This window comes from Channa argus, chromosome 9 (genome assembly GCF_033026475.1).
Source record: "Channa argus isolate prfri chromosome 9, Channa argus male v1.0, whole genome shotgun sequence".
NCBI classification, from domain to species: domain Eukaryota; kingdom Metazoa; phylum Chordata; class Actinopteri; order Anabantiformes; family Channidae; genus Channa; species Channa argus.
Genome location: NC_090205.1, coordinates 19317277 through 19460165, shown reverse-complemented (window position 1 = coordinate 19460165; position 142889 = coordinate 19317277). Strand labels below are relative to the sequence as shown.

At 38.8% G+C, this 142889-nt stretch overlaps 7 protein-coding genes across 16 annotated transcripts; 2 read left to right on the top strand and 5 right to left on the bottom strand.

Annotated features, from left to right (window-relative positions):
* Positions 1 to 8446: 8446 nt before the first annotated feature.
* On the bottom strand, positions 8447 to 22267 carry LOC137132752 (TSC22 domain family protein 1-like). The gene is made up of 2 exons (XM_067515670.1): positions 18772 to 22267; positions 8447 to 9702 (listed from the first exon to the last, which is right to left on the bottom strand). Exons 1-2 carry the CDS (start codon positions 21477 to 21479, stop codon positions 9585 to 9587), a joined length of 2826 nt encoding a protein of 941 aa, XP_067371771.1. The 5' UTR covers positions 21480 to 22267; the 3' UTR covers positions 8447 to 9584.
* Positions 22268 to 30968: 8701 nt separating this feature from the next.
* On the top strand, positions 30969 to 68295 carry LOC137133441 (general transcription factor IIF subunit 2-like). Its single transcript, XM_067517101.1, has 8 exons — positions 30969 to 31034; positions 31453 to 31526; positions 31627 to 31645; positions 32049 to 32193; positions 63643 to 63724; positions 65824 to 65923; positions 66997 to 67140; positions 68052 to 68295. Exons 1-8 carry the CDS (start codon positions 30969 to 30971, stop codon positions 68184 to 68186), a joined length of 765 nt encoding a protein of 254 aa, XP_067373202.1. The 3' UTR covers positions 68187 to 68295.
* kctd4 (potassium channel tetramerization domain containing 4) lies at positions 48988 to 51049 on the bottom strand. The gene has a single exon (XM_067517099.1). It carries the CDS (start codon positions 50795 to 50797, stop codon positions 50021 to 50023), a length of 777 nt encoding a protein of 258 aa, XP_067373200.1. The 5' UTR covers positions 50798 to 51049; the 3' UTR covers positions 48988 to 50020.
* Positions 68296 to 70090: 1795 nt separating the features above from the next.
* Positions 70091 to 94534, bottom strand: ranbp2 (RAN binding protein 2). Of its 2 annotated transcripts, XM_067516032.1 has the most exons (30): positions 94304 to 94534; positions 93238 to 93305; positions 93037 to 93148; positions 92532 to 92684; positions 92006 to 92236; positions 91722 to 91864; positions 91079 to 91274; positions 90846 to 90986; positions 90430 to 90589; positions 89882 to 90063; positions 89312 to 89502; positions 88705 to 88828; positions 87824 to 87985; positions 87560 to 87697; positions 86559 to 86690; positions 81853 to 82071; positions 81638 to 81721; positions 81205 to 81346; positions 80983 to 81077; positions 76423 to 80899; positions 75855 to 75932; positions 74672 to 74845; positions 74150 to 74236; positions 73770 to 73945; positions 73360 to 73606; positions 73127 to 73219; positions 72872 to 73026; positions 72513 to 72786; positions 72010 to 72365; positions 70091 to 71148 (listed from the first exon to the last, which is right to left on the bottom strand). In XM_067516032.1, exons 1-30 carry the CDS (start codon positions 94373 to 94375, stop codon positions 70843 to 70845), a joined length of 9168 nt encoding a protein of 3055 aa, XP_067372133.1. In that variant the 5' UTR covers positions 94376 to 94534; the 3' UTR covers positions 70091 to 70842. The 2 variants fall into 2 exon arrangements, with proteins under 2 accessions (XP_067372133.1, XP_067372134.1); XM_067516033.1 differs by lacking the exon at positions 75855 to 75932.
* Positions 94535 to 95052: 518 nt separating this feature from the next.
* On the bottom strand, positions 95053 to 122078 carry LOC137132988 (LIM and senescent cell antigen-like-containing domain protein 1). Of its 6 annotated transcripts, none has more exons than XM_067516042.1 (11): positions 121901 to 122078; positions 103832 to 103991; positions 102924 to 102990; positions 102683 to 102803; positions 102154 to 102303; positions 101186 to 101336; positions 100071 to 100163; positions 99153 to 99201; positions 98946 to 99021; positions 98228 to 98409; positions 95053 to 96804 (listed from the first exon to the last, which is right to left on the bottom strand). In XM_067516042.1, exons 1-10 carry the CDS (start codon positions 121927 to 121929, stop codon positions 98265 to 98267), a joined length of 1041 nt encoding a protein of 346 aa, XP_067372143.1. In that variant the 5' UTR covers positions 121930 to 122078; the 3' UTR covers positions 95053 to 96804; positions 98228 to 98264. The 6 variants fall into 6 exon arrangements, with proteins under 6 accessions (XP_067372143.1, XP_067372144.1, XP_067372142.1 ...); XM_067516043.1 differs by lacking the exon at positions 121901 to 122078 and adding an exon at positions 117704 to 117810; XM_067516041.1 differs by lacking the exon at positions 121901 to 122078 and adding an exon at positions 114896 to 115141.
* Positions 122079 to 123804: 1726 nt separating this feature from the next.
* LOC137132987 (GRIP and coiled-coil domain-containing protein 2) lies at positions 123805 to 141905 on the bottom strand. Of its 4 annotated transcripts, XM_067516034.1 has the most exons (24): positions 141721 to 141905; positions 141224 to 141289; positions 141003 to 141087; positions 140306 to 140385; positions 140087 to 140191; positions 139507 to 139996; positions 137087 to 138945; positions 136564 to 136627; positions 136367 to 136467; positions 136142 to 136240; positions 135515 to 135634; positions 134087 to 134251; positions 133627 to 133731; positions 132455 to 132617; positions 131900 to 132000; positions 131611 to 131688; positions 131361 to 131498; positions 130539 to 130660; positions 129784 to 129960; positions 129363 to 129571; positions 127544 to 127771; positions 127129 to 127268; positions 125210 to 125411; positions 123805 to 125017 (listed from the first exon to the last, which is right to left on the bottom strand). In XM_067516034.1, exons 1-24 carry the CDS (start codon positions 141724 to 141726, stop codon positions 124944 to 124946), a joined length of 4977 nt encoding a protein of 1658 aa, XP_067372135.1. In that variant the 5' UTR covers positions 141727 to 141905; the 3' UTR covers positions 123805 to 124943. The 4 variants fall into 4 exon arrangements, with proteins under 4 accessions (XP_067372135.1, XP_067372136.1, XP_067372138.1 ...); XM_067516035.1 differs by lacking the exon at positions 134087 to 134251; XM_067516036.1 differs by lacking the exons at positions 123805 to 125017; positions 125210 to 125411 and having other exon boundaries at positions 127179 to 127303.
* Positions 125598 to 126682, top strand: tmem223 (transmembrane protein 223). The gene has a single exon (XM_067516044.1). The coding sequence runs from the start codon at positions 125744 to 125746 to the stop codon at positions 126557 to 126559; it is 816 nt and encodes a 271-aa protein (XP_067372145.1). The 5' UTR covers positions 125598 to 125743; the 3' UTR covers positions 126560 to 126682.
* Positions 141906 to 142889: the final 984 nt, after the last annotated feature.

Sequence of the window (142889 nt, the reverse complement as noted above, 5' to 3'; positions counted from 1 at the left end):
ATTAAAATGTCTTATGCTGCAGCAATAATAGGTACCACTGGAAGAAGAGCAAATTACAACACAAATATTTGAAAAACATATTCTGAAGTATAGTCAATCTGTAAAACGACACAGTAAATTGGGATTTAAACCCAACTAAGTCAAGGTTTATTAAGTCCAAGTACCATGAGCAATCTCATACATACAGTAGCCTGTGTGATTTTAGTCTGATGTCAGCATCTGCTAATCGCTGATCCCAGGCAAGACACTTACGAAGTAGCCAAACAGCTCAATTAGAGGCTCTAAGCCACACTTATCTTTTCCGGTCTCTTTGACTAGAAGACAGTTTAGCCAATTACACAGGTACAAATAGCTAGTACAACTGCAGCTCTAAAAAAAAAATAAAATCCACATGTAATGTGGTAAAACTCAGAAGCACACAGAGGCCTGGTGAAAGCTTTAATTGATCCTATTGAAAGGAAATCTAGATGACATACCAAGAAAGCACACTAGTATAAGCAACTTGGCAAGAACAAATTCTGTGTTAAGGCACTAGAACAAACAAAGTGTATCTTACATATTTTGTTTTCCTGATGCTGTTCAAGTGGTAAAATGTATTTTCCTTTTATAGTCATTAGTTCTACTGCAGTGCTGTGTGTTGTTTCCACCTGTGGAGTTTATACTACACACATTAAGAATGATGTAGATGCTAAAGGCACAGAAATGCCGTTTAATTACTACTTTATTTTAAAGTGTTTAAATTTGATAACTGCTGTATTATACTGTATGTGTGTCAGCCATCTTTGCTGTAAAACACCATCCCTGTGACCTAATGAACTTTTTTATAAAAACAAAATAGGCAGTTAATTATTAAAAAATATTAATTCTATGTTTAATACAAAAATAAAAAAAGTCACCCTAGAGCATCCAAAATGATACATAATTTTCATGTTTTTACTCAAACCTTTTTATACACTTTATCATTTGTTACCCAAGCTTTACGAAGCTTTAAGATTTGTACTAGCTGAAAGTACATATGCATAAATATGATCTTTTTTAACTCTTTTTGCAATTTCATTGTAAGGGGATGAAAACGTTTTCACACAACTGTGCTTGGTTAAATAGACTGCAGTTTCTCCTAACAAAGAAGCATGGTTTATCTGGTACCGCAATGATACTCTAGGCCAAACATGTTGCTGTACTTCTGCAAAACAAAGGAAAACTTCATGTGACATGAAGGATCAGATGGACCAGTTGTATCTTAAGGAAACTGAACAGAATACAATAGGCAATTCAGTAACCAAAACACAATATAATGTGGGTTTATTTAGTCAACTAATCGGCACATATATTTTTGTACCATATATGTATTTATGTACTTTGTTTGCACACACCTTTAAATTTATAAATCAAAGATATTAGATTTAAATACGTTTACAATGTGATGAGTACAAAGTAAACCACTTTATATCTATTTAAATAATCATGCATTGCCAACGTTACCACTGAAGCTATTAGACACTGAATAAAAAATAAATAAATAAATTAAAAAAAGGACAAAAGAGCCATGCAGCCACTCCAGTGAGTGGCCAAGGCTGCTAAATCCCCCGATGTTTTCATTTTACCTTTTGAGATGCTGTTCCAGCTCCCAGAACAAAAGCTTCATTGCCATCTCGTCATGGCGCTGCACGCATACTCCCTGTTCTCTCCTGGAGCTATCCCCAGGAACCTATACACTCCAAAGTATTGCAGCAGTGTGTCCTGAGCTTCTTTGTTTAGTGTTTTCCAACACTCCTCACTTCTTCTTAAATTGAGTAACCAGAGTTGTGTGGCCCTCTATAGAAGCATGCATAAATGCAGCTGTACAGGAAAATAAAGGCAGCATGCCAGGTTTTGATGACTGTGTACATGTGCCATCTATTTGTATTGGAATGGCTGACTAGTGAGTGAATTGCCAAGTACAGACAGTAGCTGGGCAAGTGGTGACATGTGATCATGTGATACTGGGTGTTACATAAACCATCAACAGCGATTAACCATGTTGCCCAGTGATTTCCCTGCTTTTACACCACAGGCCCTCTGCACACTATAGCCTGAGACATGGATATACTCTACTGTACTATAAAACTTTTGATGAAGCCATTGCTTCATCAAAACTCTTCCTAGCTCTGTGAATCACAGCCAGTTTTTCCGTGCTATATTTGTTCATTTGTCTATAATCGACTACAGTAAGGCATATTTGTGTTTGCTAAGCATAATGTAATTATGTTTCCAAAGAAATCAAGTTACAGGAACAATGTACTTTAGATCCACTGAACAGCTCCTGCCATGGTGTGGCTGTCCCAGTCTATATTCTAAAAACCATATTTTTCTTGGTACAAAGAAGGATGTCAGAATCCATTAAAACTGCAAAAGCAGCTCTGAAACCTTAACTTCTAAAAGAGTTCTGTTCTGACTTTAAATGATTCAATGGCAGCCCCTCTGCGTGAGTCAAGAGGCCCGTGCTTCAGAGTCTTATCCTGTCATTTCTCATTGAAAGGCAACCTTAAGATGGCTTAGAGCCTCAGCAGACAGAAAACACAACACGCACTAACAGCTTAGTGACAGCCAGCCAAGAAACAACAGGTAAAGGCAGAGGACAATACAGGGGATTTCACTTGTGCTAACAGAGTCAATGTGCTGGTGTGAATAAGGATCACATGATTACTGGATGGGTCATACTCCTACAGCAGCCTGCTTACAAACTCTTCTGATGAGCTAAGCAAATCTACTCCAAGTAAAAGACTTCCAAGCCACTGAATCTAACTTCAGTCTTTCAGCTACCCTTATTTAATTTAATTACATTTCAAATGTGTCTGCAGACTAATGATAGCCCTCACGGGATCGAAAGAACAACCTTGTATATTAGGCTGTATGTTGTGTATTTGTATATGCTAAATATTGGGTAAAAGATAAAATTACTATACCACAACAGTTTCTAATGATTCTCAGTAAACCATTTTCAACCTTTTGGCCAAAAAGGTTTCAAAGGGTCAAGTATGCATAATCAAAGTGAAAGTTAAAAGCACACAATGGCTAATGACAGTTGGGCAAATGCCGAAATCATTAAGTTACAAAAATTAAATCCGTTTTCAATGTTCAGTATGAATCAGTTTGAAGTTCTTTTTCTGTCTACATAAATTCAAGACAAAAGACGACAGATGTGGCTGTGTTCACTGGGCCAAATCTCATTTAAAATGGAAAATGTTTCTGTGGTCTGATGAATCAAAATGTAAAATTCTTTTCAGAAACCATGGATGCCCTGTTCTGTGGACTAAAGAGGAGAGGGACCATCAAGCTTGTTATCCGGAGAATCCTGCATCTCTGATGGTATGGGGGTGCATTAGTGCCGATGGCGTGGGCAGTTTACACATCTGGAAAGGCCCCATAAATGCTAAAAGGTACATAGAGGTTTTAGACAAGATAGACTTCCATCCAGACAATGTCTCTTTCAGGGAAGGCCTTGCATATTTCAGCAAGAGAATGCTAAACCACATACTGCATCCAGTTTAGTCAGCGTGCTGAACTGGCCTGCCTGCAGTCCAGATATAATAGATAGAAAATATTTGGCACATCATAAAACAAAATATTAAGCTACAAAGGCCCAGGACTGTTGAGCAGCTAGAATCCTGCATCAGACAAGAATGGGACAACACTCCTCTCCAAAAACTCCAGCAAGTGGTGTCCTCACTTCCCAGACGTTTACAGACAGTTGTTAAAAGAAGAGGGAATGCCACAAAATGAGCAACTATTTTCCATGAAATGGGAAAAGGTCTCAGTTTCAACATCTGCTATATTGTTTATTTTCTATTGTGAATAAAATATGGGTTAATGAGATATGCAAATCATTGCATTCTGTTTTTATTTATGTTTTTACATAAACTATACGGTGTTCAGTAACCAGGGCCATATGTACCAACTTAATAAAGAAAAATATTACTAAAAGTATTTTCTCTTTTTACTTATTGTGAACATTATTAAAAAACAGCTGTGCAAGCTGGGCTTCTATGGCGGCAGTTTACTTTCTTTTCATGTAAGGAATTTAAAAGGCAATGGCAATTTAGAGAGTGAGGAGCTGAGATGTCAATTTGAAATTGCCATGTCACTGCGACTGCGTCTGACACTAATCTAGCTTGGTGACTAGCAAAGTCAACACACGTGCCATAATTTCCAAGGAAACTCAGACATCTAACATTATTATCGTAACTCCAGAGAGCTACCGCTGCTGCTGTTTGAGTGACAGCAGGGGGAGTAATCTCAATTTGTCTGATTTAGGCATTTTTTACATTGTTCAAAAACAAAAAGTCTAATTAATTCAATATATATCACCCAGCCCTACTTCACAGGCTCAATTCCATACATTACTTTAAACTTAGATGTCACATTATCACAAATGAAGAAAAAAAGTTTCAATTATGCTTTCTGTGATTTGTGTGTAAGAACACACGACTTGTGTTTTGAAAGACTTGTAAAATGAAGCCTAACTTTGTAGATGACAAAGAAGGAAAAAAAAAAAAAAACAACAACGGTTATGATAACCAACATTATTAATGTGTAAACAAACAATGCCCATGAAACTATTAAAAGAATGCACTTCACATAAAAAAGGCAATTTAATTTGAAAATACACTGTCAAGTAGAGAACAAACACATGACAGGATTTATTTTTCATGGTAATATACACAATGTACTGCTTTCCAAAAGCTTCTAACCTGCATAAATCTGGCCAACTGTAACAGCAAGTTCTTCATAAAGTAGTGTTTTTGCATTGAATAAACTACCCAGTTTTCCTTTGATTATGATATCAGACGTGCTAGATTTACGTATGTTAGTTTTGTTTCTGCTTTTATTTTTTTATGGCTAAAAAATAAAAAAGATGAACTGCAATGAAATTTTCTGCCTTTGAAGGGAAATGTAAAATCTGAAAGTTAATAAAAAAAGGCCTGGCATGTCCCAGCAATGAAAAAGGGAGCCCTACTGAAGTGCTGAATTGTATAGGCTTTTGGCTGAACTGTAGTTTGATAGTGGAAAGCACCCACAGAGTTTACCAGTAAATCCTGGCAGTGGTTTTCCATAGTCACACCCTGACTATGGAGAATAACAGAGAGCTACTGGGTGAGTCAGTCAGAGAGGCAGGGAGGAATGATGAGTGGTCATTTTGGCCTCCATCAATATATATGAAAAAAGAGAGAGAGAGAGAAAATGGAAGAGAGAGAAAAAGAGGGGGAGAGAGAGAAAGAGAGAGAGAGAGATTTGGGCTGACAGCAGCAAGTCCTCAGTGCTGGTGTCGTACTATTACACACACTAAGGGAGAGAGAGGTAGAGAAGGGGGATATTTGTGAGTGTGCATCAGAGACACAGCTTGAACACTGCCTCAGCAATACTGTCTCAAAGAACTGGGGACAGGAAACAAAGACAGAAAGGACAGTTAGTCACAACTTTGATTGACTTTCAAAAAATTTTGCAACTTCTCAGCTCCACATAACTGTGCTTTAAAATGCAAAAATATTTAAAACATAATGGTATGCACAATGACTGAAAACACATTTTTACAATTGAAAAGCCAAACTGTAGGCTACATTTCATATCATAGCTGATATCTTACCAATCTAGCATGCCAGGGATAATTTTGCACAAAAATACACAAGCCAAACTGTACTAATTAACTGGTTTCAAGGACACAAACCCCTTGTGATCTATGAAGAACCTTGTACCTTATTCAAGACAATTATGCCATACTTGTCAAACTTTGAAACGAGGGTGGTCCTGCAGCATGAAAACCCTGACAATAGGCTTTCTAAATCCCTATCCGTTTCATTTGTGGTGGCACTCAGTCATGATTTCTATTTAAAAAAACAAAAACACAACAACAGTTCTCTTTTTTTTTGTCCACACACACACACACACACACACACACACACACACACACACACACCATGTGAACTGTTGCCATTTGCCACAAAAATTCAATTATGCAAATAAGCTACCAGCAAGCATGTAAAGAACCTAGCTAGTAAACATAGTAAAGTTAAATTATAATATATAGACTGGTGCAAAAAATTGAAAAAGACAAAGACATTATTGTATGTGTTCACTGAAATATACATTATGAAAAAACAAAGAACCTGTTTATTATTCTCCTGCAATAATTTAATCCTAAGGAAACTTAGGAGAGCTGGCCTTATAGACAGCTGCCAAGAAAAATCATTACCAATGATGGCATATCAGAAAAAGAGGTTGCAGTGGGCAAAGATGCACAAACAGTGGACTTTTGCCTGGATCAAGGTCTTGTGGACCGAACGAGCGAAGAACATGCATCAGCTGCATAGCTCATGAAAAGATGATAGGTGCCTTGCGTAACACCATCAGTTGAGCATGGAAGTAGAAACATGATGATATGGGGATCCTCAATCAGCATGGATATCACTTAATACTGAATAAATATGCCATTCCTACTAAGCAATAAGTGATTAGGGAGAACTTGAATTTCTAGCAAGAGAGTGACCCCGAGCATTCTTCCCAGTTGCGTAAGAATTATCTAGAGAAGAAAGTAGCTGCAGCAATACCCTCTGTAAAGGCTTGGCCAGCTCAATCAAAAGATTGAACCTCATCAAACTGGTGCGAGAGAAACTGGACCAAAGAGTTTGGGAAAACTGCCCAACCACAGTAACAGGCCTTTGGAAAATGCTGGAGAAGGCTTGGGAAGAAATCACACTGAAATTTCTGCAAAAACTGATCATGTTGCCAAAGATTTGTCAGGCAGTTATGGACAGTAATGTTTAAAGTGCAAATTTAGTGTGACCATTGTTCTTCGCTGAAATATGCTTATACATGAACTGTTTTTTGTGTGTGTTTATTCTGATTCATTTAAAACCACTGATTGAATAAAGCCAACAAAAGATAAAAAAAAAATATTATAGATAATGTTAATTATTTACCTCCAAGGCATAAAGCTAGCTTCTCAATCTAGATTATTATTTATTAAATATTTTCCAAAACTCAAAAGGGCACCTGTTGAGATGGCAACAATCAGAACCACAAACGTAAGAAAACACTATGCATGTGGGAAAGAATGAACCAGCAGAATCAAGATAAGACAGCTGTAATGAAGAGATGTGAGAAAGCAGCTAGTGCATAACCAGCAAGTATTATTTAATTGTAATTGATTTAAAGCATTTGTGTGTATTGTGCTGAGAAACAGCATCTTTAGCAAGTTGCTCAACAAATTATACTGCATTGTTTTTACTTCAGTACCCACTGGCAGAAAAAGTAAACTGTTGAGAATGCTCCCCCTGTCTGATATTCACACATACAAAAGATCCAAGTTACATAAGTGTGTCTGATGTGTGTGTGTGAGCAGCACGTTTGAATAATGTGGAGTGAAACCTGGCATTAAAAGGATTAAAAGCCAAAGAACACAGTGCTCAGAGAGCAGATGACAGGAGAGGAATAATGCTAACCACAGCAGAAAAGATGACAAGAAAAGGGCAAAAATTTTGATGTCTCCTTATAGAAATGCCAAAACAGATTTAACAACTGGACGCAAAAAAAAAAAAAAAGCAAACATCCTGCAATATTTTGTATTTTAATTCTGCTATTATTTTTAATTGCACTTGAAGTCCAGGACAAATATATGTTGATGTTTGCAGAATTCTTCCTTAAGTTATAGATAATGTTAGTAAGTGGCATAAGTGAGCTTGGACATTTGTTTGTGTTGTCCCTCTTCTAAGTCTCTGTAACTGCTCCCATGCTGTCTATCCAACCAATTACCATTGCAGTTGAGACTGTATATTTGTTATAACTTAAACTATGGTATTGAAACCACCATTGCTGAAGGGTCAGTGTTTATACATATTTTTTTGGCTCCGACTGGCCAGTAAATATATTTTTATTGTTAAATTTACCACCCATCTAGGCCTCGCCTTAAAGTTCTTCTATTTAAAAATGATCTGACATCTGCAGATAAACAGTTGTATTGTTAACCATTAAATATTATGTAACAAACTGCTTTTTCAATCAACTGTCAGGGTCAGGGAAAGTTCATCAAATCAATAACCCTAAAAGTGGGCTTTTAGTAGTGACCCATTTCCCTTTTCATTTGTGGTTCCTTATGCAAAACTGCAAGTAAAGAATGGATTAACTAATGTTGACTCCACCTTCACTAGGCCTTAATCTCTGACGACAGCAGAGCCATCATAAGCACAGCTTAGTAACAAATCGTTGTTTCCTTAATGGGTTTACAGGCCAATATAGACAATCTCACTATTAGTATGCCACTTTAATTGCGACTGCACTGGAAATTGTCACCTTTACAGAGGTTATTGCATGTAATTGCCCTTCCAGCAATACAAATTCCACAATGTCATATACCAAAAAAAAAAAAAAAAAAAGTGCTTTAACAGCTACACGCAGGTCAAATTTAATTACAGCTTATCACTTCATAGTGTTGCCCCTTATTTTCACACTCACACTTTACATTTTACATCTAATGAAGGTGGTCTTTGGTTTCTGAGCAGAAACTGCAAATTTACCACTACAGGAGGAAAGTTCACCATAAACCAAATGACCTTATGTACAGTTTGACTACACAGCTCAACCTCAATAGGAGTAAACACAACTGTACACAGGAAGAAATCTACACTGCCATCTTCTGGTAACAAATCAAAATTCAAGTTAAAAGCCCTGGTATTCTGGTGTCTGGGTCAAGTTGCTTCATAGAAAATAGTGAGTGGCTGCCATCAAAGTAGAAGCTCCTGAAATAGGATGGATTCTTCAGATTAATGTTAAATCTAATATAGATGAGGTCAAAAAATAAAAATATGTACACATAAGATAAAGGCCCATATTTAGTGTGGTGTCTTAGGGTAAAAATGTATATGGATTTCTAATTTAGGAAATCACTTTCATCTCGAGGAAACTGTTGGAGAGCTCTGGAGGTGTCCTAACTTGTCAGACGTTACCAAGAGTTGTCCTTCAGAGACATGTGCACAGATTCTGTTGGAGGAGACTTATTTCTAACACTCAGTGACACACAGCTCAATTAAAGATAACATTTGGACAAAAAAAGAACAGTTTTGTTACAGATCTTGTAAAGGATACAATTATTCCACCAAGAAGAACACATACAGAAATTATGGTAACTGCATATTTACATTTTTAGTAACTGGGAATATGCAGCTAAATTGGGTCTAAGAAAATCAACCATTTTGATCATATAAATCAAAGGAAGAGAGGAATAGCTTAATCTTGCTCTTTGTTAGAATTATATATGAAGGTCCCATCCGCTGAAATCATCACAGTTAGTCTTCAGAATTCATTAAAATTTTAAAGTTTAATATTGCATTACTCATACAAGCTGTACTCATGAGGTATCATCCAGGATTACACTATGAATATACATTTAGAAGCCAGAGCTTCCGTTGACATCTGAGAAATCTATATATTTACAGAGTGCAGTATTGTTAAAGCTCTAAATGCACATCTCACTGGATAATACAAGATGCCTTGAAATTGAATAGAAATAAGGTAATAAACAGCACCATCTAGTGGCAATTTTTTCAGGGGCCTTAAATGTCTCTTGATGATTGCTGAGTTGTTTCTGCACCTTGACTGAAGTCCACCTGTGGCAAATTAAATTGATTTGGCAAGATTTGGAGAGGCTTTGGACACTTTTCTTTAAAAGACCTAAGAGATGACAAGGAATACTGTATCAGAACAAAAGCCATGAGGTCAAAGGAACTGCAAAGATAAGAAACAGAAGTAATGTGAGACACAGATCTGGGAAAGGCTACTCCAAAAAAAGTTCTGCTTCACTGCAGGTTCCTGAGCATAGTGGCCTGCCTAATTTTCAAATGGGAGAGGTTTGGCACAACCAGGGCTTTTGCCTGAGGTGGTGACCCAGACAAACTGAGCAATTAGGGGAGAAGGGCCTTAGTAAAGCCTGTTTCACATATGAACTCTGGACAATTTACCCTAGACATTGTCCGGAGTAGCATTTCACAAAAGTGGTAGAATGCCTGAGTAAGAACCATCCCTATGTGTGAAAATCCACTAATTTCCGTGAGCAATCAGCATGCACAGGAGTGGAAAGAAACTTAAACTGTGGGAAACTGTTTAGTTTACAGCCCATCAGAGCCATGCATCTAATAAACAAACAAAAAAAAAACACAACTTTCTATTACTTGACTACAATAGCAGTTGAGTGACAGATGTCATCAACACACCCACTTACTCACTTTTATCCTCCAAATGATTTGGGACAGAGCAGCATGCTACACGAACAAGCTCACGCACATAATATGGACACTGCACTACGGGGCTCGACGGATAAAGTCTGTCTGCACCATCTCACTCAGAAAATTTTTGTTCGCAGATAAATCCCCTCCTGACAAGGTCAGAATACTGTCAGAATCCAACTATGTCTGTAAAGCGCTTCAGGAAGGAAGGATCTCCTTTGAAAATGTTCCAGATGAAAAATCACCACTGTAGCCCTTCACCAATCTGGACTGTATGTCAGAGTGGCTAGATGGAAGCCTTTCTTCAGTCCAAACACATGTAAGCCCACTTGGGTTTTGCAGAAAAGCACCTAAAGGACTCCCACACTGTGAGGAACAAGATTTTCTGGCATGATGATACTTAGATTTAACAGTTTGGCTTCAGTGATAAGCATTATGCCTGGAGGAAACCAGGCACCACTAATCACCTGCCAAATACCATTTTAACAGTGAAGCATCATGCTGTCTTGGTGGTTTTCAGTAGTAGGGGCTGGGAGACTGTTCTTCACTCCATTCAGCTTGACCAGAGATCTCCTTAATGAAATCCTGTTCCATGGCACTCAGGACCTCACACTGGGACAAAGGTTCACCTTCCAACATGACAACAATCCTAAGCACACAGCCAAGACAACAGAGTGCTTAGGGACAACTGTGTGAATGTCCTAGAGTGGCCAAGCCAGAGCCCTGACTTGAACCCTATTGACTACTCTGAACACCTGAAAATGGCTGTAAACTGATAGTCCTCATTCAACCTGACTGAGCGGAGGATTTGAGAGGATTAGCAAAGACAAATGACAGAAAATCCCGCAATCCAGGTGTGCAAAGGTTGGCACGTCATACCCAAAAAGACATATGTATATGACAGAACACACAATAAATGATAACTTAAAAGTATATAGTGCAACCTTTATCCAGAAAGCAAGTAAAAACTAAAAGTCACTTTCTCAGCTTAGTAAAAAGACTCAACTCAGAAAATATACTGAGGATAACCCAAAAAAAAACAATTCATTAAAAATGAAAACGTTTCATTCTTAGTTAACGCAGATGAAGAGAAATTTACACAGTACTCTTACCATAGTAGGGGGAACCTAAAACACAAACTTTGTAGTTCAGCTAACTAACTTTGTCCAGAAATGAGTGGATCACAGTTTGCTCATAAACTGGCCATTCTGCCTGTGCTAAGACATACAGACTCTGAAACCAGAGTCAAAAGTAACTAAAAACAAAACAAAACAAAAGGCATTCACACCTTCACTCATGCTCTAACTGTGTGAGAATCAGCCTGGCTTACATACACCAGGCTGATTCTCCAGGCAGTTCTCTGCTTGCCAACCAAAAGAGGGCAGTACAGAACTGTTTACGGGGGGGGTGAAATTTGTTTCAAGGCAGACTACAATTTGTAATAATGCTTCTGTAACAGTGCCAACAGCAACCACAGAAGCTCCACTGGATATGTTAACAGAAGATAAAGTTCATTCTAAACTGAAGTGGGGGGGTGAAGAGAGTTCTGAACACAGACACGGTGCTTCAACACAGTATTGAGATCAAAAGAGAGTGGAAGAAAATGGCAACAGGAAAGCCAATATTATATTTTACCATTGTCTGAGATTTGTTCACCAATTCAAACATTGATGCAGTACAATGTTGACATTTATTTAAAAAACTAATTGAGAAGAAGAAAGAATAAAATATTACATACCCACCAATATATGGGGTACCTAAATTAATAAATAAACCTATATGGGACTGAACTCTGATTAAAGTACATATAAGTTAAACGTACTGGACACAGACATGTTCCTGTGCTGTGCTTTATTCACACTAAGATGAGAAGCAGCTGGCTAGACTACTGAGAGCAAAACATGGGTGGGTGGAGTCACCCGCTTCTTTCAGCGGCCTCCTTCATTCAGCCACAGACCATTGAAAAGGGGATTAGCTCACACAAAGCTAGAGTGAATGAATATCAAACCCAATGGGAAAAGATACTCAGTGGCTGAAGTTCTCACATCATCACAGACCAGCAGAGCAGCTTAAACTATCAGTCCATTAACTTGAGCAAAGCAGATACATTACATCAGTTATTAATACACAGAGCTTGGGGACACCACACATGTCGCTAATTAGAACTAATATTTACTACAATAGCTGGCAGGGTACATAGCCAGCTTTACTGTAATAAGAAACAAGTTGCCATATATGGGATCAACTCCTGGGCCTGTTTTTTGTAATTGAAATAATGACCCCATTTGACCATACAACAATTATTACAAGCTACCTTTGTGGTTTTGATGACACTTTAATACTGCCTAATCATTGATTTTCAGCAGAATTGTAAACTGTCTAATTCCATTTCACGCACAATTCAAGTTTAAATGTAATTCGTCTGACACCACAAACCATCTCTGTAATATGACTAATTCAAAATCAGATTCAAATTCAAAATGTTATTAAATTTGGGTTGTCATAATAGATTTTTTAAATAATAGATCTTTAAAAACACTACAGGATAACCTTAGCTATTTTGAGCAATACTCACACTCAAAGCAACAATGAATTTCCTCTACTTATAGTCAATGTCTGTCAAACTGCAAGCCGGATTTGCTCTGTGACTTCCGTTGTCCCAAAATTATTTAAAAAATAAAATAAAATAAACAAAACACATTGGCCAGACACACCACACCACTGTGTGACGTGTTTGTAAAGCAAGCAAAAAAATAAATAATAGAATAGAAATAATAGAAATTTGATATAGATATATATAGTGCCAAATACTCTGAGACTTATGTGTACAGAGGTTTGAGGCAGAACAGTTAACTGCGTATTAGTGAAATCTCTGGTGGAGCACTTTAAGGGAAAATTGTTGTAAAATACTTCAACCACAAGCTTTGGGATAAAGAAACGTGTTACCTTTTAGAGCAGTGTGCCTTTAGAAAAATAATTTCTTTGGTGTAGCATGTGTAGTCTTTTGCAATATGAATCAAAGTTATGTGTAAAATTTCTATAGTGAGTAATTTTGCTGTCATCCTAGGATGACCTTGGCAACTTTAATCCTTGAAAGACTGAAAAAACAAATACGTATAACACAACAAACTGAGACATAAAACAAACGACATGGAAGATTTGGAGGAGAACGGGACAGGATGGCTTATGCTGATGGCAAATTCATCCACTGCATTTTCTGTATTATTGAATGTGTCTGTGTGTGCACACGTGCAAATCCTGGAGCTGACTGGACAGTGTCCTGGCCACAGGAATGTCGGCCATGATTCAGCACATTGCCTAAATGTTTAGAAGAATCACAGCAATGGACCACTAAAACCTGAAAGTTAATATGTGTGGTTCAACATTAAACATTCATCAATCCCATTTTATGGCATATCCTATCTTTACATTATACAAAACATGATAACAGATATGAACTGAAACATACATATTTATTTTAATGCTATAAACCCTCTTAGTGAAACCGTGGTAAAACATTATTAAAAGGCAGTAATCTAACCATTTCTGTTTGTAACATACAGTTACAAGAAGAACAAGGGCAAAAACAACAGCAGCAGTTTTGTCGAAAACGGTTACATATTGTGTATATGCGTGCAAGTTAGCGCGCATGCATTTAGGGATGGGAGGGTCATTTTCTTGTAGATGAAAGGCAGTCTAAAAAACACAATCCATTAACATCCATTAAAAGCCATTAGTTTTCCCATCTGACTCTTAAGTGTAACAATCCTGTTTATTGATGGAAAAATAAACCATCAGCAAGAAGGGGGCTGAGACAAATGAAATCAATGACGCATCTGCACAAAGCGTACAAATAAGCAATGGAAAAATATGTGCAATGATTTATATGGGGGTTTTGCACAGATGAGTGGTCTGAACTGCCCCCAGTCTCCTTGTTTGGTTTTAACTTGCCACTGGTACTTTCATCACCTGGCTTAAAAACCGCAGTAAATGTTAAATAATGTGTAGTGAGACATCCCCCTCTCACATCTACGCAGCCTGTTGCTCTGTGGTGTTCTGGTGTTCTCTGGCTTGGTCTTTGTGGTGGGAAATGGGGGAGGTGTCAGCAACATAACAAATAACAAATGCTGTTTACTTTTGGTGAAACTTCACTGATGTGACACTCTGGACAAACCAGAGCTGTAAATAAAAGACCATGCCTGATCAATATAAATTAATTTACTGTGAAAAAATAAATTCAATTGAGCATTTCCAGACAATTGTTTTCAATAAAATCAGTCTGAATGCCTTTTTGTGTCATGCACTGCATACTCCTCTTTGCTTAGAATATTTGACTTCTGATGCTTTCTCAAAATCACAATGATAACTAATAAGAAATGTTCTGCTGAGGAGGACCCAGCTAGGTGCTGGTTACATGCAGCATATGTCATGGAATTCAATGAACAGAATTGGGTTTGTATCCATCCCCTTAATTCCTTATTCAACAATGTTTCACAGTTGACTACAGTGCTCTTTTGTTTTCATGGTGTAGATTTTGGCCAGGATATGAATTCTCGGCTAACTGGACCTTCCATATACAAGTGTGCTTGTACTATAATCCTGTAAATACGTTCTGTGACCTCAATTTAACTACTTGTGTGACTTTGGAAAAAATGATAACTTTCTGGGGGGACAGGTATCTTTTTTATATCCACTGTACATCCACCTAAGTGTGAACAAACACACTTTGGACACAATTATAGCTAGCTAAAGAGAAACAGTTACAATGAATTAGGTCCAGCACATCACAGGGTGACCTCTGAACTCACAGATGTGGGTATGAAAAAAATCTGGGCTGAAAATACAAACCAAGATGTTGGCAATGTCTATAATATCTCTAATGGAAAGCTTGCTGCAGAATAAGTTGCAACAACACACTGGTTTTTGGAAGCAGAACAACATATTTTACTGGGTGCCAGCTATACAATGATAGAAATGTCACCAGCTCAAAGCTCAAACAAAACTATCTAAAAACTAAATATTAACAAAAAGGAAACAAAACAAAATGAAACAAAAAGTAACAACCCAAGGGTAGGATTCATCACAGCTGAAATAATGATGCACAGTATTCTCAACTAGCTTCAGCAGACCTGAATAAGTTGGGCTGGGTGAGGTTGAGTCACTTCCTGTGTGTGTGTTGTAAATTTTGTGAATCTGGTTGATCTTCGCACAATGACCAAAAGGCCCAGTGCACACCAGCCCTCTATGCTGCCAGGGGAGAAGATTACATTCAAAACAGCCAGCAGCAGCAGATAGCCATCACATTGCCAGCCAGCCCACATTCCTGTGAGCACGCGCACGCACGCACGCACTTCTGACCACCAATAGTCCTGCATTTTAAAAAAAATAATTCAGCATCCTCATTCCTTTTAGTAAGAGAACTGCCTTGACACAGCAGGGATTGGCAAAATAGATGCAAACAAAGAAGGTTTGTTTGCCAAGGATTCTTAGTCACGTGACTTGTGCTGAGGCCTAGAGGGCAGAAACATCACACCTCATCAACTCATCTAAACATCAACTCAATAGAACAAATGAATTGTTCCGATTACAAAGCCTCTAGGGTGAAAGTATTTAATGTGCATGTTTTCACTTGCTGCAGTTCAGGAGGTGAAATATAAGAAATTCTTCCTTGTCAAAGCAAAGGTGAGAGCTAATTAGCTAACATTAACTAATACTGATCCATCATTGAAAGCCTGAGTTACTGTTAAGACGAAGCACTTTGGATATTTAATACGTTTGTATGACAGGGCTAGCGTGTCCACATGCAAGTTTTTCAGAACAAAGCAGTGGCTAAGGAAAACCAAACTCAGACGTACTCAGTTGAAAGATGTTCTATCAAAAAATAGTTATCTGTTAATTAATCAACTGTGAAGAAGCTAAACAATATAATACACCAACTTTTTACACATTTCACCAAAACTACATCATAAATATAAATAATCACAATAATCATCAGCAACTAAATTTATACTATAAACTTGAAAGGGTATTTTAAAAAAAGAGCTTTAAAAAATTATAGCAGAAAATAATATCACATGCCAAGTTGATCCAAACGCTAACTTCTGTCCTATACCCAGGTCCTACGAAGTTAAACCACCTTTGCTAACCATCTTATATTGCCTCTCAACCATCGAAAGACTGTCTTCCATCCAAACGTTTTAAACAAAAACTACAGAACGTCAATGCACAGTCACACGGGTAAAACCACATCCTCACATACAAAGACGTACATGCGGTAACTATGACTATGTAAGAATACCTGCTCTCACACGTTACATGTTACTAAGGACATTAGTCATTTGCCGCTGCTTTCATCACTATTTCACCATGTCTTAGAAACCCCTGCAGCTAATCGACAGCAGCCCACACACACACAAAATAGATCCTGCAGTTATACAGCTGTGCCTTAAGTGGGGATATATGGGGACAGAGTCATTCATCACAAAACCTAAAATACTGTAGGTTTACAGGGATCACGAATGAGACAACATGAACTGCAACTCCCCAGTTGCCTATTTTGTTACATAGGCATGTTGTTGATGTGATGATTTATAAAACTTTATTTTCATAATTCTAGAAATTCTGTCCTGATAATTGCAACTAAAAGAAAAAAATAGATAAATAAAACACACACACACACTGGGCCCATGTTTTAGGCTGACACACATTGAACTACAAACTGAACTACATGCCATTTTATTTTCTCCTGAACACAAGATCTTCAGCATACAACAAGCTTTTTCAAGTTGTAGGTAAGCCCAGAAGAGCCACACATCCTCCAGCTTTAGTTCATCACCATGTTGAAGTAATATCACAGAGTTCACAGTAGTAACATTGTGGATAATTAAAGTGTTTTTATCTGCAGTTATAATTTAAACAATTCCTCAACTTAAAGAAATTATGTTAAGAATACACAGTCTCAAACCAAAAAGTGATTCTAGGAAGCTTCAGCACAAAAACTAAAGCTTAACTCCGACCACTGTAAAGTGGTATTTAGGTAATATTATAAGAGTTGCATTAATCAGTGAAATATCAACATCAACCAACAATACCTAGATAGGTTACTTAAATGTGCAAGAAAGTGTGTGTTTGCATCCGTTCATGATTATGTGCTGTTACTGGTGGTGCATTCTGCATGACATTTTTGTCCTTAAACAACCTCTAAGACTGGCAGAATAATAGGCAGTGTCAGTTGCAGACACCCCTCTGTGGACAGACACCAGCAGGCTCTATGATCTACTTCTACTTATGTGATAGCTTGTTAACTACATAATATATTTGTACCTTTATTTAGCCATTCTTCCTGGTGTCAAAACCGGAGACAATCTTTTCATTTGTGACACAGTCTTTGGTTTCACCCAAATACTGCTTATCATGAAAGACAATAATCCACCTGATCCCACATAGATTTCACATTCCTCAGAGTTAAACATCATGTGAGAACACTAGCCATCCTTCACTATCCATCTAACTGATAACTGTATCAAAACTAACATCACTGCATCAATGTTTTCTTCTATATTACCAGTCATCAAATCTTTCCATTTATTATAACTCAGATGATGATACATAACCTTTAAGCTAATAGGGTTAGGGCTGAAGTAACAATTTCAGAAGTCAGGAAAAACAGCTTAGGGTTGTTAGCAGTGACTGAAAGGTGAGAAATTCCCTGCTGCTGCAAGGTGATTAAAATTCCTAACTTCAAATGAGTTCTTAAAACGTATTATTGAGACGACATTCCACATGATTTTCATTTGAGTCATATCATAAATCACTAGCAAACTGTAGTGGGAGCAGTGATGGAGTGATTAGGGAAAAGGGAGACGGTGGTGAGCAAGGAAAGGAACACTTAATAAAATCAATAAGCTTTCACTGAAAGTAAAGGCTGCTGTGCTATATTTTTCATGACACAAGAAAACCACCGTCTCATTCTCATGAGATCATCAGAGGGTAAAAAGACTAGTTTTAAGCCATGCTATGAGAGATGGATATAATATATTTATATAATTAGCTATGTGTTGTTTCATCTGCAAAATTAAAGTTATTCTTATACTCACTAATGAAATAATCGCACAGCCTTTGCCATGCTTCCTGTTTTTCAATAACAAATGTGCTGAGTATGTGTACAACAAACTGTGCAACCAGCAGAAATTGTGCCCTGTAGGGAAGACAGTCTGGAAGCAAGCCGACCAGCTAGGTAAAATGTCGACTCACTGCAGCCACTTGATAAAAGACAAGAAATGTCACATCCAGCTGAGCCCTGCACTATGTCCCAGTGAGGGAAGGCAGGCAGACTGTGGCAGCCTGGCCACTGTCTGCTGTCTATCTAAAACAACAACACTTCACATGCATCATGGCTGCCACAGAAAACAGTTAAATCATCTAGATTTAATGAATGAGTTTAACACCCATTTACCAATATTGATGAAACCAATAAAATAACATTTAACAAAAAGTGTAAAGAAGTAAGAGGTCTTACCCATCCTCCTCGCCATCAACAGCCTTCAGACTAACTGATGCAGTTAAGGCACTGGCTGTGGTATTGCCCTCAGCTTCTTGACCCTGGCCAGTGCTTGATCCAGACCCAGCTTCCCCGCTGGATGACTTCGGCTGCCCCAACAGAACAGAGTGATGCTGCATGAGGAGACGCTGGGCATCCTGCAGTTGAGTGGTGGTGAAGGTGGGCAGACTAGCATACAGAGCACTTGCCTTGGCAGCATGAGTGAGGGACTGGGCACTGCTGTGATCGTGGGGCAAGGTGACAGAAGACGGCTGACTGTGAGGAACACCTTGTGGGGGCATCCTACCAGTATTCCCAGTGTTGTGGGCTTGGGGCTGGGCCTGGGGATCACTCTGAAGGTTAGGAGGAGGCACACTCGGTGCAGACACTTGGCTCTGGTGCACTGAAGCAGACAGCTGGGTGCCCAGGACTGGGTTTTGTATTAATGTGGGAAGTGACTGTGGCTTCTGCTGCTGGCAATCCAGATGGCCAGGAACGTTCTGCGGCTGCTGGCCAAGACCTGTTACTCCAACATGAGAGGGTATACTGGAGGTTGCAGTCTGAAGGGAGGAAGGCTGCTGGGGCTGGGTGTGAAGTAGTGCCTGTGACTGCTGAGGGCCTGCCATCATCTGACATGCTCCATTAGCTGGCCCAGAGGGTGCCGATACAACTTGGTTGGACAGAGATTGAGAAGTAGTAACTTGGGGGATACCTTGGTGGGGCTGGGTGTATTCAGGTGGTCTCATCTGCACTGGGACTGCTTTTGGGGCAGCAGATGGCTGCTGTGGCAGGGGGACATAGCCCATCTTCTGCTGCTGAACTCCCACTATGCCCTGTGTTGAGCTTGGGGGTTGATTAGCAACTGCCTGGGCATAGGTGAGCTGCTGCTGAGGTACAGCTGGCATAGGAAGTCCAGCGGTGGTCTGGTGGCCTGGCATTGGAGCAGGTTGGTGAATGTTGGTAGGAACTGAGGGAGCTACAGTAGTCTTCACATGTTGAGTAATATCTTGGCTGTGGATTTGGGGTTGGGATATTCCCATGCTTAAGCCACTGGGGAGGATTCCTTGAAAGCCCTGAGGAGGGGAGACATAATCCTGGGCATGCTGGGGTACTAGTGGTCCCCCAGCCTCTCCACTTTCAGTATAATGGCTCAGTGTACTCATAGTGCTACTCACAGAACTACCACTTGTGCTTTCTCTCTCAGAGGCACCAGTAATGCTGTCAGAGACAAACTGACGCATGCTGAGAGACCCAGTGTCAGATGCAGAAGAACTTTGAGCAGAAGCTGGAGTTTCCTTGTCATAGAATTCTGTACATGTCCATCTGCCCTTCTTGAAGGGCTCAGAGCTAGAGTCCAGCTTCACCACCCTGAAGCGAGAACTGGTGGCAGCCACCACAGTGGCTAGAGCTGAGGCAGGTTGAACAGGAGTAGATGATACAGGTGCTGTGGCCACAGCTGTGACAGGGGCACTTACTGGCTGTATCACAGCAGACCCAACTCTTCCCTGCATCCCACTGGACAGAGCCACCCCTCCAGAGGCACTGACAACAGCAGCAGCTGTAGTAGTCGTATTAACCATAGCGATGTTGGAGTTGACGTTTTGGTGTTGCTGGATCATGCTGACATTAGTGGTGGTCATAGGATTACTCCCAACTGCTCCAACCACACCACCACCAGCTCCACTTCCTCCACTGCTGCTTATCACATTGAGAGGAAAGCCACCACTGCTACTGCTAACACTTGTGCTGATTGCCCCTCTCACAGGCACACTGGCAGAACTCAATATATTCACACTACTAACACTGCTGCTCTGGGGATTAACTATGCTAACTGTACTGCCCATGGCAGAGCTGTGCATTCCAGGGACAGATCCTGAGGGCACTATCCCTGCAGGCTGAGCAACAATGTTTGGAGGGGCAGTCTGCGTAACATTCTCTTGAGCCCCCCCCACATTAGAAGGCATTTTCTGGGTGACACAAGGTAATGCTCCAGAGGTGAGGACAGATGCAGTGCTCCCAGGCCCAGAGGGCAGAGAGTAGACCTGGGCATGGTTAGGATGTTGAGGATGCACAGTTCCATTCACCATGCCCCCACTATGGTGTTGAGGCTGGTTCAGGGAATGGGGGTGTGAAGGTTGGTTGGGGGAAACAGCTCCTGGGGTCTCTGCCTCATGGAAATTATTCAGTGTCTCCTCTGAAGAGCTTCTCTCTGCTCCAACTGTTTCATTAGCTCGGGAGAGTGACACATCAAGGATTTCAGAAGATGACAGATCCTCTGTGTGAGACTCATCCAAGTCATCATAGCTTTCTGTGTCCTCTGCAATACTGTTGTTGGTACTCACAGATATTTGTGCTGGAGTCACACTTGTGATCTGGAAACCACTCTTCTTTTTCATCTGAGCACCAGTGGACTGTGTAGGCTGTGGCTGACAATGCAGATTTAGGCTGTGTGGAGGGGGGTGATGGGGACCCGGGGAAGATGAACCAGCAGGAGGTTGGCACTGAATCAACAGTGGGGGTTGATAATCATCGACAGAGACGTGACTGTTATTGACCACCGGGTTCGCCGGTGTTGACAGCGCGGAGCCGCTCCCGCTGCCTGTATTGCTACCCCTTCTGTGAAAGACAGTCGGGTGCGCCATCTTTCTAACACTGCCAGAGTCTCCTGCGGGGTCCGGATGATGCATTTCGAGAGAATCCGGGGGGTAGTTGGTCTCTGACAGTATGCAATAAGGTTGCAGTTCGTTAACGGCGCCGTTTTGACAAAACTACAGTCAACAGACAACACAATCAAAAATAAATATTTGAAGCAGGTGTCCGATGGCTTTACTCAAATATCAGGCGACGTTGTGCCAATATTTACAGCCTCCCCTCCACGATTTAGTACTCTCCAGTAACAGCTAGCGAGGCAAAAGAAGCTAGTGGCCGCTTGCTGAGTAGCTAGCAAGCTAACGTCAGCTGTTGGCAGTTGTTATTCACCTGATAACGGCCACTGTTATCTGTCCGAGCCTTTGTTAAACGCAAAGTAACATTTTGCGGGTTTGTAACTAGAAGCAATGTCGTAATTGGCTCACACTAAAAAGCAAAATAGCAGCAAAGTAAGTTAACGCTATATTATATGCTAGCTTGACAGGGGAGGAACGTCAGCTAGCTAACTGCCAGTCTCCATCACCGGCTAGCTAAACACAGAGTGAGTCGTTTTAACTGCTCGGTTACTTCAAACCCCCAAAAATGAAAACAAGCAACCTTTGTTTCTGTGCACGAGGGTGTAAAAGCAATTACGATCACTTAAATGCGGCGTTCAGAGGTTTAATCCACTCCACTGAATCATCGGCTCGCCGTTGGTTTTGCTGTATCACTGGTCCTCCCCAGCGGTAACGTTGTTCAGTATGTAGCCTCCTGCACCGCCGCTGTAGCTCTGTGCTGTGACGGGGCTGGAGGGGAGAGGTGCTCTGTAATATGGCGACCGCGCATGGTCCCTGCTGCCAAACATAAAGCAGTCTGGGAGAGGCGACGACGAGCCCGACGTGAACACCGACGAAAAGTTCCGGAAAGTGCCGAGCAAAGGGCGCTCCCAAAAAATAGGTTTGGGTGATTTCATTGAAATATTACACCGAAGGAAACATACGTGGGAAAATATATGCCTTTATAGATATAATTATAGATTACGTACTGGTACATTTTAATGCTGTATGGTAAAAATACATATTTATAATAATCTCTGGGATGAATAATTCTGCATAAAAGGCATATAGATGTAAATTGTGTTATGAAATAATTTAGGGAGAAATTTGTATCTTTAACGATAATAAAGACTAATATCATTAGCCTACCCATTGGAAAGTAGAAGAAAAATCACATGGGTTGTGAACATTTGTTATGGACTGAGCAAAACATCAACATCACAACAGGTTTCCTGAAACAAAGGCGGAGAGAGAGAGAAAGCTGCTAGATCTCTCTACAGACACAGGTGTCAACTGAACTGAAGGATTATTCTACACACAGATGATGTTTTGGGTCTCTCTCTTATTGGAGAGAGAGAGAGAGAGAAATGCACACATTTGTTGGTCTGTAATGTTGCCGCTGTAGGTGTAAGTGAATTAGTGTTAAACTAGTCAGAGATCTCCATTTTTTGTTCTGCTGTTGTTTTCTGTTAATCTCTGAATACATTCTCATTAGAATATTCATGTGTCTTCTGAAACCAAGATCCAATATTTACAATATCTAATTATGATATTACAATATTTTACAGATAATAAAATCTAAATATGGTGCCTCGATTCTATACCTATATTCGAGTGAGTCCAGCAGTACATAGTGTTTTGCTTCCGAGGAATCATATAGATGAATCTTGAACATAGCTGGACAAAAAATATATGTAGGCTACAGAGACTTATACTAAATCAATTATAGAAAAGTGCATTGTAGCATAAAAGCACATTTACTGAGTATTTTGCAGGTTAGCAAAACAGTTTGAGTTATTATGGGCTAAGCAGGCAGACTTAAAAGATATTCAGCAACAACTTCAGCATGAGAATAATAATGTTGGCTGTGATCAACAGGTGTCAGAACACACAGTGCTTTGTAGCTTGCTGCGTTTGCCATTGTATAGCAGCAGACCGGTCAGTCTGCACATGCTGACTCGTGCACCACAACATTAAAATCATCAGTTGCTTTAAATGTTGTGGCCGATTAGTATGTTTGGCCACTTACTATTTAATACAGTAGAGCAATTATACAATAATAATTCCAAAGCGTTAATATTTGTGAAGCATACTTGATTTTTCTTAAAATATTTGACTTGATGCTCTCCAGTGGGTATTTGACTAAATATGTGGATGCTTTTAAGCAGGTTTGTCTAAAGTTCTCTGCATATTTATCTGACACATAAGTAGGTTACACAGTCTGACAGTGGATGAACAGCTCATCACACATTGTTGAAAGATCTTTTTTAATCTATAAAATGTAATAAAATGTGAGTTGTGCTGTTCAATTTGTCAGTTTTAGCCACTTAGGTATAAATGAAAATCTTCTTTGAAAGCTGTATATAGAAGAGAGGCAGGGAGGGAAACAGAAATAGAGAGCGGAGGAGTTGAGGTAACTAACAGACAGCAAGGACAGCACAGTGGTTACTGAAGGACGTGGAGGAGCAAGAAAAAGAAGAGAAGGAGAGACAGTCTCAGACAGGCTATATCCGTCAATAGAAATGATGGAGGACGAGAGACAGCCAGAGCCTAGTGCAGTGTAAGCGTCTGGTGCTGTCAGCAGCTTTAAATCACACTGGCACTCAAAAAAAAAACACAGCACTATTGTGCTGTCACTCCAACAATAATGAACAATTTACTGTGGATTAAGTTTGCAAACACTATGTTCTGTTATTAGAAAAAGTGACAATCCAGAGTGTGTTTAAATAAAGAAATGAGAAGACAGAATCTTATCTTTTTCCAAATGAAGGTTCCCAATGTAACAATTATTTGCTTAGTAGCTATTAATGTACTTACATACAAGGCCAGGACAGAACAACAGTAAACAAACATGCATCCATTATGTGCAATTCTAATTCTGCCTACTTGATTCAAATATTTTCTTGTAACTGCCCTTTAAAGTAGTGCACACATTACTGCGTGTTGAGTTATTTAATTCAATATCTCCCTCCAATCTGCTTGCTGATTGGTAGATTTGAGCAAATAGAGGCTGTTAGGGCCGAGTGCTAGTGACGGTGAAATCAACTAAAATTCTTAAAACAACAGAGACTTTTTTGGCAATAATGAGCATTAGGCAATGCTCAGCGATGTGGGACAGGGTGTCTGTGCATCTGTCTGAGTCCACTGAGCCTCTCTTGCTCATGAATGAAAGCCAGATTAGATGCTGGCTTTATTGTTATTGGGCACCCTCCCCCCCCTTTAACCAGGAAATCACAGTGTGCAAGTTGCTAGATGGTTAAATCATTCACGAGTTTTTCTTCCCACACACACTGCAGTGTAAACCTAGGCACTGCTGTGCATTGTAACACAAAGAGAAGATGGAGGACATGTTATGAATTCAAGAAAATAAGAAGCAATCTGCAGTGGTCACAAAAAGTGTAGGGGTCGCAGTTACATTTTTACATTTCCACACATTCATACTTTATTTGATTATGTGTATTGTCCAAGGGCACATACAAGCATTTGCCATTACAAATGTTCATAACATATATTTGAAAAACTTCTTTAAGAAATAGATAACCTTTAAGATCCTAAGTATGAAAAAAACTGAATTTTTAGTTTTTTTAGAGTCACTATAAAAATATTTGTTTATTATCATATAAACAGACTACAGTATAGTCAGTACAATGAATTAACCAACACAGTAACTTTAGATCTGCATGCATGACTAATTAGAGAAAGGGAAACCTGAGAGCAGCCTGTGGAAATACTGTATTTAATAATGAAGGAGAGAATCTAAGATAGCACAGACTGAATTATATTGACTGTGTGTAGGTAATTTTTAAAGAAACGTTGGGCATTATAAATGGATAATAAGGTTCTAACAATATGCTGAAAATCCTGTTTTTTCTTTTATATCGACGATGTACCAAAAAGACCTTTTATTATAGCACCCCCATCTGGTGAACCAGGATACCTGTTAAATACAGAAACCCTGCAGACTGCAGAGTCATCTTTAACAACATCAACCTCAATAGACTTAAGAATACACGGAAATTAACTATACTTGTCTAAATCTGATATTACAGTTTTTTTTAAACTCTGTTAATCTTGTTATAACGAGAAAACGTTCTCATTTTAACAAGAAAAACAAGAAAAATGTCTTGTTATAACAAGGAAGTTTTATCGTTATAATGTTTTTCAGCAAATAGACATTGTTTATCTGGATCTGGATAAGGATATTGTCTCTGATTATGTATTTTTCAGACACTGAGTTATGTTCATGTTAAAAATACTGACTATTCTTTTGATGTGGTTGTGAATGGATGTGTTCATGAAAAGTTTCAGGACAAAGTAAAATTCTGTTATTATGTAAAAAAAATGAGATGCAGTCATTCAGTACAGTTACTGGTGATTGTGATACAGTTTCACGTTAATATCAGTATCATTGCCCTAATTAGAAAAGGTCTACAGAAACACAGCCTTTATTCCTTCCTAAACCGTTCCAGTATGGCATAAGTTATGTTTAAAAAAATGTTTCATCCTTTATTTATGTCCATGCTTTCATTTACTTAAACGTCTTTTGAGTAAATTCAGTTGGTTTAACAATGTTTATACAAAAATACTTCGGGAAGTATTACCAGATTTGTATAAAGTCAAATTTACATTGAACAAAGGCTGAACATGTACAGAGGGGCAGTACTATGCAGCTTTTTTCAACTCTGTGGCATGAGGTGTTGTAGACAAATCTAATCATTGTTGTTTCCACTTCACACTTCTGTTCCATTAAAGACATGATAGTCATTGTTCAGAAATAGTTGTAGATTTTTTTTTTGCTCAGTTTGGAAAGGCTTAACTTCATAGAGCATGTGTGTGCACTTTTTTAAGGTCCTGTTCTCCTACTCCTGTTACAGGCCAAATGTAAATTCATTTGTGAGTAAAAAACTGTACAAGCTTGAATTGTAAACACTTGGATGAATCCACTGGGATCTAATGGCTACAACATGATAAATTTAGCACCACCTAATCAGTGTAAAGACTGACAAAGAAAATAAATATTTAGGAGAAGTGATAGCTGTGAAAAATTATACTCTGTGTGTTGAGACAAACATTTTGATTGTGAATAAGAATAAGGTAATGGGTATGACATCTGCTGTTATTTCCTTCTTTTTTTTGGCAAATCACCTTATGTGCATTAAAACCAATCTGTCAGTGTACTGGCTCTGCAATCAAGAAACCAAGAAAAATCGAACAAAGTGAATGATCCGCTACATTTACAGGGCAACATGGTGTCACACAATGAAAGGAATCTGTTTACTGGTACACTTAAATAATTATATTCTAGGAGAAAACCCCTAAAAAAAAGAATTCCCCTTCTAAACCATCTGTATTTTTTGGAAAATTTCCTTTTCTTTTTCATTGCTATTTTGAAATCTGTGTCTGCCAAGAAGGAGCTGCCATGGCAACAGCCCCTGAATGCACTGTGAGCACTTACTGTAGAAATGATAACAATGGGAGTCATGTTTCAAATTTAAATAATGCCAAACCATGTCAGTTTCTGGAAAAATCCTCATTTTAGTGAGACAACAGCTTGATGAGGGTATCAAAATAATATGATTATATCACTGTGAGATGTTTTTACCAAATAGGGTTTGAGTTTGTCTGTGGATACAGTTCAGTAAAAATCAGCATGTTGGTGTTACATTCTAGATTTATTACCCTAGCCTTGGCCTAAAATGTGAATACACTGTGAGCAAAAGTGTCTGCCTAGGAGTGAAGATGACCTTGAGAGGAAAGCCAAAACTTTCATCCAGTCAGTGCCAAGTTTATTTTATTCCTGATGAAAATTGATTTTGGAGTCTTTCAACCAGCAGAGGATTGATAGTGGATTTCTAGGGTTTCACTGAATTTCAAACCTGGACAATAAGGGTGAGTTTGTCTAACTAGGTGTACACACACACGAACACAGACACTTCCAGCAAATTCCAGGGATGCAGATAAACTGTGGCCAGCAGCTCGGACACTCATACATCAAAGCCTTTTCCATGTCATGCTTTATGTGAATGTGATGATGGATGGTCAGTTTTCTCTCAGTGAAATCTTGTGTTGCAGAAATATGGCTGATTTGTTGTAGGTCACACTAATGAGCCAGTTAAGGGCGTAGGCAGATATATTGCTTAACATTCATAGACCAGCTCCAAATACTAAAAATTACCTAGAAGTATGAGAAAAATGAAAATCATTAGTCTCCTTGGGTGTATGGAAGTGACCAGCAGATTTCTAGCAGATAGCAATATTTCTATTGAATTGTGACACATCAGAAACACTCTAGCCTTATTGTGGCAATAGAGGACATGTTCAGGGCAGCGTGCTTAGTAAACTGCTTGACAGTTTTTCAATGTGAGCCATTTATTGGTTCAAAGCAGAGCATTTTGCTATGATGTTGTAACTACAGCAAACGTCTGTGTTTCCTGATGACCACAGAACACCATGGTCATCTGACAAATTTTTTTTGGAAGTGTTAACTACCAATTAATAGTTCCAGTTAACAGTGCACTATACCAGCAAGTTTTGAAACCAGACTGTCAAAAATAAGAAGAGTATCTGTCTATTTAGTCTTTATGGCTATATTTTTTAAATGGCAGGACTGCTATTAAATTTTGAAACCACAAGTATAACAGCCATCTCATTAGAATTAAATACAGTTCTTCAAGACAACTATACAGTATAATTTGTCATTCCATCTCTCAGAGCTTTCAAACTGACATATCAGTTAGGATTTAAAACTGCAATTTATCTGTCCTGTGTGTCATTTTCATATGTATTCCAAGTCGTTTAACAAAAATTATAATTATGCACTGAACAAAAACCTGAATGTACTGGAGATGTATAACAGTTATAATTAAAAAAATCAAATGTATATGTTTGGGAAAATTTTTTAATAGAATACAATGTAAACACAAAGAACATGTGTTTTTTTTTTTCATTTATTCATTCATCCATTTATTTATTCATTCATTCATATTCTACCATTTCCAGTTCCATTAGTAATCCACAAGGTGGCAACAGATACAAATTAGCTGCATATTCTCCACATGTTGCCCTACAAATTACAACTGACATCTTTAAACAGCTCTTCACAGACTTTTCATACTTTCTAGAAATGGTTTACAAAAAGATATCGGATCTATAAATTTAGTAAAACTTTAAGAAGGTCCTCATTTGGTCTCAAAACCAAATAACATTATTTGCAAATATCAATTTATATAACTTAACATCATTCTAACTATGTAACACATTACAGACCTGACATTAAGACATGTAGAGTACGTGTATCACACTATTTAAAGATGCTTAAAACATATTTTAAATAGACTCGGACTTTGATTTTTTGTTTTTAAGCTACTTGGTGTTGTCTTTATTTGGTGAATTTTATTTTAACAAGACAACAACCAATTTTATGGCCATATCTAATAATAAGAGTAAACAGAGGAACAGTGCAAAAACTCTATAACCGGTTTTGCTTAAAATAACATCTCAAATTTGACTCTATATTGGGTTTCTTTGTATTTTTGTATTACATGTTTGGATATTTGTAGTACATAAAACACAAAGTGGAAAGCCCTGACATACACCAAACAGCCACAACATTAGGTACACCTGTAAAATCTAAATATAACTTTGTAAAAGTAGAATTCATAACACAGCTGCTGTATTGGACTGCATGAGATTGTACAGGTGTACCTAATGTTGTGGCTCATTGGTGTACAATGGAATCAGGAATTTCTCATTGTGGAGATGGAGGCACAAAAATAAAGGCTAAATATGAGAAAGACCATAGGAAGGTTTTTCAGGGTCACACATTATATCATCAGTTAATAACTGCAGGATATAATCACATCCATTTGGAGTATTGACAGTATGAATGTTCACAAAAATGCAAGTTTCCTGTTGATCCACATGATGATGCTACGTGTCTCTGGTATAAACCTAGTGGAGACAAAAGACTGCATATGTGATTTTAAATAATTATAAAGAACAAAATTAGCAAAGGTAAAACAAATAGCAAAGAAATGGGATTTTTGTTGTATTTATAACATACATTGGAAACAAACCACAACAAACTAATAAAGCTAAATGTTAATTTGGAGCACTGTGGTGTACCATGTCTTTAGGAATTTAAATATCAGAATCTTTTTTTTCCAAAGATGCGTCATTCCAAACCCACTGCCTTGTTAATCATTTTGACAATTGTGTATGCCTTTGTGTAATTATGCCTGTTTCAAAAATGCTCTGCCCTCTTCTCAGACATTTAACCATTTAACCTAATTACAACCTCATTTTAATTTTGACATGTCAGCAGGACATTGGTCTGCAATTCCATTCTCCCCATTAATGTCTGCATAGTGAGGCAGGACATTTCAAAGTAAAATCCCAACATCAAAGAAGGTAATTACTTGCAGGCTCCCAATGAGTGAGATGGCAGACAGACCCCCTCTTAAGCTGATAGTTTGGTAGTTTAAATGTTAATGATGAAAGGAACTTTTGAACTAAAGTCTATGTACAGCCACCTACATACAATACAATATAGATGTTTTATGTATTCGTTACCACGCTCGACCCTGTACTTCAGTATCTTGACAATCAGAATGAATTAATTATGTTTCACTTGGAATAAATCAGAGATGTAGGTGCTGATTTAAGAGGTCTGGACTTCAAAAGCTGTGTTGAGCTCTTGTAGCGATGCGATCCCAATCCGTTTGCAGGTAGAAAACTGTATATTTAATATGTCTGCCTTGCTGAATTAACCTCCAAACTGGCTCATGTGTGATCTTTTCAGTTAAGACAGACTAAAATAGAAAAAGAACAAAATATGAATTATTAGCTAAAATATAACCTAATGTAAGCCCATTAGCTAAAATGATATAGGTGTTTTTAAAAGCCCCCCCAGACCTACCAGTTAATAAAAGGATCTAGTCCTATTTATGGGTGCATATTCTCAAAATGTAAAATGTGATAACATTTTATCTAGGTACTACAGTAAATGTAAATGATTATATGAACACAAAGTGACAGTCACACAGCTAGACTACAGCTTACTAGTGGAATGTCATGTTATACGTAATGTATAATGTATAATGTATAATGTAATACTAAAGCCAACAGTTCACAAAAATCACCTGAGATGTGTCTGTGACATGTTATTATGATGATGTGTTTCTTAATAACATAAAACTTTGTAATTTCACAGCCTAAATACACAAGTGTGAGGCCTACATGAATAGTCATGTTTTCATCTATATGGATAGGATATAGATAACACAAAATATCTAGCCCTAGATAGGTTTTATATAACAAAACGTAAAAGCCCACAACGGGTCACAGACCCACGTTGTGGTTTTCGTGTTTTATTGTGAAAGGGGTAACAGGAAGGGTTTTGTTTTGGTAGCTTTCTTACCTAATTGGCTCTTCCTAATTGGGACGTTAACACGACCCGGTGTGAGTCAATTTGTTTTCTACGAGCTTTGAACGATGTCAGATCATAGGGAGGTGAATCTTACTGGAGTCAAACAAAATAAAGGAGTCTGGCTTGTAAAGGTTTGTTCACCTTCACATTTTTAGACCAAGGGAAACCACGAAAAAAATTTATTCAGTTCTTTTGGAAGACGATAATGTCTAGTGAAACATGAGTCAGCATACATTAATCAAACTAGCTCTGTAATTCAGCTCGGTAAAATATTTTTTCCGAGCTTTTACAAACGGTGCATCAACTCCCTCCCTCCGTATGTCTGCATTATGTAGTTACTGGAAACGGCTCTTATTAACATTAACCTTTGTTAGAAGTTTAGTTAAAAAACTAACCCGCTGCTATTTATCCACGTCGAGGTTAAAAATTGGAATGAAAGTGACTCTCTTAAAATATTGATTTTAATTTTTTAATTTTTTTATGTTGATATAATTCTACTGATGCTCTTATCAACAGGTGCCAACACAAATCACTTTCCTTTGTCCTTAGGTTCCCAAGTATTTATCTCAGCAATGGGACAAGGCCACAGAAAAGGGAGAAGTTGGCAAGATTACCATAGGAAAGTATGTACTTATTAAAAAAACAACAAACTAACAATAGTTAGTTGCAACACTAATAAGAATCTGTGATGCTTGTTTTTATGTCTTCTCATGCACCTGCCAGGAAGCAAGGCAAAACAGAGGTGAGACATCTGCTTGTACGATTAACCTGCACATCTTTACTTTACAAACATGACAAGATCATGTTTCACCCATTCCACTTATTTGGTTGGTTTTCTTCCACATCCAGCTGACATAATTGCTAAATACTCTTTACCAATGATTATTTTCACAAATGCATAGATTTTCTACATTCAGTAATAAAATAATTTTGTCATGTTTGTTCACCATCATTGTTCTCAACCCTCTTTCTTGTGCATTACATCTTAATGTTTCTTCTTTTCTGTTTGCTGCTGCACTGCTTAGCTTCCTCACAGTGATCAATAATGTTTTCTCCTGTGATCTTTGACCATATCTGATGAATCAAAGAGTAGGTGGTTAATTCAGCACTAGTCAAGAGTGTCATGACTTGACTCTGTTTGTCAGGTCTGTTTCAGCTTAAATGAGGAGCTGACTGCCCTGGGAGCTGTGGACGAGATTAATGGAACACTGCAGGTGCCAAAGGATCATCCCTTCAATATGCACACAGTGGGTGGACAGACCCTGGCTGTCTTCAGCCAGAGCGACACAGGTCAGTCTGCAACTCTGCTGTTCCAGCCCTCGCCTCTGTTACCTCTGTGTTACATAATGTCATCTGAAACACATGGACAAGTGGCAAGACGTTCAAACAGACATAGATAAGTGATTGCTGTGGTGGCAAACAGGTCGGTGTGGTTATTATAAGAGTTAATATTTTACATGGATGCTCCAGTCAAGTGACATTTTGTTTATAACTAAACAGTACCTCTGTATGTCAATCAAAGCAATCACTTCAAGAGACTTCACACCCAACACCCAAGCAAAAGCTAAAAACCACCCTCAGAGAAGGGAAAACAAGAGGAGGGACCTCTCCTCCAGCATGGCCAGGCATCTAATAGATGTTGTAGTAGATTTACAGTATGTAGTGCTGTAACAAGGTAACAACAATATAGATTTATTTTTAAAAATATGAGCCAAGAGGAGATCAGGCAACTTCCAGGTGCCACCAAAAAACAGAACTTAAGCTAAACATCCTCCTGTTGATAATGAAGGGGACATTCTACACTAACGCACAATAAGCAAAACAAAACCATCAAAAGCATCATTCACACATCTGAGGAGGAGAGAATGACACATGCCAACATGAGCACAAAGGAGCTGAGAGAAAAGAGAACAGACAAGAACAGACTAGAACAGTGGTTCTCCATCCTGGCTTTCAAGGACCCCTGGATTGCTTGTTTGCCAACCAACTCTGCCCTACCCACTGCTGATTACCTGGATCAGGTGTGTTCAGCCAGTCACAAGCTGGAAGATACTAATTCACTTTGTGTTCCTCCACTCCACCTTCATCTAAGATGGCATCTACCAGTTTCTAGAGGACTTAAAACACCTGATGCAGGATCCACAGTGAATAGTACAAGCAGAGCAAGGGTCTTAGAGGACCAGAATTGAGAACCACTGGCCTAGAAAATCCTGGTCAAAGCATTTGGCATGATGCACTTGCTACTGGGGAGGGGGACCAACAAGACTCACAAAGGGTGATAGTCCAGCACAGAGAGCACGACTGAGGGGAGGTACAGTGAGAGAGATGTAAGCACCCAGCCTCGTCGCTAATGTGCTCGAGGGATCAAACTGTGGGTCAGAGAGATGCAATGCTTTTCAGGGTTTACATTAATCTCCTTGACAGGACAACACTGGCTATAAAGTACATGAAACTGAGAGCAACCTGTTTTCAAATATGGAAAGTGATCTTGAAGTGATTAAAATCAGTTACTGCAAAATAAAGATGTTGGACTGAATTTTGACACTTTGTGTTTATCTGCAACTCCCGTCTGCAGGCATTTGCAGATAATTAGTCTGAAAAAGTAACAAGAAAGAATGTAAGGAAACTATGAGGAGTCTTTCATTGAATCTAAACTTTCTTAAATGATTCTGAATCTTAAGTTACTTTTCAAGTTAGATCTTTGTCTAAATCGTGAACCAGCAAGAAATCCAAAATACAATTTTACTCTGGTACCTCTAAATAAAATGCACTAAGTAAACTGAATAATGAAGCTGCTATAATGACAAGTAGTGGAGAAAAGCCCCCCCCCCCCAGAAAAAGAAACAGAACGGATAGTGGCGTACTGTGTGACATTACAGATTTAGAAGTCTGAGTTCTTCTTGTTTCTCAGTCTTTCTTGCCTGGGAGGAAAGCTGTTGTTGATCTACATTACACTGTAAAATTCATGAGTGGCTTCTGATTTATGGGGGACGTTTGCTGCCAGGCATGATGTGTCATACTGCTTTCTGAGCCACAGGGATTTGCATCAGAAACAGGGCTTAAAAATACTGTTGCTGCAGCTGTATGATTTAGTGTCTTAGACCGTGTGACCTGAGAATTACTTTAAATAAGGGGCCCACTTTAATAGGATAATTCTGATTATCTACCAAAAGAAAGTTAAAAATGAAGTAGTTAAAATAACGTTTCAAGAGGTTGAAAAGGTAAATTACAGGAAATTAAAAAGAATGTACCGGGTAAAGTAGCTTAATTTAATAAAGTCAAATACAAAAAGGTCCCATTATTCAGTGGGATTTAGCATGGTAAATAAATAGCAGGAGGTAGATTGTTTAAATCAGTAAAATGTCAACAGAACTTCTGTAGCTCCCCAGGTGCCAGAGCTCAGTAACGATAAAATGATTGAGGCGTTTGTAATTTCCCTCAAACATTCCATAGAATTCGTTGATAATGGCATGAAAACAACAAGCATATTTTGAAAACACCCAAGTCATGAATAAATCATTTTTCTGCTCAGAGTTCGGGTTGCCAAAACTCCATCCAGTGTGGAAAGTGTGAAACTATATTGGGCAGTGAACAGTTTTCTGGTGCAGATTGGCTATAAGTGTGACAGGACTTTACAGCAGCTAAAACATGACACATTTCCCTGTAAACAGAGAAAGTTTTTTGGTGATGTATGATCAAAGTCCTTCAGTTTTAAAGCAAAACAGAAAAATGTCCTGCATAAGAGACCTAATAGACCGTCCAGAAAGTTTACAGTTGAAAACTGTGTTTGATATGCTGTGTGTGTTAAAATTGAAAATGGGACACTATTATAGGCGTTTTTGTGTTATTTGTCAGTGGTACATATGGATGGCAGTCCCAGTAGATTTTTATCAGGATCATGAGCTGTTTCTCAAAGTATTGATTTGGCTACTGTGTTTGCTGGAAGGAAGCACTGGAGCTAAAGCATAATTCCTTAGATGCAGTTCCCCAGTGTAAACACATTTTAAAAATTCACTTCTATGTCATAGCCACTGGCTTTTAAGGCTCTGGTGGTTCAGATTTACAGAGCACACACGCCGTTTCACATTTGTTTGGTCTTTATAATGTAACCAGCGTCCTGTCTAGGGTTTTTCTTTCTAACTGTTGAAGGGGATTACTGTGAGTCTGTTGTGCAAATAGGATACATTTCGACATGAATTACTGATGAGCAACAAACGATGCCCCTCATATGTGAATTGGATCCTGTCTTGAACTGCTGCAGTGAGAAGGAAAAGAAACAAAGAGAATTTAATCACTGCCAAGCTTTTGAGTTGTACCTCTGTACAAGGAGCAAAGGGAACTTGTCATTCGTGAACAGGCGCATTGAATTAAACGATAAGAAGTAGAGTGAAGACAAAGAAGACAGGAAAACATTAAAATAATTTTCTCATTATGCAGCTGTGCAGAATGTAAAATAAGAAGTGCATAAATTAGATTATTTCTAATAGCAGGAGAGCACAAAGGAAGAAAAACACTGTGATGGACATGTGAACACCTTGGCTTTGTTCTTGTTGAATCTAATCATACTGTTAGTTAACTCTGGAAAAAATATTACTATTTCAGTTATGTAAGTTAAAAAAGAGAGAAAAAAATTCAGCCCACAGAAACCAATCAGTTCCCAGTTCTTGTACAACCTTGTGTGTCGACAACGAGCAAATTTCAAAAAGCTGCAGGGTAACTGCAGCATTTTGAATCAGAATATTATGCAATCCTTTGAAATGTTTTGATGGAAGCTTGTATAACTGTTCAGGAAAGAAAAGTCAAATAGAATAAAAAGATCTTAGTGTAGTAGATTCATTAATAACTCATTAGATCAGTAAAAAAGAGTGGGATTTGGAATAAACCAAATTATCTAGTTGGAAATTGCATTGATGGTAATACACTGATTATATGGCTACTGTCCACTAATCCACTATTTTAAGTGCTTGAGATCACAATAAAGTCATACACATTTCCAAAATACAATACATTTCCAGAAACTAAGCTTTATTTAATTGATGTTAGACTGCACTCGATCTACCAGAGTCAATATATGAGCATATATATTTACATATCCATATTGTTTTCTAATCTACAAGTTAGTTTATGAGAGGATTTATATTGTGCAAGTTACAGCCATGGCAACAGTTCAACTCTCATCTTCTGTAGCTCTTGAACTAAAGCTTAGTCTTGATCAGCAGGTGTCCTACAGCCACGAGGTTTATACTATCACCGCCCTCAATCACTTTAGATGCACCCACACTTGCATGTGCATTAATACCTCCTACATGTGATCTTGGATTTCTCTTTTGCCGGGGTTTTCTTTCCATATTAATTCAGTCTTTTATTACTACCAAGACTATTAATATTTCAAAAGGCTCCACATTGATTTATTTATTTTTCCCCAAAATGCCGAAAATGACATTAATGGTTTATTAGGTTTAAACTACTAAAGCCTGGTATTTTAGCACCATAGACAATCCTTAGTATTTTATTCCTGTGTTTGTGAATGTGGAAACAGAATTCAGGAGGCGTTAAAAACCTTAGTTATTTTTTATTTTTTTCTCAAAGGTGCCAGTGCTCCAGATGGCTGGCTTGACTGTGAAAGTGCACTGGAAACAAGTAGGATAATGTCCTCAGAGATGTGGTGGTGTGTAGTCTCTGTTTACTTGACAGACGCTTAGCTCCACCCACACTCGCCTACAAGAAGGTGTACTGTATGACATTGGTCTCCCACTCACTTTCCCACAGTCCTGCTCTTTTAGAAACACACATGAACATAGAGCATCATCTTTCCAACCTCATTGTACTGGCACATACACACTGCTTTGATCTGCCCTCTCACTTTCACACTGTTTGCCTCACACCTACTCAGATTTTACTGGTTCTTGACACCTCGGACAGAGCATATCAGCGTTTTGAAATATTACATGTGCGAAATCTAGTCAAATATTTTACCAGCCATTAGCCTCCAAGTTAAAACTTTATCTTCAAATCTAATGTAAGGATCAGCACAGACATAAACTACCACATTTTGAAGTTTGAAATCCTATAGATTTTACATGCAGAGGTCTGGACTACTCCATTTCTACCCACTACTAATAACATTATTACTGCTTCTGTTTGTGCTACAGCATCACTACTACAACATGTGAAAACATACATGGTCATTTTCCTCAGAATTTACACATTTTAAATGATCAAATTCCATTAAAGAGTGTAACATTTTTTTTAAGGCAGCCCAAAATGCCAGATTTTGCAACACTCTTTCTTAAAAAAATGCTAATGTATATTGCATTGTTATATTTTAAATTTCAAGATCCTGCAGACTTAACAGGGATCAGTTAAAATAATTGTGAAAGTGACTACATGGAAATTGTAACTTCTTGGAAGGACTAATAAGTGTATAATTAACGTTACCGTTGATTTTTGTGATCAAAGGCAATAGAAAGAAGAACCATCCAAATCCCACAGGTGAGGTGTGAGAACTGCAAAATAAAGAAATAACTATTAAGGACACCAGGAAACTTAAATGATCTTAGTCAAATTTAGTTAATTTTGAACTATTTATATGAATTAAGTGACACCAGCAACTTGCTCCAAGGATTGCATTGTATTCCCACTTTGGTTCAGACTAATAACAGATTTATGTTTTAAATTATGACTTGGGGATCTCATGAACATGAGAACGTTTCAAAACCTGCCTTAAAATAATTCGTTTTTAAGCTGTAATTTACTTTGTATAAAACTTTCAAAAGTATTACGTAAAACAAAAATGTCGATAGATATCGGTGGACTTCGGCTTTCCAAAATGTCAACAAATAGGCTATAAAGCGAGGTTCAATTTGCTGCATGTAATGTAACTCTGTATGTTCCTGCTGAGGCAGGAATTTGAAGGCTACACCTCAGAACTAGCCTTTTTCAGGTTTCCTTCATTGATACGAGGAAATCAGTGAGTTGTCTTTATGTCCAATGGTTCAAAGCAAAAACTTACTATTAATAGCTAATTTGGCATATTTTTAATGTTGCTAAATGTAAACATAGGTTAAAAACGAGGCCAAGTTGAAGCCCGCAGTGCAACTTTATGTATCTATGGTAACACGTCCTGTTTCTCTTCTCACGAGGGAACACTTAATAATTTCCCAAGATCTGGGGATCAAGGTGTGTAAAAAATTTATAGTGGTTTTTAATTTGTTGTTATATGAGACGACAATGCCATCATGATTTACGATAACCTAATTTAATTCTTAACTCTTAATTTTATTTAGGCAACTTAAAGACTCGATTTTGAATATCAATTTATGCGTTTCATTTCACATAGAATTTAAAAAAATATCACGTTAAACGTTAAAAACAAAGACTTCACTCAAGTCACTAACTTCTACAGTATCAGGATCTCATACTAACGAGTTTTGTTTCTCGTTTCTTTTTTGGTTTTTTTCTTTGGTGAATGCAGTGCAATGCCGTATTCATGGATCCCAAAAGCTGAATTCTCCTTGTCCAACAAACACAGGATGCCTAAAACAATTCAATTGCCGTCAGTATCGAAATGTCAACATATTGGGCCACCATCAAACATGTCCCCAAATATCCCCCACACCAAAATTCCACCACCACCAATCTGAACTATTGATACAGGGCAGGATTGAGCCATGCTTTCATGTTGTTTATACCGAATTCTGACTCTATCTGAATGTTGCAGCAGAAATCAAGACTTATCAAACCATTCAACTATTTTTTTTTTCTTCTTTGGCCAATCTTGGCGAACTCTTGCAAATTGTAGCCTCAGTTTACTGTTCTTAGGTTACAGGAATGGTAGCCAGTGTGGTGTTCTGCTGCTGTAGCCCATTTGCTTTAAGGTTTGTGCTGTGTTTCTTCTTCTGCATAACTCAGTTGTAACAAGTGGTTCAAATTGTTAAATTATCTAAATGCATTGAGTTGCTAGCACATGATTGGCTGATCCATTTTTTCCTTAACAGGCAGTTAAAAAGTGAGTGTACACCATAAAAGCCGAAATAGGCTCTTCCACCATTATATTAGTTTGCAGCGAGCCATGCAGGATAATGCGAACATTTCTTTGTATTAATGCATTCTTTCACTTCTGTTACACAAGTATTCAATGAGCTAACAATAGCGGGAGGTTGCCAATGGTGACCATCAGTGATTGATAGGTACACGAATTCTGTCTGACATGGCTTTTGTACTGTAATTCTGCTAGCTAAATGTTCCTCCATTATTTCCTCTCGTTGTTCTGCTTTGTTCCGGCAAGAACCAGGTATTGATTAAGAGGTTGCTAAGCAACAGGCTTAGTTTCCACAGAAGCGTGCAGAGGAGAAAAGAAAGCCAGATGTAATGTAGTGCTCTGTTACAGTATGACTTTCCTTTGTAAAGATGCTCACTAAAACTTTGCAGTCCTTGAGTCTTTGAAAATCACTGAAAAACACAACAATGCATTGATTTGTCAGTAAAGTTTGACAGAGATCAAGAGTTTGTGTTTTTATTGTACATGACTTTAAATACAAATTATTACCATTTCTTCTTGTTGGACTGCATTATGAATAAAGTGACTCTACAAATATGTTTTATTTTGATGGACTGACACTACATTTGATGGCCACTGTTCATATTTGACTCATCAGTGAAACCATACATTTATCTAAGTGTTGTATCATGCACTTTACTTTGACACATTAGGCATTGACTTGATTTGATGCAGTGACTAGAATTTTTATTTTGTTTGAACAAGTGTTATCCAGAGATACTGCTGCTGTCACTGGTACAAATTACTTATTTCTGATTGCTGAATATGAACACAATAATAAAGTTAGTTCTTTACTTCAAATAATTTTTTGAGCTTAGAATTGTGGTGTGAACTACTAATGATGAGCAAAAGATAAAGCCCCAAAAAATGTCTTTAACACTGAATATTTGTGACTAAAGTACAAAGTTTCATTCTTAACTGTTATTTAACAGTGAAAAACCTTTTTCTTTTTCTAACAGAAAAAAGTGACACACTGACAGATAAAAGGAGTTGAAATGACAAAAAAAATCCATCACAGCTTTATAGAGTTACCACATCTGGTCTCACTGAGAAATACTGTGATCTGCTCAAATCTGACTGTAGTCAGGAAACTGCCATTCCTGTGCACTACACCAGTAAATAAGAAATTTGGGCAGTGATTCAGCAGTGTAAAAACAGGCTAAATATAAGTAGAAGTTCATTGATGTTTGTGTGAAAGGGATGGATCAAACTGCTGTTTTTCCTGTTGTGTGGATATTTGAAATCCCTGTTGTGTAGTAACATACGGCACTGAACCAGTGGAACGGTGCAGGCTGTTGGTTGGATCCTGGGCAGACTGTCGTAGGTGTTGTTTTTTTTTTTTTTTGAGGGAGTGTGGCTGGCTTAGCTTTTTAGGTTCACTCCAAACGTGTGGCTCATGAATCACTGAGGGTTTAAAGAGGAATATCTCTTGACTGGATACCTCTTGAAAAGCATTACTTTGTAGTCAGACGACACTAACAACACAGGCTTTCAGGACTCCAGTGTCTACCTGACTTCATTCACGATGACTGAACAGGCCCACGTTGTGAATTGTTGGCATTCATCTCCAGCTGTCCGCTCTTTCTTCACCCTGTACTGGAGGTTGTGCACAAATAGCTGACTATTTGGGCTGTTTCCATGGCTTACGTCAAGGAGCAGTCTTGCTGTTTTTGTTGGAGAGTTAGGGCTGTGTTCTGCCTGTGTTAATCCAATGGGAGGCTTCAGAGTTGCTGCTGTCTGAGAGCTTAAGCCCCTTGGGCAACTCACTCTCAGTGCTAGTTGAAACTGTCAGCTCTCTGCTGTTGTTCTGCTCTCCCACAGCACCAGCAGACATTTTATACCCTTTTGTAAATTTTTAAATCCTGACTTTCATAGGCATTGTTTAAAATGAATTTCTAGCTGCTGTGACATTTGTTCTGTAGTGTTTGTTTATCTGTGAAAATTCACTTGAGCACTGCTCTTTCCAACAACCGCCTTCATCTCATTTATACAATTTCACACATTCACACTGGCAGTAGCAAATTGAAAGTGTCAGAATCTATTATTTCTAATGTAGACATTATTGTGCCGTATCTGACATATTTATATTGCATATATTATTGTCTATAGTGTAAAACCCTGGTTAATCAGAGTGGAGTCTCAACCAATATTTATCACCTATCTAATTTTTACCCTTGAGCAGGCGTTAGAAAGAGGCAGTAGCACCTCAGTTGGTCACATGTCTAACAATGCAACATCCCTGGCATACAGCCTATGTACATTAGGGTTATAAACCAGTTTTACAAAGATGTAGAAGTTTCAAAGGATGTAGTTTGTGCTGATGTGTTGATACTGAAAGGAACTGCTAATGAGGTGGACATTTTTTTCATTTGTCTTATAGTATTACACAGTGGGTTACTGTTAGTTTGGCTATTTGTTTAGCTATTAAACTGACTTTTACTGGTTCCAAACTGCCGAGGCATTGGCTGTTTTAGACCTTCAAAGGTGCCTTATGGCATTTTGAAGTCCAATTGGACAGTAGAGCAGCAAGAAGTGCTTTTTTTTTTTTTTTTTTTTTTTTTTTTTTGTTCTTTTTGGTTGAAGGAGGGGGAAAAGTTGAGTGGGAAAACGCAGCATGTGTAACCTCTTCACTTCAGTGTCAAGGATGTCAAAATAAACAGTGAATATGTCTTAAACAACCATCTAGTTTACTAATCTGGCACACGTGCAATGTGAACAATCTGCACAGAGTTTTGGGCTGCATACAGACCTCGTGCAAAGTTTGCAAAACCTCCACTGACTTGCAAGGTGAGGAAATTTACATCACTGATGCAGAAAGCATATATACATTATATCCCAACAGCAAATTAATGTGTAGGAACTTGCTGAAGGACATGTCGATAATAGCAGAGGGAGGAACGCCTGTTACACACACATTTACAACCTATGGAATGCAGTGTGCTATTGCTTGAAATTTCTGAAATCTAGGAGAAGTTTGCAGGCTTCTCTTGTAGCCAGACAACAGGATTATCTGTCTAAAGAAAAGTGGGCATGTGGTTTGTTCCGTGTTCTCTGGTCATAAACCCATTTCTCCCCACATTGCAAGTCTGCCTTAGACACATTTTCTAAATTTATTCATGGTTGATGGGTGTCTGCAACCCATCAGGTTGCTGAAAAATCCCCCAACGTCGCAGTGAAGTGTGGGGCTGAATCACTGCGAATCACAGTTCTTCTCAGAGATACATGTTTGTTATTGCTCAAGGTGAAACTACGAGAGTGAGCCAGCAATTGTTTAGCTAGAGAAATGTCATCCGCGCTCTCATTTCAGTTTTGCTTCTTGAAATAAAGGTTTGTCCAACCCCTGCTGTGCTCCCACACAAGAGACATGTGACGGACAGAATAATGATAGAGAGCTAAAATGTGATGCTCGGTCTCCACTAGATACAATGTGACTTTCAGTCAGTAGGTTGATGAAAGGATGAAAAGGTTGTGGTGGCACACACTGTCAGAAAATGTTAGACCTCTGAAAGTGATGTTTTCTTACCAGCTGCAGGTGGAAACTGTTGAAGCGTTGGTCTCCTTTAGGATCCTTACCTTTGTGTTTATGGTACCAATAATGTAAATGGTAATGTCATGTAACTGTGAACGCTGTCAGTTGCACAAGGTTTCCCTTTTTTCTTTGTGTTTGTTTCTCCTGTTGTTGTGTATCTCAGCTCCTTTGTGTGCTTCAGGATTCAAAATAGGCAAAATGTTCTGTATGTAGCTATACGAAGACAGCTGTAGACCATAGTGGATGCTGTGATTTGACATTTTTCTTGTAATTTCATCTGGATCTATCCACTTGTAATTTCACAGGATGACACTGGTCTAGCATCTCTCTTCCATTTCAGCAGTCATTATATTTGTGTGAGAGAGCCTGAGAGCAGCCCCCCCACCCCCGAATTCCTTCTGCCCCCATCACTGCTGTATTCCAAATCAGAAACCCAATTTACTTTTAACAGCCCATTTCTGTATGTACCATCCAAAGGCTCAGCTGACCTGGACCAGTGGGTTTTTACACATTAGAGTTGGCTATTGCACACTGACACATTAATGAAAAGTATTGTATTGTTGTTAGACTACTGCATAAGCTCTTTTGATATCAGCCCTTTATTCAAACTTTAATGCATGTTATAGTTGTCCATATCTGATACGGTGGAGGTTTCTCCACACACAGGTCATGCAGTCCATATGTCTTTATTACATTTTAGATATCTGAAAAAGAAAATCATTTTGTGTTGTGTGGGAGGCTTTTACTCAACAGTAACAAAACTTGCCTCACTCAGCCTTAAAAAGCTGCTCACCAGCCATTAGTCTGGCTTTCAGTGCCGAGCTGTTTTTTTTCCCATATAAGGCTCTAGCTAAATATGTCAGCTCCTAAAAACAAGCCCCAGCTCTCCCACATGGAGAAGGAACATGTTCTATGTCAGGTTTAGCAGAATAGTTTAGGAGTGAGACTTACAACGGCTTTTATTTAGTTTATTTAGAGGCAAATTTTTGAGACAGGTGGGTGATACGGGTTAGAAAGAAACAAGCTTCTGTATCATAAGAATGATGATGCTCTGTCCCGAAACAAATGAATACTAATTAGCACTTACTTTTTCTCAATGTATATAAAATCTGCCATATAGTGAGTCTAGGGGGAATAAATTAGCAATATATAAAACTGCAAGGCAATATAGAAACATAAAAATAACAATTTGCAGAGTGTATGCAGCCTGAGGCCCATTAAGTATAAGGGTAACAGTAGTTTCCTTGTTTGCCTGCAGACCCAGAGACTAACACACATGCTGGAAAAATGCTACAACTCATACTGGCTGCAAGTCATCAGTTTACAAAGTTAGAATTCACCATCATGTGAAAAAGAGAGTGTGATAGCTTGTTATTTGTGAAGTTTAGAGAAAAAAATGGTATTAGTTGCCAGTGAAAGGAGAATTCAAATTTAGAGTCCTGTAAGTTGGCGTGGTTCAACACAAATTGAATCATGCAGCAAAATGGCAAACTCCAACATACAAGTCATTTTACTAAGGAATGATAGAAGCATAAGATATTGAATGTTGCAGTGCTGAACTTAATCCTATAAAAACTCCAGTTCAAGGTACTGAAGCAGGTGGTTCATACAACAAAGCCAACCAACATCCTTGAATCTGTTCTGTATTGAGGAATGGGCCAAAATCCCTCAGAGCTAATATGCAGAGTGGATAAAAAGTTAACAGAAGCAGTTAACTGAAGTTTTGCTGCAAAATGACATCACACCAGTTACTTAAAATATATATTTTTTTTAATCCTATGTATTAAATTGCATTTATTGCATTTTCTTGCTGCCAAAACAGCCTTGACCCGACTCTACTAGACCTCTGAAGTTATCCTGGGTTATCTGACACTAAGCTGTCCGTAGCATGTCCTTGAACTGAAATATTTTTTCCAGCACGACCCTGCCTCCGGTTCACTGGTATTTCCTCCTTGGACCACTTTTGGTAGGTCCTGAGCACTGCAAACTAAGAACATCCTACAGAAGCTGTGGTTTTGGAGTTTTCCAGCCATCACAATTTAGCCTTTGTACATGTCGCTCTAAGCCTTATACTTACCTATGTTTTTTGCTTCCAAAACACATCAACTTCAGGGGCAAAATTTTCACTTGCTGCTTACCCACTTCTAGGTGCCATCGTAAAGAAATAATCAGGGTTATTCAGAGGTCATAATGTTATGGCTAATCGCTTTATTAAAACACTTGAAACATCTGCCGATGTGAACCGTGCTGCACAAATCTCAAGGGTTGAAATAAAGAATTTTATGATGGAAAAATTATTTTGAATTTAGAGGTAAAGGATCACAAGTTCATCTTAGTTTTAGTTCATCAGTCCATGGTTAACAAACTGTTAACTGTATTGGGACCTAAGACTGATACGTGAATGGTGGATCATAGTTATTTAGACGTCAAACCAGGGTTGATTAAGAAGAACACACAGCAGTTTACTTTATTTTTATTTTTTTTTAACACAACTTTTTAACTGGGGCTCATGGGGCAGCTGGCCAGTTTGGCTCACTGATTACACATGTCGTGACTCCAGAGTCGGGCTTTGACAGAGTGTCAAAGCGTGTTGATTACCACTTCCAAACACACTGAGTTGGAAGGTGGAGGGTACGTTGGCACTGATTTCCTCTTCCACCTTGTTATGTCTCTCTCCCTCTGCTCTGCTGGAAATCCTACTCTTGTTCTTTACTCTTGTTCTATTTTTTTCTTCTTCTACATTTGTTTCAGGGAAAAATTAACTACTTTAATTGAAATTACCAAGTCTCAGCTTCTTAGTGGAGCCAGTTTGCTTAATTTCACTGTGTTTTAGAAACTGAATATTATTTTTAGTTTATTATTTTAAAATGCCAGTTTATTATTTTCAAAATGCCAGCTGTAGTTAAATATTTCGGAAGAATCACATTATTTATTTATATAAATAAAAAAAGAATGTATTATCAGTTTTCTTGTTTCTCTGTGAATTTCATTTCAGAAGCATTTGATTCCATTTTATTCCCTCGTGAAAGGGTTCAGGGGCAAATCATGTTCTGTTTCTAACAAATACTATGAAAACATTAAGGTTGGATATATCCACTCCTGGCAGCATTAGTCTGAAAATATCTAAACACAAATTATTACATGAAAACAATCCTCTGTACTCACTTTGGTTGTGCCACTTGCCTCTCTTCATCTGTTTCTCATTATTTTTTCTTTGGAACTGAAAAATGGCTGCTGCTTCCTCTTTTGTCAGAGTTGAGAGTGGAAGTGGAAGAGGTCTCACCTCCTCTTCATCGCCCCTTCTTTCTTTCTCCTTGTACCCTGCATTTTAAAAGATAAAAATCTGAGGTATCTTACTCATTTTCTGGCCGAGTGGCACCACACGACGATAAGCAGTGGTGTGTATGTGAGAGGGAGAGAGCAGCTTGTAAGCGTATGATGTAGGAGTTTGCCTGGCAACAGGTGAAAAGACTTGAGATGAGACTGTTGATAGTAGTATAGCTTAAGATTTTCTCACTGCTGTCACCACCTCTCTTCTCTTTCTGCACCTGTAGAAACCCCACTCATCATCCTTTGCTTGCTTTTGATGAGGTGTTGATCACTTTTTCCCTAAGTAATACCACTCACCATCATAAAAAATTCAATGATCTGCAATTATAACGGCCTCAGGTTCGAGCTTGTTGACAGTGAAAGAATCAGTGTTTCACTTAGCTGATCTGCTCTTGAAGATGTTCGCACGGACTTTATTACACGCGGTGTTAAATGTGCCGTGTGTGTGTTGTCTGTGTTTTCGAGGAATGGGCTGTGGATAAGGTTTGCCTGATGTCAGAGGTGCATGTGGGTGTATGAGTCACGACGGGGGTGGTGGCGGCTCGGCTGGGCTGACGATTTGACGACATCGCCTGCTGGAGCAGATGGTTTCAGTCGTCATGGAGGGTGAGCACACTTAGAGGTAAAGTGAGAGGTGCTGCTCATTCAGCGGTGACTGAGTGTTGCTCTAAAAGGTAAATCTGCATTATTGAAGTTCCAGGGCTGCAAGAGGAAAATTAAATTATTTTGCAAAGGCCACACTATCAGGAATCAACTCTCGAAGAAATTAATGCATTTCAATGTTTGGAAAGAATACATTTAAACATTCCCATAAGTTTCCAAAAATGGATGTTTTGGATCATTACTCACCACTTCTCAACATTGTTTGGACATGAACTTGGCGAGATTTTTTTTACATTTGCTTTGGCTCCAGCAACATCGTTCACTGCCAAAAGCAGTTTTTTGTCCCTAAATGCAGGCCAAATATTGTCAGGCCATGGATGTATGAGGTGTGTAGGGTAAATTTCTAAAATTAATTTGTAGTCTGGGTTCTAGATATGTATTTACTTACCTAAAGAAAGCCTTCACCAATCTTTACATATGATACTCAGATTATACATCATGAATAGCTCTACTCATCTTGTGAAAACAAAGCTCTTATGTCAATGTAGAACAGTTTTTAAAAAGTGAGAGAATAAAGCTTTTGGTATTGCTAAGGTCATTTTAGGTTTATAGTTTATATTTTAAAAAAAGCTATAACTTAAAGTTGCATTTCAAACTTGGACGTAGGATCCAATACTTGTGGAGCTTCACTTATAGTAAAGACTGAAAATTAGGATACAGTATGTCCCTTCAGTATGTGTAAAATTTTTACCCCTCTCTTATGTGTGTTAAGCTATTTGTGGACCCTGCTTTATAAAATACTACAGATCATATTTAATGTTGTGCATTAATTATGTTTAGCTGGAGGTATTTGTATATTTAATTTATTTTATTTTTTCATGAACTAGTTCACTGAGGTTATCATAAGCCCTGGGCATTCCTGCATCATATTAAAGAAGACCAAATATGACAAGAAACAAATCAGAATCACTAATTAAATTCCTATTTAGAGGGAGGAAAAGCAAACGTTATTACAACTGCAATATTACTGACATTGGAAATAACACGACTTGTTGCTAGAAAAAAATAGTACATGGCTTCTAACATTAATGATGACACACATCGGATTGTGATACAGAGAGATAAAAAGAGGTCCTCCTTGAGGGAAAGGGGATTTATTTATTTATTTAATTTATTTAAAGGATTTATCTCACAGACTGACCCACTTTGAAAATGCCAAATATCTTCACTGGATCTGGGATGGTTTGAAAGGGCTCCCTAAATGCTTCTGTAGGTGAAGTTGCTTCACCTTGGTGGAAGCGAGCCAGAACCAACTTACTGTGTCAGGCATTGCACAGGTAGTGTAAAGGTGATAGTAGAGAGAAGCCACATTTTTCTCAAACTGAGCATGTTTGACATTGGCCAATTGTGACAGTTTTAACAGATTGTTTCCACACAAAAAAAAACTATCCTGTGACTGCTCTGGCTTCCTCATTTCCATCTTTGTCAAGCCTGTAAGAGGTTTTGCAGGATTACTCGAAGACTCTATGGTTGATTATTCATTAAGATGAAATTAGAAAAGCAAATGCCACTTATTTCTCAGTTTAATCTTATTTCAAGATGAACTTAAACTCAGGGTGAACAAATGCAGGCGTACTGTGCACAGCCTGAATACACTAATGAATACCAGTAGAATGATGAGAACTTGTTTTTTTTGTTTTTTAAAATAATCAGCAACAAAAGTGTTTACCATTGTTTGTTTCCTGAAGTTCTAGTTATTAGTAGGAGAAATCATTTTACGACTGGATCAGCAACAATGAACGTCATTGTGACCAGGCATAGAGTACAATTTTATTTGTCACCTCAGTTTTATTCCCCTTCAACCCAAACATTTTTTAAATGTCATAGACAACAGGAATACATGAAAAAGGTTTCATGTAGTAGAACATTGTAGTGTATTCTGCATGAAGAAATTATACATTTTCTATATTTATATACTCAGTTGAAATATGTAGTTGCGTACTGTGTGAAAGCGACCATAAGTACAACTGTCTGCTTACCATACTACTTTTAAGTTACATTACAGATATTTTAAATTATTTCCTCTAATTACTTTCAAATAAGGCCAGGGAAGCAAAACAGTGGCCTGATGGAACGAAACACTTTCGGCTTTTTATGACAACTAGTACAAGTGGCACCAGAGAAATACAAATTTAGTTTTATTTTTGTGTGTGTGATCCCTGAAATGTTTACACATCTTCCAGATTGTTCCAGACATAAAAGTTGGTGTTCAGCACATGCAGAGAAGTGTAAAAGTAGTGACTTATGCTTGAAAAAACTAAAAGGTGAGTGTGTCTTTCCCACTCCTGGATAAACACTAATGTTTTTCCTGCCTGGCTCAGTGGTTAACATTTGCACACTGTAAACAACATATACTCAGGTGGGTCAGGAGGAAATGGCTGCATCTGGAAAAGCACAATATGCTGTTATGCTTAGTAAGTTGTTTGTAATTTATGCAAAATAATAAATAATAATACATAAACAAAGAGCAGTTAATAACAGTAGTCTGACAAGCTCTCCAGAGTAATTTTCACACATACACTCTTTCAGTGTTATTTTTATTTGTAAAATGTTCACATTGAAAAGTAATGGGCATTGTTGTGGCACTGGCTTCACAGAGGCACACAGCACCAACAAACACACATTTTATTTACTGCACATGCATCATGCTAGAGTCAAAGCCCTTACAATAATCACAGCTCTTTGCACTTGAAGTTACTGACAAAATCTCTTTCTACTGCTTCAGTCTGACTTGTATGTGAAACTTGTTAGTCCATCCACAACACCCTCAGTGTACTGTGATTTTTTTTTTTCTTTCTTTTTTTTCCTTCAGGCTCCAGAGAGGCTAATAAACTAAACGTAAGCTATTAAACTAACTAAACACAGCACACACACTTTATAGCAACACACATACACCCACCCACACACACAAGTTTACACACATATACACACGTACACCCAAAACCTCACACAAACACACAGAGAGACTGTAGTAAAAGCTGAATGGCACAACAGTGCACTTCACGGCTGGTATTCAAGCTTTGGCAGTCGTTGACAAAGCAGCAGGAGCTGTTCCTTTGCAGAGGCAAATCCACTGATAAAGCTGTTGATGTTTCGAATCTGTTTGATCCCTTCGACTTCTCATGAAAGGATTCACTGTTGGTTGTTCTTTCATATTACAGAGTGGTACTTTCTGCATAATATCTAATCACATTCAATTTAGATATCATGAATGCCATTTAGGTAGAAGTTGATCAATATGAATTTTATAAATTCTAACTTAAGAAGCAGTGCAAGTTGATGCCAACATACTATACTACTCATTAGGATCAGCCCAAACTTGTCAAATCCAGCATTGGGCCGTGAAGATATTAACACTGTGCTGTGAGACAGTCCAACCCACCTGTTCTCTTTCTCCCACTCACGACATGTTACAAGATCTTCAAGGCGATGCTTTCTGTTGGCAGAGTGGATATGCAATCAGGCACTGCTCTTTTCTCTCCCTGCCCCTGTTTCTTTCCCTCCCCTCTTTTCTTCATCCCCTTTTTCCCTTCGTTCTACTTGACAAAGTGCAGGGCCTCAGCTGCCACCACAGAGCCCTTGCTGCTGTCGAGACTGGTAACCAGCTTAAAGCCAGATCTCAGTGCAAGCATCACTGTCTCTAGTTTCAGACAGTCAAGCGTGCACACAAATGTGCTGTCCTCTTTCAGAACAAGTCGTGAGCCAGGCTCTGACTTGATAAAGTGCCGGAACTGAATCACGTTAGATGACACCTCAAATTCTTCTGGAAAGCCATCCAGGCGGCTCTTGGAGATCTGCACCAGCCGCCCTTTCACCTTGTCGATGAAGGTAGAGTCGCTGCAGTACACCTTGAGGCCCTGTGACCGCTCGTGACTATCAGTCACCTCCAAAAAGGCGGCTTCCCGCTGGGCTGCCCTCTGGCTTTCCCAATCGGCCACGGCCTCCACCAGTTCACTCAGACGGTAAAAATCAGCCTCCCTTCGCAGGAGTCCTGCCTCCCGAAAGTCATCAGGCAGCTGGAGTTCTCCAGTTCGCAGGTAGTTGAGCACATGTCGAAACACCGGACCATCTCTATCTATGAATGGATTGCCCATGGAGTCAGTGTGCTGAACTGGCTTCTTACCATTGGCCAACTCTTCAAGAAAGGACCCCGGGTGCTTGGCAAGGGTGGTCCGATGGGCAGTGTATAAGAACCCCCCAACGTTGAGAGTGATGGTGCCTGAGGATGGCTTCTTGAAGCTCTTGCTGGGCTGCAGCAGGTCTGGGTTGATGTGCCTCAGTTCACTTTCCATCCTTCTGAGGTTCCATTCCATTCTCCAGTCACCCTCTCCAGCCTCGACCCAGCCTCCCTGGAGCTGGTGTGTTTGAGTGCCTGCGCAGCAAAAATTGAATCTGTTTCTTTTTATCGGTCTTTTGGATCTGGCTGTGTGAGTCTCTGATGCTGCTGTGAAAATGAAAAGGTGTTGTCAGTTGTCTGGCGGAGGCACAACAGTGAACTGGGAGCTGAAAACAGACTGGCTTTCTGTTCTGCTGCCTTTCCCCTCTCTCTCGCTCGCGCGCTCGCTCGCTTGCTCTCTCTCTCTCTCTCTCTCTCTCTCTCTCTCTCTCTCTCTCTCTCTCTCTCTCTCTCTCTCTCTCTCTCTCTCTCTCTCTCTCTCTCTCTCTCTCTCTCTCTCTCTCTCTCAGAGTGGGAGGGTAGACGCCGTCACGTGGGGAGGAGGAAGAAGGAATATATGAGCAAACAATCGACTGCTGGACTGATGTATGGACTGTTTCTTGCTTGCTCTCTTTCCCTAATTATCTCTGGGGGAAAAAAGGCGCGGAACTGAGCTCTAGCAATTAGAGCGAACACACACACACACACACACACACACACACACCCTCCTGTCACCAGATGGAGGGGGGTAGCTTCCATAATTTCTGTGGTGTGAAACTGTCTCAGCTTGTGTGAGTCTGAATCTGAAACCCCTTTTGCAGCCAAATCCATCTGTTTACCACATAGTGCTTGATGTGAACTGGAATCTGCTTGTAAAGTAATTTGGTTGAATTTGGGGGTTTACTGGCCCACTCTTTGGGTATCATCTCTGGTTATGACAGGGAGAAGTAGCCTGCTAGCTTCACTTATGTAAATGAAAACAGCAAATACATTTATTTAAATATCAAAGGCTGGCGTCACGGTCCTGTACATAAAATGGACCAATAACAGTCAATATAGATCTGGTCGACACTGACTGGTTTTGAATAGACCAGTTCTTTGACCTGTAGCCCCTTTCAGTGAACTGCAGTAGACTGGTAACTTTTCCACAAACGACTCATACCACCACTTCCTCTGTGTGTGGCCCTTTGTGAGGACCCAAAAATATTTCTCTACTCGAAAATAAAAATTCTTTGGAAAGTGAGGACATTTTGACTGGTCCTCGCTTCTTCAAAGGGCTTCAGAGTTAAGACTTAGTTTTAGGGTTAGGGATTCATTTATGATAGTTAGAGTATGGGGCTGGGGATTGTACTATTTCAACAAGTGTACTCACAAAGATACAAGTATGTGCCTGTGTGCACATGATCAGTTTATTCTGCACCATAACCACAACCCCAAACACGAACGGAGAACAAGGATTCCTGCAACAGTGCTTTACATGAGAGAGTGATATGTACAGTATCATAGTCTGGCAGTTCTGTGTTAGATGTGTAATATCTGTGAGAGGATGTGTTCTATGTGTCAGTTTGCAGTGTGAGTGTCTAGTCATTAGTCTGTGGAGTTAAAAATCAGTGTCTACTAAATACATGGTCTGGCTGCTTCAGCAACCACATAGCGAGTTTCTTTCTTAAAAGTGATGGAAACACTTTTTTTGTTTGTGTTTTTTTGTTTTAAACAGTGTTTATTTCATTTGAGCCACCTAACTGTAAACATCTTGTTGTTCATTTTTGCCAGATTTCACTTTTCAGATTGATTTTTATCTTTTAGATGAATAGAAAAATGTGGAGACAAGCACCTCACACTATTACAATAGCCACAAACAGGTTGGTAGCTTACAAACTAAATTCAGGTTTATTCTTATTCTTGATTCTGATCTGAGCAACTATTCTGGTGCAGAAATATGTTGCAGACAGTTTGTAACCTACTTTAGATGTTTTTATTTTTGACACCAGGAGCTAATGCCAGTCAATTTGCATCATGTATCAGCACTTACACAGCAGTCTGGCAACAACAGAATTCCTGGATTGTGACAGTTTTTCACTGCAGGGAAACAGAGGTGTGCTTCCTTTGCAGTGATGTTTATATAGTTGGTGGTAAAATATTGGCTAGCGTTTCACTTCATTTACATTGGCAGGAGATTAAGTTGATAATGACTTCACCAAACAGACAAAAGTACCAGAGGCCCAGGCTCCTAGATTAAGGCCGTGTATGTTAAATATTATAACTACAGTCCAGAATATTACTTATTCATTTATGAAGTGCTTGCTCAATAAACATCAGGAAAAAGGTTTAACCCGAATTTCCAGTGTACGACCATCATTTTAAAGCCCTAAAATTTTCCTTTTGATCTCAGAAGACATTTGTCTAAAAAAGGATAGAAAACGAATAAAAATGAATTTTCTTAATTGTTGTTGATTTCATTCGTGTACATTCATTAATGAAATAATTGTTTCATCTGTAATTAGATTAGACAAAAGTCCCATGTAGGAAAACATTTTATACTAATTTGATAAATTTACTTTTACCTAATTTGGCATGTAGGAGGATTTTTGAGGGTTATTTTTATTTAATGTTGAGGATATATTTATGTGCAAGAGCTGACTATTAGGTTCACTGCTTATTTGTCCCTGTGTGTTTATCTCGGAGAAGATCCCAGACTGGCTGTGCTCTGTTTCTGCGGTGATTTTCTAATCAGAAGCAATTAGTGATATCATCATCAACAACACTCAATTGGAATTGCAAACGAGGCCAAGATGGCCAACCTGTGGGAGGTATGACCTGCTTTCTGCCTCCTGTTCATTAAAATTGGCTCATTAAGCACAATCGTCTTTAAAGAAGAGATTCTGTTTGTCACAGTTGTCATGTGCCTTTGTCAAACTGACAGCTAGGACATTTGGATCATATTTCCCACAAAGCTGTAAGCAAGGATTCTCCTGCCCTCTTAAAGGCAGTGAATTATTCATGGAGCTGCTCTAAGAGCTTGTGGTGTAACATGGAGTCACTGACTGCACGAAAGCTGGCATGGCAACCACTCAAATAGGGTCTTGTGTGAGCTCAGAGCTCAGTCGGTTTCTTTCTTTATTCAGTATGGAAGTCCATCAGTATGTAAAATCTGGGGTTAATGGAGATCTATTCTGGACAGACAGGCTTGCTGTTGCAGGTAAAAGGCTGAAAAAAAGCATCAGTATCAAGTCCACTCACTCCATTTATTTAAAAAAAGTTTAGTGTTAAAAATAACCTATTTTCCTGTTTACCATTTTTAAACTAATACTAATGTTAGTTTGTAAAGGTGAAAAATTGACTTACAGCAGTTTTATCTACTAGTAATTAAACCTTCCACCAGTTTTCTCTGTCTGTACTTTGAAGCCTATTTGTTCCATATGGATGCGGCCAATCCATGTAAAACTCAAAATGAGTGGGCCGCATACAGTTACGGACAATGGAAAATCACTTCAAAGTTAATGAATGGAATCATTAAATTTCCTTAATGAAGCAGCCTCTGGGCTTGTTAGCATTGAGCTCTAATGGAAAATTATATTTGGAGATCTAATCTCTGACTACCCCCCACCCCTTCTTTTCCTGCCTCTTTGTTGCTTCCTTGTTGTCATCATGTATAGACAAGGGCGGTTGGAGAAAGAAGAGAAGAAAGAAAAGAGTTTAAAGAATTCATTTTACTCTTTTTGTGCACTGTCTGTTGTATAGTTTTAGGAGCCTGCATGCATAGCAGTGTTTCTAAAATCTTTATTATTTTACTAAGAAATCATCAAAACTGGGATATATGAGCACAAATCTGACTTTTACTCTCTCAAAGGCACTTCCTCATAGCATGTCTCTGACTTCTGTCTGCTTTAGAGCTATCTTTGAAAGCTCTCATCTTGACTTACAAGACGAGAGCAGCTGTCGCTATGTGCACAGCAGTAGCTGTTTATAGCACCCGTATCATTAACTCATCACATGTACCGATAAACCATCATTTGCAATGAATTCAGAAAGGTAACTGTGTAGTTTACACTGGTCATATCAAAACATGTTTTAAGGCTTCATAATATAGGATAAAATGAACTGGAGCTAAAATGTACTGGAGCTAATCCCAGCAAACACTGAGAAATAACAGAACAATGACCGAATTTTTTTTTTATTTTTACTGGTTTCGCTGAGCAGTCAGACACAGGCAATATGAAGTAAACAACTTAGACACACAATTACTTGCATTCTGTTTTCCAGTATATTACAAATTATTAATATTGGTGTATATATAACAGGAAACTTCTTCATACAGTTTATTTAACTTTATGGGAGTCGTCACCCACAGCCAATTCTGCACAGTTTTCAGAAAATTTTCTGAAATTATATTTTTTTGTTAGCAGCCGAGAGCAATGAGATATTCATTTTGTGTTTATCTGGCATTTTACCAGGTACAATATAACGAAAACAACATTAGACATCTTTAAGTGTTGCCAGCTTAAAAAACTTTAAAAAAAGTTATGCACCTTGTTGGTATACATTTCAGTTTTGGAGTCTCATCCTCAGACTTATTCCAGCAGATCCTTTGCCAATAGGTTGAGTGGATGATCTTTCTTAAAAACTAACTACACCAGAAATTTCAATATTTGCGTTTGTGTACTCCTGTGAGCGAGACACTAAAGACGGCCCATTTAGTGGTACATAGTGGTCAGTCAGAGGTAGACACAAGCACACAGGCATCTTTCTGATTTTGGTTCTAGGTCGACCTGGTTGTATGTGTGGGTGGGTGTGGTGAGAGACTGAATAGTGGAGTCAGTGGATGACTTGTTGAAGACACAGAATAAGGACTTTCCCAGGCTTTTATTTGGCAACTATGAACTTTTTGAAAGAACCTTCAGTCCTCCTTTAGTGAAAGTTAGATTTTATTATATTGTTTATATATCTGTTAAATTATTTGAATACAGAGCACCCACTACGGTGACTGAAGTTTAGAATATGTACAGCATCGGCTCAGTATCTAGTTGCCCACGGAGTTTGAGGCCTGACTTCCCCTGGCCACATGTCAAAGTGTCCCTAGACAAGACAGTAGAACAGCCAACTGCCCACAGGCATTGAGATTGCAGAAACCAGTGCACTGATAAATGTTCAAACCCCAGAAACCACTGTGGGGACCTCCTAACTGTAAAATACTGTATAGTTTGATGGGCACCTTGTACATCAGTGTAAAAGTAAAAAATCTGGTGAAGTTGGCAAACAACCTGAACAATGCTTTATTATTAGATTCTATTTCTCACCCTCATCTCTGTGTAGGTCTCCTTATCTCCATCTCATGTCTACCACATTATATCACCTGTTCCTGGCTCCAGAAAACAATTTGTTTCCAAGGTTTATAGTATAGATTCTCACCATACCATCTGTCTTTGTATGTGTGTATGTGTGGGAAAGGAGTTGTTTGTGGTTGTTGTGTGTACACACAGTTTCAATACCTGGACCCATGTCATTCCAGAGGATTTACAGACTATTCCTGTGAACTACAACCATTTAAAATATTGGCATTGTAAATGGGAGGTCATCAGCCTTGAATCACATCCTGTTTGAGATCAGAGGCAAGAGAGAAGTGTTTAAGAGATGGTATGAAATCATCCAGAAAGTCTTATTGAGGAATGACTGAGCAGAGAGAGCTGGGGTCATATGAGATGCCTGAGGCTCAGTAGAAGCAGCTTATATACAGGGCAGATCTTCCTTTGTAAGATCCTTTTGTAGACCAGACACTGAATAGAGCTTAAGGCTAGTAAAGCTTGAAAAGAAAAAAGACCTGTTGGGCAGCGATAGGTTAACATTACTAAGGAGCAGCATCCCTGTTGCATGCTGATAATAGCTTAGATGCATTCTATTCATTGCTTTAACTATAGGTTCTGTGTGTTTTGTGGCTGTTGTATGTTGAAACACTGATGAGGAAGAATAGTTTATCCAGAGACAGTAATGGTGGATGGAGGCCTGGTGGGCGGTGAGCTGTTTGTTGTGTTTAACATTAGGAAGGTTGGATCTTTGAAGAAAGGGCCTCGGAGCAGATGGACATAAGAAATAAGTGTGAGTGGGTGGATGAGTGACCTCCTCACCCTTAAATCTGTCTACCTCTACTCTCTTCTCTCAGCCATTTTTACGTCTTTGCTTTCAAAGAATTAGGTGAATGTAGTGTCACTAAATGTATATGCATGTCTTAATTCCAGTTAATAAGTGTTTTACTTTTAACATTTACATATTAATGTCTGTTATGGCTTGTTTTGTCTTGAATAATAACACCTTTTCTTTTTTATATTTATTCAGCAGTCTTATCCTTGTATGGTCTTGGGTTAAAAGGTCCACTTTGAGAACCTTGCTCACTTATTTTAGCTTGTCATACATCACATTTGGTTTAGAACTACAGGTCAAATAAAACAAGTACTTAGATATTTTGTTGTTGATGATGAAAACCATCTGTTGATTTTGAAGATAACCTGTAAATAATTCAAATCTGAAAATAATTATTAGCTGTAGCCCTAATCTGACCCACAAACGCACTACGATGCAGCTGTATCCAGTGGGTAGTAAACTGCAGGCAACAGCTACAGCTGTGTGCAAATACGGTATCTTGAAGTGCAGTGTCTTGGCTCTGAATTGCTGGCTCCAAACAAATTCTGGCTCTAATTGACTCTCATTCAAAAGGTGCCAAGTTTTATTTAGAAATGAAAATCAGTTGTTTTATTCCAGGAGTCGTTATGGTCTCATTATGATCTTAAATCACTTTGTGGCAGTGTATGTATGTAACATTTTGTAGTACGCCCAGTCTTTTCATAAAGCTATGGTTCAGTCCGATTAGGTAGGGCAACAACCCAAACATCCTATTTCAAAGGTCCTGGCTCCAAGTAGAAAGGTGCTGCCAACCTTACAGTTGCGCCTTGGGGCTTCAAACCAGTGGTGATGCAAACCACTAAATGAAATCATGACTCTACATTTTGTATACAACTCAAGTTCATGACTACCTGTTTAATTTTCTCCTTTTATTATTAGCTTTTTAATTACAGGGTTCAAGTATAAAAAATTTAATTGGTCCACCCAACACATAACAGTTCAGTATAAATACATCCTTCTGCTTTTGGTCTTGCTCAGTGTTTTGCCCAGAGACACTTCCAACTTCAATATGCTGCAGAAATCACTGGACAGTTTTTTTTTTGTTTGTTTTTTGTTTTTTTTATGTGTGTGCACTTTCTGTTCTTTAGATACTATTTGTGTTAAATTCAGATATTTGTAATTTAGATTATGACAGACGTGTGTGTGTGTGTGTGTGTGTGTGTGTGTGTGTGTGTGTGTGTGTGTGTGTGTGTGTGTGTGTGCGACTAGTTTGGACATCAAACCACATACTTGCATACCTGGAGCCCTTCCTATGAAGTTGTAAATCTGCCAGTATTTCTACAAGTTACAACATTAAGAAGAGGTGCTGTGGAGAAATAACCAAACTGGTCTGTAGTTGAGTTGCATAGTCAAGGCTTCACACACAGAAGCCTTGAGCTACACTTTCCTCGTTCAGTCCACATCCCGTGCTGGACCTCTCCCTCTGTCTACAGTTGTACAATTATTTATAAAGGTGTTTCTCTTCTACAGTACAATGCCCCTCTGGATTCTGGTGAGACGCAACAGGAGGACTTGTATGGCAGGATAGAAGTGGCCCTCATTTCTTAATGGCCTTGAACCTGAAACAAAACTACTGCACAATAGGCACGTTGGGGTTGGAGATTCAGTAGACTTGTGCACAAAAATACACATTTCTTGTGCGTGGGTGTGTTTTTAGATGTGTTGCTGGCGAGTGCTCTGGCACTCACCAGCCAATAATTGCACATAATTGCATCCATTTGTGGAAAAGGCAAAGATGAACATTAGTGAGACGTGTGACATGCACCACAAAGTGTTTGTTGCCTCAAGTTTAAATGCGTAACAACGCAGGATGTCAGGTGGCATCTGATGGTTACTATGATGACCATGGCTGTTGCTTCTTTGCCATACACTGTAGCTTTATTGTTGTATAGTAACAACATAGAGATGAGCCGCATAGTTGCATTGGTTGATGTTGCAGTCATTACAATGAAAATGGATGTTGTAGTTTATCAGCACCTCTCGTGTAAACTCTCCTGCTGCTATACCATTATATAGCGATTTTGAGTTGGAAAAGCACTTTTAACATTTACAACAACTCAAAAAAACCACAAGTTGTTCTACCAAATATGGTTAAAGCAGAAAATAGTTGTGTTTTGGAATAGCTGAGTTAAAGTCTTGACCCTAACCCTGCAGGAATGCTGTGAAAGGACCTGAAACAGGCATTTCGTGAAAGAAAGCCAACCAACATCCCATGAGTCGAAGCTGCTCTTTAAGGGGGAACGAATAAACAGTTACAGGAAACATTTAGTTGAAGTTATTGTTTCAAAACACACAAACAGAGATTTATGATTGGATAATTTTTCAATAAACTAATACATAAAAGCTTTTCCACTTAATTGTACAATTGAATTCCCTTTAACACAAAGCCTTACACTTGATAAAGTCTGGTCAGGTTTTAAGTCATATTTATGCTGTAATTCTAAGGGGTTCACTAACTTTCCAGCATCACTGTATTTGTATATGTTCAGTAGGAATGACTGAATGCTTCAAAGCCCCAGAGAGAGTTGTAAGTAATGAAAGACAAGTTGACCTATATTTAGCTTTAGTTTTTTCATGGAATTTAAAAAAGTAAGCATATAAATTAAATGATGTGGAGCAACATTTACATGGTGACGTGCAATAACTAGAACATCATTTTTATACTGAGCTTTCTATTATTTAAATGTAGAAACCACATTTTTCCTACATTGTTTTGTCATGTTAGAGGACATCAATAAAACATTAACTCCCTTAGCAAGGCTCATTGTCATGGAATCTGGACAATACATCGCACGATTCCTGGAAATGGAAAGTAGAGAACAAAAATAACACACAAAGACGCAGAGCATTTGAAGCCGACTAATGGAGGATCCTGCTGCGACTCCTTCATCAGTATCTGACATTGCTGCAAATTATGTCTGAGGGTGGAGCAACCTTTCCCTTAGATGCTTTCTTTGAATTTCTTCCCCATGTTTTGAGTAAGAGGAACCAAGTCAAAATTAAAATAGATGTAAGTAAAAGGTACATGGGGGCATGGGAGGAAATTGATCATTTCACATTGATCACTCACCCCTTTAAGTAGAAATCTCATATGATTGGACACAGCTGATCACACAGATCAGCGACAGCCGGCGACAGCACCGCCTGGTTGAAATGTAGTTTGATGTAAATTACAAAGGTTTATCATATCAGTTTAAAACATTCAGGCCAGCAGTAACTGTGCATTGTAGTCAATTGAGTCATAGTCCCTCCAGCTAAAGACATGAGGAAGGATGAATGGAAAAGACAAGCAAGGTAGAAGTGGATGCAGTTAAGAAAGCAGAGATGTACCCACAAACTCTTCACCTGTTTGTTTACCTCTATATCTCTCTGTAGACTTCCTTTGTCCTTGAGACCCTTGAGGCACTTTGAGACCCTCTGTCTCTTTCTGCTGTTTATTTTTTAACTGATGGTTGTGAAATATCACGGCTTCCCAGACATTTTTATTTGTCCACATACAAATGTTGCCAAATCATACAACAATGCACAATAGCTGGAGCTGTTGCCAGTATAACACCAACGCTTACCAACTGGGCTCCACAAGTCAATTCAAAATTTGCAGAGAAAGAAATAAATTGGCCAGTGATTGGAGAGGATCAGAAGAGTCATCAGATGGTTTAGAAAAAAAGATTGTGGGTTGGACAATTGAATCATTTGCTAAAGGATCTTATGAAAGAACAGCTTGAACTAAAAAAAAAAACGCAACAAATTAAAATGGGGGAAAAAAATTTCAAGGTGATTGAAGAATAGGTAAAAATGTCATGCTGAGAGTTGTTATTTGATGTTTTATTAAATGCTGAATGTTTTTTTTTAATTACTATTTAATTCCACATGATTTTCATTCTGCAGTATCGACATTTTTACATTTATGAAAGTTGGAAACATGTTGATTTATTTCATTCAGTATTACACAGGAGTACCCCAGGCAGCATTTACATCAACAAATACTATATGGTTTCAACCTCAACACATACTTTTTGGGGGTTTTAGGTCACTTTAAGGATGTTTGCACTTGTTTAGAAGCCTGAATAACAAGGTGGGTTTAACTTAAAACACTCAAGTTGGCCCAGTAGCAGAAAATCCTGTGTACAGTCCCATCATTTACCTAGTTATTTTTAACCTCCCTGTTAGCACAGGGCTTCCACTACTGTGAGCGTGAATTCATGTGGAGTGACACTCTGGTTCCTCCCCAGTGGCCGATCATGACGGTTTGATAAATGGCCATAAGGCTGAAGACATGGTTGTCCTGCTTTCACTTCCTCCCATCTCTGCTGTGCTGTTCATGAGTGCAGGGTTCTTTGAGAGCCATGCAGATTTGTTTTTTTTGTTTTGTTTTTTTTAACCCTTGTCTGAATTTCAATTCTGTGTTGATATCTGCATAAAGTTTCAGTTTATGGGGAACAAAAATGATGGGACAGTTTGGTGCCGTTCATGCTGTTTCAGCCGTTCCATGGCCAGGAATGTGTTATGAGCGAATAACACGCCCGCTATTTCATTTAATAGTGAGCAGATGAAAGGTCTATAGTTAATTTCATTTGTGCATTTGCATTTGGAGTCTGTTCCAAGGAGCTGCCACTGCCAGTGAACAAAACTGAAAAATCAAAACAAACCCATCAGATAGAGAGCAAAAACACAACTACTTTGTACATTCTTAAATAAGAAGAATGCACTAGACCCCGAAGACCACAGTTGTTTTAACTGATGGATAACAGAATAATTATTTCGCTGATGAAAGGGAAAAACCTTTTTACAACCATCACCCTGATCAAAAATCTCCTTCAATAGGCATGGACTTAAGTAACCGGGTTACAGTTGGCTTTCTTTGGAAACTGCTTTCTTTACTTTAATATAAATGGGAGAGCTGGTTTCCCCAGGTAAATTTCTGTTGGAAAATCCCAAATTCTTTGCCATGTATACGCGTAACCAGGTTTCTGATCGGCTCTCTTGAACTGCGCACGAGCGTAACAAAAGGCTGCAGACAAGAACACACAGCTGGGTGAAAGACTGAAAGGAGAGATCATTAACTGGATGATGCCGCCTCTTTTTTTAAACTATGTCAAAGTTCAACGGACAATTGAAGTCAGAATGCATCATTAAAGTAAAAAACAAATCGCTTTCTGTGGATTTTATATTTAGACAGTGCCCGTTGTGAATCAGCTGTGTGTGCCTCCCTTTTTTTCCTTTCTCTTCCCCTGCACTGTCACTCTGCTGCAACAAAACCATACACAAAAAAAGTAAAATAAGTAGTGTGACTCCTGTAAGTCAGGTGGAGGAGAAATCAGATTACTCCGCTGCTGCATGTACACACCAATTTCCACCAACCAGGTTTCTTATGTGCATGTAAACAATGTTCCCCGATTACCTGAGAAAGCTGATTTCTCAAATTACACTGGTTACTTGGGTGCATGTAAATGCAGTCTGTGTCAAACTCAACAATCAAGAGAAGATGTGACCAAATACAGAGCGTTTAGCACAAAATCTAGATCAGTGAGGAATTTTAGAAGAGATCAGAATAGTTAAGAGTAAGAATTGGGTTTGGAACAACATCCTGTGAAAAGGGAACAAGTTTATTATCATGTTACCCGATGAAGCCTGCAAGGTTCAAAATAAACTGTCCAAATCCAGGTGTTGTTACTTTAAACAGTGTGAGAGTTTGAAAAAAATCTTAAAATTGCAAAAAAGCTCTGCATATTCACATTCAAATCCACATTGTGATTGTCTAAAAAAAAAAAAAAAAAAAAAAAGTTGTGTTTTTTTTGTATAAGCAAATTTTGAGTTTGATGCCTGCAGCACAGTCAAATGCTGGCAAAATAAAATGTACAAGATTACAAAATAACAAGTAAACATCATTCTGGATGATTCCAAAAATATCAGGTTTATTGTTAATAGGTGAGGGGGTCATTGGGTGTCCACCGAAGGCGTTTTAAGGCAGAGAGTGGAAATTGCTGTTTGTGTGGGACCTTTGACTTTGGCATTGCACACGTTATAGTTGTGCTATCATGTTGAATATAAACAAACAGGCTTAGAAGTAGTTCTGAAAAGCTTTTTTTCATTTCACTAAGTCTGCTGCTGCATCTAGAAATGCAACCTCAAGCCACATTTGAATTTGGTGCAGAAACACTGCCAAGGACTCAAGCTGGACTCAGGTGGACTGAAAGACCGTGAAAACAGTGTCCCTGTTTCTATTTGTTTTCAGGAGAAATAGATTTTTGCTTTTTCATGCCAAAAATAAGAAAAAATAATACAGACTAATCAGTGAAAGGTGCAGCATCTGTGATGTTTTTGGGCTGCATCAGTGCCCATGGCATTGGTGACTTGTGAAGGTAGGTCTCTGCATAGAGACCTACCTTCACAAATATTAAGATACTAGAGAGACACATGCTGCTATCAAGGCAACATATTTTGCAGGAAGTCCGTGGATTTTTTTAGCAGGACAATGCTAGACCTCATTCTGCATGTGCTAAAACAGTGTGGCTTCATAAACACAGAGTGCATGTGCTTGAATGGTCTGCCAGCAGTCCAGATCTGTCTCCTATTAAAAAAAAAAAAAATCATATCACTTCATATGAAGACGATAAAGAAGAAGAGAAGATTGTCTATTGTCTTGTATTCAGAATTCTTCCCATTGCATAGTTAAAATACAAAACAATAACAACATTGTGTGCTCTTGTGTTAATGAGAAAATGTTATTTAAATAAAATTCAAATGTGGATGACATTTTTACATCTTGTTTTAGTAAACACTGTGTCTGAATCATGATTGAGCAGCTGAGTCTGTCTTTTTCTGTAGATGAAATCAGTCTGGAGGGGATGGTGGTGCACAGGGCTGAATGCAGACCAGTCGTCAGTGACAACTACATGAAGCTGAAGAAGTGAGTGAACGTTGAAATTGTTTAGCTCCGGGAGTCCTGGAAAAGACTGGTGGTCTAAACATAACCCAGAATCAAACCAAGAAAGAATACATTTATTGAATAGGATATAATGTAATTTAAAATGAATGAAATTGTAATTTAGAAATAAAAGTGTTTTATACTTGGTAAAAATGTAAGTTACAATGCAGGACATTTTGTACCATTTTACAGTTTAATAATTTTTGGAAAAATCATGGCGATAAGTCCAGGTAATAACACAGTAATAGGGGTATAATATGTCCTTAATAACAGGTAAGAGGGTAATATTTTGTAATTTTATGTTAATAAATATATCATGGTAATAAATTAATAACCGTAAATAGCTTGGTTTATGCATGTTTATGTATTGCATAGGAGGCCTTGTATCACTTGTGTAATAATGTGGAAACTAAAGACTAAGAGCTCATGGTAACTTCTGTTTAATAACGTGACGCTGCAAAACTACCTGTTTCTACTTAATGTCCTTGTAATTACCTGGTTGTTATCCCTGTATGACTTTATTTCCTAAAGATTACCCCACTATTACCCTGCTATTGCTGACAGTGCTGCAGAATTTTAACTTCCCTGTACATGGAATAGTCAATAGAAATGTAGAAGTCTAAGTGTGATATTTTAAAGATGCACTTGACAAAAGTAACATGCAGTTTATAATTTTCTTCGTTAGAATAAAAGAGCAGACAGAATACTGAAAAACTAGCCATAGACCATGGGCAGTAAATGTATAAATATTGACACAAATGCACACAAACGTCAGAGCAGGGTTTGTTTTGTAAAACTGTGCTGGTGAATTTGCTTCTTTCACCCCTGGACAATACAGAAACTGTTCAAGTGTTGTAAATTAATTCAAAACAGGAGTAGAGAAGTTGCAACGTGTTGACAGGGGCATCGCAGCAACTGTTAATGTGTGTACACTAAACACTTGAGTCCACTCTGGCATTTTTATCTGGTTTCTGTCTCCTCTTCATTGGAATCTGTTATTCCAGCCAGAGTTATTGGATGGTATTGCTATAGCAACGGCATCAGTGGCAGATGCACGGCTACAGTACAACCCAAGGCAAACCCACAGCACAGTTTGCTTCATTGTGCAACACCATTTCTCTTGTCTGGTGTTAAACTATTAAAACACATCACTCCTCACAAAGAAGAGCTCTTTGAAGATTGCTAGGTAAGAATCTGACCCCAAATACAGACATTTGTGTAACCATCTTATGTGAGATGCCACCCCCAAAAGACAGAGCATCCTCGCTAGGTTCTGTGCTGATCTCTGGTCAGCAGTGACAGGATGCTAATATCTGTCTGCTGTAAAGTACAGTACGTACCGAAGCTAAATCTGTCAGAATTGGTCCATTTCAGACTTCACAAAGAGAGTCTTCACTTTTCAGTTTTATAATCTCCCATTTGGATGGCAGCTGACAAATGTTCCATCATCCTGGCAGGCTTCAGGATAGGCAGGACATAATGTTGTCATGGTGGTGTATGTGTGTGTGTGTGTGTTTGTGTTTGTGTGTGTGGACAAAATACAACAGTTTTGGTTGAAACATAACCACTGAAATCTTTAGCAGATACAGTGGTTATATGATGATTTACAGTAAAACACTTACTGTAAAACGCCCAATTCATCTTAATATGGATTTAAATGAAATCATATGCATGTTGTAATTTGTGATATGCAGTTTTGAAATGATTATCTTTATATTTCATACATTGTTTACCATCCAGTTTGAACAATGAAGACAAAAATAGTATGTAGATAATTTTCCATTGCAACAGTAACTTTATAGTTGACCCATCTATATTGTATCATAAAAATTATGAATGTATTATAGAAATTATGGCAGGACACTGGCCAGCTGCAGTGACTTATGTTTGACATTGTTTTGAACTCAGCATCTTTGTTGTTTAATGCAAATACAATGTTCAACTATTGACCCAGTCTAGATAAATGTAGGTCAACAAAAAATACAGAGCAAAATATCTCTGAACAGCTGCTGTTACATATTAAGATAGTTTAACCTTAAAACAAGGAAAACTCTCTCACTCTGTGTTTGTTTGTGCGTCAGGCTGCAGATTAAACGGTCCACCAAGCCTCAGCGTTTGTCACAGCAGCTGGAGAGAGCTGTCACTACTGTCTTCAAGCCTGTGGCCAACCACGACTTCAATGTGAGCCCTAACTAACGCAGTCTGACACTAACACATGGCATCATCGATTTCATTGAGTCACTAGTCAGGTGTAGGACTGAGGTGATAAGTGTACTGCAGGCTAATTTTCAATTAGTTTGTAAGTTGCCGATAAAAACGATCTGCAGGCGTCAAACATTCCCAATCAGCTACTGTCAGAGGTTGTTCCAGGGTTTTAAAAGTCTAAAAGTGAAATTAGTTTGAGCTATTCATCAGTGTAAACAGTCATATTGCCGAGGATGGAAAGGTCAGGAAGGTGAGCAAAAACTGGATCAAAAATAAAGGGAACATCGTGGCTGTCGCTGACTTGGAAGAGAAATTCTCGAACCACGGTTTGAGTTCCTGGCTTCCTTGTGTCCTCAGGCAACACGCTGAAACCCCAAGTTGCAAAAACATGAAATAGAGATCCCAAAGGTAACACTAGTGTCATAAAAGGTTTAAAGGGAACACACACACACATCAAATTGAGTTTTTTGTTTTTGATTGTTCAGCCTGTGAATGCAGATGTACGACATTTAGAAAAAACCTTGCAAGAGGAAATGGTCATATTTCCGCCAGAAACAAATTCTGGAGATTTGTTTACAGTGGGTCAGGATCTGACTATAGAAAGCACTTTGCAAGTTTGTGCTAAGTAGCTCCTGTGCATCACAGTCTGATCTGAAGTAGCAACAAAGACAATTGTCCTCCTGAGAATTGGATTATTAACTTCAAGCAAAGACATGTTACAAACTGACAGTGTTGACTTTAAAGGACTTGAAAGTTTCCCAGGGAAAAGACCAGACAGACTTGCATTAATGAAGTGTAGGACAAGGGACTAGCCCTACAAACCAGGATAACTTACAAGTTCATCAACTTTAGAAGCATGATGTGACATTGGGGAGCGTGCACACACCCAGCACAGTTTAGGTAAAGTTGTAAAACCAAGTTTTACATAATATGCAACAAAACATTAGCTACAACATATATTATGATAAACAATGAGCACTGGAATCACAACTTTACATTTTGTAAATTATGGGCATATGGACTAAATGCACAAATCTACTTATTCTAAGTTGGAGTATGAGAAGAAGAAGAAGTCTGAGGGGAAGATGGTAAGGGCTGAGCGGCAGGTCGTGTTGGACATGCTCTTCTCTGCCTTTGAGAAGCACCAGTATTACAACATCAAAGACCTGGTGGACATCACCAAACAGCCTGTGGTGAGCAGTACGCAGGCACACACACACACACACACACACACACACACACACACACACACACACACACACACACACACACCAATATAACTGGAAAGACCAAAAAAAAGAAGAAAGAAAAGAAAAACACACCTGCCCACTATCCACCTTGCTTTGTTAAATTTGAACAAATCGCCCACAACTTGACGTTCGTGCCTGTTCACACTATCTGTTGTGGCTGAAATTTCGCACACATATACACACAAACATGGTATGAATCGATACAGCGCGGTGGATTGGTTCCAGCTCGCACAGAACAGCAATGTGTAGGTGCTGATGAGACCTCGAGGTCCTCCTCTCTCTCTGATTGCATCTGATTGCATAACCATCGGCTGAGTAGGAGTCAAACACTGCAATACACTCCACACCATCATTTCTCTCATAAAGCACTTGGCTAGCACTTGAATTAACTGAACTAAAGTAACTGTAATGCCCATTATGAAAAGTCTAGAAATGCAGCACGCCGATATTCATTTGGTAGAGTTTGTCTCTTTAAGCTCGACAGGGACACCTAGTGGTTATTGGAGAGTTTTCCATTCGTACTGATCCACAGGCTTCCTCCGCTTCCACAAGGTTGTAGAAATGAGGTTTGTGTGGAAGATTTACACCAGACAGTATTGATGCCATAGGTATATTGTGCTGCCTTGTTACAGCTCTTCTCCATGTGAAAAGTAGACAAAGAAAAGAAAAAAGACAATAACACGTACAAATACAAAGTGCTGATCAATAAGTAAGAAAAAAGTTTGTACATAGATGAAGTTGGTGTGCGCTAAGTGCAAGAGCAGCCAACACATCTGTACTTCAACCACAGGTCAAACATGTAGGTCACAATTTGTAGCCTCACTTTCACACTGTTCCTGCTCTCTCTGGCACAGACTTACCTAAAAGAAATCATGCGGGAAATTGGGACGTACAACAGCAAAGGAGCTCACAAAAGCACGTGGGAGCTGAAGCCGGAGTACCGACACTACCGGTCTGCTGGGGAAGAGGAGGAGATGGAGACGGCCTAGCTCCAGCAGGGTCCTCTAAGCCTGAGACACATGCAACCTACTACTAAAGCCTTCAGGTTTCTTACTGATGTCCTGAATGTATACTGCACATATTAAAAAGAAAATACTGCTTCACGCACTTGGAGGCAGTTTGTGTGTTTGTAAAACCGACTTTCAGTATGAAAAGGTTTGCTGTGGATTAACTGACAGAATTTTTGGATATGATGCATAAACAAGAACTGCAACTTATTTACTGATCTGCAGATAATTTCCTTTGTCTAAAACAACTTTGTAAATGAAAAATATTTCACTGTTTGATGACTTTGAATGTTTTTCGTTTGAAACATTCAGTTAAATATGACACAAAATAGAGAAAAGCAGGAACTCATGTTTGCAATGGCGAGAATTCAGCAGTTTTTGTCTTTTTCTAATGAAAATTCTTTTTTAAAATTAAATGTTTTTGAACTTAGTTTACTGCACTACACATTTTCCATAACAAAAATCTAAGTTTATTTGCCAAAGTTGCATTCTAATTTTGTGATAATACTTTTACATTCCCTTCCTGAAAAGTAATAAGACATTTACATCTGCCCTCAAAAAAAAAAAAAAAAAAAAAAAATAGATGGGAGGTAAAAAGAAAATGGTAATTTAGCAGTAGAACAGCAGCTGTAGATGACGGATTGTCTTGGCTGTTTAGTTACATTAGGGCCAGTGTGAATATCTTATCAGTACATTTCAGCTGCAGCTATGGATCAAAAACAAAGAATAAAAAGCAAAATGGCTGGAAACTAATTTCTAGTCATGCTGAACCTTTGTAGTAGTGTTACTATAGCAACTGTGGACAGTCTGTAACTGTAGGTATTTTCCATAAAGGACACAGGGCAGGAACCTGCTGCTCTGTGTATTTAAATTTTAAAGCATGTGGCGTGTCCGACCACACCCTAACCACTTGTGTCAGCAGGAGTTTTCTGTCAAAGGGCAAACGCCTGATTAGGGCAAGATTAGACTTTCAACATTTTTAAATTTGCTTCCATTGAATTAATAAGCTTTTCAAGTCTGCCAAGACCATCCTGTTTTAAATGTACTTGCTACTCTCCACAGAAATTCTACAGAAAGCATTTTTACTCAGTGGCTCATGTCACATCGCTAAAAATTTTAATCAAATTTCTATTCAAATAACAGAATTACATTTGTAATTTTCATCTGTAGGTAAATATTTGTTAAATGCGGTTTATTTGTATATAACTAATATTTAATGCTTTAATTGTTAAATCCACAGATGCTCTTTTTAAATATAGAGCGGTAAAATCTTTGGACTAAGATACTTGATTATAAAAGTTTTCTACCAAGACTCAAGTAAAAAAAAAAAAGTTTGATCTCAACTTTCTTTTACAGTGAAATGTACCACTCGATTTTATAAGTCGGCGAATGGAGCCACAGTCAGGTGGTGTCGAGGTCCCTACCTTCCTAAAGTTTTAGTTTCTCAACTTTCCTTTTTTTGTGCCAAAGAGCTCAATATAAAGCAGGTACAGTGACATCTGGTGGGTTTTAATAATTGTGGAAGCCATGAAAAACAACCCATTATAGCGCCTCACTGATGTTAGGTTTAAGCTGAGGTTCACTGTCCAAGAAAGCTGTGTTTTATACACATGCTTCATTAGAAATAAGTGTCGGATCTAGTATCAAGCGTTGCTCAAAAACTCTCTGCATGATATATATGCCAAGTTCTGGTTAAACCCCAAACTTTTTAGCACTGATGTTTGGCACATTTTTATTTGCTTAATGCTGTTTTTAATGTGATGCACTGACCATGACACTTCACTTCGGGAAATATTCAGCATCTACGGTCTATCACACATTAGCCTTGGTGTAGATATTTCAGTTACAGTTTGATGTACAGAATGAAGAAAACCTTTGAAACAGTCTTGTGTAAAGCTACTTTATTTTCCTTTATCAGTATAACATTTTGGTACTGTAAGCACCATTACAATTGTAATATCAAATTAGAATCTATCACCTGTAAAATCATCTAGCCACCCAGCGCCCACAGGGCAAAACAGTGAGATGACTCAAATTTATGTGGGCAAGTATAATAAGTCCAATTACCTGCACATTGTGAAAAAAATGCACTCAGAAAAATAAATGTGGGGGAATGTGACAGTGCAAAGCACAGAGGCAGAGATTTGGAGAGAAGGCAGGGAAACAGTTACAAACCAAAATTGTATTCAAATTTAAATGACCTCTTCTTTCAGTTATAGTTAAGACTTTTTCAAAAAGAGAAAACAAAAAGTGGAGCCTATGACGTGGACCAGTACATTCAAACAAACCACATGCAGCACAAAAAAACAAAAACAAGATTCCATGTACAATTATACACAAAATAAACAAGAATTTAGTGACCGACAACTAAACAAATGCAACAGAAAGCTCGGTTTGCCCCAAATCCCTCCTGCCACATACACCATGTTTCCCATTTGTGACTGTATCATCAGACCGCAAAATAATTTAATCCCAGGCTGCTGCAGTTTTGACCACTGATCAGTGTTGAATTCTCAGATGCCTAATGACTAGGGATTCGGTTTGGTCAGGAGTGTATGTGTTATCCAAGGGACTCTCCATTATCCAGCATCTTTTTGAACCTGACTTTAGAACCAAAATCTTGATCTCATTGGAGAAGCTACAACTGTCCACAGTCTGTAATGACGAGCTTCTTTGTGGGCGTTCCCCCCTTTGTGCCCAACTCTCCCATCTCTAGCACCACATCCATGCCTTCCCGAACCCAGCCAAAAGCCACATGTTTGAAGTCCAGGTGTTCAGCTTTCTTTAGGGTGATGAAGAACTGGGAGTTGTTGGTGTCACGCCCACGGTTGGCCATTGACAGAATGCCTGGGCCTGTGTGCCGAACATCAAAGTTCTCGTCCTCAAATTTGTTGCCGTAGATAGACTTGCCTCCTGTACCATCACTGTTGGTGATGTCGCCACCCTAAAAACCAATGGAGAACTAATGTTAGAGATCTACAATGTGGAAGACAGTAACAAGTCCATTCGATGGAATTATGAAAACAATAGTATTTTATTTAAACCTGACAAAATAATGTCAATTTCGTTAATTAATCATTGAAAAAAATGTATTTATTTATGCTTGCATGCTGTTTAATTCCATGGTAGGGGGTGGTATTGGTTCCGTTGGTAGAGTGTCTACCTAACAATCTTGGAATTGGCAGTTCACATCCTGACTTGCTCCAGCCATAAGTCAAGTATCCTAAATGTCCTTGGGCAAGACACTGAACTGCCAAACTGCCCGGCACCACCTTTGAGGTTCTGCAAGTCAGTGGCCATTAGCCTTAGCATATTGGGTCATATTTTTGATTATTGTTCATTACTGCTGTGATTAGTGTGAAAAAAAAGTCTTGATTCCTAAACAAAAGATGTTAACCTTTAAAATCTGTTCACTGATTTACTTATCTGCAATTAATCTGCCATTAATAATTACAGCTCAGATGAGCAGTCACTTTCTATTTAAAACTGGGACCACCTGTTGCTAGTGGACACATTTATATTTGATGTGTTCAAATGTAATAACTGGCTGTGCCTTGCATTTTAGTGGGCAGCAGTTAACAAGGTGGTCGTTCTCTCCCAACAAGAGGATCAAACTAAAAGGTCTGCTGGAGTTTGTTTGGCTGAGCATAGATTTAGAGAAATCACTAAACAATACTGAACAAATATTTCACGAGAGAAGAGTACAGTTTTATCAGCACCAAGTAAAACCCATAGCTAAATGTAGCTCTGCAAAAGATGAACATTTATTCATTGCTAATAATTTGTCGTAATCACATCTCTTTACCTGACACATGAAGTTAGGTATGACCCTGTGGAAGATGGAATCCTGCAGTCCAAAGCCTTTCTCACCAGTACAGAGAGCCCTGAAGTTCTCTGCTGTCTTGGGGACAATGTGAGAGAAAAGTTCTATGGTGACTGTGCCCAGTGGTTCTCCGTCTGCTGATACTTTGAGGAACACTTGTGGATTAGTGTCTCGGGAGTACTCTTGAACTCTGGACAATTGTGGTGAGGAGACACATGAACCCTCGCTGCTATCCTGGACTATTCGGCTCTGACAGTCACAGAAGGTCTTTTTGAAGGATTCTGCAATCTCAGGAGTTTTGAACTTGGCTGCCAGCTGTTCCACTACACCATCACCGTCTTGAAAAACAGTGAAAGAAAGAAGACTATCAGCTACAGGACAGCTGAAAAGCATTAGAACACATTTGGGCAGCAGGTAATGAATGTTTGCCCCAATGGCTGATGTCTGCATTCAAAAACTTTACATGGTATATGCACACTATGTACCTGAGTAGTCGGTGGCAGTCCAGATCAGTGCATTAGCTGATGTGTTCATAGGTTTGAGCTCCATCGACTGAGAGATTGTGTGATTTGCACAAACTCTCAGCACCTGCTCTCTCCTCATCAGGATTCGGTAGAAATGTTTGGTCGGGTGGAAGAGGATCTTGATGTCACCGATACCACGTTCCTTCCACTGGCTTAAGTCCCGATCCCATCGGTACAGCTTGGCACGTTCCTTAAACAGAATTTCCTCATCCTCCTCACCAGATTTTGTCTCCACCTGAGCAGCACACAATAACTCAGATGAGCTGTGGTCCTGTACCAGCTTCCAGCATCACAGACTAATGTATATATGGGTAAAGTACCTCTGGTAGTGACACTATTGGCTCAAAGTGTATGTCCACATTATTAGGGGCCTCCTCTTCATCACTGCCCGCCTCCTCACCCTTGTTTTTTGGTGCCGATGACACTACGGGCCCAAATACTGTTGCCCCAGCGTTTGCCCATGAGAAATTGGAGTCTAAATAAAATACATAACAGGTAACACATTATAATTTGGTCTGGTTAAATGTTTATGGCATGCAAAGAATCTGCTGTCAACAAAATATAATATAACAAACCATTAGTTCCAAAGGCAAATCCTTCTGTGTTTTTGGCCAAATCAGCAAAAGAGAAGCCTCCAGATGTGTTGAAGCCAAAGATGTTAGAGGAGTCTGATTGGAGGAACAAAAAGTTTAACGTTCTGGTAGCAATTTTGACAGAATGCACACACACTTTTTTTCCTGAAATTTAACATACCAGTGCAGATCCACACACAACATACAGATCAAAATAAACATGACATGATCCAAACCTTGACTAGTTGTAGCAGTAATAGAAGAAGTAGTAGCTGCACTTCCAGTGTTGGACTCTGGGCTCTTCTTAGTTGACAGGTCAATAGGGGAGCTGCTGCTTGAAGCTGCCTTCTCAGCCTCTGGTGGCTGGTCTAACGTCTGCCCCTCTGGAGCAGACACGCCGCTGGATGATGGACCTGACGTCGACTGTTCTGTGGCTGTAGCAGTGCTGCTGGATTCCGTTCCAGCTCCGCTTAACTGGGCCTCCTGATACAAAGGTTAAATTAAACTCACATTATAGATTTCCAATGAGATATTACTTATATTATTATATTATTATTATATTATTAAGAACTACTTGTCATTCACTGAAAACAGCATATAATCTGTATAAATGAATTCAGTGCATTTTCTTTGTTTTGTCTGGTACCAAGTCCTGCTGTGCCTTGCGAACTTCTGTTTCAAAGTCTTCCAGCTTGTCGTGGTCTGGGTCACTGTCTGTAGTGCTTAGATCACAGAAGAAGGTAGGTGGAAGCTGGAGGCTTTTGGCCTTTTCCTCCTCCTTCGGCGTCGGCTTCTTCTCCCACACCACTTGGCAGTCGGACTCTGAAATCAGCACACGCAAGTTAGAGGCTTTAGATGGCTTTAGGAGGGAAGGTAAGCATTATTTTAGATTATGTCCAGGTTTCTGGTCACTGAGAAATTATATTTACAGTATCACCGCCTTACAAATGTCTATGAAAAGAAAATGACTGGGGAATAAGTTATCGGACATGATGCTGATTGCGAAACAGAACATGACGTACATACCATCACCACATGCAGCGACCTTTTTCTCGGGAGAATCATCGTAGAGTTTTCCATTCAAAGCTTTTACTGCTGACTCATAGTCCTCATCTAAAAATACAAAACAGAATTCCACTTAACACATTTGTTTCTAATGAAAGAAATATGTGCCGATTGCACAGTTCCCACTTCACCCCCACAGACTTTGGACAATGCCAGGAACATTAATGTTTTGTCTGATTCAAGTATTTAGGTTTTCAGCCCATACTTGATGCCATGGTAAAAAACAACATCAAACTTTAACGCAAGAGAAAGAAAAACTTTGGTTCAAATGTCTATTTTATACGCATTTATCACATTCATTGTGAATATGTGGAATGTATATACAGTAATCAGACAGCTATGTTCTTGCTTCAGTGAAAGAGCACTATGGTAAAAGCAGCAGAGAAATAACGATGTATATTGTGCAAAATGCAAAATAGTTGCAAAATTCAGCAGTTCTAAACAGACAAGTTGCTTTAATAAACTTCTCTCTTTAGACCTCACCATCAGTTTGATCATCGCTGGTGTAGCCTGGTTCATTCTTGTAGCAGAAGAAGGTGAGAGGCAGCATGAGTTTCCTGGCTAAAGCTGCTTGTTCAGCAGTGGGTTCCCTGACATACACAACCTCTACCTCGGAATCCTCACCTGACCCTGCGCCACCTTCTGCCTGCAGGGGCCCTGTGACAGAAATTAAACAATATGCAGTCAGGCTGGGAGCACATTTCTCGAAGAAAAAGCAGAGATTAATCTGCTTAATTCCCTCTTCAACCACAGGTGTTAGTTTTGCACACACAAAAGGTCATGCACAGCAAAAATGATGAACATGCATTTGATTTATGAATGTATGAAACAAGTTATAGGGACATTTCTGAGTTTTTCATTTTATTTGGTAGACTGCACCACTTACTGAATGCACGATAATGTAAAATAGATCAGGTTTCCTTGAAGTGGCCTTGCACTGCAGCCTCATCACTGGCTGAAACTAGACTCAACAGGGAATTGCATCTCATGCTGTTGCTACACATCCTGCACTAAAAATGGAGTGTGTGACATTTGTACAGCACATTCCTCTCACACTCTCTTGTGAACACTATGTGGAATCTTCTCAGATTATCTTTCTAAAGGACATTAACTTTTACTTATGTTCTTCCTGCCGATAGACCAAATTATTCTCCGACCGTCGATCGCTTAAAGTCTGACTGGTCATTATCCATTACCACATTTACCTTTAGTTAAATTACACTATCAAATTCTCATACTTCATTTAGAGCATCATAAAAGCGCTTTTTGTGTGTGTACAATGAAAAACTTAAGGCGCACAAATGCTGTATAAACAAAATTAACTTTGTCCTTCCATTTTTAAAAGAATGTATTTCTTTTAGGTAGCTCACACTCAAAATTGACTATTTTATTTAGTTGGTGTAATTCTTCATTAATAATTCATTTAAGTTTATTAAAGTTTCGATTTGAACAGCATTATGCACCACTTTCACCATGAATTTCACTTAAACCTTATGATATTGGTGCGTTTGTATAATAAAAAAAAATAGCACCTCCACACACGGGTCATGCAGCTTATTAGCTTGATGGTTTCCAATCCGTGCATCAAGGTCATTTCTTTCTAGTAATAAGGGCCAGCCAGGTGACAGCTAAGAAGTGTTAAAACACACTGCAGTGATTAGAGTACCTGGGGGTTCAAATTGGGTGGTTGAGGTGCTGGTCCAAAAAGCCATTGGGTTATCTTTGAAAAGCCTAAAATCCAGCCCTAAGGGATGATGGGTTGTTGGGTGAAGAAAAACTAATTGTGAGGATGATATCATAATCAGAAAACAATGCCGATTGTGTTAAGTTCAAGATGTAACTAGTGTGTGTGTGTGTGTGTGTGTGTATATATTCAGTCAATCAATTTAAGAAGTTGTATTTAAAACTGCCAGTATGCAACACAGAATATGCAGCATATTCACTTGAAACCTAAAGTAGATAAGTCACTCTCTTTTTCCCCTGAAGGCACAGGTGTAGGCCTTGTGTAAAATGAAATCATAACACAGGATATAAAGTGACTACATGTGATGAATCATTATTTTATTATACTTTCTGTCCTATTAGAAATTGAGATGAGTCTTGGCTGGGTCAACTAAGATGATGAATGAGCAATGAGATGCAGATGGAACAAGGCAAAGTAAAATGAGCACAACAGTTATAGTACTCATTCAAAAAACTGAAAATCAATTATTGTACTTTTTTTTTTTTTTTACCTTTCTCTGGGATTTTGAATGCAGGTACTGCAAGTGGAGCCTTGGCAGGATATCCAGAATCTTTTTCTTTCAAACTGGATACAAATTCCCCAGTCTCAGAGTTAGATTTAGGACTTCCAAAAATCTTCTGAAGGCTATCCGTTCCGAACACAAACTTGGGGGGAGATACCACTGTCTTTGAGGGGTTGACTGGACTCTGAGACTCAGGTGTACAAGACTTACTGTCAGGGGAAAGCTTTGTACATTCCTTAGTGGTCTCTTCAAAAACAGCAATGGCTGCCTTCCCACACACTGTTGTAGGGGCCTTTGAAGATCCTGCAGCTCCACTGTCCTGAGGTGCAGCAACTCTGGATGTCACAGGAGTCATAAGCTCCTCTTTTTCTTGTGCAACTTTAGCTTCCTCAAAGACCTGCTTAAATGTATTTGCAGTATCCTGAAGCTTGAATCTCACAGCCAGCTGCTCTATGTTGCCTTCTCCCTCTTCAGCAAAGTCCATGGCACTCCAGACCCAGGCCTTCTCAGCACCTTTCATAGGCTCCAGCTTCATGGCTTTTGTAATCCAGTGGTTGGCACAGATCTTAAGTACCTGGTCTCTCCTCATTATTAATCTCACTCGTTTGGTGTTGTAATTCTGTAAGATCTTGAGGTCTCCAATACCTCGCTCCTTCCACTGACCCAGTGCCTTATCGTAGCGATAGAGTTTGGCTCTGTGACTAAAGACCACCTGCTCATTTTCCTCTCCAGTAGAAATCTCAACAAGATCAGGCAAAGGAACCACAGGTTCAAAGTACTGCCCATCTCTCTCTTCATCCTGGGTTACATCTGCTTCATCATCAGTACCAACTGACACTCTACTCTGGTTTAGCTTAGCAGGAGACTTGGAGGGGCTGATGCCAGGTTGGAAGCTGAAGCTGAAGCCCCCAGTGGATTCTCCAAAGCGGAAAAGGTTCTTTCTCAGGGAGCTGCTGGCAACTGGCGAGGCATAGATGGATGAGTCAGCAGTGTCATCTAAAGCCTCTTCTCTTAAGTCATAGTTATCCCACTCTAAGGTGGGGCCAGTGGTGTCACTGTGAGCCTTGATTACAAGGCTTGAAATATTGCTAGATGTTATATGTCCCTGGTTGTCATCATCTTTGATCTTGGTTTTCTCATCTGTCAAAAAGGACTTCAGGTCTTTCAAACCAGACTTCATTTCCTCTGCTTTCTGAATGAGATGTGCTGTTCTACCTGTGTCAACAAGCTTGTGGGGGGTTTGTAGGGGGATGTCCAAAAGAAGTCTCTGGCACTCTTCAAACTTCTCCTTAAATTCCTCAGCAAGCTCTGGGCTTTTAAACTTAGCAGCCAACTGTTCGAGTTTAGCATCACCATCTGAGAAGTCATTAGCCATCCAGATCCATGCCCTATCTGAGCCTGCCAGGGGTTTAAGATTCATAGTGGTGGTGATCCAATGATTGGCACACACCTTCAGAACCTGCTCTCTTCTCATTAGCACCCTTAGTCTGCCATTTGTGGTGTTTTTCAGAAACTTCAGGATTCCTACACCACGCTCTTTCCATTGACTGGTGTTGGAGTCAAATCTGAAGAGTTTGACACGTTGAGAATAAAGAACCTGTTCATCCTCCTCCCCTGTCACCAGGTCCACCTTTTCAGGCATTTGAACTACTGGCTCAAACTGGATATCATCATTTTCCTCTGTCCTATACATGTCATCGTCATCCAGGTCATTTGCGGCATCTGTCTTTGTGGGGGTTGTCTGCAATGATGAAAACACCTGCTCACCGGCACCAGAGAAACCTTTGAAATTGGGGTCTTCCTGCCCAAACAGGAATTCTCCAGAGGTCTTTGCCAAGTCTGCAAAACTGAATGCATTGGTTTTTCCACTAATTAGTGGATTCTGATCTTGGTCTGTTTGATCCTCTGAGGATGCAGGCACCTTTTCATTTTCATTGTGTTTGTCAGCTATGCTTTTGAGAAAACTGGAGGCTGACCCTGGCGTAGGTGCTACGTTATTGCTTGAGGGGGTTTCTTTTGCAGTGTCCTGAATGCCAAACTTGAAGCCATCAGTTGGAATGGGCATTGAGAAAGAGAAGCCTGAAGCAGTTGTGGAACTTGATCCATTCTGAGGAGCTTCAAAATTGAAAGAAACAGGTGAGCTTTTATCTTTGTTTTGACCAAACTGAAAGGTACTAACGGTTCCAAAAGGCATTACAAATCCAGCTCCTGCAGCAGGTTGATTTGTGGAACTCTTGGTTCCAAAGCTAAAGTTGAAGGTGGAGGCTGAGGGAGCAGTGCTGGTTGTGTTTTGAGCATTGGGATCTGGTGTCTGACAAGCAACACACTTATTAGCAGTTGCATCATTTCTCACTAGACAAGTATCACAATCCCATTCTCCAGCCTTCTTGGCAAACATGGCTTCAATTGAGGAGATCTCGTGTGGGGCGTGGCAGGAAACGCATTCAGAAGCCAGTGCTTCATTTCTGACAAGGCAGTTATTACAGTCCCATTGCATATCCTTTGCAAAATCAGACCCAAATCCTGAGACTGCTAGTAGATTTGATGCCACTGAAACCCCCTTTGTTGAATTAGAGACAGGGTTGGGGCTTTTACAAGCGACACATTTGTCAGCAGAGGATTCATTTCTTACTTCACATACATTGCAGTCCCACTGCCCAGGCTTCTTGCTGAACTGGGCAGCAAAGCCAGAATCAACAGCAGTTAAAGAGGGCTGCACTGCAGGTGCATCTGCAGCTGGTACAGTTTGTGCCATGACAGTTGTTTTAGCTTTGAGAGCTCTACAAGACATACAAATGTCTGCAGAGGACTCATTCCTTACAGAACATATGTCACACTCCCATTGCCCTGGCTTGTTTCCAAACTGAGCCCCAAAGCCAGATCCAAATGTACTGGTTACAGTGTCAGCAGGTTTTGAGGAACTTGTGCCAAATGTGAATGAAGTAGGTATAGAAGCTCCAAAAGCACCAAATCCAGTAAATGTTGATCCAGAAGTACTGGATTTTGATGAATCAATCCCAAACTTGAAAGTAAAAGGATTCGCTTTGGTTTCACTAGAGACCTGAATGTCTGGTTTTGTAGAAGAATTAGGATTTGCACTTTGACAAGCTACACATCGCATATCTATGGGTTTATTTCTCACACAGCACACAGTGCAGTCCCATTCCCCTTCTTTAAGTGCAAACTGGGCTGCCAGCGAGTCAGAGTCTTTTAAGCTTTCTTCTTTCTTCTTCTGTTGCTCATGCTTCTCTGGTGATTTCAGCACAGTTTTCTGTGCTTCCTCAAACTTAGCTTTGAAAAGTGATGCCTCATCTGCTGTTTTAAAGCGGATGGCCAACTGCTCGGGCTTGGGCTCTTCATCTGCATAATCAATAGCATTCCAGACCCAGGATTTGTCAGAACCAGCATTCGGTCTCAATAGCATATCAGCAGTGATGTAGTGATTGGCACAGATTTTAAGGACCTGTTCTCTTCTCATTAGGAGACGAACCTTCCCCTTGGTGCTATGCTTTAGGATTTTAACATTGCCAATGCCACGCTCCTTCCATTCTTTTGTCTCCGTGTCAAATCGAAACAACTTTGCCCTATTACAAAAGATCTCTTCCTCCTCTTCCTCACCTGTTTTCACATCTACTTTATCAGGAAGAGGTACAATGGGTTCAAAGTGAGGACCATCCTCATCCTCTTCAACATGAGTGCTATCATTGTCGCTATCCACTCCCCTTTCTTCCTCTGCTGCAGATTTGGCCAACCCAAACACTGGCTTGGCAACATCGCCAAATTTAAACGGCATTTCCACCTTTCCAAACACATTTCCAGTGCTTGTGTTCTGTGCAGAATCAACAAAGGAGAAGCTACTGAGACTTTTATTCCCAAAGGCAAAGATGCCTGTTTGGCTGGTGGGTGGTTCTTGAGCTGAAGGCTTCTCTGGAACAGAGTCTGTTTTAGTGGGAAGATCTGATGTGAGAAGACCAAGCAGACTTTCACTGTGCTTGGCCTGAGAAGCTGAGAAAGTGAAATCTCCATCATTGGATTTAAAGTTGGAGTTGAATTTAAAAGCAACTGAAGGTGTTGACTGGGCAGCTGCCCCTGCTCCAAAACTAGGCACTTTGGGAACTTCAGCAGGCACCTGCTGGCTGAAGGAGAGCTTCCCCAAGTCCACAGGTTTCCCTTCAATAATTTTTGGTGGCTGGACTTGGACAACAGATGGTTTAGTGAAGTAGCCAGGTTCAGGTAGTGGAGGATTTGTGGTTTGTTGAGTTACACTCTGGCCATAATATTCTTCACTGTATGGGGAAAGAAGGCCCGTGGCTGGTGATTCAAAACGCAAAGGGGCACCAAATACTTGTTCTTGAGGAGGATAAATGCAAGTTGGAGCTGTTTGCAATGGAGGTGTGTGAGTTGGTTGCTGATAAGCATACATATGCTGCTGAGGTGGCATGCGGTTCATACTATACATTGGGCCCTGTGTGAAAAAACAAATCCAGTGTTAATGAGTAAAATTTGGGCAAGATTAATAATAATTTAAAACAACATTAGGATAATTACCTTGGTGGGGGTTACATTTGCTGCTGTTCGCAGTAAATATTGAGAGTTATATGCTGGAGACTGGTTGTAGTACACAGATGGGCCTGTGGTGGCAACTTTAAAAAAATAAATAAATAAAATAAAAAAAAGCAGCACACATTAAGATTTCAATAGTTTTATAAAAACAAAAAAATTTGGGAGTAAATACTTAAGACATGCTTGAATTCTATGTAGTGTGCTGACCTGTTAAGGGGGCCCCATGGTAGGACTGGACTGTGCTAAAAGTGTCCTGTAAGCCCTCGGCCCCATAGCTCTCCCCATACATTTTGTGGTGAGGAGAGCCACCGTTCCCTGTGGAATTGTGCCTCAGATCATGAACTTCATTCTGCAAAACAATGAGCTTTGTGAGAAGTGACTGAAATTAAAACATCTTAACTCACAGCAAGAATGACACATAGTGGTTTGGAATATGTTGCATTTCTATGCTTTCCTGTAATATGATCTGTTACCACTTTATTCACTGCCCACACCTTCAATTATATTTACTTTCAACCTGATAAAATGAGCACACTTCTGAATTTAAGCAATGTTGGCACTCAGTAACTGCATTTTATGCAAAGATAGGAGAAAGTAAGTTTTTTTAAAACATGTTTATCATTTTATCTCTTATCCTGACCTTGAGTGCTTCAACTTGCTGACACAGCATCTGGAGGAGAGTTTTCTGATCTTCCACCCAGTGAGGTGGTGTCTTGGGAGAAATCTGTGAATCAAGAAAGGCAAAGATGTCAATAATTATTGTTGTAAATCAACGTATTTATATATGTAAAAACTACAAGAATAAAGAAATCGTAGGTTGTCCATTGCATGATAACCGACATGAACATGTCTTACCAGTCTTTTGGATGGGGAAACAATGCTTTTGTTAGGGGAGGGAGTGGAAAACTTTATGTGGGATATGGTGGCACTTGTTTCTGTGGGATGAGCAGGGCTGGAATGAGCCAGTCCACATCGACTCTCCTCCTCCTCTCCATCCATGGCTTCCCCACTCTCCCCCAGTTGCTGGTTGACATCATTCAGGAGATCCACGACTTCTTCCATGGACACAGGCAACTGGGACATGAAATGTAAAATTTACATTTTCAAGTACAACCAGAATTTAAAAAACTCACAAGTTGGAAAGATGTGTAAGACATTTTAGCATTTGATGGAAAATACTAGAAAAAGCATTTCCAAAAAGAAAATGCATTGTGAGTGATTAAGCGGTGAAAGGATTTTCCAAGCAAAGCTGAAAAACTATTTTTGCTGAAAAGTCCGACATGTTTGCTTTTGCAGAATTGAAACTCGATTATTTTTAAAATAGCTTAAAGTTTTGCTTTCGCTAAAACAGCTGAAACGTTTACTATAAAAATTTAAAAAATGTTTTTAAAATGTAAAAAGTAAGCAGAATTCAAGGTTAACTGTTTTGCCTACAATAGATGCAACATGAAATAGTAGCATATAATGCTGGAAACTAGAAATCTAATAATAGCTGAGTGCAAAGTTTAAGTCAAACACCTGAAAAAAGTAGAATTTATAAACTACTACGACCTTTTCAAAACATCATGATACAGTTGAAATCTCTGTAGGTCATAGTATCAGATATAAGCTAAAAACGGCTCAACTGTTCTTGCTGAAATCCGTGAAACGAAATGGCGCTTCCTTATGTACTGGTTAGGCAAACAGTTAACCTTTAAGACTTCAAAGGCAGTTATGTGATGTCAGTGATGATGTCATCCAATTAATAATTTATGAGTATAAAAACCTTAAAAGTATAAAAAATAAGTATACACGCATTAATGTCCTTTATAAGCTGAACGTTTTGAAGTTTGTATGGTGTTTCTAGCCGAGTTTGGTGCCAATTACGGACGGAAGTCATAATTATTATTAACGTAGATTCGCTCATTTTGAATTTTTATGGCTGTGAATCCAAGATGCCAGCACGGAGCACATCTCTCTGTTTCTGTGAGCTTTACATTATTTCTGGGACATTTTGTTTCTCTGACAGTTATCGAATTTTCCGTCGCTCACTTTGCATACGTCCTCAATCACGCTCGAATTAAATCCGACGGGGTAACTTTCTTGCTGCCTACTTCGGAAGTCAGTTGTTCCGTTGCGGTGCCTTTGCCCCGTACCTCATCTCTATGCCTGAGGCAACCACAGGGTGTGTCGGGCGTTGCTATTTGGCTAGCAAAGAGTAAACCGGATCGCTGCCCAGCCATCTTTGACTGGGAATTACAAACAAATATTGGATCAAGTACTGTATGGCAGCATCGGCGTCCTGTTAACATTCACCGTAATGCAATGTTAATAGATGTAATCCTCGCTAACAGGCCTGATCGGTAAAAATCTGGAGGTTTACAAAGCCTCAGTGACCACTGTACTACAGCTTGCGTTCACAAGGGTACTATATCCAAAAAATCCCCCTTTGATTGTTAAGAGTTTTCCAAAAAACGTTAATGAAAATGCTTTCTTAAATGATTTATCACGACTAGAACGGAAAAGACTTGATTTCTTTAAGTGGAATAATGACAGAGTAAAAAAAAACAAACGTTTCAGTCCCTGGTTTAACCCCAACCATCTGAGCTTATGCAGCAGATCTCTAATAAAACATCAGAATGACAATAGACTTGCAAAAACCAGATTTTTTTTTAAACAACTCATTGTGGCACTGAACGTAAAAAAATTCTGGAGCACTATTAAATTAATGGAAAACAAAACTTCTCTTTCCCATCTGCCTACTGTAATTAATTTCAACATTGTTGTTGTTACAAACATAAAATGTTGGAACATTCTAACAGGCACTTTGCTAGAGCTGGTTGTGCCTATGACAATACACCCTCTGCTACGGATCCTTTCCAATACTTGTCACTCATTATCTACCCTGGGATGTCCCGTTTTCCTTCCAGCCATTACAGGAGTCTTAGGTTCTTGCAGAAGTTTGGACACACAAATCTGCTGGAATGGATGCAATAAACCCTTTATTCCTGTAATGGGAGCTCATGTAATTGCAGCCCCCCATCTCCTGCCTGTTCAACCTCTCTCTACAATCTGGTGAGTTCCCCCAGGACTGGGATTTGCTGCAGTCACCCCACTCTTTAAAAGGAGGTGTCAATTTGGATCTAAACTGTTCTAGACCAATCTCTATTCTGCACTACCTCACCAAAATAGTTGAGAAACTGGTCAACAAGCAGCTTATACACCACCTGGGAACCCACAATAAACTTAACCCGGTGCATTTGGGTTTTAGATCAGAACATATTTGTATCTCTGCCTCACTCAAAGTTATAAACGATACATATGCCATAGATAGTAAAGAGTGTTGCATATCCATATTTGTTGATTTGGCCAAGGTGATTCTGTGGCTCACTATTGCTGAAAAGACTCCTGGCATGGTTCAAAAGTTACCGTTCTGGCCGTTTTCAGTCAGTTAGGGTTGAGAGGCTTTTCTTAAGATCCTTTGCCCCTATCTAAAGTTATTCTCCAGGGATCCATATTAGGTCCAAATTGAATATTTATGTCAACAAGACTGCACAAGCCGCTGGTGACTCATATACATTTGTATGCCAATGATACTATTATTTATTCAGTAAATTCACTGCGCTGTTCTCCCTGCAGGCCAGTTTCATTAGTATGCACTTTTTTAAAAAAATCTTTACTCTAGTTATAAACACAAATAAAACAAAATCCCTTGGTCTTCAAGGGAAGTTTACCACAGATTGAGTGTGCCCTTAAAATCTCCTCCCTGGATGGCTCTGATAAAGATTTCATTAACTGTTATAAATATCTATCACATTTTAATTTGAATCACATACATTTTCTGCTTACAAAAGGTAAAAATCAAGAATAGTCTCTCTTTCTTAATAATTCCCCATTTAGTCATTCTGCAAAAAAAACCTGATTAAACTGACAGTTCTCTGTGTTTTAGACTATGGCGATGTTGTCTATAAGTCAGCTTCAAACACCCTTTTAAAAAGCTTGATGTAATTTACCACTCTTCCATCCCCTTTGTGTCTGGGGATCCATTAAATACTCACCACTGCAGCTTGCATTCATTGGTGAATTGGCCTTCACTCCACTCCCACAGACAGACTCATTGATTTCTGCTCATTTATAAAATCCTCATTGGGAAAAACCCCTTATATTTACAGCTTAATATTCATAAAACTAGTCATAGTCTTTATTCCTATAGTTTAATTAACCTCCATATTCATCCTTTGGTTACACCTCCTTTCATGTTTTGTGCAACAACTGGGATTATTTGCAACAAACTCTGAAGTTCAGCTCTTTTATACTGCTCCTCTACATTAAGAATTCAATACAAAAAAAACTCAAAGATCATTGCACTTGTTTTTAACTATCCACTTTTAATGTACGCCACTGTATATATTTAAAATTACTGTTTTGCATCTGTCCTTCATGCTGCCTCTTGGCCAGGTTGTTGTTGTAATTGAGAAATAGTTCTCAGTTAACTCACCTGGTCAATTAATTGAAAATAAAATCCATCTCAAAAGAGTTGGAATGTTTACCATTGTGTAGCATCCCCTCTTGTTTTAACAACTTTCCGTCAATGTCTGGTAAGTGAGGAGACCAGGGCTGGAGTTTAAGGAGAGGAATGTTACCCCAATCCTTTTCTGAAGCAGGATGCTAGTTGCTTAACAGTCCTGGGCCTTTGTTGTTTAATGATGTGCCAAATGTTTCCTATTGCTGAAAGGTCTGGACTGCAGGCAGCCAGTTCAGCACCTGGACTCTTCTATTGCAAAGCCATGCTGTTGTGATGCAATATGGGGTTTAGCATTGTTTTGCTGAAATATGCAAGGCCTTCTCTGCAAGACGTCTGGATGGGAACATACGTTGCTCTAAAACCTTTAGTACTTTTTATGTACTTCTCAGCATTGATGGGGCCTTTCCAGATGTGTAAGCTGCTCACACTATAGGCACTAATGCACCCCAATACCATCAGAGATGCAGGCTTTTGAACAGTCTGCTGATAACAAGATGGATGGTCTCGCTCCTCTTTACTCTGCTTCAGACCATCTTAAATAAGCTTTGGCCTTTGCACAGAGATTCCTCCTGATTCTCTGAATCTTTTGATGAAGTCACAATTTCACCTTTAGGAAGATTTTTCTCTAACTGTTACACCATTTTTAGAAGCAGTTTTTCACAGATTTGTGAACAAGCGGATTAGACTCTCTGAGATGCTCCTTTTATATCCAGTCATGCTACTGACCTGTTGGCAATTAACCTAATTAGTTGTCAAATGCTCCTCAACTAGTTGTTTTATTTGCAGGAATTACTTTTTACTGTTATAAGTTTTGAGATGTGTTGCTACTATTCAAAATGTGCCAATATTTTCCATGAAATTGTAAAATATCTCAGTTCCCACATCTGATATGTTATTTCTGTTGTATTGTGAATAAAATATGGGCTGATGAGATTTGCAAAATATTGCATTCTGTTTTTATTTTAAGTTTTTTTGAATTGGGGTTGTAAAACCCGTTCAACAAGTATGGGTCACTGAAAATCAAATTTAAAAAAAGAAAAGAAAAATAGAGACTTACCTTTTCAATGTCATCTGCATTGGCACTGTAGATCTTAGATAAGTAGAACCTGAACTTTCTCAGGAAAGAGATACACCTGTCTTGAGTCTCCTCCACTCCATTGCTGGCCTCCTCTGACAGTCGCTGGTAGATCTAACAATAATATACAGCAAATCATTTAAAACAAATAGGATATATAAAAAAACTTGATTCCATCCAAGGGGTTAAACAAATGTCATATTAGTGGGCTGATCCAGCTGAATTTTGGAGTCTCTCAGTTAAATGTGGTTTAATCCACATTTTTCAGATTCATTCAAACCAGGATGTGCACACAAGGGCAGAAAACATAAAAAAGTAGATGAAAATAAGAACTTATCACAGCTATATTGTGTAACAGGGATGTGCGATAAAAAAAAAAAAAGTAGAATCTAGATATATGCTGGAATTTTAATAATGACCACAAATAGAAAATATGTGCAAATGTTTACACACCACAGTTTGTTGACATGACTCATACAATTTAGGCCCAGCTGACTTAAATATTTTTGAACAGGTGGCGTTTATCTTGGAATTAAAGTAACTGTATCCAAAAGTAGTTTGAAATCATCTCTTCAACTGCTTACACCACCACCATGTTATTTGCGATCCAATTAGAAAGTGTTATGTCTGGCCATCTGTTGCTTTTGGTATCAAATTTTTTTTGCAGATTGATTTTGTTGAAGTTGGCCAAACGTGTTATGTGCTGGTATCTCCGCTGCTTTCAACCTGTCATTGATAGCTGACTCCTGAACCTTTTCATATTCTGCAAAGTGGTTCACAGTTGGGCAATAGAAGTTAGTTGTAGAGCTGTCTTTGATGGCAACCAATTTCTGAAATACCTTGCTGGATTGTCATCTTTTCAATGCCAAACCGTGTGAGGATGATACACACCCAGCAACTGAATCTAACATAGTAGATTGTGAAGCTAGTGTTGGCTGTATTTTGTATCGCACACCCTTATTAAGTAGAAGCTGATAACATACTCGAACCAAATGCCAGATTGATGACAAGTTATTGATTGTTTCCAATGTAGCGATGGCCTCCTCTGTCCTGCCTTCAATGTCAAGGAGAGCTGCATATGCTATCTTCGCTTCCTCTTCATAACCCTTCACAGAAGAAATCTGAAAAGGCACATGAACATGCAAACATGTAAGCCGGCATGGTACAACTTACTAAATCTGACATTTGGTCTTAGTTGTCTTAAATGTTCCTTGCAATAAAAAGGAAACCACAACTACAGTATTAACCTGAATATCTTGGAACGGAAAATGTATAAAGAGGGGGTCAAGTGGCTCAGGTATACTGCGTCTGTTTTTGATCCTTTCCAATAGTGGGTGGACAACCTTCCAGTAATGGACACTGCGGCCAATGTACTCCTTCTGGTCGTAGTATGAGTTCACCCCATCACCCTGGATTTTCAAACATACAAACACACCTAGATATCAAAGATAGAAGAGGAGCCAGCCACATTAGTTTAATGCAGGGAGGACATTTTTCAACTTTCATCTGAATTTAAGGAAGCAAACAATTAGTGTCCGATTAAAAATTAACATTAACTTTACCAGCTCATAAGAGCAGATGATACAGACTAGTAACTATGTACACTCCTACTCACCATGAAAGACATAAGGAGGTGGTGTCAATCAAGGAGAACATTTTTGACTAATCTTTAACCGTAAATAAATAGGTTCAAAAATAAAATACATAAATATATGGCAATCAATGTTGATACTTTCACATGGTGCCACATACAAAAAAACAGTGCAGAAAGTGTTTCTTGACGCAAAGTCTATTCTAAAACAAATGAACATACTGACATGACCAGCACATGTGGCTGTTTAGATATCAGAGTCCCATTTTGTAACTGTAGAGCAAGTGACTAAAAGAAAGAGGTTAACTGGTGTAAACCGGCAACCTTATAACAGGAAAAGCCAGAATTTGTGTGCTGTAGTGTGACGCTTTGTTTTTCATTACAATTGAAATTAGCGTCTATCGATTGAATCTGAGTTACTGAAAATATAGTATGAAGACTGCAGTTCTGAGGTCAAGACCAAGAGTGATCAACACTTTTTCCGACTGTCTAGCTGGCTACTTACTAAGCTTGTGAAAAATGTGTGAATGTGTGTACCGTCTGTCTTAGACCCTGAGCCCAGTGGATGACCAACGCCGGTTGGAGCCCATGTTTTTCTCCAGCTCTTAGAGTGTTTAGACCATGTTGCACAATCATCCGCAGCTTGGCTGACATGCCAGGACTGCACGAAGACAACAAATACATTATCAGGAGTTCACAATAATTACACTAAAATAAGTTTGTACTGTGAGTTGACAAAGTCAGTCGCTGAATTCATACTTTTGTTTGAACAAAATACTAAATTATTCTGTGTTTTCATTATGAACTTTAGTGCTGTATGATCACCAAGTAACAGGTTAATGTCAGCAAAGCAGAAGCTGTCACCAGAATTTGATCACAATTATGTTACTTTGGTCGACAAGAGCCTCACACACACTGACTGTTTCAGACAGTGCACACAAACCTGCAGAAGAGCTTGTGTGCAATCCTCAACAGGAAGCACGTTTGTTTGTTTATTTATTACATTTCTGAGACATCTTGCAAACTTAACCAAACTAAAAAGCAAATTCACTGTATGTTTAATTTTTAACCCAGTTTCTGATTGATGGCCTTTATGGCCTTAAGTGCCTTGTCTAATATGGATTTCAGCATTAGTGGGACTCACGGTGCTCGTTTATGAATGAGGCTGTAGATGGCATCCCACCACTCCCTCTGTCTGTCAGTGGTCAAGAGACGAAGGAGGGGAAGGGGGAGACAGCGAGGCTCATAGAGTTGCTGTTGATTAACTGTGCTGCTGATTTTCGCTGTTTCCTGGAGCTGACAGTGGCTACAGAACACCACACCATGTAAAAACACCTGAAGAAAATTTTTTACCATGAAATACAGTAGTAATAGTAGTAAATATTTATACATACATATTTAGGTTTATGTAGTTGTTTTGTAGTGTTAGGATTCCAGGCAATCAGTTTGCATAAAAATGGGTTGTGATCCGTTTTGAATACTGTGGGAGGGAGAGCCTTCCATTTCCATCCTGATCTCTCATAAACACACTCCTATTCAATGCTTTGTTCAAAATTATGAGTTTTCCAAGCACTAATGAAACAAACTAAAAAAAAAACCTCTTTGAGGTTGTATTGTTAAATCTTTTCTTGTAAATGTCCTAATAGTATACATCAGCACAGTTTTATGCCATGCTGGGTGGACCCATCCAACAAGGCAATTTAATTCCTCCTACCTCAAGGTCCAGCAAGCAGATGGACTCTGGTGCATTGGTGTCAAGTTTGGAGGTTTCCAGGGTAAGCCTGGGAAAGAGCTGCTGCAACCAGTCACGCAGGGCTGGTCTTTGAGCCAGAAGAGTCCACTGTAACCCCAACCAGCACAAATGTTGCAAGTCACCATCATGCAGCAGGATGGAGCCTACAGAGGACACACAGAATTGTATTAGAATGTAGGATTCAGCAAAATGTAATAACTGTTTATGCCTGAATGCATAAAATCTGTAATTATTTGCATTTGCACTAACAACTGTAGTTATAAATATTAACACTAAAGTAAACTCTGGTTACAGATAAATGGATTTTTTATGCATCTGTGAAATTCGCAGTTTAAATTAAAGTATACAATTAATAATTTAAAATTTAAATCTTAATATAATTTAAGAGAGAAAACTGAAACATTGAGAAAACAGAAAAGTAAAATTAACTGGGCTTTAAAGGACACACACACACACACAAACACACAAACACACACACACACACTTCAATGAGATAACTGTTTTTTTACCAATATCACATTTGGCCAGTTGAGAGAGCTCTGGAGCTGTGGCACTGATGGAATGAATGTCATCATTGGCAATAAATGAAGATCCAGTAGAGGCCTGTGATCCAAACAATAGTTCAAAGAGAGAGTCCCGACCACTGCGGTTTCCAAAAGCTTCCACCACCTAAACACAGAAATCAGTAACAACAATTAAAAATATTACTTGTTTCTAAATATATAAAAACATTAAAGACCAATCACACATAAGTCACATCAAATAACTGTATACACCCCCCCAAGTTGTATTTATCCAACATTTTTCACAGGCAGACTGAAAATGAATAAAGGCAACTAAATATATTGCAATTCAGGTATATAAAGTCCTTAATATTATAGGTTAAAGCAATTATAATTTTAAACAGATTGAAAAGACGACAAACCTCTCTCATCAAGTTGGCTGGATCAGTGCTCAGATTGAGTAACATATGTCCGGCCTGACTCTGCCGGTCGTTTGCCAGCAGCTCCAGAAGATGTGGGGCTGACTGGAGACTTTTAGTCACCTTAGGCTTTGGTCTGGGGACCTGGTGACACACACACAGAAAATGTATTCCTGATTGAGAAACAGATAAATGACAGACATTGGTTATATTTGTGTTAGTCAGTGTGTCAATACCTGGTATGCCAGCAGGTAGCACAGTGCAGACATATCAATGATTTCCCTCCAGGTCTGTTGGCGATCCTGTGCCAGTTTTAATAGCAGTGTTGCAGTATGCAGGTAGAGGTGACCTCTCATCTCCACAAACATCTCATAAAATTCATCTGTGTGGCGGCCTGCAATGCTGCTCAGAGTCTGCATAGCTTGGTCAAAACTACACACACGCAGACACACACACACGCTTAATATAGTGCACAATTTCCGCCAGTTTTAGTGAAATAAAATACTGATTCCCTGGATTCTCAACATTAGACAACAACTACATTCCACTTAAATAAAATATATGTTTGCTTCACAACATTTTAAACACGTGTTTGATTATGGATTAATGTTTGAGGGTTTTAAGCATCAAAAATGTTTGTGAATACACCTACATCCACACGTTGACCTTGCTAATATTTAAAAAATGTCTAATGTGAAGACATGAAGAAATTTTGTAAGTATAAGACATTAACTTAGAACATAATGTGACCATGAAAAAAAGATGTATAATACCATCATAAATACATAAAAAGTGAGTAGAAGGTAGATTTTAGAAGATATTTTAACATAGATTTTTATAAAAACCTTGTCTACAGAGTTTGTATACAACAAGACCTACCTTGTGAGTGCATCACGGCTGGAATTCACACTGCTCTCAGACAGTGTAAGTCTCAGTAGGTTGCAATGGGCCAATAGGAGCTCCCTCTGAAGAAGTCGGCACATCTTTTCATTGCTAGATACTGTGAACTGGGCCAGATACTCCTTAAAAGAAATAAAAATAATAATTAATATTTAGTTTGCAGTTATGTATCTGTAACAAGCTTGTAAATAAGAATGCTGATCCTAACCTGTCCGATATACTATACTGTAACTATAACCCTTTTACATTTGAGGCCAACTAACCTTCAGTGTGTGTACCACCACGGTGTACCAGTCCAGACTGTGGCTCAACAAGCTCTTTTTCTCAGTAGCCAGGCAATGCTCGACAGCTTCTTTCAGGCGACCATCCTGGCTTAACAGCTGTACCAGCTTTACATTGACATGTGCATCCGCTGGCCTTGCTGCCAGCTCGGCCTGGAGGAGGTCAAACAAGCGGTTCAAGCCCTGCTGACCCTGACGCCTCAACAGACGCTCCTGTATGGAGTGGCACAGATTAAAAAAATAAATAAAAATTAGTTGGGCATCCTTTCCCCTTTAAGTTAATATACACCTCTTTCCTATATTGTATATACTAATTCTATTTAAGGACAATTCTGCACATTCCATGTTAGAAAACATAAAAACATAGAAAACAATTGGCAGAGTGAGGAGCACAGGTTGTGATCTAGTCAGTTGTTAAAAACAAGTTAAAAAAAGTGGAATTTGACGATGTCAACACCTGATATTTGCAATGCATATTCAAGATTAAAAAAATAAATATAAGCTTTACTTTCAAGTTGAACACCGCAGGGTTTGCTGGCAGCAGTTTCGCAGCTTTCTCAACCCAAAACTCAGCCCTGCTATCACACTCCTCCTTACTGACAAGTAGCTCTGCCACTTTCAGCACCAGATCCTTTTGGGTTGGATTCAAGTCCACTGACCGCTGCGAACACAGAAGTGAAGACATACTGGGGTCAATTGTTTTTAAAGCCTGCAGAAATACTATCTATTTAAAGGCCAAAACTTTTCCAAAACTTGGAATCAGTGTGTAAATAAAGACCAGTAGGATCAAAATTTTAATTAACCTTCAGTTAAACACACACACACACACACACACACACACACACAGTATGTATACAGCCCTTTTAACTCAAAGTGTTTTAATTGACTGTGCACATGTGGAAAGCAACATGTCTGAATCAATCAGCCCTGCATTTAATAACCATCAAGAGTCACATCATGCTCACTCAGAACTATGCAAGGGTTGATAAGAGAAAGGCATTGGTTTTTCCTACCTTGTAACATCCTACTGCCTTGTTGATGTCTTCCTCTCTCTCATAGAGCTGTCCAAGGAATTTGTGCGCTTTGGGATCCCTCTCTTGGACTTTGAGATACTCGGATACATGTCTATTAAGGGCATAAAACATGCAAAATTACCATCAATAAAACAGAGACCATACTGAAAAGCAATAATGCATTTAGTCATACATGCTTACCTTTTGGCAAGTTCATATTCCTTTGCTTCAAAATACAATTTTGCAAATAAAAATCCTTTGACTGGCTTCTGCAGAAAGAAAACAGCAAAAGGTGAATTTCAGTAAAACATTCATTGAGAAATCCTAATCATATTATTCTTGTTACATTAGTTAGATGGTGCATTATTAAATGTCATCAAGAGTTAAAACATACGTTAATTTTGAAATTGTCCTTTTGGAAGGCATTATGACTTACAACGCATCTCTGACATACTAGAAACGTATGTAGCTTTTGACGTTTGACTTTATATGACTGACGACAGTAAAAGTATTAATTGTGTTTGGAAGGGGGTAATGAGATGTCTCCAAGCCACCTGGACTGAGATCTTTTACATCAGGACCCTAATACAAATAGGGTACGGTTGTTTTAGTGGTTTCTTTTGTCACAATTAAGTTCATGCTGATTATTTTCAGCTTCTTTCATTCCTGGGTCTTAGCTAAGGACCAAAGGTGACATGACCTTTGCTGAAAGTGCCAGCCTGTGTCTATCTACATTACAGGCCGTTCTCATGGTCAGTAGCGTACGGGCCAATAATTTAGAGACTGTGTAACACTTAATGAGAACCAGACCAGTAACATGTGTTTAAGGATTTCAGCAATGGAACTAATGATAAACAATGAGGCTTACACATACTATAAAGTACCTAACGTTAACATAACCCGTTGCAAACATTTTAAAAGGCATGTTGTTCCGTGTACTATTACCAATTGTAAGCAGTCTAAGTAGCCTGTGTTGGCTAACAAACAGAGCTAATCGCCTGTATACAGACCATACCGCGCATTTTTCTGAACACTGAGGGGAGGACACGACGAGGCGTCACCATGCCGGTTAGCTAACAGTTAGCTGCGCTGCTAGCCGGGTACTGTATCTTAGATTACACAACCAGCAGGATTCAAGCTATCTTAATTCAGACTATAACTAACGTCCGTTTGACCTGTAGCTCAGTGTCTCACCGTACCGGCTGGCTGACACACGCGGGTCTGACATGCAGGTAGCATGCTAACATTAGCCCCCGGTTCAACTTACCTCTTTGAGAGAAGGAGATGAACTCTGTACGGAGGACACGTAACGGTCCACTTCAGCCTTACTTCGCCGCATGACTTAGAAAAAAGTCCTTGTGAAGCAGCTGACAAAAGTGCATAGAATACTAGAAAATCACAAATGATTACAAAAAACGGACATTAATGTCGTCTCGACTATCTCTTCGGTACGTTAACTCCCCATGATAATATTGCGCAGTCTCATCACCGTCAAATGGCAGAGAATCACGTGGGTTGTGCGCTTTCTTGAATCAAGCTCTTGAACCAATGAGAAGGAAGGATTCGTTTTGACGCAAGGTGACGAGTTTTATTTTCAAGAGGGGTTGGACTGGTCGGTGTGAACTGAATAATACACGAAAATGCAGTAAAGCTAGTAATATTTTCAGCAAAGGTATCTTATAAATTTTAAATATTGCCTTGGAATTTTATTATCGCTTAAGCAAGATGTGTCACTTTAAGTTTAAAAGTCACTTAAAGTTTTATCAAACATTTAACTTAAACACTGAAACGCAATTTTAAGGGTTATTGCTTCCTACACACGTGATCAATTATTTTATATTGAATCTCAGGAATAATGTAAACCTAAAACTGGAGGCACCTTACGTTAATCTTAGGACATCAGCTGTACACTACACCCATGGATGCTAAACCTGCAAGTGATGTCACGTTACACTCTTTGTGAAGTGATCAATTGTAAATTAAAAAAAATAAAAAAGTAAAACGTGTGCACACTGGTGGAAATCGACAATCATGTTTATTCAGATGAGTTGACAGAAATATCTTAGATATACTAAAAAATAACTTTCCATTCAAGTCAAAAACATGCAATGCGAAATATTGGTGAAATAATGGTGAAATATTGACAAGCACTGTGAAAATACAGAATATGTGCAATAGAGTCACCCCACACACCTAGGAATTAAGATGTCAAAACTAGCCAGGACTATTTTTAGTGTTGTTGTGCTTTACAACAAACCGCCCAGTGGATAGTTTTACTTCTACATTACACATTTGAAATGTTGTAACACAGTTAGTGAAATTCAGAATAGTAACATATCCTTAGTATATCCATAAAGTAGTGGAATGTGTTGTTATTAAATACTGTGTAAAAGATGATATTTTCTTTGATAAAATACTACTCAAGCGAAATATTCTGAAAAGAGAAATTATGATTATTTCACAATTTGGCTTTCTTCCCCAAGAGAGCAGGAGCGCTGAGGAAGTTGGTACACCTCCCTAAGAGGATCATTTTCTGTAGATTACAAATACCAATATATAAAACACTCCCACATCCATTCTCTGTGCATGCTACAGACCGTCACAAATCTAAAAGTTGTCATACAACAATTGTTTTGGTGAAGCTATAATGTTCAGTATTTGTAGAGTTGTTCAGCTGCAGTCATGCTGTTGAATTGGACTGCATTACTTTGAAAGATGCTTATAATAATATATATATCTTATGCGTTTATTGTAAATCAGGTTATAAAAAAGAAAAACTGAACATTATTAACTTACGGTTTATTTCAGGGCTATTATATATTAACTAACCCATTCAACAGGAGACATTGTAAATATGTAAGGCAATCCAACATAATGTAGGTGAATCCATAACTGTACAATCCACTTTATAGAGCTAAACTTGCACACTTTCTACAATATTATTAAAAATACAAATTAATACCACATAAAATAATACTTGATGTGAAATGTTAGATATTAAATACACATTGCATTTCGTTGCTTTCTTTGGCTTTACTCTATTATTATAAAAAGTGTCAGTAACATACTGTAGGCCAAAAAAATCTATTGGAGAAAAACAGAAGTTGAACCACCTGTCATTAAGGCTTTTAAGCCATTTTATTATTTGGTACCACATGTTTCTATGTTCTCTTACAGTTATTTGTCATAAAGTTATATATATCTAGATAGATAGATATCTAGATATCTAGATATCTAGATATCTAGATATCTAGATAGATAGATAGATAGATAGATAGATAGATAGATAGATAGATAGATAGATAGATAGATAGAGCAGTGAAATTTAGCAAGCATATGAAAATGCAGCAGTTGAGCCAAAAGGCACTGGACACGTAAAAGGTAAACTTACTAACTCGCTACTCAACAATCTGAGTGATGACCCATTTTTGAATTTCAGGCTTAAGACATGACCATTAGTGCTTTGGAGCTGTTCTATTCAATTTAAAGGATAAAAAAGGAGAGAGATCCACTAAATGACCAACCTACAAAGATATAAACCCCACAAGGTCTATGTTATATGATTATCAGTTATGGAAATGACATTTCTTCCATGTGTGACCACTTCATCTTGACATTTCTCTTTCCCTCCCTCCTATGGCTTGACTGTGCGTTTACTTCCGTGCAACAGTTTCAGACAACTTCTTCAACCTTTTCTTCAGCTCGAGAGGAAATTTCTCATAGCACTTCTTACACACTGGCTTCATGTCAAACTCCACAAACTTATTCCTGTGAAGAAAGACAAATAATTATAGGCTAAAAGACAGCAGTCGTCACCAGTCCCAGTATGTACATATCTGTATTATTCATATGTTGAGTAGCAAGAAAATACAGTGGTAACTTTTTGGTTTGTAGCTGATCTGAGATTCATATATTGTATGCTCTTACAAATCCTGCAACGCGACATAGCGTGATGCACATGTACTATGAAAAACAAAACAAAAACACACAAGATGGTGATCAGTGACCATAAGTAAATGCTCTGATGGGGATTTTTATTTTTTAGCACCAACTGAAAATAGCTTCTTTTTTTTCATATTTTTGCTAATATCCTCACGTTGTCTTTGTACTGTAGAAGACTTCCTTTATGTAAAGACATAAAGGAAGGTCAGGGGAAAATAACACAACAGCAACATTTTTCTTTATTTAATAGTTCATTTTACAGTATTTGATTTCTTATTCGTTATTTTTATAGCAACATTTTTCTAATAAAAATCTAGCTAAATACGTAAACTACATAATTAAGAGCCACTACTCATTCTTGGTCTCTTTGTTTTGTTTGTTTTTTTAGGCTTAATAAGCCCCCAAACCACTTTGGACTATAAAAAGTAAATCCAATCTAAAACCTGATCAGAGTTTTCAGTGAGAATTGCTGAAAAGTTAGGAGTGGGTGTGGGTGCACATCTAGCAATTTCTTAATCTTTTTATCATAAGAATTCTTGAACATTTGAGATATTTTCTAATAACTACTGCACACGTTTTAATAAAAACAATCTGGCCCCCTTGATTGTATCTTAAGACAGATAACATTAGATATACCAAAGTAGATCGACCTGGGATTCTTGAATAAAATATATTTTGGTAACTATAAAGCCTTTGAATAGGCTGAGTGTATACTTGTGGGCTTTTTGTATTTAAAGCTTTTATTAACACTAACAGTCCACTCTTAGCATTTTGCCCCAAGCTGTGTCTGGATGACACTCACTCTAAAAGCAGCTAATCCCTGACAGGACCAATGCACATCCTAAATCCAGTGGTATCCCAGGACTTACAACAGCCCGCCAGAAAGCTGCCTTAAGTGATTAAGGCTTTAATGTATATGCCTGGACAAACCATGAGACCCAAGAAGCAAAGCCTTCCCTTTACCATGTGACTGAACTTATTTTCCTGTTTGCATAGCACAGGTTACCAGAGTACATGCCTTAATCCCAACTACTGCTACTGGCTGAAAAGTGGATCATGTACGGAAAAATGTCTAGTGTTAGGCTAAATAAATGTAAAGTTAGTGTCTATTCATCTACTGCTTCCAAGAAAAATGGGGAAATTATTCCTGTGGAATATGGAGTAAAAGTGTAATAAGCATGTTCGAAATACAACAATGAAACATCAGAAAAGTAGACACACTAAACAATGAAGAAAGATGGAAACTGACCAAAGGAAGAGTAGTGGAAATGAGGAGAAAGAGAGGTTCACAAACACATAGGTATCAATGGTTTCTTCTTCTTCTCTTTTGAGTCACGTTCACGTTTGGCCAGCCGCCGTTTTATGTCATCAGGCAGGTGCTCGTAGCAGTGCTTACAAACCGGCTTCAGATCTACCTCCACAAACTTATCCCTGACAGAAGAAGGAGGACGAAGGGATGACAAGAGGTGTGAAAGATAGGGAAGAGAAGACGAAGGAAAGTTAAAGAGAATGGGTAGAAAGACAACAAGGATGAAGGAATAAAGGGGAGGGAAAAAGGGATGTAAAGAGAAAGATAAAAAGTAGGAAGAGGAGAAGAGATGAATATAAAAGCAGAGAGAGACAGGGAAGGAAGCATACAAAGGGACAAAGACGAGGGATGGTAAAAGGGAGAAGAAGTGAAGAGACAAGCCCAGGCAGAAAAAAGGTTAAAAGAGAAAGGTGGGAAAATCAGGACTGAAAACACTTAACAGCAGCAAAATAGTTCCAGATGTAGGGTTGTTTTTAAAGACTCAAATGGCAAGCAGCAGAAAGAGTTTGGCCAATTCACAAGTGAGGTGCTGACAGTCTTCGTAGAAAATAATGAATAACTACCTAGTATGTAAACAATCCACTATAAATGTATGGAGTAATCCCACTCCATAGCGACAGTATTCATAGTGATGGGTGTCCCTGTAAGTATTACTTACTTGAGGGTGAGCTTGGTGTTGCAGGTAGAGCAGGCAAAACAGTTGACACACCAAGCCTTGTTAAGGGCAGAAACCACTGCAAAAACAGAAAAAAAGAAGGAAAATACTCTCACATGAGGTACCAATTTACATTACTGTAATGACTAAAGACCTTGTTACCTTTCATTCACGTTTTCAAATGAAAGTGGAAATTAAAAGCTTTCTTACCATCACCTTCAATAACACGGTTGCAGTGGTAGCACACATCTCCAAATAGCTGAGTGTGACATGGAGAAAAACAAAGCAACACGGTGAGATATACATAGTATATATATGTATCATTATTTATGAAATTATGCAACCCAATGCAGCTCTGACAATCTTCATCAGTTAAAATAAGGCACTGTGTTTGGATGCCATGCAAACAAACAAAGGCTACAGGAGCTAATTTAGGTGGTGGGTTTCCTAAAGGGGAGTTTTTATGTCACAGTCTTTGTCTTCCAATGTTCATACTGGGAGTTGTTCAAATTAGTGTATTTAGTCAGAGAAATAAACTTTTTTCTTTAGCTAATAAAATAGAACTTGATAATAACATAGACTGTCTTGTACCATTATAGTATTTATACTGTATACTGTACATGTATACAAAAATGTAGACAAGAATCTACCATGGCATCAAATATGTCACCCACAAATGCCCTCACATACAAAATAAGTATGGGGTTTACACAAAAACATTTACTGTATAAACTGTTTGCATTTCTTATTAAAATGTCTGCCTGTTGCTGCAGTTCAATGTCAATGAATATGAATACCTGATAAAAAAAAGTTTTTAACTGCACTCCTATTTGAAGTAACTTTAAAAGTTGAGAGATAGTGTATCAGAATTTCCCCAACACGACCACACCCTGTCATTTTATCATGATGTCGCCAGCAGCCCTGGCCAAATGCACGAGCCTTGTTTTGTACTAATTTAGACTTTGGTGTTACGAGCTGAGCTTGTTGTGATAACTTGCATACTATAAATGGAGCCAGAGGAGAAAAGAGAGTTCATGTCAGGAAAAACAGAGCATGTTTAAAATGTGATTTGTGTGCTTACTCATAAATACTGCTTATACTGTGTTCGACAGGATCCTGTTGAGTTACCTGGTTGTAGTGGGTTTCGCAGTAGGCAAGACCCTTGCGTTCGTAGTGACGGTGTCCCAGGAAGGGTTTCTCACACTTAGCACACACAAAATGCTGCAAACAAACCAATGGCCAAGCATATATGGTTAGCACAGCCCTTCTAGTCACTATATTATCACATTCAGACCATGTTACAGGCAACAGCACAGTCTGGCTTTGGTATTATCAGGTTAGGCCACAACCAGATCAGCACAGTCCAGATGTCCTGTTACAGCTTCCAAACAGAAACCAGAGGGCAGAGAAAGTACAGAATAAGGACCTGTAGAGGGTGCACCAATCCCCCAGACAAACGTGTGACAGACATTCAAGCCAATTGTGCAGTGTTTCTCATAATGTGCAATTTAGCTGTCACAACTCACTCAAAGAAGACAGCATATTATGTGTCTGTGTAAAAGGACATTATGGATAAGTACCCCAGAGCATGGTTACAGAATAATGGATTTTTATTCCGCTATAGAGGCAGGGAGATTGTGGCCAGGCAGGGAGACACGGGGAACAGGGGGCATCAGGCCAATTCTTTTCCTCTCACCATGTCAAAATGTCTCTCACAATAGGCTCGACCACCTCGTTCATAAAATGGGTGGCCCTGAAATGGGCGTTCACACACAGTGCATACATGATGCTTCAAGAGGGATGGCAGGGAAACAGTCATAAAATGTGGACAGACAGAGGAAAAGATAAAGAGAATGAAACCAGAGGACAAAACAATAGACTGTAGATAACAAAGCTTGGAGATATGGCGCTGAACTGTGGAGGCAAACTGATAAAAGTCTAAGTCAAACATAACGAATTAGACATTATAAAGAGCACTGTATGAATTAAAAAAAAAAGAAAAAAACTATAGACACACAAAAAAATGTGCATAGACATAAAATTAACAGCTATTTCAAATACAGTTAGCAAAATGGTGCAAAATAGAACTAGACTATCTAGGATTTCAAATTTAAATATGGCTAAAAGCAATCTGTCAGTCAATACTAAACAAAATGCTCTGAACGCATCATCCTAAAACGGCAAGTGTATAACCAACGTAGCCTACTAAGCTATCTCCAAATGTTTACTGTTCCATATCGCACCTCCACATGCCACTGCTTGCCCATGGCATTAACCACACGGCCCTCTATAGGTCTCCTACAGGCCCCGCAGATAGGGACTCCCATCTTGTCATGGCAAGGCAGACAGTAGAGCTCCCCCTTCAGCTCTCTGGCATCAGCTGTTAGCTCTTTGCTACAGAGACAGAGAGATGTATCATCATTAGTATTGCAATCGCACATCAGTAACGTCACCAGGTCAGAATATTTCTATTTACGAAACATTAATCCTCTGTGCCCTAACTCACCCCTAAGTATCATGAGATTAGCTCTGCTCGCAAAACAGCAGAAATGCAACGTCAGGAGATTATTAAAAGTGAAAACATTTTTGTGAAAAAAATGCAAATGCAGTTGGGCCCTTAAGTTGTAATCATAATGCAAATAAAGACCACCCAAATTCCATGAGTAAATTTGACTCAGTCAGAAAATGGTTCCTTTTATGTGAAAACATAATTGCAGCTACATAGTTTGTCCACCAGAGAGCACTATAATTTTGTGACAGATTGAAAAATACAGTTGAGTATTATAATATAATACAATATTTTTTCGGATCCCTAGAATGATATTTTAGCTTCTAACTTCATCCAACCTATTTACTCTTTATTTCTGACAACCCTGGTCTGATCACACTTTTTTCTAATCAGTGTATTTAAATGCATAGGGCAAATTTGATAATCATAGGATATCTGCCTGATGTCAACATTCTCAAATCACTGTGGACAAACTATGAAAATAACCTGGCAGAATCATGACTATAACAAATGAAGCCTGGCATTGAGTAGAAACATCACCATCCATAAGTCTAAACCTGAAGTATTTTCAGGAGTATTCGCAACCTGCCGCAGCTTGTATCTACCACTGAGTTTATGGAATATTTGTTCCTCTCACGGTCTTCATGCTCTAAATGATTTGATAGTCTAACACAGGTGAACAGGTCTGAAGCATAGGTTTACCCGCAGTTGCTGCAGTTGAAGTGATCAGGGTGGTAGGGGTCGTTTTTGAACAGCAGAGGCCGCTCCTCTATAATAGCGTGACACTTCTGACAAATGTACTTGCCAAGACCCCGTGCTTTCTCTCTGTTGTGGCATGGACGACACAGGTGCCTAAAGGGAAAGAGAAAGAAAAACACAGATATACTTAATTACATCCAAAATATATCTCCTAAATAATATAGCATTTTCTTGTACTTGTTTGTAACAGTTATTTTTACATTATGTATATCCAGATTTTCTCAATTTAAGTTATGTGAAGGTTTCCCTTGATACAGAAAACTTGAACAGCTTGCTAATTGTCCTGATCCTAATGAAGTCTGTGATCGACAACAGCAAGGCATAGAACATTTCTTAATTAACAGTGCCTTTCAACTCAGCAGAACACTTCATCATAATTGAGAAGGTTCAAAGAGAAGGTCTTTAGAGTTGGCCAAGTGCATAGTAATCATGTAATCATGAGTGATGAGTGTCTGGCTGCAGAGGAACTGACCTTCCAGCATTTTTAACAAATCCAACATCAGCCAGCACAGCATCACAGATGTTGCAGCGGAAACAGTCTGGATGCCAACTGTTGTTCATGGCCTTGATTACACGGCCAATAATAAATTCACCTGAAAAGCAACAGAAGATTATAAATATATATTGTTTAACAAGGAATGTCATGTGAAGACTACATCTTCACATGACATAGAATAAAATCAGATATGTTTCAATGCAGTTCAAATATTTACCACACAGGCGGCAGCAGGGAGCAAACAGCATCTGGAAATCATGTTCACAGTATTTCCTGCCTTCGAACTGTAAATAGAATTTAAACAATTCGTACAAAAATAATTAAAGCACAAAACAGTACAAGCAAAGTATATTCCAAACTAATTATTTAAACTCAAGAAAACTGCTATATGTTGATCATGTCAAATACAACAAAAATGAAAGGTAAACAACAAGACAAGTCGTTTCATACTTCCAAATTTTCTTCATGTATAGGCTGACTACTCCTGTCTAACAAATAGTGAGGGCTTTTAGTCAAGTTTACTGTTGTTTATGTATGGCAACAGGAAGATTTATTTACAGAAAATCAAAGATTAGCATTTTGCTTTTGGCATTGATGTTTATATTGATCAGAGTACTCACTCTTTGATAAAACAACTAACACAAAGTGCATCAGCCTTCTAGGTAGACATCTGGCCTTGTGTCAAGGCTGGCAAAACAGCTTACTGGAAATAGGCTTCAAGTAATTCAGTACTGTATTAAAGTAGCGCTCAGATGTCATTGTTTACTTCAGCAGATGTACATGTTTTAACAGCCTAAACGTGGACAGTATCTACAGCAACTGCCCCTAAACCATTGTGACCATTACAAAATGCATTTTAAGCTGCACCTACTGATTTGTCCAAAGATGCTTTAATGTTGTATGTATTTAATATAACAAACGAGCATGCAGCAAACCTACATATATAGGAAGTGCAGGTAGGAGCTCTAAGCTGCAGTGCCATTAGGTAAATGTAGGTTCATCTGGTAATTCTCAGTGATTCACATTGTAAAATGAAATTCATTGCAAAACCAAAACCATCACGACCTATCTTTAATTGTATTATGAAAGGTAAACTCGAAAAACACTGTTAGGATGAAGTGTTACCTCATAGAAGAGTCCCTCAGGGAACTGCTGGAAACATTGGGCACAAACAAAGCACTGCTCATGATAAAGTTCCCCGTTACTATTCACGATCTTCTCTGCTGGAGCAAAGCCACTCTTGCAGCGCTCACACATCGCATTGGCCAGAGCACTGGCCATGTTGCTGAGAAGAGGAAAAAACAAAACAAAAACATAATCAGGATCACATTGCATAATCACCCGTGGACATAAAAATATTTTATATACAACGTACATAACTCAAACAACAAAGATGGCAGTTATTGTTATATTTTGTCTAAAAAGACAGAAAAACAGACATTAATGTTAACCAAGGAAGAGCTTGAACTAAACCAAGCCCATTTTAGAATTGAAGAGTCAGAGTGGATTGACTACATTACTCATGTTCCTCTAATACCAAAGAAGACAAGACTCATAATGCAGCGGGCTAACATGTGTAATCACATGTTAGTCTTTGCTCTAATGCTGTACTGTATGTGAGTAATGCTTGAATAAGGAAGTACATAGGAGGCCGTGCACACACAGACACCTGAAGACAAAGAGAAAAATAGAATGATGGGATCATAGCAATTGACTAATCTGTGTTGAATGAACAGCAATATTACCTAATATTGGTAGAATTTGATAGTTATAGCTACGATGTTATCAGCGTGATCACATGATGGAGGTGCATATTAGGTCTGTCACAGTGTAAAATAAGGGTTATCTAATGTAGGAAATAAGAGTATATAACCCTAGGTTTTTACTAGTCAGGCATGCATCCTTTTACTGCATGGGGACACTGAGTCAGTCTGCATCAAGAATTCCAACACGACCAGAAGTGCACTGTGGCCAACAGAAGATGTTCAAGCACCCGCCCAACCTGGCAGGACTGCCATGGGTAGTTAGGCCTTCAGGTCTCCAGATGAGATTCCAGTACAAAGAAGGCAACCAGAGGGTTTCACCATGCAGAAACCAGGGACTTATTCTACAACTGTTTTTTTCCATTCTTCAACCAGCCTTATTCTTCTAACACAAAGAGATGTTGTAAGTAGAATAATAGTTAAGACAAGGCCAGAGTAGTTACATGATTGATTCTTGAATTGTTGATTTTATTATTTTAAATACTGTTGTTTGCTGTTAGCTTTTGCATCTGCTAATCCTTGTCCAAGTAAGAGAAATAGAATAGCTGAATGAATTCCTTCACCTCAGCCTAAATATAAACCTCATCTGTTCATCCTCATGAAGGGTAGTATTGACCACCTTAATGTAAGGACTGACCTGGACTATTGTACAGTAGTAACAGTGTAATAAATATGTAAGAAGGCAGGACAAAATCACCGCAATAAAACTCAATGGGTAGAGCATCGGGTTGGCATACAGAGGGCTGCGGGATCAAATCCTACGCCACTAGGTGTGGCTCCACCCAGCCACCAAGGGCAACCTTGGTGCCAGTCCTGAGCCTGGATTTAAAAAATTAAATAAAAATGGGAGAGTTGCAGCAGGAAGGCCATCCAGCATCAAATTCGTGCCAAATCAACATGCAAAACACGTTCCGCTGAAGGGTCAAGCCGAAAGCCGTTGACCTTTAATCTCTTGCAATAATTATTGACAATTTTACAATCAACTTACTACATTATGCTATTATCTTTCCTGAGAACCACTGTTATTGAGATTCTTACATATGTACAATTCTCAAAAACAGGACTGTTACGGAAAATGTGGGACAGGCCAGAGCATCGGCCGTGGACAAAAATGGCAAATCTTTTTTAAGGGTTATTTAATTGGCTTTTGGGGCATTTATTTGACAGCACAGACACACAGGACACCAGGGAATCAAGAGCAGGGTATGATACTGTATGCAATAAAGGTCCACCGGTCAGGATTTGAACTATGGGCGTTGCAATTATAAAGTACACGTCTTAACTACTTGAGCAACACATGCCTCAAAATGGCTAAATTTGAACAGGGTGTTCTTCCCCTTTTAAATGCCATGGGCTTAGATTTGAGTCAGTTTCAACAACACCTCTCTGATTCAAATGCTGACATAGAATCATAGAGTTTGTATGACTTTAATCCGATACTGCGCTTTCTGCAAAGCACGACTATATTATATCAAAGGGGCAGGGGCACAAGCTAATTATTAATTTATATTGGAAAGACCACTGCCAGAACCTGCAGCACAAATGTAGCCACACATAAACATCTGCCACAATGCTTCAAGTGTAAGGTATTTACGCCCTTATATCCCCATGGCATTTGTTATCGTTAGCTAATTACACAAGTTAGTTTGTATCTGACCAGCCTAAATTAATTATCAATGGAGTTTTAATCAACTGAACATATGAGCCTAAGTCTCCTATTTAGGGATGAGTGTAACAGATGAATGTGGGGATGACTCCAAAGGAAAAGTTTAAAAACAAAACAGGTGCACACCAAGCACAAGAAGCTTTAGGTAGAAAACATACTTGTTAATCACTAGCAGTAGCCCGATGCTGAAACACACAGCTAAGTACTCAAGGCAAACTGTAACGAAATAGGAACTGGATGCAGGCCGAGATGTTAAAAGAGAAACAGTAAACGGAACAAATGATGATACAAACCATACTGGCAAAATACCAAAGTGTCCAGGCAATACACAAACACACACCACTATGTTAAGTTTTTGTTTTTAAAGAGTGATGTCATCAGTTTTTTTTAATTTAGTAAGCTTAATTTTAGAATCAACAAGATATTCAATAACTTCCAGACACACTGCTAATCCCTACTCTGTTTTGGGCCTTAACTAGTGTACAAACTCCCTATTGAGATGTAAAAAACAGATGTAAGCAAAAATGTTCATCTTGGTTCAGTCTTCACAACCTTATCAAATACATATTGTTCTATATACCCTGTCTGGCTTGATATCACACACACCGACAACCCTGCCCCGTCTGAAGGATTTGTGGGAGGAAGTGATACATCCCTTAGGCATTTCCACCCTCCTATCTGCTTCTGGCACCATGATCGAGTTAAGAGACAAGCTTATAAGCAGTTGTAGAAAATCTAAATAACTCAGTGAAATGATCAATTCTTTGAGAGGAAGAACACAAAACAAAACAAAAAAACAGAACGACTAATTAGTCTAAAGGAGTCAATAGTGTGTCAAGTATGTGATCCCCACAAACTATGTTCCATTGGGTGGAGAGAACATGAAAGCTGTCAGGCATGCACCACCCAGACCCTCCAAAATGTGTGGAACTTTACTGGCATCAACAAGACTTCAGGTTTAGCTTAATTACAAACCTACTTTGCTTTATGATGAAGCACAACACATCTGTTGGGTACACATGTGTACAGTTCCTGTACCTCTATATTCAAGTGTGGATGGTTTGTGTAATTTCATAAAAACTACTGCACATTAAAAAAAATTCTTTCTGCACCAAGAAAGGCATTGTAATCATAAAGACAAAGGATTTCATAAAACCACATATAACTGGGCATCCTGTTAACCCACCAAGCTGGCTCATGACTATAAATGGAGCCTGGTTGTCAGTTAAAGGAAAGGACGCAGACAATCACTTGTGTTATGAATTCCTTCTGTTCCCTCCCTCTTCTGGTCTCCTTTTCACTCTTCAGTTCTTCTCTACTGCAGCTCCCCTACACTGTGTTTAAGCACCTCTGCAGTTTCTAAATATACAGGTAACCATCAATATTTATAACAATGTTTTTCTACCACATTTCCATCTACATGACGTCTTCATTATTTTTAATGGTGTCGGCGATGCCATTCTCCAAACTAACATTCAATCCATTTTGGGTCTACAACAGTTCACATGGTCACAGTTCAACTCCTATAGATGAACATGGAACAGGTTACATTGTAAGTGTGAAAACATGAAACATGTACTGGATAACACTTGTCAAAGACAAAGTTTTAGTAGCTAAACAAATTTTCTATGGATACAATTTATACATCTGTAGTAACCCTAAGTCCATGTTTTCCTAAAAACTGTGATGAGACCACACATACTTCAGGAATAAAATATGTATATTTAGCCTTCCTGTCCTTCAGGCACACATACTTGGAATGACTGTTGGCATATTCTACTTTGCATAACAACTCCCCCTTGGCACAAAAATAGCCCTTCCTGTGTGCTCCCTCATGAAGAGCTACACAAACATGGCACCTATGGCAGCTTAAGCTAACAGGCAAACTGCCTTGTAAACCCAAGCTACTGGAACATCTGAATTCTTCACATTCTGTATCACTGAACCAAACTTGGAGTTTCCAGACTAACATCATACAATTATTTACTCCACTATGATCAGTTCAACTGGCATGCCAGTTTACAAAATAACTGTTTTTAATCTGTGACGGTCATTCAGCAACGTAGAAAATCCCAAACCATACCAAACCATACCATACCAAACCATACCATACCACATACAAGCCTGAGAAACAACCTACATCTACCTTTCAGATCTATTTCCTTTATAGGCTTTACTGAGTGGTATATTTTTGTAGGACAATTATGAATATATTATGCCTAAAAGTGGAGACATGTCCTGAATAAGGATTCATTCATCTAAAGAATCATGTTACAATACATTTAGACATCTATAGGTGCACTAACTGAATACTTTTTTGTAGGCTTTTGGTAGCTCTTTTAAAGAGGTTAAAACAGGCTTTAATCACATGTTTACTACTGAGTAAAAACTTTTCACACCACAGTGTGAGGATTTCTCAGTTTTCTTCGCTTATATAAAGTAACAAAATATATATTTACTAAAAGTGGTTAAGGAAGCAAAATCCAGTCAATAGACTGTATTTCAAGAGTTAAGTGTCACTGCCATCTGTGATAAGATATTGTTTGTTTTATACTGCTGAGCTTTTGGTCCTGTGTACTTACAAGCGTGCATAAAAATCACAAAACTCTTTATAGACTTTCACATCGCTCTTCCGCCTCTGAGATTTGGACACTGGGACTTCAGCCTCTCCAACATCCCCACCCTGAAGCTTCTCGTGGTAACCATTCAATTCGCCATGTGGAACATGGTCCAGGACTTCACTATCCTCTGGTATCATTGGTGGAAGGGCACGGCCGTTTATCTCCATACTCATCAGCAATAGTTGAGTTTAACTACAAAAGGTCCACCGACACCTGTACTAAAGTGAGTGCTGTAAAAACTCCCAGTACTCCAGTAAAATCCTCTGTGCTGGTTCAGCGCTAGTTTCCAGTAATGTAATCCACATAGCAAGGAGGAGACCAAAACACTAATCAGACCGTGCTGGGAGTACTCTCTCTTACTCTTTCTCTCTCACTCCCTCTCTCTATCTCACATACACACACAGACCCTCTCTTACGGACACACTCCGTTTCTCTCATTCCCACATCAGCTTCACTGTTACACACACACACACACACACACACACACACACACACACACACACACTATCCTCCTCTCATACTTGGCATCTATTCTTGGGCAGGTCACTAAAATTAAAGAGCACACCCTGAGGCCTGTCCTGACTAAGGTCATTGTATTACGGTGCGTGCACACGCATACACACACATACCTTTGCTGTAGTTCTAAAATGTTTTATATCCGTAATATCCAGTCTTGGCAAATATCTGCTGATACCATCAATCTTTGTGTGTGTGTTAAACAGCTGGAGCTCTCTGCTCAGAGAGAGATTTAACAACCTGGCTCCAATTGATTATTGCGCAAAGTGGGAATGTAGCACAGGAAAACTAAGAGGCTAAAGCTGTGAGATACTAATAAAACAAAGGGAAAGAAAATACTTCATCTTATGTTTGACATCACAGTATAAACACACTAGCACATGAAATCAAGCTGCAGTATGTTTAGGCAAACATAAAGATGTTGAAATAGGAACCAGATATTGTCCACTGGCTTGAAGTACAGCTTAATAGTTGTATTTGTATTTGATAGATAATGGTACTGGCAGATGAAAATCTGATCCTAAATTTGATCTCAGTTAATGCTAAACTTTTACCCTGTTGATTTTCAATTGCATTTCTGCTTCTCTTGTTTCACCATTATCTATATTGTCTCCTTCTATTGCTCTACTGCCATGCACCTTCTGATGTAGAGCGACACTCGACAGTGTAACAGAGTTTGGCATGTGACACAATAACAAGTGCCACATTTGGCTGTGGTTGCAACAGTGAGTAGACTCTGGTTAACTTAGTTGGAATCTCAACACTTTCAGATTTGTGCTCACCAATTCCAAATTAACTTTTCTACTGGTAAACAATGTCATGTGAGTATCTATGGACGGCTTACTTTTGGCAGTAAATGTCGCTCATAGGATTCAAACTGAGGACATAAGGGAGACAGTGTGAGCCTTCCCCCGAGTGAGTCAGGAGAATGGCTTGAATACCAGTTTAAAACATCTATTTAAAGCAATTACAAAAAATGCTAATACCCACAGAAATTCAATATGGATCTACGCCTAGGCATTTCTTTAAGCCACAAATTTGTGTCTCCTCTGGGTAAATGATAGCTCTTCATGTGGTTTGACCCACTAGCATCTGAAATTATTGACCACTTCCCAAACCATCTAAACAACATCAACCCAGATCTGGAAATATATCTGAGTGAAACAAACATGTTTGACTCTATGTAGGAGAACAGCTGCTACGTTCATGCTGCATAACGAAGGAAAGAACAACAAATATGTGACTGTAAGAAGTGTCTAAACTACAAGTCAAAATTGTTGTGGTCCTGTGAGTATATGAGTATCTATGTGGGTGTCCTGGCTAAAACATTCCTCTGAGATCTTCAGTATAACAGTCTCCTACATAACTCCATCATTCTACAAATAGACACCCAGTGGAGCCTCAACTCCAAACTAGGTGCTGGCAGCTGCTGTTGTGTGTCTGTGTATGTGTGAAATGTTGTATACATAGTGAGAGCCAACTCCGTCTCCTCTAAAAGGGGCTGCCAAACTGCACATAAGATCCACAGTAACCTATTCACCTTATTTTTTTTATTTCTTTAAATCATCAGCTTTATTTTAAACTTTGTCCCTTGTCCTCACATTTACTACTCACTGTTTAATGATCTCTAGCAGGAGACAGTCTGGGTTTGGGAATGAAATGACATAATGAGCCAAACATTTCGCCAGGCACCATTTAAAGCTTTTAGAGGCTTTCCAAAACAGATCGCTGTCTGCATAAAAGTCACCTGCTCTGTAGGGGGAGTCTCTTTCAATGTTAATCAGTGAGGAGTGACAAAGGAAAGGATACAATGGGAAGAGGGGTGGGTGCTTAACAGGAAACACACATAATCCTTCTTTCTGATTACAATCAGTGCAATGATTGAGTTCCACCCAAAGAGGAGGGCTCAAGAATTGGGTAGCTCTCCAGTCCAAACTGGCATGACAATGTGCACTATGACACTGCATTGAGCATTGCAATAAAAAATTATGCAGTATGCATAATTATGCAGTATGCATAATTTTGGCACAGGATAATTTCAGAGTCTTAATATTTACACATGATTAGGTATATGCAGCATGATGCCGGACATGACTCAAACAAACAAATCCTTACTTTTCAAGCAAAATTGCTAAGAATTTCCTAATCCTTAATTTTGAAATTTGAGGATTTGCTGCTTTTGTATTTTTATATCAGTATAAATATCTTTACTTTTTGGATTGTTATTTAAACCGAGAGAGAGAGAGAGAGAGAGAGAGAGAGAGAACGGGAGCGAGAGAGAGAGAGTGAGTAAGTGTTGATATGAATTTCAACCTGAGCTTAAAAATGGCCCCAGCAACTGTCAGCAGTTGACAAAGTGTCTCTGGTGTGTTGCCACTGCAGGATAAACTTCCTTATGGGGTCATTCAAAACAAAAGGCCTGGTGACACAGGCTAAAAGGAAAAGAGGTAGTAAATATACTATTCCAGTGAACTGATCTCTGTGGCAAACAAAGAGCTGAATTAATTCAGAGGATTAAATGCACAGGACTTGTAGCTGTAGTTATACTTAAAAATCCATGTAATGTTAGGAAATATTTAATCACAGAGTGAAAAACATTTTTCTGTTACATTTCCTATCTGAGAAAACAAGCCCTGTAGGCAATATACTGTGATCTTTCAGTTTTCATGTATTTTTCTGGTTGTTTTTGGGAACATCCCAACCCTCATAATTGCATCCACATGCATCTTAGTCCCTCCCACTAAAGATGCAAGAGCACATGGAGAGAAAAGACAAGAGGAGTGAAGAAATGTGGAAATTTGCTCTTAGGGAAATGAGACATCTTTTATGCTGAACCATTATTGGAAGCAATGTCTGTTTCTAATGATCGCATTTCAGATGGATAAGAAGTGAGTCTGACTTAAAAGTTATGTGGCACCTTAAAAGTTGGTTTAAAGTTTGTATTTGCTTGAATACACACTGTCCAGACAGTGAGAGAAATGATGACTGATAAGCTTTTGTTCACATTCTTAAACCTCAATTAAATTCTTGGTTTTGCTAATATTATATTAGGCTATAATACTATCAATTATACAGGACTTTCAATTTTGAGAAGTTAGATGGGAAAACCCAAAAGGGTGGGAAATGTTTGCTTGGATGGAGTTATATTTTATTAATAATATGAGTAAATGTACTTTTTTAATACACATTTAATATTGACTCTAATTAATATGTAACATACTTGATACTTTATCAGGCTTTTAAAAATATCAGTTCTTGTATTAATATAAAAACACTACTCTCCATCTAGTTAACATTGTAATGTTGTATCAATAAAGATTTAAATAATTTTCCAAGTCCAGCCTCTTAAATGTGACAATTTGAAGAGGTTATTTTTCTCAAGTGATAGCTAGTGGAGCTAGAGGCTAACTGAAAACACTTGGACTATGTAAACATTGTGATCAACTTTTGACTATTTTTTTCACAATGTTAAAACAATTGTTGTTTTTTACCTTTAGTCCTGTCTTACAATAAGGCCAGGTGTATATATCTGCAAACTACATTACCAAACTTTGGGACCAAAGCAATAGTCCTCCCGGCTGGTACAAGACAAGCAAAGTGGAGAAACATATCAAACACACCCTGTTCACACACCCACACACATCCACAAGGACTGTGTCAACACCAACCATAGCAACACAGAAGTGAGGACTGCTTGGACAAAACTGTATTTCTTTTGGAAAGGCAGCCAGTACGTTTACAGGAACACAAGCACACACATACACAGACGTAGCACTCGGTGACACACACTGATTCAGTAACTGTGCAAACATAATTCATGACTAATATGTGCTTTGTTTTGCACGTTTTGTTTCTGACACTTATTCTGACAAACACCATCAAGGGTTCAGTCCCATTTAACTCTACAGGACACAGCCCAAATGCTCACAGTGAGATAGTGTATATATTGTAAGTGATTATTTCAGTTTATTTCTTCAACATATTTATTCATAGCCACCACAGTATCCCTGTGCTGCTAATGCATTTGTATTTGACATTATGGTCTGCTTTTTGTGTGACCATGTTTTGGGTCAGTGCTAATGAGATCTAGTGGGTTGAGTTGCATTAAAAAAACTAAATAAATAAATAGATTCTCATAGGGAAAATACAGTATTTCGAAATGTTATTTATTGCTCAGGTAATGTCCCATGTCCAAGGTACTGTGCCTATGAGAGCGTGTCATCTGTTTAACAGGACTGACTGTATAAGGCTCCTGGCAGAAACTAGTTTTATGACAACAAAATTACTGTGTTTTGTTCTGACCTTTTAACTAGTTAGAATTTATGATTTTACCTGGCAGTGCTGCTACAATGGCAAAAACTTTTCTCACAAAAATGTAATTTTGTCTGTATAAATCTAAAAAAAACTTCATTCACTACTGTTTTTTTTCTAATTCTGTCTCCGTTTCTCCTAAAGATATTTTTGCTGTTATTATGAATAATAATAATACTATATTGCAGTCTTTACATTTGTGATCTGTTGGTGTTGTAACTGTTCAATGATTGGTGGATTTGAACTGAAGACCTTCTAGCTGTGAGGCAGGAGCCCTAACCACTACAATACTGTGATGCCCTGATACAGACTAGGGACAACTCTGAATAAAGAGTTCCCTCTTTCTGTCAATATTTCTCAAATCAATATACCCCTCTTATCATTTCAGGATCATGCATGCACACAAAGGGAGAGAGAGAACATTTAAAACTGAGTGATAAGGACATATTTTGAAATCAATACTGCAAAATGCTGTAGAGGTATAGACTGCTGATCACACAACTCAGAGGCGATATTTATTAATCAAATACTCCAGCACATCTCACTTTATGACACACAGGAAAGGAGTTTTCCTCAAAGCTTCTTTGGTAATGATGGTGTTCTGTAACAACCCTACCCAATGCATTACATTATGCAACATGTTGTCAGACAGCCAAAGTTGATAACTAAACTCATAACTGGCCAATGATAACAAAACTAACCAAAGAGATCACAAGCCACCACATCAAAAAGTCAGTGTTGAGCACAGAATAAGCTAATTTTAAAGAGATTACAAAACCCAAAAATGTGTGAAATTTATTTTATCAGGAAAAACAGGGCCCATGGAAATAAAGTAATCCTTAGCTTGACAAACAACTACATAAAGTTTTTGGTAAATGGGAAAAGTAGCTTTGTAATAGCAAAGCAAAGAAACTGCAACTGATGTGACCAATGACAGTGACAATCAGCTGATTTTTAAAGCTCATCTGAGGCATTTCCACAGGGAATTTTAATAAGCACCCAACTACGGTAAGCGGTAAGCTGTAGACTCTGGCATGCATAAAACTGTTGCACCAACAATATCAACATGGAGCCATTTCGAACTATTTAAATAGGCTTTGAGAAAAAATTCAAAAGAGGCTGTTAAAGTGTTAAAGTGCATGTAGCATATCTTCTTGTAATGTATTGCAATGTTTTAGTTAAGAAGTCTACACACTGACAACAGCTCTCAGAGGTAGTAAGCAGATTATTAGCTGCACAACATGAACTAAGTCATATGAAAGTCATCATGTAGCTGAATAACATTCTTTAGAAGCGCTCTTTCAAAACTCACCTGAGGCTGTGGAAAGCCAGGCTTCCATAGCTGTCCGGTCTCTCCTGTCTCCGTCTATACAAGTCTGAGTTTGACAACTCTTTCAATGTTAAAGAGTTCATCTCCCCTTCACCTCTCACCCTCCCTTCCTTTTTTTTAACCCTTGTCTGCTAGCAACAAAGTCCACAGAAACAGGTCTCAAAAGGAACTGTGTATTAATATTTGATGGCAATATAAAACTCATGTGCTGCTCTTGTTCTCTCTCTCTCTCTCTAACACACACCCAGTGCTCACACCTTTAAGGGAGGGCATACACAGAGGTGTGGTCTCACAGGCTGCACACATACGGGATCAAATCCTCCTCCTCCTCCTGCAGCAGGTAGAGGGGACGTGCCTCAGTGAAAAAGAGACAGAGATAAATAGGATGGGTATTGTCCTTTACTTGCCTTAATTGCCTGCACCCACGATTTGCCCCCTACATCTTTTGCCTCAGTTTTAAAACAAAGCCTGACATAGACAAGAGAAAGAACAAACAGCGGAAGAGGAAAAGAAAGCACTTGCACTCTCTCCTTTCTATTGCAAGCTGCTAGTACTGATAAGTACCAATCACAGGGGGTATCTGAGGGCAGAATCAGACATCGGGTGATATTGGATGTTTAAGGCTCAGTTTATTTTTCTTTTTACATAGGCTATGTACGATTTAACAACCTGCCACAATATCACAAAATATGTGCATCAACACCGGCAGATAAAATAATTCTCCAGAGACCAGGCTGAATTGTACTAAGTTATAAAAAAAGAAAAGATTATGAAAGTTTATTATATCAAGTCCTATATCAAGGACACAATAACCTGGTGTCTCTATGGATAAAAGGGAGTCTCATTCAGGCACAATAACACTGCTGTGTTCTGTTAGTGTTTCAATGTCAACAGTGGCTTAGTTAAAAGGTTGGGAACATACAGGCTGAGTAAATCTGAACATACGAAGCAAGGCAAAGGAAATCACACACTGTGCTTCAATTTGACTGGCTCCTCCCTTCCTCCTCTTCCGTTATAAACTATAAGCAGAAACAACAAACTATTGAGAAATGGTAAAATGTCAATCTATGAATAATTCATAACAATGTTATGTGGGAACACAGGCTCCTCTCTGACAGACACAACACACAGCAGATGCACTTTTTCAGTTGTAGCTGATAGTTGCCTCTTAGACATGTTTGATTAAAAAAAAAAAAAAAAGAGCAGGTGACGTCACCAAATGGAGAGAAGGTTTGGTTAAAGGACTGGAACCAAACTAAGTCAACAAGCTGTTAAAGAACAGACAGATGTTCACATAGCTGTAAAACTGTAATGCAAACTGTTGACCAAAATTAAAAATTATGTTTCTGATAAACACTAAATGAACATGACAGTGTTTTTCTACATTTACTAGAAATCACAATAACTGAATATCATTGTCAATCCATTTTAAGTATTGACCACATTTGACTGATATGCAAGCTGCTAAGTTGTTATTCTTTGTATACCATTCTGTCATTATTTGAACCTGTCATTATAGATTTTGTCTTAAAGTTTGAATATGTGACATCTTTAAAAACCCAGAGTAGTGTGTAGAGTGTACAAAACAGAATGACAGTGAAACTATGTCTCACAGATATGAGCCCTTTGAACACATATCACAGTATGAGCAGCTTGCCTTGACCTGTTCAGCATTCCACAAAAGTTTGACAAACGTACATGGAAATGAAGAATGTGAAAGTTGTCAGTACCATCTCCACATCCTGAAGCAGCTGCAACAGGGTCACAACAGCACAGGCTGGCATGTCTGAGTATGTCATAAGCTGAATCATCCGGTTTTAAGCTTGTTTTCAAGTTTGAGTTTGTAAAAGTTAGTATACAGCCCATTTGGGATGAGCACCCTGTTCAAAATTAGAATTTAGATTCCACTGAAATTGCAATTGTCAATGTGTAACCCATGACAATATGTAATCTGCTTTACTTCCCAAACAGAAGAGAGGATGACACAAGGGCATCTGTGGATTTTGAAAGCTAATTTTGTATTTTAATTGCTTTCTGCTGAAGTTTTGTGGCTACACAAAGCTGTATCTCTGAATGAGCTCTGTCTCTCACTGTCTAATAATCACACACACACACACACACACACACCCAAACGGCAGAAACAGAGCTGACATTTCACATTAGTACCAGATGCTGGACAAACATCCTCTCTACTGCCACAGTGTGGACAACACTTGTAAAACAGCTTCTATCACTCGCAATCTACAACTTGTCACTACTACAAACATGTTTATTTAAATGTGGAATTACTGTTTGTTCACACCTACAATAAGCAAAATATAAAGAGCTTTTTAAATGTCCCAAAAAATATTTCTTAACATATTCCAGTTGTGATAAGGTGAATATCCTTGTCCATCTGTTCTTTAAAGTAATTTAAGTATCTGGCTCCTGATCATTTGCTGCAAAAACATCTCTCCAAAGAAACAATTTGTCATTAAAGCAAAGGTATTTTTGGCATTACTCAAACACATAACAGGAAGTACATATTTAAACATGTACAAACACAGCAGTCCAAATGCTGTGCAACAGTGGCAAAATGCATGCAAAAAAACATATCTGACATTCAGCTGAGTTCAGTAACTAGACTTTGTCCAGATAAAGTCTTTAACATACATACACTGAAGTGTTGCACATCTCTATAAACAATATAATATTTGTATATTTAACATGGAATAAGTCAGGTTAAATTTAGTGGTGCTACTTCAATTGCAAATTAGAACAAGTTAAAACATTGAAATAAACTTTGCTTACCAATGCTTTGTGTCAGGCTGTGCTGAGGATATTACAGTTGTTGCCAAAGTTCCTTTGCTGTCACTTCACACACTCTTACTGCTGTTATCTCAGCCTGTATGGCCACATCACTTCCTGTTAGCTATGGTGTGTGTGTTTGTGTGTGTCTGTGTGTGTGTGTGTTGCAGGGTGTAAATGTTTGTGTCCACTTGTGGAGACGTTTAGATGTAAAGCCAGTACAGAAACCTTATATGTGTTGTGTTCTTTGATTATCAGACCCCCATTCATCAGGATGGAGGGAGGATGTGGGAGGACGAGGGAATGTTAGGTAAATTAAATATGGCGCAAATAAAAGTAAGAAAGGGGGTGAGAAGCCTTAAAACTAGTTCTCATAGATGTGTGATATTAGGTGGTACTATTAGTTGGCAGTAAAGTAGGCGATATTTATAGGAGGAGGTGAGAGGTTAACTCCACAACCACAATAACTGAAACTGATTACGTTTGACTGTGTGTGTATCATAATGACAGATATGCCTTACAATATCTAAGACAACTCCGTCTTATTACAAACACACTAGACAAGGCAACTGTTTGTCTATGTTGTTACCATAACAACACAATAATGATAACAAGTAAACTGCACCTAAACATAACCAGAGTCTTAGTGACACGCTGAAGCATAGAATGTGGAACATTTGTAGATAGAGATGTTATAAAGCCGCAATAAAATGATTAGGAGCATATTATGAACATATTTAAACATGTACAAACACAGCAGTCCAAATGCTGTGCAACAGTGGCAAAATGTATGCAAAAAACATATCTAACATTCAGCTGAGTTCAGTGACTAGACTTTGTCCAAATAAAGCCTTTAACCTACATACACTGTAGTGCTGCTCATCACTATAAACAACATAATAGTTGTATATTTAATATTTTAGTGCCAGCATGACACTAAAAGTCTCTTTGAAACACACACACACCCTACCACTGAGGAACTTCTGTAAGAATTAGCAGATTATAGCTTATTATTTTGTTCCCCTTCCTCTGCCGCAGTACATCAGTTAACTTTAGTGTAGTACACACAATATAGTAGAATTTTGATAAGAAAAAAACATTTACAGAGATGTGAACACGAGAACACACCCAACGGTGGCACTATAGGCCAATATGACAGTTTGCTGCCCTTAAGGACAATTTATGGGGACTTTTAGTGAGTTAGTTACAAAACTGTCTTTGAGAACATGTTATGGAAAAGAATACACCTGAAAACCAGCTTACATTTTGACATGACAAGTTGATATGCGTCACTAGGAAGTTAAAACTCTGACTGACAATAACATAGCAATATCTTAGTTTTAACACACACACACACGTAATACAAAAGCACACATCTGACAGGGCCTCCTTGTACATGACGTTGACGTAAGCAGCAGGTCTGAAAGCTTTGTCTGTTTTCTGTTCTATTCTGTTAATGCAAATATATGTGTAACATCTAATAATTATTAACTAATACTAGCTTGTGGGAGGATGTAGCTCAGTTGGTAAGGCAATCGTCCACTAACCACAGGTTTGATCCCCGCTCCCAGCTATATGTGAAAGTGTCTCTGGGCAAGACACTGAACCCCTAACAGCCCCCTTCCCATCCCCAGCTGTGCAGAGCCGAACCAAGCCAAGTAGAAATTGGGGAGGGTTGCGCCAGGAAGGGCATCCGGTGTAAAAACTGTACTAAATCAACATGTGGACAATGATTCGCTGTGGTGACCCTGAACTCACTGGAAAAGTTGAAAGGACAAAAAACTAAAACTAAAACTAACATAACTTACATTTCCAGCCTTACAATAAATGCATTTAATGTCAAAAGAGTGCTAAGCCTCTATTCTGCTTGCAAAGCCTTAAAATCAGGAAACTAGAAACAGTATGTGCAAGTTACATAAACACATTACACTCCCTCGCACCGCATGCATCAAGTTAATAGACACACAGACCAAATCCTGCATCACACACGTTCAGTGCTCTTCCAAACAAGGACAAGTCCACACTGGAGACTGAGACATTCTTTTAAGCTCTTGTTGTGTCAGCACAATGTGGACTCAGACAAAAGTGCAATGTGTTGGGAATGCAAAAATCATCCAGCAAGACTTGCTCTTTTATAGCTTTTAGTGCCCAAGGTGATTTATAAAAGTCTGCTTCACACAAGGCCATAATTAGCTCAGCGACGCACACAATAGCTTTTACATTAGAGAATAAAATACTGCTCTTTCCAGCAGTCCCCAGGGAACGGATAGTCAGGAAGTGGTTTGGGAAACTACTGTAACTACTGTCCAGTGAACTTGTGTGGACATTCCTGTGCAGGGAGGAGAAAGATGTGTCGGAAAATAAAGAAACATCCTCTTCCCTTTGAAGAGGATTTTTCTAACTGCTATTCCATGCATTTATTCCCACTCACGAGTGTTGGCTGACAAATATATCAACAAGCCTGTATGGCTATTTTGGCATTTTGGAAGTGGAGGATTCTTTCAGCCTATAATTTGTGAATACAGATTTTTTTTTACATTTATTTTGTTTTCTACATGTGTGTGAAGATGGAAACAAGACCAGATTAAAGTGAAACCTGCTTATCCTGATATTAATGTAAATGCTCTGCTTTTATCCAAAGCGCACAATGTTGCTTCTCATTCACCCATTCACCCACACAGCCGTACACCGATGGCGGTGGCTACCTTACAAGGTGCTGACCCACTAGAGTTCTATATCTTGCCAAAGGACACTTCAGCACATAGGCGAGAGTCAAACCATTGACGCCGACTGCCTTACCGACTGAGCTACAGCCACCCCTGTTGGTGGATCTGTGAGCTTGTAGGTTACAAATACAATATCAGTACAAAGTTTCTAAAATTGAACGCAGATCATTAATCATTATTGTGCATTAAGAGGTATGTATTAAAGTACAACAGAATTTAGTAAAGAACTGTAAAAAAAAAACATGATACTAACTTAATGTACTACTGTAACTAAAACTGCACTTCAAGATCTAAGTAGGCGACCGGCATTTCATGGCATTGTTTTGTCAGAGTGGGACACATTTCTGTAGTATCTTTTTAGGACAGAGTATGTTCTGTTTGCTTCAGTTCATGAAACACAACCTTGTTTCAGAAATACAGAGATCTGTGATGTAGTAAGCCAAAAGGACAAGTGAAGCAAGACTAAGTAGTTTAAATCTCATCTAATTATTAAACCACAATAAAATTACACAATGGAAGAAAGGAGGGTAACACCTGGAAACTACAGACGAGATAAAGAGTATTACATTTCAAATACCACATATCTGACTGTGAATACATTATAAGGGAATTACTTAGTTTCTCCCTGAACATAATTAAACAGATTATTATGTTGTAAACTAAGTATTTTAGAAATTACAATATTTCTTAACTATCATCTAAATAGGAAAGTTCATGTACTCAGATGAATGATATGTCTGGAGGAAAACCCGAGTAGAATTACTGAACTTGACAAAGAAATTCTTTAACCTGTCATAAATATGTTTTCCTGTGATTTTAACTGCCTGGTTTCACTTGTACTAACAGACAGATATGGTTAGTGAAATAAGTGAGCACAGCAGGGCAATAATGTAGACCTGGCTCTATCTCACCCATTGAAATTATCTGACAATTATGCAAAAACAATGCTTCATAATAAGCTGTTGCACCACTAACTGCACTGTTAGCAACAACGATGATTCAACTTAGCTAATTTATCTTCTCCTGTATGGTTCAGCTGGGTAGTCCGGGCAAGTTTCACGTTTGCATGAAGCTGATAAATAGCACAAACAGACCGTTTCAGAAAGTTCGGAACTCTGCAGCAACAATAATTCACCAGCTAAATGCTCTCAGCAACAGCACATTGGGGCGCGCAAGTGGGCCCCCAAAGAAATCAGCGTCAGCTAACTGTTGGATAGCTAATGTGCTCTGACCTCCGCTATAAAAGCCTTTTCTTCAATGAACGTAAATTTGTGTTTTTATTCGTTAAAGAAAACCACAGCATTGCAGATTTTTCAATGGGTTTGTCATAACTAAAAGCAGTTTCCTGGGCCCTGAGCGAATAATCCTAACGCAAGCCCGAGACTGTTTTTCCTCTTCTAGTGTCAAATTGTAAACTTTCCAACTTTTCGGTGACTCGACTCTTTAAGGAAAAACACCTTAACTTCGCGCTTACCCATTTGTCATTTCAGTAACGGCGAGCATCTCTGCAATCTCTCCTGGAGCCGACGTTCGATCTTCGGCAGCAGACGCCCAGATGTTGTACAGTCTGGGATGAACGGTAACGTCAGCCAGGATCAGTTTTCACACAGGGAGCGGAATGGCGAACACGGTCTCCGCCTGTCCTCCATCCGTCAATACAGAACTGCCTCCACATACTTCCGCTAGAGACTTTCAAATTAAAAATACAAACAGTAGGAAATAATGAAAAATAAAGGCCATGGGAATTTTTACATCTTCATTCTACATGACAAATTATTCTTTAAAACTAGTCCTTTAATTGCCCCAATCCTTACTTTATAAAATAAACATATATGGTAAAAAAAAAAAGCTTTTAAAAATAAACGATTAGTTCATTATTCATTCATTGAAAGTGGGAAGTTGATGTGTAAGTGGAGTTTTTAATTATAGCCATTTATGGTTTAAAAATTTGTCATAAAAGTGCTTGTTTCGTTTTGTCGACGGTACAGTTGGGCAGCGTTTTGTTTATAGGATTAAACCCTTTGAAATGCAGCAAAAACACAAAAACAGTCCATTAAAGCCCTGGATTTCAAATAGAATAAAACTATAGTTTATAACAACACATTGAAATCTAATCTTTATAACTGCGTATCAGCAAACATTCATCACGAGGCATCTTGCAAAACTTAGGCCTTGACATGGCAAAGTTTAGGAATGATACGAATTAATTAATGACACGACTCTGCGCCTTTATTTTGAAATGCAAATTATAAGTTTCCGGTTTTTCTGTGCATCTGTAGCTGCTTCTCTCGTTCGGTGTGGGAGCTTCTACTGATGGAGAATCACAATTTGTTCCACAGCCAGAAAACTGCAAGACCCGCCCTTCACAAACTCTGAAACTGTGTTAGTATCAAACGTTACACATGTGAACCATGCAAAAAAACTAAAGCCGGTGGTTGCGACTGCATCCTTTTATTTTACGCATGGAAAAATGAATTCGGGATATATGAAAAGTCTTACTTATAATTTTCTCCTAACTGGAAACTTTAAGTTCAACATGGCGGGGGCTTTCGTGAAGAATATTTACACCATGTAGGTCTACAGGTCGACCCACTGGTGGAAAGAATATAATTACTACTCTGCAAGTAAATGCAAAATAAGACGATAACGAATTTTAATAATAACGGAAAACTAAAGAGATATTAATAATATAAATCCAAATGTGTTATTGGTCAAGTAAGTAAGAACATGTTTACCTTTTCCTCCAGTGATCAGAGGTATTGGTTCCTCTGTAACTACGTCATATTAGAAAGCACATATATTTCCTTAAAAGGAAAGCCCCTCTACCCTCTTCAAAAGGGATGAGGACTTTAAGCCACCTACAAAAAATAAACTTCTCTCTTTCTTATCTTTTAATTATTTGTAAAATAAGTAAATTTTCATTTTGTGATATGATTCTAAATGTGCTTTGTTAAAAAAAGTTCTGCTTATTATAACCAGTAAACGCAAGGTTGAATATCAAAAATGCATCACATTGAATGGATAAGCCAGTTTGAACAGCCAAGTGACTGAAAATATTATCGTCCATGTTAACTTTAATTTGCAACTCTAAAGAAAAATGAGCAGGGGAAGAAAAAAATGAACTCAGAACTTTCTCCTTAATATGTTGTTGACTTGAGTAAAAAACGTCTCAACTGAACTACTTAACAGTGAACAGCCACTCAAGGGGAAAAACAGCCATAACATTAGGACTTAAGCACATGTGTATTCGTATTAAGAGTGTGTAGAAGGGGAGGGGGAGATTATGGTGTGGAACTATACCTTTTCCCACCTCCACAAGGGGAGATCAAGGAGCAGCACCACAATTTACAAAACCATAAATAATCACCAAAGAAGATATAGTTTAAAATAATAATTTGGTATTAAAAAGACAAAGTACAGCACACAGTTTAAATCACTTACAATGCAGAATCTCTAAACTGCATCACTAATGTAACTATAGGTTATTATAGATCATGTGAGCAACTGCATAATTAGTCAGTAAAGGTACAAAAAAAATTGGGTAACATTCTGTCAGTCATGTTGGTCAGGTGAACCTGAGAATGTTACATGTGCACTTCTTTGTACTTAAAATGAGGTTACAGATCTACTAGAAAGACATAGCTGTTTCCAAAGGACACTGCATTAAATGTTTAGATTTTAACTGTCAAGCAGTAAAAGGCAGGACCAGAGATGCTGTTAACTCTGATGCACTGAACTTTCCTGTTGACTTTCATGCTGCAATGAATAAAAAATGTCTGCCTCTAAGGTAGTGAAAACACATTCTGAAGTATTTAATGCCTTTCACAATTGTTTGAAGAAATGTAATGTGTTATTTGCACCAAAACAGATGAAAAACTAGTGAACTTCTTGAATTGTACTCTGCTGCATGGTACAAAGCAAGACACAATGACTAAGTAATAAATCATCTCAGTATTATATTCAAGTCTTATGCCTTTATCTATGCAGTAATCCCCTTGATAAATACCTTTGTGCACATCACATGTATTACACAATGCTGTTCCTAAAACATGATACACACAATGTTTTATATCCACTCACAAAATTCTCATTATTCTAATGTTACCTTTTATTACTTTAATGACTTCACTTCAAGTAAGTATACCCTTCATGTCCAGAAATTTGCTTAAAAACAAGTGCTTGTCAATAGCCTGACTAAGGAAGATAAAAAAAAGTGTCACAGTAGACGTTCATTGGCATGAGACTAATGTACCTATTGCACTGCTAATTCAATCAAAATGTATGTCATAATGTTTGGTGGCATCTCATACCTACTTGTTCTTTTCTTATACATTTCTTGGTCCCTTCAGTTGCATCCCAAACATTCTGAGAAATCATTTGCCACTGTCTTAAATAATATTATATATATGTCCTAAAATATAAAAATAAATCACTTAATACATATTTTCCCAGAAAAAGGCCCAGTAACATCCTAGCTGTGCTCCCAGTGTTTTTGTTGATTTAGGTGGTCATTAAGTCTATCTGATCCCAGACCAGCTGTGGAGATATGAGGTCCAGCCTGAGCCCCGAGAACCAGATCCCTCCTCTTCACCTGCATTAAGTAAAAATATCTGATTAGAAATTACTGAAAGAAAAAAAATGTATATACTGTCATATACTAATACAAAAAACACACGTTTGGATGACATCAATGATACATTTTGCATGTGTGGGTTTGTGTTTAAAACATGCAATGTACACTGTTTCAGTTTTATTAATGCTGTTAACATAGTGCATGGAGTACCTTGTGCAATGGCAGCCAGTTTGCTCTTCTCGTCTGGACTGAGCTGCAGCATAGTGTGAATAACGGGTAGGAGGGCCTGCCTCTCGCTGCCAGAACGCAAGAAAATAAACTGCAGCAGAACGTTCTTCAGGTACTCCAGGTTAGCCACACTCTTTTCCCTCTCTTGATTTCGTTCAAGACGACGCACTTCACTCTTCAACAACTAGCAGGTGAAAAATATCAGTAATGTTATATTAGGAAACCAAACAATTTGACAAAATCAAATAAATAATTCAATATTGGTCACTAAATGTTTTTGTTGGCAGTGCAAATATCGCGTTTTTCAACGTGCGACAAGCAATTTTGGTCACATCTACTTTCCGTAGTTAACAGCATACGTCATACACAATAAACATGGCGGAGAGCTGTGTGGCATAAGGGCAGTTGGTGTGTGTTGGGAGAGAGGAACTTAAAAGCTGGATCACTCAACAATTCTGTTTAAGTTGTTTAACTTTTATGTGTTGTCATTTTTAAATCAGTCTACCAACGTGAAAGATGGGCTTCGAGCGTCTGCTGTGTGTGGCGCTGGAGTTTTACTACAGACCGTTTCGACTCATCAATATTCAGCACAAAGTCAGTCTTTTCCGAAATGTGTCTACGTCGGTACGGGCTTTCCGGAGCAGTGGGCTGTTTGCCCGGGTTACTTGTGTTTCTGAAACATGCAGTGGGGTATTTGTCTACACAAGCCGCCTCGGTGCCGCTCCCAGACTGCTGCCCGCCCGCCGTAACCTGAGTACCTCTACCCAACCCTCCAAAGATGTTACCCTGTTCATGCATGACAGGACCCGCTTTTTCCGCCTGCTGTCGCTCTTCTGCGGCGGGCAGTTTCTTTTCTGGACATACCTGGCTCACTTTGCATACACCGGGCTCAGGGACACAGGGGGTGCTACGGAGAAAGGGAAGGCCAAGGCGTCTGCCACCACCACCGGCCTGGCTGGGATGTGGAGTTTTGAGATGAACTTGGGGTCAAACACCTGGAGGTACGGCTTTACGCTGGGATGCCTGGCTATAGGGGCAGGGATTGTCGGGCTAGGAACTCTATTTTGCCGACGCTCTGTAAACCAGGTGATTTTACATAAAGGGGGGAGGATGGTGACAGTTTGCACACAGTCACCTTTGGGACATGGCCGAGGCTGGAAAATAACAGTCCCACTGAAGCAAGTAGGCTGTTACGCCCACAGACAGGAGTCTCTGTCATTCATCCCCCTTAGGGTCCAAGGACACAGGTTCTACTTTCTACTGGACAAAGAAGGGACTGTGAACAATGCTCAGCTGTTCGATACCACTGTTGGGGCATACCGGCCAGTTTAACATTGGGTTTCAAGGACTGTACTGGGCCCCAAAACCAATGGAAGACGCATGAAGAGATGTGTTTTTACACATATATGGCTACTTGATTGTTTGTCTTCACTGAAATAAAATCTGTAAGCTAAAGAGTACAGATTTGATTGGATTTATCCTAACACTGTTCAGACATGAAACCAAAAATCTGAAAAAATCTTGACAATAAATGCACTCATCAGGCAAAACTGTCAACTGCAAACTAGCTGCTCTAATTTATATTACAAGATATTTATTTGAATATCTTTTGAACTGGTTGCAAAAAAAAATCTTTCATAAACTAATCATAATTTGCCATATAAGCCAAATAATTAGAATAGAATATTTAGAATTGATTACTAAAATAATTAATTGGTGCTGATCAAATACTGATAGAATTAAAGCTTTTAGGAGGAATTTTCAAATGAAATTAAATAAAAGTGTCATTTCAAATTAGGAATAATATGTAATGTAATCAAGTTAAAATAACATTTTGAACAAAATTGTTGCAACCTCTGTGCCTTCTTCATGTGTGTACTTGGAAATGTATGTGTACATACAGTGATCTGCTCCATGAGAACAGCATTGGTGGCCTCAGTTTCATGCAGTAGGCTGTTCATATGCTCCATGCTGCGTGTGGCTGTTGTCAGCTTTTGAATGAGCTCGTCTTTGGTAGGTTCCACTGTCCATACAAATGGCTCTAGACAAGGAAGATGCACAAAAGGTCATGATGACCTATTAATAAAAAAAAAAAAAACAAGTCTGTGTATCGTAGAGTTATGTTCTATTTATAAAGAATATAGTAGGAAGCCACAGTTGTAATTAAAAAAACAGTTTTAATTAGTGCTCACAGACTTTTTTTTAACGTCGATCTACGTTCCGTGACCCAAACAAAGATTCCTACAGGGCAACTACTATTTTGAGATTTCTTTTATGTATTTTGAATTATGAGGGTACCTATGTTGTTAAACCCACCTTGTTTGGGGTCCGGAGATGTAAGAAGCTTCTCCAGAGACGGCAGGGGTGTAAGCGCAGGAGAGAGGTTCTCAGTCTCAGTCGTCTCCATACCCTCACCCTCCTCTCTGTCCATAGACTGAAGGTCACTCAGGGCCACTAGTCCCAGCCCTGCTGGCATCTGATCTGTGCTTCTGCGCTGAACGTCTAATGACAGAGGCTTACGACTAGACTGGACTGACACTGCATCTTAAAGAGGGTGCAAGGTTGGAAGAACAAATATTTTAAGTTTGTTTAAAAGAAATACCTATATCAGATCTTACATTTCCAGACATTAAAGGGTTTATGTTATCATAATCTGGTAAAAGTTATTAACATTGCTTTATCACAAACATGATCAGACAAAACATTTTACACTACTTCACTGTAACATCAGGGGGCACCAGACACACTCCAGCCTTAAACCTGCTCAGCTGGTATAAACATTACCAAGAGTGAGAAGGATGAGGGCTTGAAAGAGTGGGTGGACAAAAGAGAAGATTGTGATTAATGAACCTAAATCTGATTAAGAAGCCAGACTCCTGAACCAATACCCACACTTTCCCAACACTAGTCTGGTGTACTACTCTCTTGTCCATATGCAGCTGAATGACAAGAGTAAGGTAACAAAGTCCTGCTGTGTACTTTAGTTTGTTTGTGAGTGGGTGAAATGCATTAAAGATCGAGCAGATTTTCTTGTCTGATTCTCATTTGAATGAATATCCAGGACAATAATTAAATCCACATCAGGGGACACCATATAGAAAGCTGTGGGCTACACTTTTTTTTTGCCAATGTGCTAACAACAGCTGTTGCCAGATGCAACATGTTTTTGGGTTGTCCATATATCCCATTCTCGTGAACAACCCATCTCAGGACTGCCATGGGGAGCATTTCTTCAAATTTGTTTTTAAGGTTACTGTGACCTCACATCTGTCAACTGATACAAACATCCACTCATTGACTTATGGACGAATAGAATGAAAAGAGTTTGGAGAGACATTCAGGTAGACTGCAACCTGACTGGTTGGTGAAGGCATAAAACTGCAAGGTTTTAGTTGAAATCTATATTTGTAGTTTGTGTTTATACACAATTTGGAAGGCATGGCAAACAATTTTACTTTCCCAAATTTTAATCTGTGAAAGTAATAAGTACGTTTATGAAGTAAAAACTAACTAGAGCATTTTTATGAGCCACCTGCTCAATAAGTGCTTTAAAACACACTCCTGGAGTTACTGGCCCAGTAAAGTAGTAAAAAGGCTCAAATCTGACTTTCATTATAGGTTAGTAATGGCTCCATATATCCGACTAATCCTGGCACGTACACGTGAGCCACTAATGATGATTCTGTCCAGATGCCACAGTGAGCTGTCTGCCACACTGTGAGGCGGGAACTGAGCTGGGGAGCCTTGCCAACACCTGGCCATGCTGAAGCCACAGAAGACACACATGTGCACAAACACGCTTACCTTTCCTACACTACTGCTATATGTGTGTATTTGCTGTTTGACTCAAGAGGGCAGCTGTGTGGGAGGTGATGAATGATTTCCAATGCTGCTCTGCTGATAAACACACCAGTCCTCAACCCCTTCCTTCGTTCTCTATCCCATCAGTCCTCTCATAAAAACCGAGTGATTAAGACAGAAAACATCAACACTCTTAACATTTGATGAACCTCTGTATGCGATAGAATTTGTTCACTCTTTATGCTTTTTGCTTTATATCTGAGCTGCAGGTACTTGTTGGATGGTTCTGCTTTGTACTTTTATAATTACACCACCTTTTAGCCTCAATTCTTACTGTTCTGACTCTGCAGGTTAAAGAGTTGCTCCTCAACGCGAGTCAGCTGGCCCTGCAGGGTCTCCACAGTGGCCCGGTGGTCATCCTGCAGCTTCCTCAGCTGCTCCCTGTATGTCTGACGCTGGATTTCAACCTGAGAAGACAGGTCAGCCTGAGCTTGTGTCAGGTCTGACCGCAGAGCCACATTCTCTGACTGCAATGACAGCAGCCTAAAGGAGAGGAAGTTAAAGGAAGAGTTTAGAGGCTGCTACTTAAATGTGATAGAATAAGTGAGAATATGCATGACAGAAAAGTGACAACTTTTTATCAGGTCCAAAAAGGTTTTCCCAGCATCTGTGTCTATGATGACTAAAAAAAAAATTAATTACATGGGCCTCAAATAAAATATAATAAAAGAGGCATAAAGTGGGTGTCAGCTCACCTCTCGCGCAGCTCTACCTCCTTGCTAACAGTTTCCTGCAAGATTTTGTTGTGTCTCTCGAGCAGAGTGTCATGTTCAGTCTGGAGCTGCTGCAACTCAGCTGTGGTGCTCTGGAGGCTCTGCTGGTTCTCTGCCAGCCTGGTCCTCAGTTGTTCTACCTTAGAGGACAAGTGCTCCCTGCCAGACACACATCACATTGATAATAGTCATATCACTCTTACAGTGCTGGCTGACACTGATAAATAGGTTTTTACTTTAATATGGTTCACGTATTAAAGTAAAAGTTTTTTTTGCAATTTAATTACATTAACATTAAAATCCTGTATTTACTAAACCAAGCTTTGCTTGTGTTACATGCAAAAGTTACAAAGTATGTTTTGGACTCTGCTAGCTATTTAATCAATTTTAATTCATGTGTACATCTTTCAGCATTTTCTGAGGTTTTTCATAGTCAATATTGGATGCAGATTTAACGCCACCTGTGAATGTCAGACATGGTGATCAGACATGGTGATCCCTATTCAAAAGGCATTCCAACTTACACCTAGTCTAACCAGTTCTTAACAGTACTGCTGGACACTAATACGGTTATAATTCTTCTACTGTTCATCTAAAATAAATGTGAATGGTCAAAATAACGCTAAGAGTCAGTATTTACATGGAACATGTACAGGATACAATTCAGTCTTATGCTCCCTGATTACCTTATTCCACCTTTCAACTGTACATAACTGTCATGTAGGTGCAGTCATTACCTTTCCAGTTTGCCAGAGTCAACTTCAGTCTGAGCAGTAGTTTTGCTTTTCTGCTGTTTGAGCACATTGTGAACTCTTATTTTGTAACTCTCAAACTCGCCTGTTGTTGCCGCAAGCTCAGCCTGGAGTGAACACAAAGTATAAGAAGACACAGTAACGACACAGCACACGTTTACTGTAGATTCAAATGTAGTCTGAAAAATTGCTCAGCCTCGGACAGGACGGCTTGGTATTTTTGACTGCTGAAAGAGCTAAATGTCATCATCAGGTCAATGCTAAATCATCCCAATGTACTCACACACCTGTAGAAAAAGGTGTTGTCAGTTTGAAGGAGAAGAAGTGGAAGTGCATTTGTTTCAATAATTTTTGTACTTCACGTCACGAGTTTAATTGCTCAAATAAATTCAATTAACCAGTAGTTTTTTGCCTAAAGTGGATTTCTCATCCTTCCAGTTATTGTTTATTTACAAACCTCTTTCTAATCACATCTGGTATGAGCAATTTAGCAGGAACTAGCACAAAGATCAAAAATCCCTCATAATATTTCAGACTGTGGTTTCAATGAGATGTTGACAAGGTGACAACAATAAAGGCAGAACAATAGTTCTAATGGAAAAATAAAAATTATGTGATTGAAAAAAAAAATAAAAAATACAAGCATATTATATAGCTGCTGCATCTCAAACTCTACTGCTCATGTGCTCCTGAGCAATGCACTTCACTGCTGCTGATGTTCAGTGTTAAGTGTGAGTGTGTATATGCTGTTATCGTGCGGAGAAAAGTCAGTTTAACTTGAACAAAAATGGAAGAATAAAAACAAACCTTAGCAGTGTCTCTCTCTTGCTCTAGGCTGTTAATGCATTGCTGCAGAGAGTTGCTCGTTCTCTGCTGTTGTTCCAGTGCAGATCTCAGCTGCTCCTGCAGACGATGGCGCTCGGCTGTCAGCTCGCAAACCTCGATCTAAACACACAAACATATACACACTTATGACCAACACATTGATTTTCAAAGTCAGAGATTTTTTCCGAGTTTATCAAAGAGAAGTTTTGCTGGGTATTGCTACTAGTTTTACCTTTGAGCTTTCTAGCTGCTGTTGGTTAGCCTCTAGCTCTCCTTTCAGAGAAGCCTGCAGCATCATGAAGGAGCTCTCCTGTGTTCATGCACAAACAGCCAAGTGAGACATGCACAGTAAAGATGTAAATACACACAAACACAAATAAATAACTGTTCTCATCATCCTTTACAATCATACCCAAATATGGCTACATAACATGGTTTATATTCATCAGGCAGCAATATTACACACAGTAATAAGAAAGCTTCCAGGACACACTTGCAAAGACAGACACACACAAACAGACCTGTTTCTTGGCATCGGCCAAGTCCTTTTTGGTCCTCACCAGCAGCTGTTTCATCTTGGAGATCTTCTCCTCCCCCTGGTCCAGCTGGGATTTCAAAACCTCTGGAGAGAAGGATAAAGAAGCACAGGCACACGTGCACACACGTACACACACACAAATAGGTGCATAAATAAGGTTTAAAGGGAAAATCATACTTAAAGGACATTGTCAGTGTTTTAACTTCATTATACAGCTTGACAGTATTGGGCAGCAAGAACAGTAAGAAGGTAGGAAATTACATCCAACAGTGTTTCAACATAGAGAGCAAATCATGGCATGTGTTCCTAAAACCGGCTTTATATATTTAATTTGTCTTTAATGTAGAATAATTTATTGCACGTTATATTTTAGGTCATACAAGCCTGCAAAAAACATCCAGTGAAGTGTGATCCCAGTGATTAACGCTGTTATGTTTTTATTTGTTGCAATTCTAAAATAATTATATAGCACAACATAAAAGAAACTGCAGAAATATTAACCTGTGTTTCAGTGCAAATGGGAATATGTTACTCATACCGATTTCCTGTTTGAGCGTTTCCTCTTTCTGGGAGAGTGTGTTTATCTGGGCCTTTAACTCCTCAGCACACTTGTCTTTCTCTGAGATTTTTGTGTCGAGTTCTTTCACCAAACGCTCATAGTCCGCCATCTCCATGTCCAGCAGAGAGCTCTGCTGCGCCTCCTAGAGGCAAAGGCAACATACAACATCATGGAAAAAAAACAAACTAAAATGGGTTTAGAATTTCTGCAATTTTCAGTATCTTTCTTTATCTTTTCTAAATGCAACGGATCATAACACAGCATAAATAAAACATATTGTATATTTATATGAACATATAGTTACAGAGAAAAATCAAGTTCAAAATTTAAAAAGATCTCATCTGTGACTGTGTGTGACTGGTAAGATTCTTGCAAGGCCTAAGAGGACTGTGGGAGTTCTCACAGGAATTTAAAACCCTATGTACCTATGATACCAATATATCAAACAATACACTGTATAAGAAGTCACAGATAACACTCATTGTGTACTATTACGTATCAGTTATTGTATTTAATAATAATGTAATACCAATTTTTTTTTTGTTGTCCTTTGGCACAGTTTTTATGCCTTATGCCCTTCCTGACGCAACCTGCCCCAATTTCTACCGGGCTTGTACCGGCAATGCTCAGCTGGGGATGGAATTGGGCTGTTGGGGGTTCTGTGTCTTGCCTAGGGACACTTCAACATATAGCCTTGACCAAGGATCGGGGACCCTGTGGTCCGTGGATGACTGCCTTTAATAATGTAATACCAATGTTCAACTTAACACTTAGTTATACTACATTATGTATAAATACATGACTATTCTTTTAAATGAAAATTTGTGGGTCTTTGCCAAAAACATATAGTTTACACGCAAAATCACTTTTGGTATCAAAAATCCTTTTATTTATTTGCTGTACCAAGACGTTGCACAAATAATGTCAGACCTCCTGACTGCTTTCAGTGTGTACTGCTGTAATATGTAGGTCTCCCTTAATGGAAAAGCAACAGCAGCTCCAGTGCTATGGGGTAGATTTGCTTTCGTTTTCTCTGAGAGGAGCTGCTGTAGCTCCAGGCTGGCCATCAGCAGTCCAGTCGCTTGACTAGACAGGCCCTCAGAGACACACTATAGTGTCCAAGAAGCATTTGTGTGTCTGAGTGTGTGCACCTTGCGTAGCTGCTCCAGCTCCTGAGCAGTCTGCTGAGACTGCTGCTGCTGCTTACGGAGCTGGGCTGTCAGCTCTTCTACCTCCTTCATGGCAGATGACAAGTCCTAGAGAGGCAAGGAAACACACATACACAGACAAATGGTTTTATGGTTAACCGTTTAAGAAGGTTTGTCTGAAACCTCAGCTTCAGCAGTTCTATTATCCGGTCCCTCCAGGATTTCATCAACGTTTTTATGATTGTTGTGGTGTAAAAATCCTGATTTTGCAAAAGCTTTACTTACAAAAATGTGTAGCATGTTTTTATGGGGTTTGAAATTGCAAAGTTGACAGAATTCACATGGGATTGGTTGAATTAATGGTTTGGATTACATCTAGAAATCCAGGAGGGGCAGATTACAGTATTACCTAAAATACATAATACACAGCAGAGGCTGAGTGTCCATGTCTCCTTATTTCTACCTTTGTCTTTTGTTCCTTCATAGCTCTCTCAGCTATCAGGTCCCTTTCCAGACTAGCGGATATTTTTTGGAGCTCCTGATTTTGAGATTCCAGCTGCCTGACTGTGTTCCTGATCGTCTCCATTCTGGCCAACAGGTCTTCTTTCTCACTGATTAGCGTGTCATTCTGTAAAAGCATGTACACATCAAATTACTGTGACTTTACACCTCCGAATGGCAACTGTGCAGGGACCAGGCATTTATCTATACACAGAATGTAGTTAAATATCATTTGTGAAATGTTTGAAACAAATGTGCAGTTTTGCCATTACTTATATCATCAAGTAATCAATCAAACCCTCTTTGCTAATGCCAATTTAGGTACAGGTTAGCAAAGAAATGTTAACATCTCAAAACAGCACAGTAATCCTGTATCTTTCAGGCACTGCAGAGTGTTGTATTTTCTTAAGGTTTACTTGAAGTGGCACTAAACCCTGGTCATACACTTTTGCTTTTCTCCATTTGGATGTAAAAGTTTTGTTAACTGAATCCTTTGGCCCCTCCCAAACTGTTACATAACAGACTTGTGGCCTATTAAGTATGTGGTAATCATGGAAGCTAATGGCATATGTTTTGGGAGTAAGTCATTTTGAAAATGTCGAATAGTGACTAATTTCTCTAGATCACAATGTTCTAATAGTGTTCTAACATTACCTGACTTTGTTCATGGTCATTTACAATCCCGCTGGAAAGAAAAAAAAGATAAGACATCGCACTGGCTAAATCTAAAAATGTTTCAAGATATTCACATGAAAATGCTCATGCAGGCACCAAAGCTGCACGAACACGTGACACATTTGAAAATCAGTCATGCAAATCTGACAGCGGCAGGCTCTACGGGCTTTTTCTGCAAGGCCCGTTGAACCAGCAGCAGCGGCCACCTCCCATCATCTGTCAGCCAAACACTAAAACTATGATTGGTAAACAGAGATGTCCAGACGTGCTCTTAGATCCCAGACCAACTCCAGTCTGCGTGTTCCCCTGAGACCCATGAGCGCACATAAAAATAAACCTGTGCTTCAAAAAAATGGTGTTGCCCTAGCAGAGCAGATGGAAGCTATACTCTGCTCCATTTACCTGCCTGTTGTTCTCTCATTGGAAAAAGACAGTTATGAGCACACAGAGAGGAGCACATATAAACACAATTTCTCCCTAGTTCACCCAATCAAATCTGATGGGCTATTTGTGAGTACAGGGCTGTCAAGCATAGCTGGGTAAAGTGTCGCTGGCTAAAATGACTCACTGTAAATCAGATGGAAACTGAGTTATACTTGAAGCGCTGGAGAGATGGATCGCTGGACAAAGTGGCGCTGTTTAGATTTACTAGTAGCTGAGAGCAGTTTGTGCGTTTGTTAGTTGACGTATGTGATTGAGTGTGTATCTGTGTTACCTGTGTGACAGCACTGCTGAGTCGTTTGGTCAGCTCAGCAATCTGTCTTTCTGCCGCCTCCACCTTTTCTCTCTCCTTATCCAGTTGCTCCGTTTGCTTATCGTAACCTATCTGCAGGTTCTACATACACAAACGTGGGAAATGAAGGTAAATACTAAGCACCTCAAATATGAGCTGCATTTACATTTGAGTAGGGGACGAAACTCTCATTAGACACAACAGAGTGGTTTCCTCTCTAATGGAGACTCACTCATAAAGCACAGTGCAGTCGGGGGGCTTATTATGAAGACTACAGGTGGAGACCATCCTTCAACATGCCAATTAGTAACATTTTAGAATGCATACACATTTCTCAAATGTTTAACAATCAAAAATGTTAGTTTTATTTTGGGTCATATTAAACATTTGATACAGCCAGGTACCAGTGATTCTACCATTTTTGGCAATGTTTACACTGTATTGACTATTATGTGACCTACACTGCTAATTACTCACAGTAAAATAGGTATCACTACTACATACAATGTTATACTGTGCATTTAGTACATGTAGTTCATTCTTGTGTAAAAAGTAATAGAAGCTAAGCAAAGCATTCTGAGAGTTTGCTTGTTTGTGAGCATCTCCTACCTTGTAGCCTTCAGCACCATGGATAATATCTTTCATAGAGCTGTTCGTTTTCTCCCTCTCAGCTTTCAGTGATTCTACCTTATCTTTGAGGGTAGCAACCTAGAAGATGATCAAGTCAGCAATGAATTCAGTTGTATACAATCACTCATCTATATATAATTGTGTGTGTGTGCAAACGTTGGTTTCAGGTTATAAACATTTACAGAGACTTCAAGCTTCCTCTACCTCCTTTTTGTGAATGTCCAGCTCCTTCTTTGCTTTGACAGCAACTGCTTTGATTTTGTTCATTCTCTCATCCTTTTCCTTGTTTTCTTTCTCCAGAAGAGCTGAAGGAAAATAAGGTTCTAAATTACAGTGTACGCTGACTTCAAAATATATATCTTTAAGTTTATTCTACATTTTAACAAGTGTTGCCTTTATACCTATTCTCTTTGTTATCTCATTAGCTGCCTTTTCCTCAGAGGAGGCAGACTGGTCAACTGAGTCCTGAGAGTATGACAGAGAAAAAATAAAAACAATCACACATCTCACACATCATTCTCAACTATCAACAACTAATACTGTTGCTAAAAATCAACATCTTAAATCAGTAGATCATCATCTGTAAAAGTCTTCTCGAAAATGTATTTCAGTCATAGAATCAGCTATTATTTTTGCAATTAACAGTACAGTAGATTGGGCTATACAAAATATGTAAACAAATTATTCCAAATAAACTCAAGAACTGATTAAAGCTCTTAAAAATCACTTGCTTTTTAAAGCTTCACTATTGCAGGGCCATTGCCTGCAAATATTGAGTTTTTAGTTGTTAAAAAAGTTGTACACAAATGGCAGTCAATCACAATGAGATTTTGAAAATTTAGAAGTGAACAACCTTAAATGTAAAGCTATTTTCCTTGACATAATTTTACTATGAGCCCCTAACATACAATGAGCCCCATTTACCTTGAGAGCAGCCATCTCACTCCTCAGCTGAGATATGAGTTTATCTTTCTCTGTCAGCTGTTCTCTGATCTCTCTCTCCTCCTCCATACCCTTCATTTCTCTTTCCTTGTCTTCTTTCTCCTGAGTCATCATTGAAATTTGAGCCTGCAGTTTGTGGTTTTCATTGCTAATCTTCTCACAGACTGACTTCATGTCTTGTAGATCTTTCTGCAGCCCTTCAGTATCCTTCACCACCTCCTCCAGGTTGTTCCTCATCATGTTCCTCTCCTGCTCCAAGTCTATGATGTAGGCCTGGAGCTCATTTCGCACCTCCTCCCCTTGAGCTTCTTCAAGACTACTACTCAAAAGAGTCCTCTGCTTTTCCAGGTCATCTACATGTGATTGGAGCTCTTCAACCTCTTCACTTGTTTTTTTTAATACCTCAGACAGATTTTTTTCCAGAGCTTTTTTGGAGATGTGGGCCTGCTCTGCCTCTTCTTTCACTGAATTCAGCTTTGCCTCAAGGTGATCCTTTTCAGACATATTCTGCTTGAGCTGAGCTTCAAGATCTGCCAGCTTGAAGCTCAATGTGCGTCTCTCTTCCTGGGCTTTGGAAAGCTCTGAGGATATCTCTTCCAATTTATGGTGGAGGTCAGTCTTTTCTGTAGAGAGCTCTTTGACAGTCAGCTCCAAAGCAGAAATTGTTCCCTGCCTTCGTTCTGCCTCTTCTTTCATGTTCTCTTTTATACTATCCCTCTCCTCTTTTAGATGTTGGACTTCCTCCTCCTTCTCTTTTCTCATGCGTTTCAGCTCCTTGTCTTTCTCCTCTCTCAGCAAAAGTACCTCTTTCTCTTTCTCTTCCAGTAGCCTCTGAAATTCTTTTGCTCTCTCGTTGTTCAACTTTTGCATTTCCTCTCCTTGAAGTTTCAGCAGGGACTGCAGCTTGTCTCGCCCTTCAGTCAGAGTGCTGACGATCTCTTGGAGGTTTTCAGTCTGGTTTTCACTCATCTGCAGCTGGGAGAGGATCTCCTCATTCTGCTTGGTAAGTTCCTCTACAGATTGCTTCAGCTCACAAGTTAAAGTTGTTTGTTCATCTACAGATAGTCGAAGTTTCTGGTCGTCATCCGTGGAACCTTCAAGCTTCAGTTTCAAGTCTTTCATTTTCTCCATGAGATTGTTTTTCTCCTCTAAAAACAGTTTTTCCTTCCCCAACAGTTCATCTCTCTCATGACTGAGGTGATCAATCTTTTCTTGCAGTTCACGGACAGTATTAGCAGCCTGCTCCTTCATGGTTTGGTACTGAAGAACAAAATCATTCGTCTTCTCACTCAGTTCTGTTCCCAAACCTTGAAGTATGTCCCTCATGTGTTGACAGTCAGCCAGGGCAGAGTCTCTCTCCCCAGTCAAGGTCTTACACTGGGCCTTCAGCTCCTGGTTCACCTTCTGCAGCTCCACAGTATTCAATGAGTTTTGGTCCTGAATAGGACTGGCTTGTGACTCTTTGGATTCTGCTTGAACATCTTGTTCGTCAAGATTGAGAGTCATTACAGGATCAGTGGGGGCACTTTCCCTGGTCATTTGCAACTCATTGATTTTAAACTCCATCTCTTCTCTCTCCATCTGGAACTCTTCTTTGACCCGCTCCAGCTCTGCCTCCAACTCCTCCTTCACATTACTGATCAGGGTGAGCTCATCCTGTAACATGGTGTTCTGGGCTTGAAAATCTTCCAGGGCTGCTCTCAGTCTTCCTGTCTCAGACTTCACTTCTTCAATATGGCTGGACTCACCCTGTCTGAAGCCAGACAGCTCCAGCATTTTAGCGATACCTGAACTACGGGCAGGTTCCTCATCTTCCTCTTGCACATCTTGCAGATAGCTGTCTGGTTGGTAATGTTGATTAAAGAAAGTCATTATGGTTTGTATCTAAACAATTAAGTCATTCATATATTAAGCTGTAGTGAGAAAACAAATATTCAGAAGTATGGAAATAATCATGTCATGGTACTTTCCTCTTTGCATTGCAATAAATTATATAAATCTATTAAGTGACAATTGTGTTCTAAATATTTCAACCAAATTTTGTTTTTCTGGATCTTAAGAGTGAAAACTAAAAGATATCAGGTAACAATCATTTCACTTCTTTTGTTTAGACATTTCTTTTAATAACTTTTCATTAAATATCCCAATTTATTGTTTACATAATTATTTTGGAAAGCAAACTGTAGATTGGTCCAGAGAAAATAACCATTATTTCAAGCACAAATTCCACTTGGACCAGCCCTGTTCTCTACTGTGAATTCACTGTGTTAAGGCTTCAACAACTGAAACCGCCTTCTTGAAAAAGCAAATGGACAACACTGTAAAAGAAAAATACAAAAAGGAAAAAACAAAAAACACATTTCTTGTTCTGATGTCTGTGTTTAAGTGGAGTGTTGATTTACCTTTGAGAGCGAGCTGCTCGGTCAGCTCCTCGTGGAGCAACAGGAGGCGCTCCCTCTCAATCTCACAGTCCTCCTCCAGGGCTCTCATTTCCTCCTCATGTTGCAGACTCTTTTGAACCAGCTCTTCCTTTAGGTTCTCCACCTCCTGCTGTGCCTTTGTCAACTCCTTTTGGTGGCTCTCTTGTAGGTCAGCAATCTCCTGAGACTTTTTTTCCTGGATAGCTTCAAGTTCAGCTTGTATGCTTTCTAGCTGAGCTTTGAAGGAACGGCATTCTTCTGCACTTTCTTTTGCACAAGTATGTTCAGCTTTCCTCTCTTTTTCAATATCCCTGTTACTGTCTTCTTGCTCTTTTAGCAGTTTCTGAAAATGAGCCAGTTCTTCTTGGTGTTTGGTGTTGGATTCCTCAATGCTGAGCTCAAGGGTCTTGATCTTTCTTTGATGGTCTTCAGTCATGACAGTAAGCTGCGCTTGCAGCACTGCTAGATCGTCCTGCAAAAAAAGAATCCTGTTTTACTATAAACATACCGCCTGGATATTTCATACAATGTAAAACTGGATATTAATTGTTGTTTTTTTCACCTTGGATTGCTGCTTAGTCTTCTCTAGATCTTTACGAGATAGTGCAAGACTTTGCTGAGTTTCTGCCTTCTCCAGTAGTAAGGCATCCATCCTCTCAGTCAGTTCCTATATTTAACACAGCCCCATATTTACATGATGCAGTATGGAAATTAAGTGCAGCAATTTACATTTGAATATTCATAGCAGACACGTGATGAGATGCTGCCCACACATACAGACCTGTATCAGTGTGGAGTCATCTGGACTGATGTTACTGTTTTGGGATTGCTGTTTGAAAAATTCCACTTCTTTTTCCAAATCTGATAAGAGAAAATAAGGGAAATAGTAATGTAACATAATTGTTAGGGTTTGTTCAAAGTAATTTAATAATTGTTTCCAACATTAAATGTAATGTTGGCCTGTGTGTGTAATGTAATGAATGTTTGTGATGCGTCTATGTACTGATGATGTCATTAGTGACACCATATAGCGTTCATAGTTTGTTTTTGACAGATGCCTTTGTAGTTTACCTTTAAAGTTTGTTGACAGTGGTCAAGGAAACAATGCAATGCTATATTATCATTATGCGATGAATTGCATTTCACATTGGCCTATACTTATAAGGAGTTGTTTTTCTGCATTGAACTCTGTATCTGCTTTGATCTCTGTTTCCAATAAATAGTGTGAACAAGGAAGAGCCCGGTCGAGTTGCCTTAGTTCGCGTGAAGTGTTAAGCCACTAAGACCCCGCCAGGCTCCCCTTGTGCAAGTAAAAGACAAAAGTCGACTCTTGGGTGTTATTTCACTGTTGTTGAACTGTATTTCCAGGTGTAATTAGTTCTGTTGTGGTTGTCAGAACCCAGCAATCGTACTTATATTGTTGGACTGCAGAGTTATAGAAACAAGGACAAACACACTTTAACAGCGTTTATAGTTACCTGCACATCTGCCCTTGATTTTCTGCATGGCAGCCATCTGCTTCTTGGCAAACTTGATGAGGTCATCTTTGGAAAGTGTGTCCAGCTAAGAGTATAATGAAGGAAAGAAGCATGTTTAACAAAGGATCATATTTGTACTGTATAAACACCTCAGCCTTCAGATAACAGTTTCTATGTTTTCTGAAATATAAAGAGATGTAGCACTTGTTGAGCAGAGGTACCTTTGACTTAGTGGCACCTGCTGGTGATGGAGCCGCAGACTCCTGTACTCCTGTACCACCAGGGTCCTGTTTCAGTGAAAGAAAAAATAATAATGACAAACCTAACTCTCCACACTGCAACAAAGAGACTGAGAGCCAACATGTAATTAAATATGTGACGCATATGACAGAATTTACTTTAAAAAATCTTAAGGTTTATGTTGCCTTGCTTGTTGGCTAAACTAGACTACTAACTAAAGTACTTAAGAAAGGTTAATTACAAAATAGGATAAGGTTTCAGTGGCTGTTCTACCAAAAAACCTGCCCGTTAAATACCCATGTATCTAATGAAGTTCGGTGAGTAACGTTAACATTAGTCAGCACATAATGTGTAACGTTACAAAGGACACTGTGTTTTATTGTTAGCTAACTTGAAGATGCACCAAACATGCTCCTGTAACACTAGAGTTCTTACATACTAGCTAATGCTAAGCCCTCGACACGGAGTATTTAGTTACCTCCATCTCGACTCTTTGCCCACTTCACAGTCGTCTGACAAGCAAGACAGGTAGACGGGTAGACGGTAACCGGACCGAACGAAGTCAACAAGGTATCTAAGACTATTTCTAATTCCTAAGAGATTTAGCACGAGCGCATCGCTACTGTTTTGGGTTAACAGGCTAGAAAATACGACCTGCTTCCGCAATCGTCACCCAAGTGACGTCAGTAAATAAACGTCACAATTTAAACCGGATATTTTATCCGGTCAAAAGTCAACACAAACTTTGCCTGAGTAGCAAAGTGTTGGTTAATAAATATAATGTTCCAAAGTATCGTAGGGTATTAGGTGCGAGATGTTTTTAATGAAATGTAGCGTTGCACAGATGATTAACATTAATATAAGTACATGATTGTGCACATCACAATTAGCTGTCATTTATTTAAGTAAACATACAATAACGGAGGAGAAGGATGTTCCACTGATTTGGTCTACAGTATGGTACCATCCTTTGTATCTGTGCGTTTGTGTATACACATTTAGTTTTAATAGCCAATTTTTTATTTTTATTTTATTTTAACCACCCTAAAAGCCAGAGTCAGTACAAGTTTGCACAGAAATTTGACAACTTATATAAAAACTTTAAATTGAATATGCTTACTATACACAGTATTACTATTCTATAAAATATTTCCACCTGACTAGTTTTCCATACCCTCATTTCTCAATATATTGGCTGTGTACTTGTGATGGTATTCAAAGTTGGATCATATACAGTAGTTGTAAACATACTGGCAACCAACACAGTGTGATGTTAAGATCATACAGATGGACTTTATTGCGAAATTGACACCTGTGTTCTTGTCATGTGTTCACCATCTGTGGCATGTGTGAGAATGCTATAGAATAACACCATGAACAAGCTGTGCAGCATCTGTGAGAGAAAACCATCCTCAATCAAATGTGGAAGTAAATTGTGTTTTATTCCATATCACTATCCTTTACTCACAGTCTGATGTGGATCTACAATTGACAGCTGAGTAATCAGCTCGAGGTATAGACGTCAAACACGTCTTGATGGCCGCTATTAAAAAAAATACAAGACAGAATGACTGACTTGCAAAATAGACGCAATGTAGACCTACACGTAGCCTGCATAAACTGTTATAAGACAAATAAAAAGACTGG

What these genes read in the sequence shown, in the direction of transcription:
- LOC137132988 (XM_067516039.1), bottom strand. Translation starts at nt 108,929, where the DNA reads ATGAGTATGGAGATAAACGGCCGTGCCCTTCCACCAATGATACCAGAG. An exon ending in CTGAGGGACTCTTCTATGAG is followed by an intron (nt 102,991 to 103,831) that starts GTAACACTTCAT and finishes TTCTATTTACAG; the next exon opens with TTCGAAGGCAGGAAATACTG. An exon ending in TTTGTTAAAAATGCTGGAAG is followed by an intron (nt 102,304 to 102,682) that starts GTCAGTTCCTCT and finishes CTTTCCCTTTAG; the next exon opens with GCACCTGTGTCGTCCATGCC.
- kctd4 (XM_067517099.1), bottom strand. Translation starts at nt 50,797, where the DNA reads ATGGAATGGAACCTCAGAAGGATGGAAAGTGAACTGAGGCACATCAAC.
- ranbp2 (XM_067516032.1), bottom strand. Translation starts at nt 94,375, where the DNA reads ATGCGGCGAAGTAAGGCTGAAGTGGACCGTTACGTGTCCTCCGTACAG. An exon ending in CTGCGGTGTTCAACTTGAAA is followed by an intron (nt 92,237 to 92,531) that starts GTAAAGCTTATA and finishes CACTCCATACAG; the next exon opens with GAGCGTCTGTTGAGGCGTCA. An exon ending in TTTCCCCATCCAAAAGACTG is followed by an intron (nt 81,722 to 81,852) that starts GTAAGACATGTT and finishes CTTGATTCACAG; the next exon opens with ATTTCTCCCAAGACACCACC.
- tmem223 (XM_067516044.1), top strand. Translation starts at nt 125,744, where the DNA reads ATGGGCTTCGAGCGTCTGCTGTGTGTGGCGCTGGAGTTTTACTACAGA.
- LOC137133441 (XM_067517101.1), top strand. Translation starts at nt 30,969, where the DNA reads ATGTCAGATCATAGGGAGGTGAATCTTACTGGAGTCAAACAAAATAAA. An exon ending in AAGGAGTCTGGCTTGTAAAG is followed by an intron (nt 31,035 to 31,452) that starts GTTTGTTCACCT and finishes CTTTGTCCTTAG; the next exon opens with GTTCCCAAGTATTTATCTCA. An exon ending in ACATCACCAAACAGCCTGTG is followed by an intron (nt 67,141 to 68,051) that starts GTGAGCAGTACG and finishes TCTCTGGCACAG; the next exon opens with ACTTACCTAAAAGAAATCAT.
- LOC137132987 (XM_067516034.1), bottom strand. An exon ending in AGCAGCTAGAAAGCTCAAAG is followed by an intron (nt 131,499 to 131,610) that starts GTAAAACTAGTA and finishes TTGTGTGTTTAG; the next exon opens with ATCGAGGTTTGCGAGCTGAC. An exon ending in ATCTCCGGACCCCAAACAAG is followed by an intron (nt 127,269 to 127,543) that starts GTGGGTTTAACA and finishes TTCCTTGTCTAG; the next exon opens with AGCCATTTGTATGGACAGTG.
- LOC137132752 (XM_067515670.1), bottom strand. Translation starts at nt 21,479, where the DNA reads ATGCATCATCCGGACCCCGCAGGAGACTCTGGCAGTGTTAGAAAGATG. An exon ending in GTTGATGGCGAGGAGGATGG is followed by an intron (nt 9,703 to 18,771) that starts GTAAGACCTCTT and finishes GTCATCTCTTAG; the next exon opens with GTCTTTTAAAGAAAAGTGTC.